We start from the raw sequence: 142,768 nt of genomic DNA, 5'->3' as shown, positions 1-142,768 counted from the left end.
TTATCCTCTCCTGGCCAGTAAGAAGACAAGAGTCACACAAGCCCGATTGCTTTTGTTCTCAGAAACCAATCCTTAACCATCTCACATGAAACAGTAAAAGCTTTCACATCCTCAGGCTCAGGCTAGATGAAGGAATTGTGTCTGGGACTGCACATTAGGAGAGGAAGCACCACCAGGATGGTGAAGCCTGATTACAAGGCACCCATGCAGGCATTGCAATACACTCTAGCTTGCTTGTGTTCTCTGCATGTCTGAAATGCCTAATAAATGAGGGAACATCAGTGGAAAACTGATAAATGCAAGGCATTATTTTTGTCCTGTCTTGTGTTATTTCCCAGCAGCAGCACTGAGCTTTTGGGGCAGATTCTCCCAACCAAGCTATGCTCTGCAATAGCAGAACCTCAGAGGAGAATGCCATGGTGGCTTCAACCTGCCATGCAACCCCCATTTGGTCCTTGATCCAACCACTTCAGCTAAGGACATCTTAAAAAGGCTAAAGCAACCCACTCTTCCAGTCAGACAAGGAAACCATAGGTTCTGCATTACCAGCAGGTACCCAGAGAGAAAGGCAGGGCCTAGATGGACCATTTCCAGACCACAGGTACTGCGTGTGGCTAGGGCAGAAGCAGAAGGTAGGTTGTTCACGCTCCTGAGTGTTAAGCTACCGGCAGCAAATGGTTCATGTAGAGACACTACTCTGCATTCGTTGAGCTGCAGGAGCTGGTTCCATCTGTAGGATTGTGTGAGCCTAGAGAAAGAAAGATTTGCAGCCTGGCCCTGGCAGGGGACAGCAGCTGACACTACAGTTTGGTGATCACAGACTAAGCCACCCCCTGCCAGAGGAAGCTGTCCTAGCTTCCCCTGCCTCCTGCCACTAATTTGCACCCTGAGGTCATCTTCGTCTTTGGCTTCACAAGAACTGACCCCTCACACACACTATTTTCCTTCGTTAATTTTAATCCAGACTAATTCTTTCATTCAGGTCACTGTGTGGCCTCACATGCTCTTGCATCCAGCAAGTGAGTGAGCGCTGGCAAGCAGGACCAGGCAGCCAGCAGGAGAGATTTCTTCTGCTTACTACAGCAACTGCTTATTGCTGCTGTGGCTTTTTGGATTCTGTTTGGGTTTTTTAAAGGGGAACTCTCAATTATGGGGCAGAACATTCAAGTTCTGGCTCTCTGCCTATGGCTTCAACACGTTCACAGTGATCTTGGCTCCTGAGCAAGAAAAATTCATGTAAACTTTTCTCAGACTTGGACCAACTGCAGACTCTGCTCACATGCTTCTGTATTACAGGCAACCTCAGAAAACTTTTAGGGCATATAGCATGAACTCCATAGTCTTGCTGGGTGCATACCTTATGCTGACTCTGGTGCCTTGCCAAATTTCTGGGCGTAAAGATAATCTATCCCATTGTCTGAAGTCCAAGATAGCCTGGACTTCTATCAGTCGTGCTGTAGGACACCCTACAGCAGTATATCAGGTACAGAAACATTTTGTGTTCAGCTGCTGTTGCTGGTGGACGGCAAAGCAAAGAAGAATAGGATACCTGGCTTTGTTCTGACTCAGTGTGGTTGATCTTCTGGGTGTACACCACTGCTTTCAGTAGCAGTACCTATATATGCCTGCTTGAAATGACTGTGAAGTTCAGGCTTGATCAATCACTGTCTTGCTCAGGGAAGAGGGCTTTGTGCAGTTTCTGAAAATAAGCACATCACACCAAGAGTTACCTAAAAGCACATCACTTCCTCCTCATCAACAAGATCATGAAGACCCAGAATTCATCGGCTTCTTCCAACATCATCTTCTGATCCCTCCAGTACCAAGCTGGGAGCTGAAGGCAGTCCTCTGCTAGGCCAGCTGCCAGCCTGCAAGGACATTCCAGCAGAGTGAGCATCCAGGAGTTGTACGTGGTTTTGCAGGGGCCAGGGAACAGGTGATGCAAGTAGCCATCACAAGAAGCCACTGCTCCTGACCTGTTCTGCTGCACAGCGTAGGAAGTCTCCCTTTAGGATGGAGGAAGCTGCTCCTTTCCCTCCCACACAAGATTGCCACTTGCCATGTTTCTAATGGTGGTGGCAGGGTTGATGTATCACCTCGTCACACAACTTTTAATCTGCAAAGACTTGCATTGCTTGTCTGAGGATAAATCAGATTACAGGAAGTGAGGAGAGGCATATGCAGGTAAAAGAGGAGAGGTTTAACCCTCTCAGTATGGTTGTTGGAAAGGAAAGTTTGAGATGTAATATCCAGTAGCCCTGGACCAATCAGACATTTGATCTATAATCCCAGCATCCCTTCTATTCTCCAGGCAGTACAAAGAAAATATCCATTGCACTAAGGATTTTTGAAACAATGAATCTGTAGGAGTCTTCAAGAACTTCCTTCAAACTTTCAGGCCTTTCTCCTCAATCTCATCAGCACTGAAAAATAAAAAAGAGAGAAGAACGGGATGCTTTATTTAACAGAGCACAAGCACACAAACGAAGCTAAGGGTCTGGGATATGGGGTTTGTAGCAGTGATGCTGGCTAGGACTTTGGCATATCATTGACACATCCAGGACTCCATTTCCCAACTCATAATGTGCAGTGTTTGTCTAAGGATATGAAATGCCTGAGACAGAGCCAATTTGTGTATGACAACAGTCATTTTGCTAGATCCGAACAAAACTGATGCCGACATCAGGCTGAGATACTGGAAACGGAAATGGCCTTGGCACTTGATGGTGAGCATGGTCTGTCTTGTCTTGATAATGCTGTCTTTGATATCTAGCTGCCTTTGCCTTCTGCTGGAAGTTTCCTCCACCCAGGCTGTCCCCTGCTCCCCTCTGTGCCATACTAACCCAGCTTCCTACTTAAGATCAACTCCCCAAACCCCATTTCTACTGTCCCAGCTCCCTCCATCACTGTGTTCCTTTCTGAAGTGTAACAGGCTCCAGATTTTGATACAGCTCTGTTACAGAGAACCAGCTTCTGATTAGACCCTCCAAATAGCATTATCTTCCCACCCCTCTCATTACTTAGAGCTATTCTGAAGACAATAGATGATCAGATGTGCCCAGAGAAACAGCTGGGGTAAGCACAGGGATAGAAAAGCTAACTTAGGAGAAAAGGCACTGACAGAAAAACAGTGAACTGCACTTTCAAGTTTTGCCAGCATAGCAAAGAGTGTGGGAACAAATTACAACTGTCAGTGAGATACCTCTGGCAATGAAAGCCCCAGTTTCTTCAGGAAACTGGTGTAAGTTATACTGGCAAAAGCTGTATCTCCAGTAGGAGTTTGTCAGAAAACCCTTCCCAGGGTAGGCAGAGCCAGTAATATTAAAAGGCAATAATATAGCCCAGCTGTAGGAAGCCTCTTTTCATGGGGAGAAATATTTTCCTGTGACAAGTCTCAAGCAGTTAAGCTCCAGAGAGCTTCACAGTACAGGCAGAAGCTTTGTACATTTTCTGTATGAATATGTATTTAATTATGGCTCCAATGCAGAACACATTAACATAAATAAAGAGGAGAAATAGAAAGCAGGAAAGGAGGGACGGGAAAGGTCTGGTTTTCACCTGTCTCTGTTAGCAGCAGCCCTGACTCCTTGTCATTCTAGGGAGGACACGGAGCTGTGCTTGGACATAACAGCTTACCCATCTGCTCCCAGCAGCTAGGATCAGCCTCCTCAGCCCTGCTGATCTTAGGGATTAGTGCGTGTAGGACCATGGTCAAATAACCAAAAACCAGCATGATAGACTTAGTATGTTGAGAAGCAGAGGAAGAAGAGGGTGATTTTGGGGGGGGGGGGGGTGGGTGTGTGGAGGTGTTGAGGCAATCTGCAGACCCACAGACCCTGAGAAGAAGAAAAGTCAGCCACAGGAAACCCTCTGTCCCCCTATTTCCCAGAGCATTTACACTGGGGGAGGCATCTCTCCAGGCCAGAAGAGCTTTCTTCTGGCTGCAGGCATCTGCCACAGGCTCAGTGTCTGAGGGTAAAGTAGGGTTCTCTCCCCAACCCCAGCCCTCCACCACTGTGACTCCAGCACAGCCTTGACAGGAGGCCTTCCCTTACCTGCTGCCTTCCAGGGACCTGCCCTTACACAGTCGCTTCCTGCTACTGTATTAACCCTCCACCTCTTTTGCTACCCATGGGCAAGGGAGACAGCATGCATCTCTGTGTCTCAGCTCTCCTGCTCCCGTTCCTCCTTCCCCTGCCTCGGACTTGGTCCTTCCCATAATGACAGCACTTTATATTGCCAAATGATGGGCAAAAGGATAGATGAACAAGAATGGTCGTGCAGGAGAAGGAAAGCTTTTCTTGAAAACCAAACTTCCTCTGCCCCTCAGTCATGCAGGACTGGCCCCTCACACTTGCATGAACATCCAGCTCCCCTGCCCAGTACATGCTGATGACTTGTAGCCCATCAGCTTTCTGAAGTAAATAGATCATGTCCTTTGCAGAGGACAGCAGAGGGTTCCTTCTATCGAGACTCTGCCCTGACTGTTCTGGACCAGAGTTTATTTTTTTAAAGCAGGGGCCTTTGCCAGAGGCCAAATAATCTCACATTGCTGTACCAATACTCTCACATGCCCATCTTTAACTGGAGTTCAGTGACGTCCTCAAGGATATGGTGAACTTCCAAAATGTGCGATACTGTTTGATCTTTCATTACCATGCTTCAAAAATGCACTCTGAGGGAAATATAAATCTCAGCCATTGACAGAAATCCCTCCCCTTCATTTGCACTAAAGGTGTTTTGCAATCCAGTCGCCGCATCGCTAGAAGCAGTTGAATTCTAGCTCAACGCTAAAAGGCTGAGCAAAAACTAGCTATACCCGGGTTGTTTCTAGGGAACATGCTCACATGGAACTCTGCTCAAAGCAGGCCAAACCCAAACAACTCTTTCAGTGCATGTGGCTACTTGGCATCCCATCTGTTGTAAAGGTCTGCTGATGCCACTGGAGTTGATCAGGTTAATACTAAAAGGACTTTTTCTTTGAAAAAAAATATCCATACTATAGACGGAGTAGAAAGTTTTAGCCTCTTGTGATCAAGGCTGGCTGATCTTGGTACCTACATTCAGGGCTGCCTCAACAAGTGCAGAGCTGTTTAATTATTGACAAAGAAGAAAGTCCTCAACCAGGCTAAGCTTCATTTTAGGAAGAAAAAACAACTCTATCCAAACTGGCAGTGCTTGAGAGTTTTGCTTCTTTGTATTTTTAACATCAGTGCACTGAAAGAAAATACAAGGCCCAGCCTGAACAGTAGCAATGAGTATTTAATATTTTCTTTGCATAACCCTAACAAATTAGTGCATGATTTAAAAATGTCACTGCACATCTGTGTTTGTTGTGCGTTGCTGCAAAGTGGGGCAGGAGGAGGGGGAACATGAAGAAAAGCCAAAAAGATCCTGCAAGCTATTTACCTCTCTGCTGAATAATTTCCCTGGCAGCAAAGCAGGGATGAGCACTGGAACTCTTTGCATGGCCAGGAGGGTGCCTCTGCAGGAAGGCTCCAGGTCCTGCTGCAGCACTTGGCCTCTGGGAGAGGACTGCTGCCAGGGGCTGGTAGGGGCTGCCCGGTAACCTCTGCTGCTTCACATGCAGATATCTGTGAGATCTCGCCTTTCTGTGGGTTTACAACAGTAACAGCTAAGGTCTACAATGAAGTGTGCTCAAAAACAATCTTCTAATTCTTCTTTTGGTGGCAAAAGAGAAGCTCCAGGGTGGGGGTTTTTTCCAGCGAACCTACTGCATTTATTGCTTTAATGAGGAAGCATGGGGTGGGCTCCCTCCATACATCCCCAGATGACAATTCACAGCCCATTAAGCAGCACTTCCGCAGATCGTAACTGACTTGGATGAGACCTGGCTTGCCAGAAAAGACAGGAACAGACACAGCTTCACACACCAAATCACCCACCACCCTCTGGGAGGGCAGTTGTTTTTCCGTGGTGAGTCCCTCTGGGATTTCTCCAGCTGCTCCTACTAGCAACCTGATGTACTTTCACTCGTGTCCCAGGCACTGAGCAAATACTCAGTGGGTTGAAGCGAAAGTACCACCATCTCGTGGTGATAGGCCACCATGTGCCTTTCCAAATATGAGCAGAAAGACGTTCTGGAGAAATGTGTACTGCTTGTGCTGTCCAGCTCCAGAGACAAATAGAGGACAAGTCTCCATGCCTGCCAGTCTGGCACCTTTTGTGGGTAATAAAATATGCTCAATGCTTTTCAAGCTTTTCTACAAATAATCAGAACTGTTTGTCACTATGTTGAAGGAATTAGGGTTTTTAGACACTGCTGGAATGATTAAATAGAGGCCTTTCTTTCAGAAGGGCGTGAAATTTAGCTGAAAAGCAGGGTTTGTGAGTTTTCCGCTAGGCAGACAAACTAGCCAGGACAAATTTAGCAGGAAGAAAGGCAGGCTCTCTAAGGGGGCCGATTTCCCCAGGTGGCATAGGAGCACAAAGCCCACTGACCTTGAGTGTGGTGGCAGCTCCTAATCCTGCCCATGTTGCTGTGTGGGATGAAGAGGACAGAGAAGACACGTTAAAGTGAGTTAGTCAGCCTCCGGGACACGTAGGAGGGTTGTGGCAACTCCCATGGTGACATGCAAGAAGGGAGAGGACTGAGGGCCAGCCTGGGGACAGACATTCAGTTCTCGTTGAGGGATATGGTGTGGGACACGAAGGAGAAGGTGATGCAGGAGCTGCCAGAGAATGGACTGAGTGAGTAGCGCTGAGGAAATAGATCTGTGAGTTGTCAGTACAGAAACAATCACTGAATTGTGCGGCAGGAGAAAGCTACCTAGGGACAAAGTGAGCAGCGAGGAGAGGGACTTAGGCAATGTCCTAAGGAAGGCTGATAGCAAGGAGGAGAAAAACACTGAAGGAAGACAATGCAGAAACACCTAGGGAGGTAGGATGAAAACCATGAGTGTGAAAGGCTTTGGAGCACCTTGGGAAGAAAGGTTTTCGATAAAGGAGGAATGATCCACATCAAAGGCAGGCAACAGCCTGGGAAGGAGGCTTCAGAGTGTGCCAGGAATAACAACTGTGCCTCAGCTCATGTTGCGTTCACTCTCCCCCTGCAGCACCATCCTCTTTACATTTCATCTGTAAACTCTTCAGGGCAGGGACCTGGGCCTCCTCCCCGTCTAGCAGTTCAAGCAATCATTTGCCATTCGTACCAAGAATATTAATTGGATGAATGTGCATGTGGGCTTTTAAATACAAAGGGTGATATATCCCTGAAACCACACTGCCATTGATTTATTCACTGTACTGCCACCCTGAGAGTTCAAAACCCTGCATCAAGTCCTTGCCCTCCTTCCCCTCTATGGAAATGGGAGGCTGTATCAAAGAAGAAAAGAATACAGCATGGGAGAAAAGAGGGAATTGTTTGCGCTTCCACTTTTTCAGTTTCCCAGGATCACCCCCAGCATAGATGCAACAATCTCAGTATAAACATTCAACCTTAAATGCACGTAATGTACACTTGTAAATCTGAAGACCCTGACTACCCTCTCTTCACTCACTTTTGCCCTCCTGCTGCCACAGAAAGGTCCCTTTCCATGCTGGCTGTCTGCCTCCAGCACCTACCATGCACCTCAACTTGCAATGGCAACTTGCAAGATTCCAATTCTTCCAGCCCCTATCTATGCAGTAAGAGCTGTGTTCAGCCCAGAGAGTCTTTAAATTTATTCCTGAATATTTATACTGTAGTTAGCAGTGATCCAGGAAGGAATTTAAGTGTTTCTTTGTGCATCTCTAGCTCCAGTGGCACTTAAAGCATGTACACAAAGGCTTTGCTAAATGGGAGTGGGCCTTAATGCACACTTAATTACTTTGCAGTCTGGGCCCAAATGTTTGCCTATATTGCAGTGATCAAGCTCTGTCTCTTGATTTCCTGTCTGCAGTACAGGGATAAAGAGAACAGATGATGATGTGTGTGATGGAGACTCCATTGGCCTGACCTGGGGATTGCTGAATAACTCATGACTGGCAAAATCCTGGATTGATTTCAGTTGGATTTTATAAGGCATGGAGCTGGAAAGACTGATTTTTCCCCTCCTCATTACATGGCAATGACTAGCCTAGCCATGGCTCCTCATCCTGCATTCAGTATTTGCCATGTCTGCTGGATACCAACTACTTACTTTCTTCTGTTCCTAGTGCCCCAGTTTTTAACCTTTTTTTAATTTCTAGACCCTGCATATTTTCTAAGGTAGAAGTGCCCCCTTTAGAAATTCAGTAGCCACGGGGCTGTCCACACAGAACAGAATTTATGATAATGCTGAAACTAGTATTCCTTACTGCTTTCCACAGACCCTTACAGGTCCATGGAGAGTGGACTTCTGAGCACTGCCCCAGCTCTTACAAAGGCTTTTGTCTGCTCCCAGTTTCAAGTGCTACCAGTGACCACCAGTATGTGAAAAGCATTGTTTGGATTTAGACTGGCACAAAGTCCCTGTAAAAAACTTCTTATCATTTTGCCTTCCCTGTTCAAGTGGATCTATTCTCTGCTTTCAGTAAATTCAAATTTTAACACTACAGATTTTCTGCAGCAGAACTGCCTTGATAACCATTTAGTATGTAGAGTAGGAAGCCATTAAAAGCAAGCAACAAAGAGGAAAGAAGATTACTGCCTTTTAATCTTTCATTTATTCTATGGGCAGCTAATAATTACTTAGACATTATGGCCAGTTACTATTACTTGCAAAGTTTCACAAAGCCCTGTTTCTACAGTCATCTTTGAAAATGGTAAAGGAAACTGCGTATCTAATAGGAAGAAGCAGTTTCTGAGGGTATAGTCACAGAAATCCTAGACCAGATAGTAAAGTTTTTTAGACACCTTCCACTCACTAAAACCAAAAAATATTAGACACTGTTAATGCCCTTCCAAATCTGGATCCTCGTGACTATAGCACTTGCTGTCAAGTGTAACGATGGTAGAAACCTGAGATGAAATTAAAACCTACATCTACTCACAAGGGGCGCAAGCTGTTTCTCTGTAGTTGTTTTTATTTTTATTTGTAAACCAGAACTGCAGGACAAGTCTTTTCTTCCCGTTGCCGCAGTGTTAACAGAAGCCACATTTTCAGCTCTGATAACAGAAAAAAAAAAAAAGTAAAAAAAAAAAAAGTGTGGCAAACCAGTTGTGACTTATTTGCTTAGTATCAAAAGCCATGGAATAAAACGTGTAACATCTGTGTCTTCAGCTGCCATTTCGGGGAGCAGACCTCTCCTTCTGCCAGCCAGCAAGAGAGGCCACGAGGCCACAACAGCAAACTGGCTTGTACAGTCAGAGCTGGAGACCAGCCACAGACCAGAGGCAAGAGCCGGGTGCTGGGCTCCAGCAGCCCAGGATGTTTCTGACTCCACTACTGACAGTGTGAGCACAAGTGAGCTGCTCACAGTGGCAAGGCCAAAAGTCTTTGCTGCCACAAATCACCTGCTTTAAATTCTGCAAGGGGTTTGCTGTGGCTTCACAGAGGGTCTGCATGGCAGGTGGTGCCCCATCCTCTGCACTCTGCAGGCTTAGCTGGAGCAGTCTGGGAATGCAGGTCAGTCCAGAAGAGCTCAGACCTGCTGGTCTTCCAGCTAAACTGCAAAATCTGCCCCTTTTCCTTGGGTTCTGACAAGGGAGGGAAAATAAAAGAGTAGTGATTGGCAGGAAGCAAACTGCTGCTGGGTGAGAGCTTTATGTCATTGTCTCCTTTAATTTCACCATCACTAGTTCTGTCAGTGAGTTTAAATATGAGCAATGGTGTTGCTCAGTATTGTCAAGGGCACACAGAGCCCCAGCCTGGTACCTAAATGAAATCCACTGAAAAATGACTAAATGGGATTAGCACAACCGAAGTGCAGATACAACACACACCCATGCTCATGAATTGTCCTACACCTATGTGCACAGGTGCAACAGCCCACATCTCAGACAGCAGAAGAAACCAGTGTTGGTGTAACGGGACCAAGACCTTCCTCCAGGCAGGATACTGACTGTAGCCCCCTGTGAGGGCAAACACAGCCCTGTAAGAGTGCTCCCACCCAGGCAGCCGCCTCCAGACAACTAAACGACCTGGGGTGCATGGCAGGACTGGCATGGTGCATGGGCCTGACCCTCCATCCGCTCACCCCTGCTGCAGCCCCTCTGCTAGGACTAGCTGCAAAACCTCCAAGAGCTCCTGCACCTCAAAGCAATCATTCACATGTGGGTAAAATCCCTCTCCATGAGAAGCCAAGGCGGGAAGAAGGAAATTCTCACAAGCTCAGGGTCCTGCTTCGGGCAGCTGCCCGCAATGTGGTCCCCCCAGGCTGTAGGCAGGGAGATGGCATTGCAGGCAGAGCCGTTCAAGCAGGAGCAAAGCCTCCTCGGGGGAGGGCCCTGAATTCCGCCATTGGTTTCTCTTTTCGATCTGACAGGGCAGAGACAGATTTTATTGAGCTGGTGAGCAACTCGTGAGGCCTGTCTACTCACCGAGGGTTTTCTAAGAGTGTGGGCTGAGAGGTTTATTGGATCAGGGGATAATTTAGTATCCATTTTTCACAGTGTGTCCATTCATATTAACCTGCCCTCACAGTCTGTTTCCCTCCCTGCTACCCCAGGTACCAGAGGGATAGGAGTGGAGGGAGCACCTTGCCTCTGATCTGTCTCTGATCACCTTATTGACACCACAGATCCCTTTTTTCAGGGTGGGAGGAAGGGGACCCCAATGAGATCTGTCAGCTCACCCCCCAAATGCTGCTCTGCTACCCTGCACCAGCTCTTCCCAGCAGACACCAAGGGGTATTTCTAGAAGACACATTAACTGTAAAAGAACCCATGCCTCACAGACAAAAAAATCTGTCCCACCAGTCAGGAGGCACACCAACATCCTCTTCTCCTGCTTGGCTGCTGAGGATGACCCACAGGGAGACAAACAGGTCCCTGGGACAGTTGCTCTGAGTTGAACATTGCATGCACCAGGTTTCCCCTGCATGAAAGCTTTCACTGCTGCACACCTGCTGCTTTAGACAATGGTACACGTTCTCCCTAGGGGTCATTTGAAGCAGCACCATATTTCATCAGCCCACTTCAGGTCAGGACTGGAAGCCCAGCTCAAGGATCTGGTTGCCTTTTGGAGGGTCCCCCATAGCTACCTTTGATCCAAAGCTCACCTAGACTTGTCATTTGGAGGGAACATCAGGGATGACAAGAATAGCATCTACCACTACATTAGCAATAAAGGCTAAACTGAGAAAATGTAGGCCCGTTGCTGAATAGGGAAAGTCATTTAGTGACACAGGGCACAGATAAGACTAAGGTACTCAATGCCTTATCTATCTTATTTTTCATCAACAAGGTCTCCCAGGACTCTGGGCCCAGAGGAAAACTACCAGCAAGCAGGCAGGCATTGACTCAGGGATTCTCTGAGAGATCTTGGTCTCTTCAAGTCCATAAGACTCAACAGTTTCATCCAAAAGTGCCAAGAGAGCTGGCCCATGTCCTTGCAAAGTCACTCTCTAACATCTTCAAAAAGACTGTGGAGGTCCAGGGATTTCCCTGACAACGAAAGAAAGGCAAATGTGAGGCCTGCCCATACCTATAGAAAGGTCACCAAGAAAAGGGAACTGGGAGCTTGACCTGTGCGTGTGGCAGAAAAGCGAGAGACAACAGGCGTAAAATGAAACGAGAGATTCAGACTAGATGCAAGGAAAAAAGTTTCCCCGCAAAGACAGTCTAGCAGTGGAGCAGGCAGCCCAGGAGGCTGCGCCGGCTCCATCCTGGGAGGTTTCAAGCCCCGACCTGACACAGCCCTGAGCAGCCTGGCCTGTCCTGGGGCTGACCCTGCTCTGAGCCTCCCCGGGTCCCGTCCAATCTGAATTATTCTGTGACCCCATGCTGAGTTGAATTGAACAGCAACAGTAGGAAATTAAAAATACAGAAATATAATCCTACTGTTGACACAAATAGCCCAATTCTCCAGGCTGCTTTCATTCTCGGTCTGCTCTGACTTACGCAGGAAGTCAGATTAGCTCTCAGCCAGGACAGCAGTACAGATCTGTCCTCCCGACTCCTTTGCCAGTCTGAAGCCTCGAGGCTGCTATTGCTAAGAAGAGTCAGATGTGTACAAAGCAACTGCAGAGGGTGGCTGCTTCTGTGAGGAACCAGTCACCACCACCTCCACTCCTTTTCCCAGCTCCCTTTCTCTCCCTTCCCTCTTGCATTGCTCCTTCAGTAAAAACCCAAACATGAAAGCAAGCTCCCAGGACTCATCTTACAGGCTGTGTGTCCCACCTCTCCCTGTGTCACACCGCTCCCTAAACCTTGAGGGACTTCTACCAGGCCACAGTCCCTCTCCTGGGCAGTAACAGCAGTGTCCCCCACAGATCCCAAGTTGAACAGCCTAATGATATTACAGGTCCTTTCACCCTCCTTCCTAGCTGTGGCTGAGGCTAAGTGCAGCTGAGTGAGCCCTCAGAAACAGGAAGCTCCTCACAAGCAGCCCTGGCCAGAGACACAGTTTTGAGGGAAGGCTACAGCAACCTTATGTTTAGAAAAGATGCTTGAACTCCCCTCCTAAGCAGTCATGGAAGCTATTTTCATCTTCAGCTGCTGCAGATTTGTTCCTCGGATGGTGGCTGCACCAAGTGGCTGACACAGACCTGAGAATCAATCAAAAGTAATTGAAACAGAAGAGGCTCAGCAATCAACCTATTAGGTTGCTGGAGCCAGAAAAATGCTGCTATGAGGAGCCAGAGAAAGGGGAACTGACTTCCCTTCTTGAAAACTTAATGCGAGGAAGAAGCTTCAGCTATGCCGTCTTTTCTTACAAGAAGAAGGAAAATCTGTGGAATTCTTTTTGTGTATTTTTGTCCCCTTTAATGGGAAGGGGAGAAAGGAAAGAAACCATTAAACCCTTAGCTGTAAAAAATGTCATCTCGTTCTCTTTTCTTTCCCTCATTCCCCACCCTCCATATGCAATAAAATGATTCTTTGCTGTCAATTGTTGTCTGCTGTGTCAGTGGTTGGAATGGGCTTTGTTTTTCTTCACTTCACTGCTCCTCACCGGAGGACTTTGCTGGCTGCAGCAACCTATTAAGCTGGTTGCTGGCTCTCTTCTGTCAGACAGGGAGTCGCTGCCAGAGTCTGGTTATTTCCAAACGCCGGCATGAATCGGCTCCCGCAAAGCCAGACCTCGGGCCGTTGACAAGAGCATGAGCCGAACTGTTAGGGGGTTGCCAGCCTCCACTTATTAACAGTATATGCCCCTCCATCATCCCCCACCCAGGTTTCACAACCTTCTGGCAGGTGCCCCAAGGGGATTTACAGCAGTGAGCTTAAATATTTCATCTAAATCATTAGAGCAAAAAAGAAAAATTAAACATAATCTTTAAAAAGGAGGAGAAGAGCTTAACCACTTGCATTCATGATAAGGTATATGCAAAGAGAAAATGTAGCACTGAGAATTCAAATTTGGAAAGGACTGCTGTGTATGCCGCTAAAGCAATACCTTACCAGCCTTCTCAGAGAGCCAAAGTCCGAAGGGCCACCCAGCCGTCTTTCCTACACAGGCAGCACGCTGAGCTGAATTACTTAGGTTACAGAGGATGTACTGGTTTGACCCTGATACTAGAGGTTCTTGTTGACTCTGAATTCTAAGCAACGCATCCTTGGTTGTTACGATGCAGTTATGAAACATAATAACTCCGGTTACTGCCTGGATAAGTCCTCCCCCCACATCAATTTCTAATTAATTTGGAGGGAATGTAAGCAAAGTTTCCCCTTTCCTTCTCACCTAGATGATACAGCCTGGCAGGGAGCGGGGGTAGAATTAATATTATGACTGAGACTTCTATTTTGATCTGTGCAATGGGAACAAACTAGTTAACTAAGGGGATTTGGCTTCGATTCTGGGGTGATGAGAGCAGTTCTGCCTTGTTCACGCTCTCTATGAAGAGCTCGGATGCGCAATGTTGTAGGTGCTCCTGGCACTCCCCTGCACCAGGGATTTTTCCACTACCTGGGCAGGCTGTGGAGAGAGCACTTACAACAGTGAGGTTTTCTGAGGGGGGGTTCTACCCGACAGTGGTTTTATAGAGTTGAAGGGAAATATGTCCTGGGCTCTACAGAGCAGTGCTCCAGGTTTTATCAGTACTTACTGCCTTCTGAGGGTACCACTGAAAATGTCTGGGCAAACTGCAGGTTTGGGGACCTTAGCAATTCACACCTGCAGCTAGCCAGTGCCAGTGCAATGGTACAAGCACTGTCCAGATTCACCATCAGCCACAATTTATGTAAAGGATGTGCTCTCCCTGTGGGCTTAAGCAATAACACTCCAAACATACCTTCAGAAAAATATTGCTTTCATGAGAAGTTTACATGAAATAGTGGGGGAGGGAAAGGGGTGAGAGAAATAAGAAGCTGAAATTGTGTCCTGACACTGCTAAGAGAAAAATATCATTTTTTTTTCCCACTAACCCCCTACAGCAATGCTTGATCCAGTATTACCCTCCTCCTCGGAAGCAAAGACTACAATGTCATGCACCACTCAGGGGTAATACTGGAGTAACACAGGAACTCATAATTGCAGAAGAACCACATCCTAAAGAAAGCCTCCCCTGCAAATGCCGAGTCATCAGAAATGCAATGCCCTTCTGCCATCATCTGCAAACAGCATCTGAAAGAGGTGTGCTAGGACCAAATTTGGAGTTGGGGCCATACAAATTCTGATGCTGATTCTAATACATCCCTCACATGCACCTGGGGAGTGTTTAATAGGGCTCAGATGTTCAGAGGTTCTTAACATCTGTCAGTCAAAGGTGTTCAAATGCACTGTGGGTACTTAAATCCTCAAAAAACTGATATGTAACCTTCGGAAAACAGGCAGAAGAGGAATTAAGGTTAGTATTTGTAATGTGTTTTTAAGAAGAAAAAGGACTGAGTAGTACTTTTAGTCCTTCATTACTTCACGCAGCAGAAAGCTGGAAGATACGAGAAGATGAACAGCAGGATAGAACTGATGTTAGTACTGGGAGTGTTGTTGGGTCATTTCTGGGGTTTTATGGCTACCTTTATCAAATAAATGGATGCATTATATGCACCATGAAGGAATAATTCTGGACAGGTGATGTTTGTTGCATCAAAGAGACACTCTCAAAGGACATGCAAAGTCCCCTAAACTTTCCAGGATTAGCGATGAGTGACCTAATTATCTCCTCCCACCACTGGTGCCTAACACTTTACAGAAATTTATGCACAGAATGTGACAACTTGTCATGAAATGCTCAACTTCATGTATCCCATTTTCCTGTAGAGTTCTCTGCATAATATATAAACAGAGGGGGGTGGGGGAAATCTCTCTGAAAGCTCCTGCCAACTCACATCTATTTCATTCTTTTCTTTTGAAAAGAAACCTATTCCAGATGGTTTATCATTAGAACTTTTTAAATCTCTGACATTATGAAAAAACAGGAAAAAAAATATGTAAGGTCAGTTCTAGCACGGCTTGAGAACTTTACATACTGAACCTGGGCCTGTACATGCATGTCCACTGCAGGAACCGGTGGACTGCCCTAGGTCGATGCAGCCAGCCATGGGATATTGCTGACAAGGCAGGATTTGGGCCAGCCTGTGACCGGGCAATCTGTTTTCCTGCCCTCAAAGATCTTACTCTTCCCAGGGCTTGGGCACCCACTGTACCACATAAGCAAATATGCTCAGACCAATGCCAGCAAGGTCATCCTTGCTGTGACCCGGTCAAGCTGTCCACGTTTATATCAGGGCTTCCATGACACTCTACAAACAATATAGTGAACAGGAGCTGCAGTATCTCCCCCTGAACTGCATGACCTCCTGGGTGTCAGGGCTGCAGCCGGGCAGACAGCCAGCATGCTGAGGGATGTCTCAAGCGAGGCCTCTGAGACAAACCTCTGCTTTCAATAAAGTGCCACAGGATTTTTAATGCCCATGCAGAGCAGGCAGCTGTTACCCAAAGGACATTCTCCACCCTAAAATTACATGGAAATTATTTGCCTCTGAACTATGTTTAGCCTACAGAGATTCAAACATATAATTCCAGGATATCTAGTTATTTGATTAAAATGCTAATATAGCCACCTAACTGCTAATGCTGCCAACCAGCCAGACTCCCTGGGGCAGCGCTGTATGTTTGCTTTTCGTGTCTCACTCTAAGCCAGAGTCTCACCCTAAATCGGGGGATCGTGATCACTGCTTTAAGCCCAGGGCTTCAACCTCCCCACCACAGTGACTCAGAAGAGCAGCCAGCTCAAAGGCTAGAGAGGATGCATGGAGATTTGCCCACTGCTTCATTCCAGGCAATTTCCCTCTCCTGCTATGAGCTCCCAAGCAGCAGGAGTTCTGAGCAGTGGTGAGTTCCTGAGGAAGGTACGCCTGGTGAGAAGGCACCCCTTCTACTGCGAAACTGTGATTTTTTAGAAGGACCAGCTAACTATGTGAATGGGTGCCATGAGCTTTCCCCCAGAACTTTTTTTAATCACCTTTTTCTCACTGTCACTACAAGACTGGAAATTGTGCCTTCCACAATTTTCCAGTGAACAACAGCTCTCATTTTATCCAAAATTACCCCTGTCCAACTTGATTTAAAATTCATAGTTTGTCATAGCTAATTATTTCCACGGAAAATCTAGGAACCAAGTTGCTCAAAACCAATAGGAAGGAACTCACTGCACATCATTTTAAGCTCCTGCTACAAACATTCTTTCATCCTACATCCTTTTCCTGCCTCAAGGTCTCAGCAAAGAACTATGCCCCAGCAATACTACGTGATTTATGATAAATAGATCTACGTTCTTCTAATGATTCCTGGGGTTTGTCACAGCTGTTATTCATTTTTTAATAGTCCCTTCTGCTGAGGGGGCACAGAAGTGATGACCATCCTGATGGTGCCAGTCTTAGTGCCCCAGCCTGACAGCAGGGACTGAGCACGAGGCTGGCAATGCTGTGCGTTTCACAGGGCCTGTGTCTGTAGAAGCTGCCTCACTGCTGGCTCCGCAGGAATGGGGAGAGAGTCTGAGAGGGTACTTTTTCAGAAGAACAAGGAAGGGAAGGATGAGTGTACATGCCTGATTAGTTACAGGCAATTAAACACGTCTAGCTTCCCCTTGCCTCTCATCCCTAACCTCCAGCCAGCGGAACAGCTCACCTAGCAGAAATCCAGCACAGCCATCTCCCGATGCATGAATCCTATATCCCCTCTCCTTTATAACACGGTGCCTGAACTCTTTCAGCCCCTCAGCATCAAGGCATTTACACGCACTGCATACAGGAGAGTGAAGCACCTCAGGACTGTAAGGAAGGAGATCACCTCTTCTCTGATGACCGATTCTGCCTGCAGTCACAGAGCAACACCTAACCCACCCCCTGAAACTGCCACTGCTCGTCTTGAACCAGAACAGAGGTGGCTTTCAGAGATCCAGGGTTGCAAGAAATTTCTGTCACCCTCTGGTCTGCAGGCCCTTGGGGTGCCCTGGCTTCACACTGATTTGACCCAGGGCACTTCCCTTACAGAAACATTCTGTCTCAATCTAATTTAAAAACTGCTTTTGCTCCAGCACCTGCCCATCCTGACACTCTTCTTGACTAAAAGCAGCACAGTCTCGGGGGTTCTGCCATAAGCTCACTGCTGTCCTAGGTTGGGAAGGATCAGCTGCATGCCCCCTTCCTCCTGTCCTCCCCCAGGGACTGACATGTAGCCTCCTAGGACCCTATCATCCCCTCCTTCCCAGGGTTTTTAGTACTATGGCCAAGCTCTCCAACAAAAGTCTCACCAGGGCTGGGGATCATCCTCACCCACGTTCCCCATCCTGTTTCTTCTGCCACTTCTACCTCCGGGGAACAGGCTCTAGACTGCTTCTGCCAGCGAGGAACACAGCCTCTTGCTGTTTAAGGAAAGAGGTGGGTGGAGAGAGAGTCCCTTGAGCTAAGTGGAGAGGCAAAATCTGCAGTCAGAACTGCAAAAGCTGCTCCTCCCCAGCATACTTGTCCCTTCCAGGCCACAACCTTGGCCTTCTCCCCAGAATACATTTGACCCTGCTGTGTTAGACCCTTCCCACCCGAGACTCCCAGGGCATCTGGTCCATTAACACTAACAGAAGAAAAGGAAAGGTGTCCAGTACTTCACTGGCATTGCCCACCACCTGCTCTGTCCATTGAGCACCTTTCACATACAAACAGATCTGCAGAAGATGGTCACAGATCAGCCTCCCTCTGCCACTTGGGCTACTTTTTGCATCAGGAGCCCTCCCTAGTCTGACAGAAAATTCCATGTACCACAGATGATCTTTTCCGCCCTCCAGCTGCCACTGTTCCTACTACTGCCGAAGCTGTAGAGAGAGCTGGTAAGGCCAGTGCTTATTTCATTACAGCCTGTAACTCTTCCAAACAGGTTACAGGTACATGGATGGAAAAGACAGAAGAAAAAAGCCCATAGTATTAGTCTTACTACAGCACATAACTATATTTGAACATGGTCACCACCAAAAAATCACTACAACTGAACTCATTTTAGCTTTAAGTGCAGGCAAGAGCAAATCAGGATCAATTTTAACCTCCGTATTGCCAAGTCTTATCATTTTCCAAAGACCTTGTGATACCAAATACTCTTTAAAGCCTGTGTTCCAAGATTTGTGTTACATGCCTTACATGTCAGTCTCTTTTCCACATATACTTCTTCATATTTTCTTTTTGCCTCCCTCATATAGCTTTCTGACTTTGTGAACCTCAGAGTTTCAAAAAGTAGACAGACACCTTCTTCCTCACCAAGATTTTTTATCTCTGGACTTCTGGTTTTACACTAGTTGGACTCAACAGCACTGTAAGCGCAGTGACTCAAATAAAGACAACAGGTAAACTTCCAAAATGTATTTTCCTTGCTGACTCTGATCCAAAAGCCATGTATACTGTTGTGTCAAGTAACACAGCAAATAATTGTGTTCAGATGTGAAAAAATACTGAACTCAAGGCAGAATTTAGCACACAGAAGAGGGTTAAAAAGAAAAGATAAGAAGCTGAAAGCATTCTTACCTTTTTCTAAGGTCTCTCTTGATGCCCAGCATCTCACGTCATGGCTCAGATATACCTCACACAGCCCAAACCTTCTGTCCGGCTCTCGCTGCATGTCTGTTTAGCCATCTGCTGTAAGTTACTTTTACTCAGAATAAACCCAAGTTTTACTCCAAGTTATGTGCTGTCAGTCCAAAGTATCAGCTCGCTGTGCTCAACTGTAGGCATGAGGAACATTAGAAACTATTTCCATAAAAGGGTACTAAGCTGTTATTTGATACAAGGGTCAGAGTAGAGGACATGGTCTAGATTTGACCAAGACAGAGTTTAAAAGTGGTCTGGATAAATGGAGTTTCACTGTAGAGTAGACAGGGTTAAAGGTCAGCCTTTGCAGAGAAAGAAGAAAAGAGTACTATTCCAACTAGGTAATTTCTGCAAAAAGCAGACTTATTTATCAAAAACTGAATTGATCTAGCTTGCACAACATTAAAGCCAAAGAATAAATAATAAACAGCACCTCCATTTGTCACATAGTAAAAAGAACAAAAGTGCACAACTGGGAAAATGTAATTTGGAGAAAAGTCCAATATGGAAAAAAATAAGGCAGAGTTGCACTAGCAAAATAAAACCAACCTGTGATTTATTAGCAACTATTGTGTGCTCTGTGCTGTATTTCTTTATTCAAATAAAGCCCTGTTCAAATTCCTCTGAGATGACTTTTCAGCAACATTTAGCACATTGCAAGGCAGGGCTTGAGGGTCATGAGTTCAGGAAAGGACTTGTGTTCCTCTGTCCTCCAGCCACCTGATCTGAGCTACAGACATGACTTATTCAGCTGTGGTGATGCTGCTGGTGGGAGGGAAGAGTCTGCCTTGTGCATTAGCGTCTCCTGTAAATTATCTTAGGAACAAGACCGATACAGCTACAGACTGAAACAGCATTTCAGCTGTCCTAGGCTGGAGGGAAGCTACAGCTGATGACAAGAAAGAAAAAAGCAAGGAAGAGAGAAAAATGTAATTTTGGAGGGCACGGTATGAAAATTTTAACTGCATTATTCGCACAGGCCAAACAGCAATAAAACACAAATGTGTTGGAATAACTTATTCTCCTCTGGCTTCAAGCAATGCAGGAAGAACTGCTGTCAGGTCTCCTGATGCCACTTTTTTTCCCCCCAGTTTTATTATTAGCCTCCTACATTTTCTCTGCCTTTAATGGCAAATTGCTTTCCAATCAGCATGCTGTGACAAGGCTAACCAGAGGCAGCCACAGCCCATGCAGTACAGGGACCAGGCAGTCAGTGACAACTCCTATTCACAGCAGTGAAACCTCCGTGTTATTTTTCTTACCTTCCCTGACCCCTTGAGATCAGGGGGCCCTGACCATAATGCTCAGGCAGTGAAAAAACACAAATCCTGCTGGACTTGCAGCTGGGGGAGAAACAACCTCAGAAACTGGGAAAGGAGCTGTCAGCCTTCATTATTAATATCCAGCTGTTAATATTTAATGTCATAAAACCGCGGCTCCCTCCACAGCCTAGTCATCAGACATGCAGGGGTCACACCAGCCAAAATCCTTTAGACAGACGATTCAATGTCCCTCTGCTTTAGCTTCATGCCAGGACTGCTAAAGGTGTTCTAGACGTATCTGAGATGAAATGCTAGAAGCTTTAATAAAGACTGAGATTAAAAAAAAAAAAAGGGGGGGGGGGGAGGGTACGTTTCTGCCTTCCCAGCCAGATCTGCTCTTCAGTGCTGACCCCATCCACTAAGCCAAAAGGCACCTGCAGCTGGCAAAAAATGAATAGTGCTGGCCCAAGCAAGCACAAGTGTTAGTAACAGCACAGAGGGCACCTACTGCTGCAGCTGAATCTGCAGGGACAAATCACTGCCCTAGGCATGGTGTCCTGGCACAGAGGAAAAGTTTGAACACAAGGTAAAGAGAGGGACAAAATTTAAATCCTTTAAACTATTAAAGCCAGATTATGCTATGCTAGGGAAAAGACCGTCTAGTCTACCCCAGTCTGTGCTCCTGGGCACTGTGGCATGCACCGAGGGAGTGCAAGGCAAAGTGAGCTAGGATATCCTATTGTCTGATCTCTTAGCAGATGAAGGGAGACAGAGAGAAGGCCTCTGTCATGGGGGGCAGGCAAGGGGCATTTTAGTGGTTATTTTCAGAGCCTTCATCCTTAGAGCTCCCCAGACAGGTCAAACACCAATGTTGCTAGCAGGCAGGTTTCCTCTCAGTGGGAGCGGGAGTGCGTCACCTCTGCTGGCACAGAGCCATGGGTCCTGTTCCCCCCTGCAGATCCTGGGCTCTCCCTGCTAGCTGTTCCGCTTGCTCTGCCAACCTTGCCACTAAAGCTGCCTCGCAGTATTAATTTTTAAAGACTTCTTCCTCCTCCCGGGCATAGATTCAGAGACAGCTCCAAAAGCCCACACATACATACCAGCACAGCGTAGCAGCCAAACACGTCAAACGAGATTTTAAGGGAGAATGGGGGAATAAAAAGCACAGCCAGAATGTTTTGGCACGCAGTGCAAAGATAAGCGTGGCACCCCATGCTACATCTGCTACTCCTTGGCCTTCCCTGCCTCTCCTGTTTCCACCTGTAAGCTCAGAATTGATTTCTTTCTCTCTGTTTCTTTACAGAGTGGCATAGTCAGAGGGGCTGGAGCACCCAAGGCAATGAAGAAACATAAGTAATGAGAATCCTCCAAGTATGTTAGTCTGCATGACATGAAGACAGCTGAGACAGTCCACAAAGAATCAGTCAGATCCAGCAGAGCTCATTAGCTCTGGCTTGGGGCTACTTCTGCCAGACCTGGGGTAGCACAAGGTCCCAGGTGTCTTCAAGCTGTACTGTGGGCCCCAGGCCACTGCATCGGCCCAGCGCTGGGCTTTGCTGGCACTGTGGCTCAATACAGCACAGCCCCTTAGCTAGGTGAAGTGCTGCAGAGCACTGCAGAGTACAATGCAGAGATATCTGAGCGGCTTTTCAGGAAATAACCTGAATGCAGCAGTGCCCATACCGAGATGGAGCTATTAAACCTAGCTGGGACTGAGCTGACTTTATGCAGTGCCCTCAGGTGCCTCTATCCTCCAGTCCCAGCTTGTGCTTTTGGGAACACAGTGCAGAGACACCCCAATGGCCCTGCCTACAAAGCCCTCTCAGGTTTGCAGAGATTAGTAGTGCAGACTCAGCACTCTGGGAACACCCAGGGTCCAGGCCCATTTTGGTCTGGAAGCAGATAGCCATGCCCTTGCAGCACAGTGCCAGAGTCCAGCTCAGGTTGTTATGCACAAGGGCAGTTCCAGCTTCGTACCCTTGTTATGGATAATCCACAACCCAATTAAACTGCCTACAGACAGTGAGGAACTGACTGCAAGCGGATACTAAAACAGGGTGATTATGACTGTAGTGGTCAGATGTGACGAACAGGACAAGGCAAACCTCCCTTTCCACCACACTCGGTCATGGTAAAAGTGACTATTTACAGATAGTGTCTCCCTGTCTATGGATAACAGTAACTTCAGATAACTCTTGCAAACTAGGACAACAAGTGAACTCCAGGAGTTAATTATAGTAAATATTTACATAACGGCTGGGCCCTTCAAATTTAGAAGGAATAGTCAATGCAAGGACATGCCCTTTAACCATCCCATTTTATTACACAAACCACTAGGGAGGCCAGCACGGTAAGATTTGCAAATGAAGTGTTTGATATTGGCTGAGACATTAAACTACTTACCTAGTGCTATAAAATGCATAGGTACAGTGCATCATTCTTTTTGCAGAAATTTCAACCCCATTTACTTTAGTTAACTCTTCCTCTGCACTTAATGTTTTGTGTGCTACAAAGAAACACAGTACATAACCCTGAACAGACCTGATGCCACCGCTTAGCAAAATCTGACTTAAAATAAAGCTGTTTTCCCCTTTGCTGTTGCTAAATTTGGCATCACTTATGTAGATTCTATTGATGTGTCTAAACTACTTAACATCCTTGATGTTCTCCCGGTTGCTTGGGAATTGCACAAAAGATTCTGCTTCTATGCCCCATCCCCTGCTTAGTCCACACATGCACTGTGTAATTAAACCAGGTTCTGTAAGTGGTGTAATATTTTATTATCCAAAACAATTTGGTTCTCATGAGCGTTGTAGCAAGTCCTGTAATAGTAAATGCTGTGGATGCTAGAACTGAAGGTGCTGCTTGGTTTCCACCCAGGACATAATTTAAAAGGATCATGGTCTAAGTTTGGGAATCCAAGTCGGTCTCAAGCACCCTCGACGGGCAGAATTCAGATGTGCCTTGGGTAAGGTGCGATCTACACCAGAAGCAAGATGAGACACTTGGCAGCTCTCAGGAAACACCAGTTGTGGCTAGTGGCTGGAGTAACTCCAGAAATACCTGAAGACAAAGCACGAGCTGATCGTCTTCACAAGCTCAGAGTGAAAGAAAAAGGAAAGGGATGAAACACAAAAAATCCCAGAAGACATTTCCTTTTCCCCACTACAAAAAATTGCATTCCCATCTGCACAAATCAAATACAGGAAAGGGTTGCCCGTGGTTGCATTAGACATAGTTTTAGGTGGTCCATAAAAGAGCTCTTCTTACTGAAATGTTATCCCAGGTAGTATTTACTGCTCTATGACTTCCTTTCTAGAGGATTTTTGTGTTACCTTGGGGAGGAAAATGCTGAAAGGTATCATAAGTCAAAGTGCCAAAGTGTGCAGTGTAAAATTAGCTGAGAAGAGAGAATGAAGTGCCCAAGAAATGGTCAAGTTTAGCCAAGGGACAACCACTGCAAAACCAGGAACCCAAAGCACTTAATGAATGGGGGTTTGCATGCATCAGAACCTTCTGCCAGGCTGGCTGATTTATGTGACTGAGAAGGCACAGATGAACCCTCCCTCCTGAGCTTGCTCATAACATTATGGGGTAGGCTAAGAGGGTTACTCAATGTTATTACTGCTGTTGCTGTTGTTTATTTATTAATGCATCTGTATCAGAGACCGTGGCTGATCCTGGGAGTCTCACTGTGCTACGTGCACAGGATGCAGAGCAAGAAAGAACAGCCCCTGCCCAAGAGCACTCCAGGTGCTCCTTTTCCCCAGAACCGGAGCAAGATCCTGAAGCTGTCCCCAGGGACACAGATCCTCCTTTGCACTGCCATGTTAGCCACTTATTATTTCCCAGCATAAATATGTTTTATAGAGAAATAAAGTCTGCAATTCTGAAAAGGGAGTGCTTTCACACACCCGCTTCTCATCTATAAAGGCCCATGATTTGGCATCTCAGGTTAGAGTATGAAATTATGACACCAGAATTGACTTTAGGAGTTTCTGATGCTTCCTTGGATGATTGCTTCTATAACTTATAGAGACAGGGGAGCGTTTGTATTCTACTGAACACATAAATTAATATCCATACATGAAAACGATGTGGAGAGAGCAGGATTGGGGAAGGGATGAGTTTTCTATAGTATGTAACACCGAAGGAGGGCTTGTCAACAGCAGTTTCTGTTGTTTGGAGTGTTGTGGTGAGAGTCTGCAAGTGTAATGAAGTAAAATAAAAACATTTTGTATTTTACTTTTTAAAGCAGCTGAGAAATTTACAGTCTTCTCCATCATCATGCCATTTTGTGGAGGTGGGGGGGGGAATATTTACTAAACATAAATATATATTTTGATCCTGGCTGGCAGATACAAACCAGATTTTCATATTTTCACATGCACTCTGTATACTTCGAATCATGAGCAGGGCAGGTTATTTTGCAGACTAAAGAACAGACGTAAAGGTATCAGAGTCTGGCCTTATAATGCATAAGAGATTTCTACTGTTCATGCTTGCTAAAAGCTTTATTTTAGTCTGTCATGGCAGAGACAAAATTATTTGGTTTTTCTTCTTCCCTACATTTCTAACAGCAGCAATATTATATCTGTTGAAATGAAATTAGAGCAAAATAGGCAACAGAATACCCCATCCCTTGCAAATCCATGGATCTCAAAGCTTGTTAAATCCATGTTAGCAAAGCGTTAAAAGCAGAGGGGATGAAAACTCTAGCCCCACTAAAGTCAATGGGAAAGTCTCAGCAAGGGACAGGAAATGGGACATAGATTTCACCGCATCCACTGACACTGTCTTAGTTAGAAACAGCAACCAGGATGTTTCTGTTTCTCTCACCTCTGATGCAAATCTTTTTAAAATTTAAAATAAAATGTTATAGATGCAACATCAAAGAGTTGGAAACACAAAGGAAACCTTGGCCTGTTCCTGGCCCTATGCACTGGCGAAACTGTAACACTGCATGAGCAGACACAGCAGCTAAGACGCTCCCTTTGGTGCAGCACGCTGCTGTCGGATGCCGCTGCCGTTAGGAGCAAGAGAAGAACGATGTGACACGCTCCGGTGGCTGAACCAGATGGAGGCTTTGGACTCCACTGCCACATTCGAGTTCTCCCCAGATCTGATGGCAAAGTCATATGCCAATTTGTTAGTCTGGAGAGCTCAAAGCGATCCTGAGAGAAACCCTTATTCCACATAAGTCGTCTGGAGCTGATGGATGGCAGGAGCCTCAACTATAAAAATCTCAGCCAGAAACATGATAAATAGTTGCATCCTGTTAAAAATAGGCAGCAGAGCAGCAGTCACATACATTGGCTGAGTAGGAATGCCAGTCAATGACTGAACTGCCAAGGTATTTTGGCGTTCGGCTTCAGAACAGGATTTCAGGCTATTCTTGTAAGTGAACAACCTCTGTAGTAACCTGGTTTTCAGTCCACATTGAATTTCCTCTAAATACCTTAGGAGTTGGCAGAAGCAAACCCAGAGGAATGTTTTGGTTGACTCTGGTTTTTATACATAGCAGGTACTGAAGCCAGCTTCTCCTGGCCAAAACCAAGTTCTTCCCTGTGGGCATCATTTAAATTTGCTTGCTTTACCACCAAATCCTTATTTTGTATAAAGTACTCAAGGGAAAAAGTCACCTCCCTGCCTCCTCCACGAGTGTTTCTGCGTTTACTGTAACAGTAGCATATTTGCATGGCGCCTGCTGCATTGGAGGCTGAGACTCCCATAGTGCAGGTAATAAACAAATATTACTGTGAGCTTTCTGGAGCAATTCTCTCCCTCAAAAGAACTTCTATAAAACAACAGGCATTAGATTACAGACAGAACAGCAAACCTTTTAAAAAATTCTCTCAACATTTAAAACTGCAAACTAAGTACCTTGGTCACATGTGGTTTCCTCTGTATGCAGAGGAACTAATGAAAGCGTGCAAATTTGGGTCGTACACCCCAAAACTTCCTCCCTATGACACTTAAAAGTTTATCTCACTATGAAATTTCCACTTTAGCACCCCAAATCCTTCCCAAACCCATAGCCTCCACCCTGTTATAGCTTCAGGTCTCTTCCACGTTCCTTAAACAATCAAACTAGGTCATCTTTTCACCTCCACGGTGCCCTCCTCCTGTCCTGTGTGACTCCTACCATGCCCACATATGCCCTCACACCACTTTTCCAGCCTTTCAGCTTGGCAAGAGACAGCACATGCTGCAACTCAACCAGAAATATGTAGATTTGGACTGGGGAGCTGTCAGATGCCAAACAGCATGGGTAACGTCCCTCCAGCTTTTCTTTGGTGGGAGTACTAATTGGTGTCTCTCCTCTAAGTACTGCCATCGCCGCTGCCCTCTGCCAAGTTTGATTCCATGCTGACCACTGGAGCTCAAAAAGCTTATAGTTGTGGACTAACAGATAAACAGTGTGTTTGTGTAACTTTTGTGTCCCTAGGAAACAAGGCTGAGACGAGGAATATGAGCTATGTCCTGTTAGCATGTTTACAGATACCTTTCTTGCTAATATTTCTGTCGAACCTGTCCCTGACAGTCTGAGCAACTCAATGCTAGGCACTGTATAAACAGATACTAAGGCATGGTCTCTACTCCAAATAAAGAAGACGAGTATGAAAACCTATACTGTTCAGCTATTAAAAATAATGGCTCTTGTAAATATGCAGTGAGGAATAAATTGCACACAAGCATGGCACACAAACACAGGGACAGCTTCAGGCTGGGGTCATCCATATCTGATTAGCTGAAAACAATGATAGATCCAAACTTGTCCTATCTGAACTCAACTTTGAAAACACACATGGCTTGAAAAAGGTATTCACAGTAGTTCAAATGCTAAATCCAAAGCCCCATCCACTAGTCAGGAGGAAACACTAATGAAAGGGGTAAGACTTAAACCACATCCCTTGTACAGCATCAGCCTCCCAACTTCATACTTCCAACAGAAGTTTATCCTCTCTAGAGACTCACCACTCCACTGCCTCGTCATTAACCATCCATCATACTTTCCTTAATAGCCATGGGTTCAGGACACTCATTGGCAGTGTGAACACTTGTCTCAAAACTCCACTTGGTCCAGACTTGAACCTCTATGGGTACAGCCTCTCCTCATGCTGCTGTTTCACTTCACATTTCCTTGGAGCAGAGACTGGCATCTTGCTCAGCTGTAGTTCAGGGAGATGCCTTACCCGCAAGATCACAGAGATAGCAAACATCTTATCTCTAATATTTTATCAATCTATATAGTTGTGATAGGCTCTGACTGGGATAGTCAATAACTTGATGGTCAGGCCACTTTGCTAGAAGTGATCTAGGTCTGCCCAAATTAGGCAGGGTGAGGCTCTGGAAACAAGTCTTCCATCTGTTAAGAGATTGCTCTAACCAATGGATGGTGCGTGGAACTTGCCCGCAAGCTCAGGAAGTAGCTAAGTGGGGAACACGGGTCTCTCAGCCTACCTTACTAGATGCCTGAGTGCGTTAGCTGCTATGGGCCTTATTTTAAAACTCTGCTATGTGCGTGAACCAAATCAGACTGGAGTTGTTCTCCGTCAAGGCTCTGCAGATAAGCAGGACACTCAAACGCCACCTTTCTTTTTCTTTGCTGCGTCAAGGAGGGGTTATGTAACTTCAAACTGTGCTGATCAGGGCATACAAAACAGACCAAGCCCTTCCCACAGAGTGTGCCTTGGCCGTCCCGGGAAGCTCTAGCATGCGTGCTTGGCTCAGTGCCAAGCCCCTAAAAGAGCTCATGTCAGTTACCAACATGAGTAGAACATAGCTTCGGAACTAAGATTCCTGGTTTGCAAAATACTGCCATGATGCCATCCAGCAAGTAGCTAGAAGTTAACTACACACATTGCAACAAAATGGACATGTGAAGGTTCTCCTCACTGGTTAATATGGTTTGTGGTGTGGTTTTGGGGTTTTTTGAAGGAAATAGGTTTTGGGTGGGTGTAGAAGACTTGGCAGTGAAGTATCAGGAAAGCAAGTCAAATAAGAAGCAGTAAGGACTTTAGGTTTTACATCTCATCTTGAATCCCAGCTTTCCTGCAACTAAATTTATGGGGAGGGGTGTGGAGAGGAAAATCTGCACCTATTTATTTCTGGAAGTGAGGATGAAGTCGTTATGGCTTGCACGGCATGTTTGCTATTATGAAGCTGCAAACAGAGCTACAGAAAGGGCATTTAGTGGGAAATATTGTCAGCTGGCAGTCTCGGGCACTTGAGTACCCTCCATAACATGCATAACAGAATCAATTTAAACCTAGTGAAAGGGACATTGTCTGATAAAGTAATTCCTCTTTGAACACAAGATGGCAGCCTTAAATAAATGCAGCCCCGCACAGCTTTTAATCTTACACATCATTAAATTCCTAATTTACACATTATGTTTTCATGGGCCAACCCATAACTCATTAGTGTTGAACTCATGAGTTGTAAAGACCAACACACTAGACAAATGCTGGTTTCTTTACCAGCTTTTCTTTGGGAGGCAGTTCTCTTTTAATTCACCACAGAGCCAAACTTCAAATTCAACATTAAGAAAGCTTTCTGATCTTGTGTGCTTTGTGCATGCTCTACCCCAAAGAAAAACCTCTCTGATTACTGCTCTGTATCCACAGATTTTACTGACAGAGGGTGGAATAGGGAATGAGGAATACCAAGGTTTTTCTCCTTGTTCAAGATAGTCAAGTTCCTTGGAAGATACATCTTTTTGCGCAAGAATTTCAAACAGACCTTGAAGTCAAAAACAAAACAGACTGCAAAATGTGTAGGTTTTGGAGTTTGTCTTCCCACTTTCCCACAAAATTTAACACACCAAATAATGTTTTGATCTGTCTTTCCATTCTTTTGTCTAGGTGTTGCCTGAAAGAAGACAAGTCACAAGCACCATCTGAAGAGGAAGGGCTCCATGGTGCTCCAATACCACAACACTAGAAATAACTATACCAGAATGGGTGGTAATTGCAAGAGAAAGGCTACAATCACTTTCTCTGCCTTGGAAACTATGAGTCATAAAATGTCAAGCGTAGAAGAAGTCTTTGCAAGACACCTGGTACCACTGCTTTAATATTACATATAAGAACATAAATGGATATTGGAGCAGGTCAGGCCAAGGGCCCTTTCAAGCCAGCCCCTGGTCTTGATTTCCCTGTGCAGGCAGTGGCAGTGGGGAAGTGTGAGTCACCATGTGTGGCTATGGTGAGCAGAGCAGCAAGGCAAGGCTTGAGGCTGTTTGCTCTTCCTGGGCTGGGCTGCAGTTTATCATGGCCGTACGGTCATTGGTCTGCAAGAGCAAGCCAAGGTCCAGCAGCCCAGGGCCCTGTGTGCCCTGTTGGAACTGGGCTGAGTTTCACAGATGGCCAGGAACTGCTCATGACAAGGAGAAGTTCATGATCATCCCTTTCCACCACAGTTGAGCAAGTTGCTAGGGAAAGTCAATATTCCTTGGGGGAATGTTCTACTGTGCCCAAGAAAAACCACAAACCTAAGAGCAAGTAACATTGATGAGGAGAGAGGAGGAATATACCCACCTCAAGTGTAAACAGTTAACAGATCTCCTCCTCATCCTCCACTAAGCCAAGGGGAGGCTGTCCACAACACCAGCAGAAGAAATCTTCATGCAAGTCCTCATCTATTCTCTTGCTAGTCATGCCTCCAGCAGCTTGCAGCACTTGCACCGCTGGACACCTTACAGACCCTTCAACCCTTTTAGAGAATAATGGTGTTGACACAAGTCATCTGCTCGGCATCTCCTTGTAGCTAACTTCTTATTCTTGTAAGATGGATGTCTCGACCCTCACCCAGTCCCTTTTTCTATTTGTTTTATTACATAAGCGTTCATTTTCTCCAGTGTTCTTTATACCTCCTTTCTCTTTTATTTTGGTGGAGGCGAACATATAGTTTTGTTTATGATGAGTGAATGTCCAGCTAAAAGGGGGAGGTCTCTAGAGAAAGACATAACAACCAGGCAAAGTATCTTTCCACTGACACCACTTTCCCAATGGAACCTCCCAGTGAACTTGTGGATGGTGAAGGACAGCCAGTGAGTGGCAGATAAAGGGACTATGTCTCTTTACAGAGAGTAGACTACCTGTGGAAGAACATGAGCTTGTTCTCAACACCAGCATCAGTAGGTTTTGCTTTAATCTCTGGCACAGATTGTCAGTATGACTTAAAATCATACTGGGCTTCTCTATGCTTTAGTTTACTCCTAGGAGAAACGGGTCTAGCACTTGGAGCATTTATATGATGGTTCCACTTCATGTTCCTGCAAACACATTGAGACTTGGGGACCCAAGTTGCATTCTGTCCTTCCTCTACATCTTGTCCATTAGTGATCACTCTAGAGCTCTAATGCAACCCCCAGCAACATCTGTGCAACCTCATAAGGCCATAATTTTAAAACAATGGATTGCACAAGCATACCGGGGAGGGTTGGATTCCTTTTGTGGTTAAAGCATAGCAGGAGGCCCTCAGAGATTTAGGTTCCATTCTCAGCTCTGCCCGATAGTTTGAACAAATCACTCCATCTTGCCAAGCTTCCAGTTCCCCTTTATGAAAGGGGAGCAGCACTTAATGGGGACGGCTATGAGGATTAACGCATGTGACGTGAAGGAGGTGGGGGTTGTATTCTTAGATGTGTAACAGCGAGTACTCTCCTTGGCTTGCCAAGTCGCCTGTACTCCTGCCAGAGATGGGACACAGCCTCCAGAGGGTGGCAATTACAGCACCGTCAAGTACTGCAGTGATGTGTGGCACTGCGAATGGTCACCCCTCCTTGGCAGAGCACCTCTCCAAACAGGGCTGAACCACACAACTGCTCCTGGGTAGGGCAGTGCCCCTGCAGGCAGCCCAACCCTGCCCAGGCAGCTCTGGGCAGCTGCAGAGCCAGGGCGGCTGGCGGGCTCAGTGCCTGCTGCTGTGCTGCCACCTCTGCTGCCATAAGCACGGTGGTGGGGCTCAGTGCAGCCAGAACGGGCCAGCACCCTGCCTGCGCTGCCCCACTGCTTGGCCTGGCTGTACCCTGCCTCTGCCACCCACACCCTGCCTGGCCTGTCCTGCCTGTACCACACTGCTGCCCATGCTGCTTCGCTGCCTGCCCTGCTCAGGCTGCCCACACCCTGCTCACATTGCACTGCTCCTCATAACCTGCCTGTGGCACTGCTTGACCTGGCAGTGCTGCTCCCCCAGAGGCTCACAGAGAGCCCCTAACAGCCTTCTGTTCCCCTACACACACCCCAGTCCTGCACAGCCCCTGTCCAGCCAGCCCCCACCAACTCCTCCAGAGTCAGCACTTCCCAAGTGCCTGCCCCTGCCACTGATATCCACACACACAGAGTCAGCATTATAAACCTTTCCATGCACTCCATCACAGCTCACTCCTGTGGGCACACCCCACCTGGCCATATGGCCCAGTGGCCCTCACCTCTGCACACCCTTTCCCTCACCCACAGCCCCTCTGCAACCTCCCATGTGCCCTCTTCCCCTTGCACCCCGCCTCCCTCACACACAGGGCTTGGACAATCCTTTACACAAGGGCCAGCCTCTGCAAGCCTCACCAGAATATAAACAAGACATACCCTTCAGCTACACGCTGCCAAAGACAGCACCTCACAGCATGCAAAGTGCTCCCTCTCTTTTGGCCTCCTTTGCATACCAGAGTTACTCCACGCCCTACGTATACCCCTTCACTCCCAATATAGAGCTGAAGCATGCAAACACCTGTAGATCCAGAAGCACGAACAACAGAGATGCACATAATCCATCTCTTACAGGCAGGAAACTGGAAACACAGCAAGGTAGTGTGATCAGGCCATTACTAGCAGGAGGCCTAAAAACCCAGTTACAAGCCAGCATGCTACCTTTTAGGAAATGTTACCACTCTTGCAACTGCATTCACCTCAGCCGCATACCAGCTCCGTTAGATGTTGTGTCACAGAGTCTTCATCTGTACTCACCAGCTGCTGGTACCCCATCAATGTTTACCATCCAGGCTGTTTGTAAACAGTGCTGTAGCGGACAAACCCTATGGCAGAAACAAATGCTCTGAATCAAATGTATCGGTCCACCAGTCTTGCTCTACATACACAAACACACAAGTCCTGGCTCCAGGGCTGGGCTGCATGTCTCCTATAGTTCTATACCTGTATATTTTACAGACAGTACATACTTGATAAGTATCCCAAATATAGCCCCTACACTTCCACAGGAATGACTTCCAAAGCTCTCTGTGCAGCTCAGGCACATCCCCAGGAGTACATCCACACATCCCATATGGATTTTCACATTATCCAAGTCAATAGTGCTCTACTGGCAGGGCATGTTACATTGCGGTTGCCAAATCAAGAAACAGATCCCTTAGATCCTATTGGAGGTAGATGGAGTTTGCCCAGAATGAAGACTCAGACTACTTAGAGTTTTACTCTGCTTAGTGATTTGTCCACCTGTATTTAACAAATTAACAAAAAAACATTGAAATATTTATTTTTATTTTTGCAGCAAAACATACATCAGGATCCCATTGTGTCTGACACTACTGAAAATAAAGAGCTGACCCTTGCACCACACAGAATATATCCTAAGTAAGCAAGAAGACACAACAACCAGTAAGTACTGGAGATGATGGCATTATGCAGAGCTGTTCTGTTCTTTCCTCCTGCCTTACCACATGAATTTACTCTCCAAATCTCTTACCATTGTTAACACTGCAGCGGGCTGCTTTATGCCTTCTTGCACTTTGGACACTAGGAAAAAACTTTTTTTTTTTTTTTGTCTGTCACACTGGTGGCATAAGCAGCTCTACCTTGGTTTTTTCCCTTGCTTCTACCTCCAGCTTCAGGGCACAGATAGTGTCTTTGGTGGGATTTTACCCTACTTTATGCCCTCTCCGTTGTCACAAGGTCAGGTCACTTCCTTGCAAGTGACCTGCTGTGGTCAAGGTTGTTTTCCTTGACCTGGTTTATTGCCTTCTGAATGTTTCAGTGTTTTGACTGTTTCTCAGGTTGAGCACAGGATGTTTGTTGCGCTGGTAAGAGGTTAGTACTGTGAAGCCTAGAGAGTGATATATGGATGGTTCATGCTTTCTTTTGGATTTAATTTTTCATCCTCTAGTGCTCTGTGGTGAAAGAAGTGTTTGCTGCTTGCCTAGGGAGACACCTGACATTTAGACTTTATCTTCTTTAAAGGCTTGGGCCAAAATTCTCTTCTCTGACTTTGGGAGTGGCAGAAAAGGACACACAGTTGAAGTGAAGGAGGGGACAAAGTGGGGTTTAATGGCCTTCTGATCCCAGACTGCAATAAGGAACTGCACAGCCCTCTGCCAAAAATCAATAGCTCCAATATAAAGGGGGCTTTCATCCCCCAGGCACCTTGCAGAAACTCTTCAGTCCCATAGTACTCCTGGGCCTTGTGGTGGAAGAGAAGAAAAGAAAAGCAGCTTGGGCTGCTATGTGGTGTGCTGCTATGATGTCCTAGCCAGGGGAGTGCCCAGTGTCTGGTTTTGGAGCTTTCACAGTCCCTGCACACCCAAGTAGAATACGAGGGCTGAAGAAAAGGAAAATAATCTTCCCCTTGAATACTTTGTGCTTAAACTCAAAGCACTGAAATGCACAGGGTTTCCTTTTTTTTTCCTTTTTTTTTTTTTTTTTTTTTTTTTTGGCTGAGACCTAATTTTGCATTGTCCTAACCTGATTTGTCTGCCCCTGCCTCTGGCTGTAGCTTATGTCCTGAGACAGTAATGTTGATTTAACAGAGACAGATCTGACAGGAGCAGAAAGAACAGGGAAAGGAGACATTTCTGGAGACAACCCTCCAGTGTAAAATAGAGAGGTGTGTGAATCTTCCCATCTCCAGGGGCACTGGGGAGCAATGATCTCTCCCTCCAGAGCACTTCCAAGAACTAAACATGCTGGCTTTCAGCAACTCGCTCCTTAGCTGCTTATACCTGGTTTGCTAGATGGTTCTAACACCAAGAGATGCTATGGGTATAGCTGGTCTTCCCATAGCTCTTCATTCCTGACTTTCCCTATTCCAACCAACCACAGCAGTAGAGGACAGTTCTGAAGGGGAGGGCAGCTCTGTGGGGCATATGAATGGTTGAGGATGGGTCAAAGATGCCAGGAGAGGTTTCTTCTGTGAATGGAAGGTTGAAAGTTCACGTTCCCCACTCCTAAGGCACAACCATCATATAAAGTTACTTTGCACTGCCTGTGCCCACATCTGTGCCTTCCCAATCATTCAGATATCTGAGCTGCAATGGCTGATGGTCCATTAATAATTATAGCCCCCTTGGCACAGTTGCTAAAAGTTATGAACTTTCTGTAAATGGCACTGTTTTATAGTTGTTGGAATAAATGCTGCTTAGCTGGTTTCCCAGTTTTAGATAAGGATTTTGTGTCTTCCTTGATGTGCTCAGTGTGAAAAGGATCAGTATGGTTGCATTTTGTGGTTGCCACTGCTGGCCTCCCTGTGGATAAGTAGTAACTGCTTGCAGAACTTTAGGTGAAGATCTTCCGCATAAATCTTTTATTTCATCAAGTATGATAGGCTATAAAAGTTAGACCTGCAGCTTTTACTCCTATGCAAGAAGGACAGAGTTATGTTCGGTCCAATTCTCTTTTATTAGAAATTTCACTAATGGGTTCTATCTGTTGGGTGGCTTCTTCATAGTATGGAAAGGCTGGTGAGGTTCATGGTAGGGAAAGGCTGGCGAGTTTTCCTTGTCATGCTTTGAAAGGAGGCCTGAATGTCCTTGGTCTGATAGAATTTAGAGTGTGTTTAATTTCCATGTCGCTGAAATAAAATAGTATTTGTTTTAGAGATTTTGTGAAATACTGTTGTTGTTTTCTAGGCTGACCTTTAGAGGCTCTGTATTGCCGTGGCAGTATGTTGCTATGGGGATCAACTCACATGGGTGAAAGCACAAACCAGTACATAAAGATATACTGGTGCTTTATGCTGCACATATTCAATGGTGCTGTAAATTGGAAACTGCTCCCAGAAATCTGGTAGACTGACTCATAAACACATAGGGAGAGCCTGCTTCAACTTAAATCCTTTTTTTCCTATATTTTCCCGTATTGTTTGGTGAGGGCAACTTTTTCGTAAGTTAGTCACTTATTTTCAGTTTCCTCTAGCAAATCTAACTTGAAGCAAACTGAGGATGAGTCGTGGAGGAGTTAGATTAAGTCAAGGGTTTAAGCTATACATATCTACGATGCAATCAGTAGATATGTATAGAAGTTCTTCTCTTTTTTTTAATTTTTTTCTTGTTTTTTGTATTTTTATATCACCTGTAAGTTAAAAGTATGTCAGTGGTTAATTCCTCCTGGAGAAATCCAATACAAATTCAGAAATACTTTGCTGTCGGACAGATGGCTGAAAGGAAATGATTAATCTACTAACCTTGGATTTAGGAGATATGGATTTGAGTCCCTGCTTGCTGCAGATTTTCCATGTGACACTGATGCATAAATATCCTAGAATATGGCACTAGCCTCTGTGCCTGAGTTCGCAGACTGTAAAATAGCATCACCCTGTCTCTCAGGGCGAGGTGAGAAGAATGAAGGCACATGGCCTCAGCTGGGTAATCCTGGCTTCTTTACAAGGAAGGCTGCAGGTCAACAGCAGCAGGGTGAGCAGAAGATGCCTGGGGCAGTACCTGAAGTGTGCACGGGAGAGAAGCTGATGGCAAAATACTTGGTTACAGTTCTGGAGTGGTGTAGACATACATTACAAACCAGGGCTGTTGGATGCTGTGAGGATGGGTACCATACAAGCACCTGGCAAAAGCAAGGCTCTTTTCAGGAAGTTATAACATAATTTGCAATTGCTCATGCTGATGCAGATTTTTCTATAGTTTCACATCTTGAGGCCACGTCTGTTCTGTATGGGCATAGTCAGCACCAGTGACCATCTCCCAAGGGAGTGTCTGAACTGGAATGCAGCCATCCTGAAAGACAAAACATCATTAGAAGGTTATCTGAAGAAAACAGGCACGTGCTCCTAATACCCCTACCTGTTCTCTTTCTCCAGCCCATATCTCATATGCAAGCTCTTTTATACGGACCGAAATATTTATCAGTTCCTCAACTATTCTGAAGGACAGACCCAATATTTGCCAAAAAGCTGTCCCCTTCTTTGGTACCCTACATGCAACATGAGACACACCATAGGCTGGTTATAGGCACCACATCTACTCTTCCAACATCACCACACAACTCAAATTCACAAGTCCCACAGAAGGAGTCTTTGAATGTGGGGCATACTTGTTAAACACATGTAATGACCCCTCTAGTGACGCATCTATAGGGGAGAACAGTTCCTGTTTGTTGCTATGCATGCTGTCTTCAGACCAACCTAAAAAGCAGAGACAAAGGCACACAAACCCAGTATTCCACATAGTACCTCACATATCTTCCATGAAAGCACTCTCCCCCCTGAATCACGGCTTCTCTCTGCCTTTTTGATGAAAAATCCATCATCAAAAGTATTTATTTGTTTTAAGTGAATCCAGAAACCAAGTCTCCGAGCTGCTGTCTTTTGCAATTTCCTGAGCCAGCCCCACTTCTCTACACAATTCATCATCGCTTTCTTTGTGCTCTGCCTGCTCTACCCCCAATAAACATTCAAAGACACTGAGTACAGGCCTTAAAAGTACACAAGCCTGCACATGGCTGTCTCTACACATCCTGAGGCTGTATAGGCTGAATTCTCTAGGATTTGGAGCTTGGGGGAGGAATGCATCCAGCAGACATGTCACGGGAAGGGGCTGTGAGAGGTATTGGCAGGGTTGAATATAAAGGCTGGTATGTTGGAGAGAAAAATCACAAACATTCCCCAGCAACTGGGATCATGGTCCATCTCCAAGAAGGGCTTCACATCTGGGAAGAAACTGCCTGTGGGTAATTGGGTTTGCTAGAGTTGCCTCTCTAATTAATAAGTGATTTGACTTGGAGATTGGAAATAATAGTTGAAATGATGGCATAAGCACAGGGGCATTGGGGCTGGTGCTGCTGTAGTATTAAGAAAGGACTTTACTGCACAGCCTAATGACACTATATGGCAGTTTGAGGAATGTGAAGTTGTTTGCCCAGGAGACCAACAATGTGATAATATTGGCATATAACCTTCTAGTATTTGAGTAATTAGTTGCTTAGCTACTTTGGATAGGTCATTATTTTGCAAACTGGAAACATTTGCAAGTGGTGATATTTTCCTCGGTATGGTGAAAGAGCTAAACCTATTCTGGCAGTGTTCAACTCCTAGAAATATATATGCATAAATTGTTTCTAATGAGACCATCTGCCTTTTATAGCCCCTTTGGAACTAAATAGTACCCAAAGACCACTCTGTCTTTTAGATATCTGTGGTCAGAAAGGCTGCTCCTGGCAATAACTGTATATAGTTTTTTGCAGAGAGGCTTTTTGATTCCTACATTTCAAGACGTGTTTGTGTGTGTATGTGTGTGCACACGTGCATGATACTGCTTATATTTGTTAAAATTATTAGAAATCACTGGCCCAGATGTCTTAACAGATAGCAGCTGGTAACTCATCTACTAACTTAGTATTTTCAAAGGTAACAGAAAGTCCGATCTTTCACTTACAGGGCTGGGGGGAGCTTTGCAAATCTTCTTCACCATGTCGGTATCTTCCTGTACGTGCAACTGCATAGTACTATTTTAAAGGAATAGCCTCAATTTAAAATCACTGCTGAGTCACCCAGACTCAGCATCTCAAGCTGAAGCACTCAAATTTTGACCCTCGTACAAAAACTGTGCGATGTGCAGGGCACTGTGTACTCACAGCTCCCACTGAACTCAGCCTGTCCCCCTGCAGGTGGGACACACACAGGGGCTCGGCACCTCTCCGTCTCCAAGCAGCAATCGTCCTGCTGCCCACATCAGGCCTAGGGAACAAGTTTCTTCTTTTACTTGTGTTTATAACCATACACCAATTACTACAAAAATAATATGGTAACCTGTAATTCAGCGCTTGCCTCCTCCTCACCTTCTCCTGGCTGGAGCACAGCAAGTGAGGATAGAGGAGTCAGGTGCTTTTCTTCACAACTAGTTTTCAGTTAAATCCCCTTTCAAGTCCTCCTGCAGCAACACAGACCTTTAAAAAGCTTCCACTGAATGTTTGTTTGTTTGTTGTTTCACTCTGTGACCACGTGGATGTATTGGCATTAGTCTGAGGCTTCATAAAGTCATACTGCCTGTGGTTTCTCTCTAAATAGTCCCTGTGGTTTCTGTCTGAGGAGACGGCCTTAGGTCTGCCCAGGGCAGAGCAAACCTGTCCCACAGCGTTACAGGCAGCACCAAGGAGCACTGGTACTGGTGCAACAGTGACACACCGCTGTCACCTGGGTGTGTAAAAATAGGCACTTTTGTCCTGGTGACTTGAACGTGTGCAGCATCGGCTCTGCTTGCCCCAGGGAGGTGTCTCCCTCCTCTCGCGCAGCCTCACGCCCACAGCATGTCGCCTGTGCCACCTGTGTCCCTCGTCCCGCTCCCATCATGGCGGCAGGCCCTGCCACACGCACAGGCACCCGGTGGCACTGCCGTCCAATTGCAGCACCATGCTGCCCAGCCAGCCAGTCACAATACCACGCACACCTCAGAGCGGACCAGTCAGGGTCAGCAGCGGGCAGGGGAGGCAAGGCTGGCAGGCAGGTTATCATGGCACCTGCCCCAGTGTGGCAGGGACTGGGGGCTGGGTCCCCTGGCAACGCGTGAGGCCAGATGGAGGCCTGGCCTCTGGCCCTGCCCTGACTGCAGCTGGGCATACTGGGCGCGCTGGGTACACTGGACACACTGGTGAGCAAGCAGTGTTCGCTTAGTGAAATATCTGGTGAAGGAGGTGGCACACTGGGCCTGTGCAAGGGAGAGGAGGAGGCACATGGGCCGCAAGGCAGGGACACAGTGCTGCCACTGCCGGGGCACCCGGCTATTGAATGGGGAGGTCACCCAGGGACTGGCTGCCTTGAGGCAGGTCTGCAAACCTCTCCTCCCTGAGGAGGCCCTTCCCCGAAGTGAGCAGCTCCAGCCCCTCCAGAGCCCTCAGGCAGACGCGTAGCCTGGACAAGCCCACAGTCAGGCACACCGGGCTTGGAGGGGCCAGGGAGTGGCAGCAAGTGAAGCCAGGCAGCTAACCTTCACCTCACCCCAGGGAGAACAGTAGGAAAAGGGCAAAAGGAGCCAGAAAACCTAGTGTAGGCACAGCCTTGAGCCTGTTTCAAGATTAGCTCAACTAAAAGCCATCGGTGCCCCTAGGACAACTCACGGGAGGGGTTTTTCAGGGCATACCTGGTAGGTGACCAGCCCTGAGGCAGGCAGATGTTTCCGTGATACTCTGTCTTGAATTAAATATTATCTGCCAGGTCATGTTAATTAACATTCCATCTGTCATAACACAGCAGGGTAGTGAGCTGAGGGGGGGAGGATAAACACTTTCCTATTCGCTACCTGCTGTTAATTGGTGGAGGAATTAAATAATAAAAAAAGGCTGCACTCTTTTTAAGGGTTGGTGAATCAGTTCTTTGTGGTAACTCTGCTGCTTTGGGTGAATCTAGGGTCTCAACTATATCCAGCATTAATCCAGAACTTTAGTCAATGAACCTAGTCCATATTCTCGTCTTAATTACAGCCTGACAGTAGCCGTGCTTCGTACAGCTCAGGACAAATGCACATTCAGGAGGCTTAGGGTTGTTATTTTTTCAGTCATCATCTCTACACCCCAGGAAAAAAAATGTCTCCCTTTGAAATCTCACTTGCCCTATTTCCTCTCAGAGGAAAGTTTTTCTGGGAAGTTTGATAAAACTCCTTTGGTGTTTTTAGAGCTGTAGTGCTTTGAAATGTATCTGAACTTTCCTTTAGAGAACTTTTTCTTTTTTTTCCCTTTTGCCCTTCTCAGCTCAAACACACTGCACAATTGCTTGGCCTTGTTGTGTACCTGTCTGAGGTAGGTTAACTAGCATAATAAGAATATCGACAAGTTAGTGTCTTGTCCTATTTTTTTTAATATGGTGAAATCCTGTTTCCTTTTCTTATCTGAAGCATCCAGTAGTCACCACAGACTGTGATGTTTTAACTTACTTTACAGATAAGTATTTGTACACCCCATTGCAAGGGATAATATAACACATGGGAGTTCTTATAAGGTAAGTAGCTCTGCACCAAGTGTGTCCACCGCCACAGCCATGCCAGTTGTGAGAGAGAGTTAGTGTGATCCTGCCTCATGCAGGCATATTCACATCACGCTAACCAGTCATGGCTAACTGCTGAAGCTACTTGTTTTGCTCTTTAGCAGGGCTGTTTTTGTAGTTTTATCCAACAAGCTTTACCGCTACATCTGCATTCACACTGGAAGAGCTTTGCTGCTACAGAGCAGTGGTAGTACCCTACCTACAAAGCACCCCGATGCAGATACCATGTGACTTAGCACTAAGAGACAGCTCTGACAAAGAGCTTGGTCCCTGTTAGTCTTTGTTCCTGTGATAATGGGATTTTCAAGATACGGGGAGTGGGGAGACTGTTTACTTTTTTTTTTATTTAATGGCTGGACTTGGTTTTGGTATTGTTTCCAGTGAAACACACTTTAAAGCAGAACTTTGTTCTTTTCTTGATGAGTTTGTTTGCAAATATAGAGTCTCTATCAGCAGGCCAGGTCTTCTGCAAATATGTGACTTGGTGTGGTTAAAGACCATCCATACACAAATGTTACCATCTGGTTTGTAAACCACAGCCCTGGGATCAGAGGGGGACTTCCCTTGCAGCTTTTGTCAGAGCTCCAAGACACCTTCCTCTGGACTAGGTCACAGCTCTGAGCTGTAGTAATGTCATTACACATCTTTGTGCATTTCAGTAAAAACAAGCAGAAGTTCACATCTTGATCAAGGAAAGAAAGCAGCTGTTACATTAAATCAACATGAGCAAATTGCTTCTGTTGCATTGAGAATGATGTGGCCAGCATCACATGAATGAAATGCTATGTGCATGAAAGGACATTCAACCACAGGCAGGAAAAATAAAAGTTCAAAAGAAAATGCAAGGCATAGGCAGAGCAGGGTCTGCAGAACTGGGTGATCAGAGAAGGACAGCAGGTGAGGAGCAGGGATGAATCTGTGGGAAGTCCAAGAGCATGCGGGGTTTAGTCCCTTTCATTGTAATTGTAATTCACTCCTGTGACAGATCCCCTGGAGAAGCAGGAGAAGTGACAAGACAAATGGCTACATTCATTTTCATAGGTTTGGGCACTGAAGGGCAGAATCCGAATTTGCAGAGTAGTTGCTGTCTTGTGGTATTTTGCAGGGTAGGGGTACCAGTAGGAATTTTTCTCCTTATCACCTCCAACATGAGGTGGACTCACCAGAAAATACCAGAGTGTGACTAATATCAGAGGTGGACAAAGTAGTTACATTTTAGAAGACGTCTTCTTTGTGCTGCTGTGTATCATGTCCGTAATGAATCTGAGAGGTTGATTACAAATGCCCTTGACTAGCAGGTTGATTCTGGACATACACTTCTGGCCATGTTTGTGACACAGGCCCACCACTCCACCTGCAAGCAAGCACTGCATGCATCCTTGCCTCGTCAGCCTCACACTGGGCAACTGAACAGTGACAGGTGAATTTTTGTCATTGGACAGGGCAAGACCCTAAACCACTGGGCTGCCTTCAACACCTCTCTTAGCAAGACCTACATTTCAGGCAGAAAGAGAAGCAAAATGTTACACAGAGTGCGTGTACAGACTTCAGCTTTGCTTGATCAGCCGATTGCAGCTATCAAACAATGCAATCACAGTCCCACTAGTAGCATTAATGGGAAAACGTTCTTGCAATCAGCTTTCTGAAGGTTAAACTGGTAATATTCTATCTTCTACCTACCTATATGTAAGCTGTGAGATGGTGGGGGTCTATGTGTGCTGTGTGTATCTGCACATGGGGACAGGGTTTTTCTTTAGTTTTTCAGCCTCAGGTACCCTCTTTTGGACATTAGGAATGTAATTGGAAGTTTTTCCAGAGAAAAATTGTATTTATTTCTGGCGTCATAATGAAGTCATGAGGGAAAGTGTCTTCACCCCCACATGCCAGTGCAGACAACACACAGACTGCTAGAAATAGCAATCCCTCCAATAAGCCCTGGTGTTGAAATGTTACATAAAGCACAATGATTGGCAGGATCCTCTCTTTGTGTTCCCCTTCTGCCTTTTCTTCCTGGTCTTCAGTTTCAGATCTATCTCTGTAGTGCTGCTCCTTTCTGATTTTACCCTCTTTGCACAAAGACTGTTTTCTTTTAGAACTTGTTCCTGTTCCCTGAACTATTTTTACCAGTTCCACCTCAGTCTCTTCCCCCTCTGACTCACTGCTGGGAATCCTTGCTTGGATCATTCCTCCTTCCCTCGTCCCCACAGTGTCACTCCTCTGCTAGAGGTCAGAGCATGCGTCTCAACTCCTGACTATAAAAAAAAGGGATATCTGGGAAATCCAGTGCCTGGGGATGGATTGGCGGTTGCTCTTCCAAAGGCAGAGCAAACAGGCTTCCTTAGCTTTCACAGGGATTAGCCAAAGTTCCCATCACTCTCATGAGGGTTCTACACCAAAAGGGGAAGTGTTCTTAGTGTTTGTGTTTGGTCCCTTTGCATTGTCCTTTGGATGTTAGGTGTCTGCCAAAAAAGACTGGGCACTGTGTGGTAGGTAGTGTGTTTTTGACACCTGTGTGTTCAGAGACAGGCTACCTACCAGCTTGTCCCTGGAGCTGACCACCTTCAAAGCCAAAACTGTTTCTTGAACCTGCCTCCCAACCTTGCTCCTGCAGAAAGTTGTTCTCGTCCTGTTAATACATTTTTTAAAGGTAATAAATTTCCACTTCTTTTAATAATTCATTTTCATCTGACCGGATCCCAGGTGGGTGTTTAGGCTCTCACTTTCTCCTGGGACTTTGTGGATGGCAAGGAGCCTGTAAACCACACCATATAAAAATACTCGTGCTCACACACCTGCCTTTAGCCTCCCTTGCTGCCCGGGAATTGCTCATTTGGCTGGCTGGCTCCAGCTGCCGGTCGGCAGAGGTGCTCAGTGAAGCTGTGTCTTTAAGAGCCGCATCCTTTCCCAATGCCATGCCTTTGGGGTTGTGCTCTCCCTCCCCCAGACCATAGATTCCCTCTCTGCAGGATGTCAGCTGTCCTCCTTGTCTCCTCCCTTCAGTGGGATGGCTTCCTCTGCTCTTGCTGTGATAAGAGTTTGTTTTCTTCTCCAATGTACCCTGGGCTAATACCACGCTCTGCATTTTTCTGCTTTGATACCTGCATTTATGTTCTGGTTTCTCTCCTGGGGCCATACTGCTTTTCTTTTCTCACCCAAAGCAGCTCTGCTGTGTAAAGACAGTTATAACTAATAGCACTGGGCTTCATCAATGAAGCAGAGTTCAATTTACCCTTTGCAGAGATCATAAGGAACTGGGCACAGGCAAGAAACGTCGGGCTAAGATTTATGTGGAACTGTTTGTCTAAACGGGTTCCCTACTTCCTGATTTCCATGGAGTGAGGAAACTGCTAACATCTGCTCTGTGCCTGATACTGCCTCTGATTCCACCGATAGAAACTTTTCCCAAGAGACAAGAGCAGGTAAATTCCCAGGCTGGTGGGTTGGGTCTTTTTTTATATCAAGGGCTCTTTTCCCACCAGGGACAGAGGTACAGGGTGTGGGTTTGCTCTGCAGCTCCTGGCCACACACAGCCTACATGAGCGGTGGAAATTCTTTGCTCCAGGCAGCTTGTACACCACTTGCTCTATGAAGGAAAGGGCAGACACACAGCTTGAGGTCTGCCCGTGGTGGGCATGAGGGCAGAGGAGCTCTTGCTTTGCTCAGGCACTGTGCATTTTAGCATGGTCTGTCCTCTCCAGAAACTCCACTGTGGTTTCCATTGCTGCTGTTGTGCAAGACTAATGTGAGATCTGATGCTTCCCTTGCCCGAGCTGAGGCAGCCCTGTCTCCTGGAGAACAAGCAGCATGCCCAGGGCAGGCTGCCTGCTGCTGGGCACTCCCTGGGTTTGGGGCTGAAGGAAGACTCCAGCAAGCTGCAGACCCACAGAGACTCCTACACCCAGGCTTCAATCAGAGAGAAATTCCGTGTTTTATGGCTTTCTAAATGTGTGATAAAGCACTTATGTATCACATGTGGCCCCCTACATGGCTGTGCAAGTGTCCCGAGATTTTACTGTGAGGATACTCTTGCCTTCAGATGGAAGAAGGAGGTTGAAACTGATGAAAATAGGCTGACTTTATACTAGCCCTGTAACAAAATAGATCGAGGAGAATGCGTTAACTTTTGTTTTATTTAACTTTGCCAACTTTCAAGTCAGCTCTCAAGCACCCAGAAGGTTTTAGAAAATGTTTAATCTAACTCAGACAATTTCCTGAACTCCCTAACTGGACCACCCCATTTTCTGAAACACTGCCAAAAGGCCGTAGTTACTCGTGGGCTCTGGCGTGCTGCTCTTTCACAACTTCTTGCTGTCCTCTCACCCCCACCCTCAAGCCGTTGTGCACGCCTTAATATAGTCCAGAAAGAGGAACCTCCTAGACCTCGCTGTCAGTGCCTGATGAAGTAAGCCCTGCTGATAGCCACTGACGTGTTGGCAAACAACGGCCCCAGTGCGCTTCAAGGCTCCACGCAGCGTGAGCATGAGCACACAGCCTGCCTGCGCTAGCCTGCCTGCTCCAGGTGTGCCTTGCCCACCCTCCCAGCATGAGCTGCTGATCTTGCCGCCTGTCCCTAGGCAGCCTGGGACACTCCCTGTCAAGGGTGTATGGGACAGTGGTGTAGTCTTTCTTTACTCTGGCTCATATGCCAGATTTGGTGTCCTGATGGCCCGTCCAGCAGCCTCTGCCTGTGTTTGGCAAAAAGCAACAGGGGCTGTATTTCAGGGTGATAGGGCAGATATGATGAAGAGTGTCACCTCTCTTCTCTCACCTTCCTCACCACTGCACACCGAGTCTATACAGCTGTCCCAGCAGAGAGCAAGGAGGGGCACACATGGCACACAAGGATGCATGCTGATGCCAGAGCCCTCAAAGACGCAGCTTTCAGGTCTTAAAAATTATCTATTTTTCTGGCAGAGCTGGAGCATAGCACAGTTTTAAAAGAGCTGCAGCTCATTGGGATTTTTAGTCACTCTCCCACTGAGTGACGCTTGCTGTCTGGGGACTTACCACCATGTGATAAAACTTTCCTCCTGAAACTTAGTTTCCTGCTCTTCCCCTGTGCTTCCTCTGTTGTCCACCCACACCACTGACTCCAAGTAAGGGCAGCAAGCTCCCTAGAGCTCTCCACCACCTACTCATCACCCTGCCATCCTTCCTCCCCTGCCCGCTTTCCCTATCCCCTCCTGGTCACAGAGGAGGTGGGATGACGGGAAAACTGGCTCCGCTTTTCCAGGGATTTCTAGAGAGATTTGCTTTCTTTCCCTGGACCTGGACCTGACTGGCTCATCTTTAGGATTTTTACTGGAAGAAATGTCATTTATCCACAAACACAAGTGAAATAAGAAGTTGGGGGGGAAGAAGATAAAGACAGCAGTAAGAAAAGTGATGAATTAAACTGCTAGGGTCACACATCTGTCTGCAGCTTCTTGCTGGCTGAAACTGGCACAGAACTTGTCAGAAGCCATGTGAAGCCCACGGGGTCAGAGCTATCCCCGCAGCACAGCCCTGCCGTGGGATGCTCAGTCCCAGCATGTGCAGGAAGAGGGGTGGCATTCCCAGCTCCCCAGGCCGGGCTGAGGGGAGGCAATGAAACTTCTAGAGCACAGGGCTTTCCTCCCCTCTCCCCCGGAAAGCAGCTTTGCTGCAGAGGAAACACTGCCAGTAGGGAACAGCAATTTTCTCAAGGCAAACTTTTGCCAAGGGCAAGGGCCTTCCTGTGGACAGAGCCATCTGGGACTGGCAGGGTTGAGTTTTGCATAGATGGCTGGCTTTCCTTGAGTCTTGTCGGTGTCATGCAGCTCTTAGGAGGTTGAACCTCCTGCTTGCACATGCTGGAAGGCTCTGCTCTGAGCCTGATGGCATGCAGGGTCTTCCACAGCTTCAGAGTCAAGGAGTTATTGCTCAGATATAATTTCCCTGTCCTTCACAGAATTATTGCAGGAGGGAGAGGATTAACAGGTATGCAAATCACAGTGGGTGAGGGAGGGAGGGTGAGCTATGCTAAAAAATTAATAAATGCCACGGTGGTATTGCTGTTCAAGCTCTCCGGTGCCTTTTTAGAAAAACTAATGTGTTTACAGGGTGACTGCAGGCCTGATGGGAAGAGGGAGCCAACCTTCCCCCTCCTGGCTCCTGCTCTGGGTCAGGTAACAGGATCTCCTACACAGCTGGGGCTAGGAATAAGCAGCCAGCACACCCCTGCACATGCGCGCACACACACACACACACACACACACGCACGCACACACGCACACACAGCACAAAACTGCAGGATCTCCTGCATCAGATGCTCAGGGCTGCTGCATGCTGAGGAGGGAAGACAGCAGATGATGGCAAGAGCACAGCAAACGCCCCCTGTTAGGGCAGCATCTGAGTGAGCAACCGAAGGGTCTCCCCAGCATGTCTGTCGCTGCTGGGACTGACCGTGGTCCCTGACACACTGGGCTACATTGAGACATTATGTCATGCTGCAGCCACACTGCATGCCTGCTTCTGCCGTCTGGCTGTCATCTGTGAGTGGCCAGCACCAGGTAGCAACCTGGGGTGAGTGGGTAGCTGAGTCCCTCTACACTGGGTATCTCCCCAGTTGCCCCGTCCAAGCCCCCAACCCCCTGCCCAGGTCTGATTTAAATGGGAGGTAGCACATCTGCATCCCCATCTCACCTAACCCAAGAGAGTACTCACTGTTGAGGGGGGGCTAATGGCAAGCTAGAGTGATTTGAATAAGTCCCTTAGTGCCCGATTTCTAAATAAATCTGCTTTAAATTACATTGATTTATGATTCACGTATTTTTATTTGATCAGTCAGCAGTGCTGCAAAACCTTCAGGCACTTAAGGTGTTTCTAATCTCCCTGTCCTGTTGTATGGAGGTGCTGCTTGCAAAGGTTTGGTTTTAACCCCTGAATCCACCAGCCACTCAGCCAGGACCGGGCAGAAGCCTGTCTCCTGTCCTCTTACTGGGGCCATCTCTTTTCCTGGCTCTTGTACATCATGGTAGCCCAGTGTGATCATTGCATAGATTATCCAGCATCTCTGAGGTCCCCTGCTGTCATACCCGAACACTTAACATGAAACTGGGATGAGGATATTTTGGACACTGGCTGTGACAATACACATCTCTGGGTGTTTACATTTTAACATTTGTACCAGGAAATCAGCTCTCTCTGTGTCACAGGGTTAGACAAACACCTGATAAAGAAATAAACCTGTCAAATAAATTAACTTTACAAAAAGATCGAGCCCTGCATTAAGTCTCCATTGTGAATTTAAAAAAAATGCCTTACGCCTTCACAAACAGCCTGCCCGGGATACCACATTTCTCCACGCTTGGGAGCCCCCACAGCAGCAAAAGGACCGTCCTTGGGGCTGTTTTGCTGTGATTTGGCACCAGCTGCCGAGCGGACCGGCTCTCCTCCTCCTCCTCCTCCTCCTCCTCCTCCAGCACTGACTGTGTGAGGGATGGAGCTGGCTTACCTTGCTCTGCCTCCAAAGCAATGCCCAGGTCCCCGCCAAGCAGTGAGAGTTACTGCAGGTGAAGTTAAGGTTAACACTGAGCAGGAAAGACTGTAATGTTGTTAGAAACTTAGCCGGGTGTTTGAAGCCCTGGCAAGGCAAACACGAGCTGAGCACAAGGCTGTGTTTTCAAGATGATCTGTAGCTGTAGAAATAAGCCTGGGAAGGGGCTTTCTGGATTTCTCCAGCCTGCGCTGCCCCGGCCACAGCTCCTGCTGTGCTCAAAAGATAGCCCAAGCCCGAGTGCTTGGACAGCAATGGGTTGCTTTCCTCCTGACAGCATTTGTTTACTATTAAATAACCTTGAAGACAGAGACGCTGCTTTGTGTCCACAGAACCATGTGCACAGAACCAACCTGGTCTGAGCCACTGGCTCCTCCAGAATAACACACCCTCCCTGCGATAATGTTTCCCAACAGCCAGAGCGGTTGTTTGCCGCTACCCAGGGTTTTGGCTCCCAGACTCACAAGGCATCTTTTTTGCTGCAGTATATTTGCATCTCTTTGTTGACTTTGCTAATCAAGCTCACTCCTGAGCCTTTGAAAACTAGCAAAGGCACACTGGCTCTTCGGGCAAGGCAGCCATTTCAGGAGAGGTAACCCCTTGGGGACCAGGCACTTTTGGTCACTAGACTGTTAACGGCTGTGTGGGGAGCTGGTGGATGGGCTGAGCATCCAGGCTCCGGAGGCACTCACTCACCCAACAGAGCCAAGGTAATGCCACACTGCCACCAAAAGGGCAATGCTTCCTTGCCCATCTCTGACCCCTTGCCCTGCTGCCACAGCAAGGCAGCACCGCCTCCTTGCCTTGCAGGGGGCTGGGGTGCTCTCCCACCCTGTACCCCCGCCACCCCGAAGGTCTTCTGGGTCTGTCTTCTGCTGGTTTAGTGAGTGCAAGCAGCCCATGGCAGGAGCAAGGGACGTCCCCAGAGGGGTGCCCCCCACCCAGCAGCAGCGGTCCCTGAGGCAGGCCCAGCTCATCACGTAGCCACTGCCATTGCTGCCCTGCTGAGCTGGTCCTGCATCAAGGCGCCCCAAATCCCCTCGGTGCTCACAGCAGCCAGTGGGTAGCACAGGTAGGTCCCTGGGCTGGGGAAGCTGATTCGGTTAGGGCAGCTGGGCAGTGACAAAGCCACCCAGGGGGCAGAAGGATGAGCTCCACTCTGCACCCAGCTCCCATCCCATGCCTAACTCTGCCCACGGGTTGGCCCAGTTCAGAAAGGAGAAGTTTTATGTAGGCTGGAGCATCGCAAAGATACTTAAAGTTGATAATTTCCCTTAAGGTGTCACAGAGAGGGGATATATTATATCCAGCTTCAAACTATTTGTTTCAGCTCCCTTGGTGCTTTATGCCACCGGTTTCAGCATTTCAGCAAGGGAGCCCGAGCCTGGCCCCACGGAGCGGTCAGACACCAAACGCCCATTAGATTCCTGTGGTGGTGGAAGAACTTCTCCTAAACAAGCACCCGCAGACCACTGACATAACACGTGGCAGTTGCAGCCCAGGTCTCCCCACTCCCAGTGCTGGGCTCCGTGATTAACAGCAGTGGTTTGAGAGCAGCCAGGCCAGGCTGTTAGAGAAGAGTCCCTTCGGCGCATGTTGGCTCCAGTGCTAAATTTGCATACTGTATTTGCCAAGGGTTATTAGTGTTGATCAGCTGTTAAATAATCTGCCCTTTTCATTTCAGGAGGCCTGTCAGGACTTGCCTTCGCGTAGGCTTTACTTAAACAGGAGTTTTATGACATATTGGAAAAGGGTTTTCATTAGGGAGCCTTTTCCTTGAAATTTCAACAGCTACAAATACTAAACACTGTCTGACATCACAAGCGCCTGCCACATGTGTTGCCTAACCCTCTACATCCTTAGTGCATGGAAAAGGCTGAAGCCACAGAGCAGTGGAAATCAGGCTACAACCCTGTTGGCACCCCTTATTGTGCCAGGGAAGGACCTGAGAGAGGAGATGAAGATAAGGACAGATCCCACATCAGAAAATTAAATTATCCCCTGTTGGAGAAGGGCACTGGGAGGTTGCTGTATGCAGGTTTTTGAAATAGCCTCACCCGACTCTGTACCTGAGGGGATATAGTCTTTGGGGTGACTTATGGCTGTGTTTCACCATCCTTCCTTTTAGCTGTGTCTCTTCAGGGCTACACACCCTTTGCAATTAGCCAGCGACAGGAGCTCCTGAGCCTGGGGAGGCTGGGAGCATGGGCCAGCAGTTCAAAGGGGGTGGCTTGTGACTCATAAGGAAACAGAAGCATGGGGTAAGAACCGCATTTGGCCTCATGGTTAGGCAGCACCGTCAAAGACCTCTGCAAAGTCAAGCCAGGAAAAAAAATAACTTGAGGACTGAGGGGAACTTTGCAACAGCCAGCTGGTTCCCACACATGTAATTATGCCCAATACCCTACAAATTGTTAGAAGAGCCAGAAAGGAATGAAAAATACAGATGGAGCAGGGACCTGAAGAGAGGTTTGCTATGCACGCTGTCTAGCCTCAAATAGCCTGATAGAAAATATTGTGCTGCTTTGTGGACAGCCCCACACTCCACATCTCCCATTCCTCCTGCCTGCAGACTTTGAGTGGCTGTTGAGCTCCAAGGGCTCTTTGTCCTGGTTTCTTTGGCACAAGGGTCCGCCTTGCCCACCACTTCCAACCACCCAACTGCCCATGCTGGGGGCCAGAGCGCTGCTCTCCTCCTCCTGGGGCTGAGCCATAGCTGGTGTCAGGGCGGTACCTGCAGGGAGCTCCAGCCAGCAGAGATAAAAGGGAGTCGCTGGGGACCCTGCGGACCCTCGATGGCCACATTTCCCTCAGCCTTGCCAGAGAGGTGTGAGTAAGATGAGTGTGGCAGCTGGCAGCGGGTACGGCACCAGGCACAGTCCTCACTTTCTCTCCCACCACTCCTCTAGGGGGAAGAAACAAAAGCAACTATGAAACGCAAACAATTTGACTGTAACAAACCGTAAAACACAGGATCAGATCAGCTGTCTGCCCATTGCTCACCTCACTGGTAGTGACTTAGTTGTGCTTTGCTGGTACTGCCTGCATTGGTCATCAGGTGACAAAACCAGCAGTTAGAATTGATTAATTGATTTCTACATTAAACAGGTAATCCTGCTCAATTATTGGCAGGTTTGTTAATGGATTACTATTTAAATGATTCTGACTTTTTTAATTACATGTTATTTTATAGATGCACATTTACTTAAAAAAAAGAGCACCCCTTACATCTATTAACATATTAAAGAGAAAATAAAACATTCAGGCTGATATAATGCACAATGTGGCATTACTCTGGGTGCTTCCTAAGCTAGGGAAATCTTATTTGTTTAATAATAAGTTGGTCATGAATATGCAAATCTGTATCAGTGCAGTACCTCACTGCTGTCACTATTAATGAGTTGCAAATTAATGTGACAACAAAAGGAAAATCTATTTAGTGGCAGATTTGTGGTTCATACCTGGCTCAAGAGTGCAATCGTCTACAGTTGTGTTGGTCTGCTGGAGCAAAATCTGCACATGGTGTGGACAAGGTTTGCTTCAGGGCTGGCAAATCAGAAACAAACAACATACCGCCTTCACCCCCAAGGGTGGAAGGCAGCGCTGGTCCTAATGATCCATCACACTTAACTTGCAGCAAAATACAATCTCTTCACTCTGCAATCATGGTGAACCCATGCAAAGCACACTAACCAGTAAAATGCAGAACTAGCAAGACTGATGTAGGTGGGAAGACAGCGTGGACATCTAGACATGGTACTTAAAGAGAACTTAATTTTCTTCAGATCTGCTTGGGGATTTTTTCCCCTGACAACACTACAAGCTCACAAAGCAAAACTTGCTGGATTCCAGTCCCTTTGTTCTTCTGCCCCCGCTTCTAGCAGAAATGCAATAGTGAATAAGCACATTTAGAAAAGACCTAATATATATCTTCACAACTGTGGCAATCAACTCTTCTGTCTTGGGCAGTGATGCCAAGCCCTCTCCTACCAACACTGGACCATACTGAAATGAAAATATGATGCTCTGCAAACAATTTTAAACTATGATACTGTTTTTTCAGTTAGCTTGCATCTGTACAAACTGAAAGTAGCAATCTGTGCCTTTTTCCTATACAAACTGGAGAAATGATGCTGAACATTTACTAGCAGCCCCACCGAGCCTGGGAATGGCAGCTGCCTGCATTTACCACCCCTTGACACCTTGTTCATATTAATGCACAAACCATGGGTCTCATCTATAGTTTTGTTATTTAACACAGAAATGAAGGGAGGAGTCAGCTTCAAGCTCTTTGATTCATGGGGTGAGCTTGGCCCCTGGGAGCAGTTTTGAAGACAATTTCCATTCTGCTTCTGTGATCCTGCAAGCTAGAAGCTGGGTCAGGCTTCCAGTGGGCATCTGGGCTCTCTCCTTTTAGCAGACTGCTCCCCACAGAGCACACACAAGGGCCAAACACCTCTGGCCCTTGCTTGCCACTCACTGGTTCAATGTCTTTGGAGCAAGTCTCCATCTAGGCCACCAGAGCAAAAGGGGGGAGACAGCAAAGCAGAAGAAATGAGAAGTGTCCAGAGGGAGAAATAACACAACAGAAACTCCCAGGGCCAACCCTACTATGCAGAACCCAGTCCACTGCATAAGGCAAGGGAGGAGTTCAGTATTTTGCATCCTCAGCAGCACCGCTTACCTCAGGAGAAACTTCCCGGCACTGCTGATGCTGTGACCCCCCCCCCTCCCTGCCAGGCAGCCAGCCTAGAGCCTCCTGTTTCCTGGGACTTCCCAGCCAGCACCAAGTAAAAGTTTGATGAAGGAAACTCCCTTCAGCGAGGCTCACCTGGCTGCTCTAGCTGGAAATGGGTTGTTTCCTATTGCAGCAGTGGTTCTTTAACACCTCCACAGGGCAGCACAACCTCCCAGCCAGAAAAATCCAAGTGATAAGCAGGGGAAATTCAAGAAAACGCTTTGGCTTGGGCCCCAACAGCATCAGCGCTGCACTTCCACCTTGCAGAAGGCAGGACACAGGATTGGCAGGGTTTTACTGTCCCCAAAGGCAGCGTTTCTGTTTCCTTTTTTTTTTATTAAGCTGGAGCAATGCCAGTGGTGTGAAGCAAGTATCTTTGGCCCAAGGAGGATGCACAGGAAAGCGCTTTAAAGGAGAGCAGCATGAATCCAGAAGCTGAAATGCTGAACATCAGCCCCAGCCCTGCCCTGCCATGCTGGCTGGAGCTAGCTCAGTCCCTGGCTCTGAGCCATGCACCACCCAGCCAGCCCCGGTGCTGGCAAGGCAGCCAGCATTTCGACTCCCCTGCCTATACTCGCTGTCACCAAGTTCACTCCCTGCCAGCACACCACCATCTCTCCTCTTCCCAAGGTAACATTCCCCCAGACTTGCCTACTGCTAAACTACATATGCAGCCAGCCTCTCCCATGACAGACTCCCCCAACCCATCCAGAACAGGGTCGGCCAAGCCAGCCTCATGCGCCCAGCAGCACAGGATGCTGCCCTACTCTGTGGAACCCTCCATGCTCTCTCAAGCACCCTCGCACATTAAAGTCTTTTAAGAAAAGTACATCCTAGAAGATAAAATGGTTATGTCAAGGGGCAGCACTGCGATCAGGTGTTCCCCGCCATGACCCTATTTTTAGAGCACAGACAGGCCTCAGGGCAGGCACACACTTGCGTTACAACAGCATGAGGCCGTTACTGTATTTGAGCACAGATGCGAGTGCCAGCATGGAGAAGGCCCAACTGTACTACTCAGTGGAGATAGTGGAAAACTGACTAAGCGGAGATGTTTGGGGAGCACGTGCTCAATGTCATTGGAGGAGGAGCTGGCCAAAAGAGGAAGCTGCGTCAATCTTCTATTTGCCTTCGGGGCACAGCGAGAAGTGAGGTGTCTGCCATGCACCCCTGGAAGCGGTATGCAGGTGATTTATGCTCAGCTCAAACCATCCAAGTGTTAGGCAATTGATCAGATAAAGGTGCCCGTAACAATTGTTTTTAACGTTCTTCCTTGTCTTAGTTTTTCTGCCCCACATCTGTTTTCTGGGAAAACCAGGTGGTAAAATCAGCTGCCACTGGAGAGCAGGGATGTCTGTGTTTCGGTTCCTTGCAAACCTGAAGGATGGCTTAAAAGGAAATCCAGGGTGTGCGTTAAGCCATACAGGAGAGACCATCATCACCCTTATCCAATGTCTGGAGAAAGAGGTCAGTGGTTGCATTAGGACTAAAAATTGTCCCGTGCAGAAAGGGGACTTCAGCTGCCAGCAGCAGACAGCTGTCAGATCCCTCTCTTGCCTCTTGGCTCAGCTACAAAACCACCTTACCCCCAAGAAGCAGTCCCGTGGTAAGCCACACAGTACAAACATTTCACAAAAGACTCGAAGGCAATGTGCCACAAGAGGCATCAGCTCTGTGTCTTTCCCTCTCAGGCACCTTCAGGAATGAGGCATCATTCTTCCTTACCTTCAGGATGAGGATAATTCACACCCTTTCTTAAGCTCCCCCAAGAGCAAAGATTGAACCCACAGTACGCTGTCCATTAAAATCAAGACCTCTGAGCCTCACTGCTCCAGATGGAAAAACTTTTTCCCAAATGCTTTTCTCAGATGGACCAGATGCTGAAGACCCTTTTGGTGGGTGTCCTGGCCCTCATCAGAAGAGCAGCACAATTTAAACATCTCAGCTTGAAGCATTTGGCTATCACAGGACATACTCCTGTTAAAAACAACCCCAAAGCAGAACTTAAAAAAAGAGTTTGGGTTCACAGCAAGAACATCTTTCCACAAGGGGAAGGGCAGACCCAGACCCTTAAGAGAGGGCCTGCCCAAGCCCAGGGAAACCAGCCTCTTAGGCACAAGTTCCTGAGTTGTGTAAAAGTGACATTCTGGTCACTGTCCCTTTAGATACGCCCCCGCAAAGTGTGCTCACAGCTTTAACGCTCCACATTAAAACTGAAGCATTTACCCTGGTACGATTTTCCTCTGCTCTGCACATACCACTGAAAAGAGAATTCAGTCAATTCAACTTACAGCAATGACAAAGGAGGAAAAATAATTGAACCTATTCACAATTCTTTAAGTAAAAGGCAATGCAGAAAGTATTGTGAATACCACTTTCAAACCTCTATCCCACAAAAGGCGCCCGCCCAATGTTTTCTTGTAACCTTGAATTTAGAAAGCCAACGCAGATTCTACCTCAGATTTCATCAGCTGCTCGCTGGCACCTGTGCCAGCTCTGCTCCGCTCAGAGAACCGCTCATGGAGCCTCATTTCATAAACATTAATGAGTTGGAGCTCATTTCGCATCCAAGCACAGAATTAATGGGAGTCACTTCAGCCTCTTCATTTCTCAACAGTTTTATTGCCTTTAAGAAAATTTTTGTAAAATATAAATACAAAGGCAGGAGATTTACTTACAAAGTTAAAACACAGATCTCAAACATAAACACACAATTCAGAAAATTTAGTTTATGTACAGTTTCAAGCAACTTCAACATATGTTAGTTTTTCAATATTTTACAAGGTACAGAAAAAATAGTTCAAAGTCTTCTTTAAATAAAGAGCATAAAATGTTTAAACATATATAAACAATCCGGTTTGATGTGTGAAAACTAAATTTCACAGCTTTTAAATTAGGATATAAAAGTTCTTACAATTAGTTGATGCGTATGGATATGGTTTAATTTATATTACAAACTATTGAATTATATTCAATAGTGCTTACCTGGCCAAAGCAGGTAATTCTGTAAACAAAAAAACAAAAATAATATCACCAAGTGCCTTACCGAATTCTATCTCCCAAACAAGCCACACGACTTTGATCACATCACCTAGAAAAAAGTATGTTCTGTGTAATCAGTGCTTTGTATGAAACAAAGTCAATGTGTGTGTGTTCTTTAAAAAAAAAAATGTGTTCCAAGTAATAACAAACTTATCCCAAAGCCTGTGTGCATTTAAAGAAACATTATATAACAATTTTGTAAAAACTGATTGAAGTTAAAAAAAAATTCTTCCAAAATCCATCCAACTGGAATTCAGATCTCTTATATAAAGGAAAGATATTTTCATATTTAATAGTGTCCTTTCTTTACAGAAACATTTTCATTTGAACACATATACATAAAGAAGTAACTGTATAGAGCACTGTACATTAAATGGCCTGATGGTTCACCAGAGGATGTCGAAGGGAGGGTCCTCATGCGGATGCAACCAGTGAAGCGAGGAGCCGAGCAAAGTCTTGAGTTCGCTTGTAAACTCTACCAAGTCCAACAGCTCTTTGCTCTCCGGGTTAAAAGCTTCAAGGTCCATAGAGCAAGAGAACAACTGGCTGAGGGAAGTCTGTTTGTAAAACTCTGCCTCTGTGATGGTGACAACTTCCAAATTGGGGAAGTTGCAGCGGAAGATGCGAGATGACATTTTTAGCCTCTTCACCACGTCTGAGAGCAAAAGCCAGTTCCGTGGTCTGTGGAAGCAAAGGAGAAAGAGGCTCCAATAACTGACATTCACTCATGGGCTTCTTGACTCTTCACCGTATTGCTGTGACAGACCCTCCCCGACTGTACCCACACAAACAACGCCCCTGAAATCAAGGCCATCACCCACAGGGTGGAATACAACAGATGTGCAGGCGTGTACATATTTACTCACAGTACCACTGCCTGCAGCTTTGGGGAAGGAGGGGGAGGTACTGGAGCCTATAAACCCAGGGTTCACAAGCACACGTGTGTGTCTGCAGCCATCCTGAGACGGCTGCTCATACAGTTAAAGGTTTGCCTGGCTGAGCCTGACTCTCATTTAGCAAGGTAGAAGATGGCTTAGAGTTATAACCAGAAATTTCAGCACCTCTGACTTCCAGAGATGCCGATCTTAAATATGCCAACAGAGGGTTGTTTTTCTCAGATTAAGAATACATTTTTTAAAATTCATTCTTCATACTTGTCCACTTCAGAGAACTCATTACATCCATCACTCAAATAATAAAAACACGTTAAAACCTGCACTCCTAAAAGATTAATATTTAAAACTATTTTTCCCACATCTGTCATCAAAATTGGTGCAAATGACAAATGGTAGCTATTTACAAAGCTAATTTATAACTTGAATACAACAGATAATAAAATTTTCCAGGTCTCTGCTTATTATTAAGTATCATAGCATCTTCTGTAAGATGCTCATTTGTTTGATCCTATTCAGAGCTTTAAACCAGTTTTGCTACAAAGACCAGAACACCAGTAACAATGTCATTGCGTCATCCACAAAAGCGCGCCCACTTAGCAAAACAGAAAAGCCTATTAACTAAAATTGAAAACACCTTACAAACAAATTTAAGTGCTGCAAGCACTTGTAGTTTGGGATGTTATACCAAGGTGCCTGCATGGGACAAGGGAAGGAATCTGTGTTCAAACGTCACTCATCCTGCTCGGGAGTATGGCACTCAAACCGCAGCCCTGACAAGTCAGCCTCTCCCCCTCTCACCTCCTATTCGCTTATTCTAAAAAAGCCTGGCAGGTAACGGAGTTGCGCTGTCATTCACATTACATAAACACAAACTTTCCCCCACAAACACAAACATCTACCATCCCAAGTAGACCATCTCCGCTTTTTTTACGCCAAAACCTGTATTTGTTCTTACCCCTGAGAGAGACACACTTGAATGTTGTAACACGGCAAGGGAGGCTCATCCGAAAATTCAAATTCAAACACATCGCTAAACCCATCTTCATCTTCATCACCTGGGCCGGGAGGATTTGCCAAGATGTCAAATCCAGATTCATCTTTTGGATCTAAATAAAATTGAATAAAGGTGCCAAGTCAGCATTGAAGAGACTGTTGCAGGTCTTGCTTTTTCTTCCAATAACGTGATCTGTAAATAAAATCAGTTTGCTTCCTTCCTAGCTTCCTCCGCCATAAAAACAAAACAGCCCCCACCCTCACATACTGCATGTTTTGAAAGTCTCCGCATACAAAGAAATAAAGGATAACATTTGCTCACCACACACAGAGCTGCCATAGAAATCCCAGTACAAACCAGGGTCATCAACACTTCGACCTTGCAGGTCAGTTAAATACTCTGGAGAGGAAAAAACAACAACAAAAACATACTGATGAGAACAAAAAGCTGGCAAGTGTAGCAGACCGTGTGTCATACAGTCTGACTATGCATCTTCCATACCTTCCATCAAAAATCCCCATACCATGTTCGTGATGCACATGCTATAAACAACAGCATATACATAACATTCTCACAAATATTCCTGGAATTTACTTTTCTCCTGCATCCTTTCTCCCATCTCAACAAATAATGACCCATCACATCAAATAACCACCCCAAGGTCTAATAGCGACAGACCCAACCTGAAGTTTCAGAAACCGAGAGTGGCAGTTTATTATTGTGAAAGATAGGATGTACCACACTTTTTAGCCTGCACAGTTAGTTATTCTGGACACCAGTTTGGGAGTTTTCCCACACAGATACACTCGGAAGATATAGTTCTTTTCTACAGACATAATTTGGGAGATTTGCTAGCTGAGTTGATGAAAAGATACTGGAATTCAAGATGCTACGAAGTCCAAGATACTGGACTTTACTAAAAGTCATGATACACCTATGCACTTTCTACACTGCACCATTTGAACAGGTAAGTAGATGAGTACTTAAACTCATCCACTGTGAGCACTGCAAACATTTTCAGAGCTAAGTTATTAGGGAATGCAAGTATCTTTATCCAAAACTAACAGGAAAAAAAAGTAAAACCACGTTAGAACATGGACATGTTTAAGCACAAGAGCCTTTAAGAGCATTTCAGACATGAGGCAGAACTTGCAAAAATACAAGTACTGAAAGGACAAAAAGCAAGACCACAGGAAACCAAAAAAAAAAAAAAGATTATGTTTAACAAACAGCTATTCAATTTGGCAAGTTTATTTTCATTTCAAGCAGAAAACTGAAGGCACTGAAACACCCTGCTGACCGTCTACCTATCTATCAAATCTGATAGTGCCGTAATCCTTACGACTTATTAAGAGTTTCAATTAGAAGGAGCCTCCATGCATGGGGGCTGCATGCTTCCCACCTGCAGCCACTGCGTTTTCACAGGCAGAGAGGGAATTACTGCAGCCTACCCTAACACTACTCCTTGGCATGGAGCCGTCCCCACCAGGCAACAAGGACTATGGGACCAGGGAATGTCCCTCCACTTGCCACGACCAGCAAAGCCCCACATAATGTGGCCACATACCTGTGAGGAAGGTCTCCATGAGCTCACTGTGGGTCATTTTCACAATGGTCCTCCCAGAGTAGGTTGCAAGTGTTGGATCAGCACCATAAGACAGTAACAAGCGGACAATTTCCAAGTGATCATTTTCAACTGCATCATGGATTGGTCTAGGGGGAAATAAAAAAGATCATAGTGTTACGTTTTGACTCAATAGTATTATGCAAATGTGTCTGACAAGAAACTTCTGACTTCAGATCAAAGTTATTTATAGCAAATAACACTATTAATACAGCTGCCAATCACCTTATTGTCAGTTTTACTTGCACATCATCCCCTCCCCTCTTTGTCTTTTCAGAGTCAGACTGCTCAGGGCAGATATTGCTGTTACATCTATTCATTGCCATACATATTTCGAGGGCCAGTAAAATAATTACAGCGCTGTAACAGAAAGCAGGAGTTTGCATGAAGCCTCACAAACGTAATTTTGCTGCAAGTCACTCCACTGTTCCAAATCTCTGCCAATTCAACAGCGCGCTGTGGCATAAGGCCTCATCTAGCTTGCCTCTGGGCAAGCACGGAGATCAGTTACCCAAAGCTCTGAAATTATGTACACAGAAATAAGTTATGAAAATTTGCTAGGAATTACACTTCTGCGCTATACCCTCTTTAAACAGTACTTGTGAACATATTTGCAGCACAATCCAACCCTTCTACTCAGAGAACTGAAAAACGTGTTATTTTAAGTCCAGTCCACCCAGAAATTAACGCATTTTACACGGCATGAGCAATCTATACAAGCTCAGACATAGATTTTGTGAGCCTACAGAAGGATTATTCATTAATACACATGCCTGCAATTCCAGGTTTAGAATTCCTTATCGCTAATTATAAATCGCATTAACTTTTGCCTTTAAAATTGATTATACGTAACAGGGAGTTGTCTGGAAGTAGAACATATTACCCTTCAGACTAATGAAGACGTGTTAAAATCCCATCTTTTCCTTAGACAGTGATGAGCAGGGAACTGAAAGTGGAGTCAAATGCATGGCCCGTGATCATGCAGCTTGACTCTATACCCCTTCAGACTGCCACCACCACTGCCCCACAACAAGGCTTCCAAGCTCTCAAGCAGATGTATTAAAAGGCAAAAGAAGTAAGCGAGGACTGTAACTAGGACCGCATACTGCCTTCCTAGAAACCTTTCAGAATGACATTACAAGAATGTCATCTGGAAGCACAGACAAGCAAAACCCTCGGCTCCATCTACCAATCTGCCAAGCAACACTTGGGTAACAACCAGGGCTTAAACTCCCTCCTGCAAAGAGGCCAAATCCCACCGCTTCTGCTGCACGCAGCAACGGCCCCGCCATGTCACCACTGCTCTGGTACAGACTGCCATCCACGTGAGCTCAGGGCAGAGCTCCTTCCTCTGCAGGAGGAAGCAGGTCAAACCAGTCAGAAGAGGAAGGCACACGACCATATTCCTATCTATCACACAGCACTGCTGGTAGCAGGGGGGCTCTAATCCATCTCAGAAAGAATATTCCAACTGTGTTTACTCAAAGTACTTTCCAGTAGGCTGTGACTTAAGGTGATTAACATCTGTCACACGTGAGGCACTCTTGCTTGCCCCCATCTTGCTGGAAAGCTGCACGCAGTTTTGTTTTTAACATATGCATCCTATATTGACACAAGAAAGGTGCACTTGGGAGTTTGCAGCTTGATGGCTATGGAAAGAGGGCTTACCCCACACTGCCAGCCTCCTGCGCACCCCCAGGCAACCAACACAGTGAACAAGCAGGTGACCCCCAAGCTGCTGAGCGCAGTCCTCAACCCAGCTCGTGCCACCCCTCAGACCCCTGGCACCAGAGCATGCAACATGTGTACATGCACGTGCATGTCAAAGCCCAAAATGCTGCTCTTTGGAAAGCCACTTTCAAATTTTAAGACCAGAGAGGTCTATGAGGATCAGTTACACAGGGTCAGGATATCCCTTCTCAATCTCACAGGGAGTGCTCTTAACATAACACCAAAACTATGTGATGCCCTTGAAACAGAGTGCTGGACAAGCCAGCATCCCTGAGGTTCCCTGCAAGCCTCACCCTCCCACCTCCACCTACTGACTCGGTGCTTCCACACAAGGACTGCTGCAGCATCACGTGCCTATGCAGCACCCGGCACATCCAGGATCTGGCCAGGGCTAAACATCCCAAGTGATCACAAAAGGTAACGAACAACAGGGGTGCTGACACCAAGGCTGAAGAAGTATTGGGTGTTTCTGGCTGCCAGCAAGCATCTGAGGGCTGAGCTGTGGGGTCACGACATTTTGAGCATCTACAACAGGAAAGATCAGCCTTGCTGCAAACCCTCCAGTCCCCCACTGGGCATGAAGCATCCCTGGCTGAAAGTCTGGCAACAGGCAGCATGAACAGATGAGAGCTATGGCTGCCGCCAAATGCTGGGGACGCTTTTTCCCCCCCACTCCTTTACTTTACTTGAGTCTTTAATTTTGAACTGTGTTCCATTTTATTTTAAATCCAGAATTAGGATTTTCTGGTTTGGGGGTGGGGGTGGAGAGTGTTGTTAGTTTACTGGTTTGTGGGATTTTTTGTGTGTTTTTTTTTTCTTGAACTGACTTACCTAAGTGGCTTTTGAAGCAGTAATGAATTCAAGATGATCCCTTAACTTATTAAAAACAGCATCTAAATCACCACGCAGTGTTTCAATCGATTTAACAACACCCGGATGAGTTTATTAAAGGGCGCCTGGGCATTCTGTGGGAAGGAAAAACGGCAGCGCCTGGGCTGTAACCCCGGGATGGGATTCCCTCTCCCTTTCTACGTGTCACCCAGCCTGGTTCAGTGGTGCAAACAGAGGCAGTGGTAGCAGGGCAGGCAGCAGGGCAGGCAGACCCAGCTTTGTCACCTGCCAGAGCACAGGGAGGCCACCCTGGGCATGAGGCAGGACTTTATAGAGGCAAGGGGGAGGAAAGGCGCAGTAAAGCCGCATGGAAGGAGGAAGAACAATAAACAGAAGGAAGAGACGAAAGGGAAGAAAACACTGGCAAGGAGCAGGGGGAAAAAAAAGGAGATTCCCATAGATAAGGCAGGGGGAAAAAGGCAGTAACAGAGCACTGACAGACTCTTTTACAGGCTAGCACAGCTCCTTGGCAAGCTCAAGAGCAGGACCACGCAAAGGCACAGCTACTTGTTTGCTTCTCCCACCAGGGCTGGCAGAGGAGGGAGTATTTTTCAGTCTTGGAAGAGTTTAACCATCCTCTTTGTAGGATGCAAAAGTGACTATTGGAGTCGGCAACTCTTTCAGATGTGAAAAAAAAGAAGATCCCTGGGAGTCCTCTCCTGAGCTGCTTTGCCCATATAATCTTTTCTGCCCTCAGCATGGTGGAAATAAACGCTCTCTATCCCTAATGATATAGTTAATGGTAGAACAGCTCATTTCTAAAACAAATACTTCAAAAGGCCCCAGAACGATCTGGGGACATTCGAAAGCTGCAATATCCTACAGGAGACACACATCCCAACCCTCTCTTGTGTACTGTCAAATTCTTCCTACTATTTTTACCACTACTAGAGTTAGGAAAACATTTCACTGGGGGTTTATCATTCCACCACCAAAATTATAAACTATTTAAGCCAGTCAGGGTTTGCTCTCAGCCTTTCAGGCACCACCAGAATTTTCCTCATTGCAGTAAGAGGTCTCATAACTCGCTGAGCAATACCGTATCTTGGCATCTTATTTTTACCCCCATCTACTCTATCATGCAACGCTGCCCCATGGAAGAGGCAAGGCACAAGTTACAGGAGGGCAGCTATGCCGGCTGCCTCTTCTTTAACGCAATTAGCTGCTGGAGGGTATTGCTCTGCCAAGACCAGCTGAAAGGACACAGGAAGAGAGCCATCTTGGCATGGTCCTCCCAGGGAAAAAATAAAAAAGGCTGAGCTCATCAGCCGCCAGCAAGAAGGATAAAGCAAAACTGGCTACAGAGAATGAATCTAGCAAGCTAACTCTGAAGCAAAGGAGAGGACTCACTAACAGGCAGGAGATGCCTGTATTTTTGGCATGCAGCTTTGTTTTTGAAGTGGTGCCGGTTCAGCTAGGGCATGCTGTGGAGGCAAGAGGAGAACAAGGAGATAAAGCCAAATACACTGGACGACCATCCTTGCTAATGTCAGGCACTGGTCATCGAACCCCCTTGTTGAGCTACTGCACTTACTGGGGTCCTGTCAGGGAAGGAAAGCCTCACCTCTTAAGCACAGTCTATTATTATTTATAGGTAAGACGATTAAGAGCCCTTAGTGGCTGTGGCACCTCTGAGACAGGTCTTAAAGATCTCGCCCTGTTCTACAATAATCTTTGATTAGCCACTAATTCAGCAGCAGAGTGCTTGTGTATTCAGGGTCTGCAGGCACTGCACTTGGAGAGCCACCATCAACACAGAGTTTAAGGGGAAAACCACAGAAGACGGCTGTACTTAACCTGACCAGATGTGCCCTTAACAGGGCAGAGAGGGACACTGTGCACTGCAGGCAGCAGTAGGCATGCAGGCAGAGCCCCAGCGCTGAGCTGAGGGTGAAGGGAAGGATTGCACCATACCTACACACACCCACCCCACCCCCACCCCGATGCCGTCACCTCCTTGCCCAGCCACTACAGTCTAGTGCTTTGTTTGGTTTTGGGTTCACCAAGGTTTCTGATAGTATCAGGAACCAGAGGCTGACAGCCTACCTGATCTACTGAACTCACAACAGACTGGCTGCATAGGTACATAAAAGGCAACACCAGAGCAAGAGGGTCGGGTCTTTGCTTCACTTTCAAAACTTGAACACACACATGCAAAACCACCACTTTGATCAGAGCACCCACAGCACTCCAGGTAGGACTGAAAGAAGAGATGCACACTTTGCAAAACTCTCCTACATCATTCACATTCACATGGACATTTTGTTCAGACTGAAGCCATATCCTCACTTGTCACAACTTTTCAGAGTGCCCTCCAAAAAGCTGACCACAGAGGCAGCTGGCATCCAAGTGACACCCCAGGCTGTCACATTAACAAAGGCAGCGTATGCAATTACATTACAGCTCGTGCAATTACATCACTCCTCTATGTGGATTTACACTAACTGGCTGAATCAAACTGAACATCCACTGTTACTGTCTCAAGACTTGAGAGCTTCCAGCGCTACCAGAAATACCTTTGGCTAGTGGGCTTGTGAGATGGTGGATGGAGGGGACAATAAGGCACATTCAGCGTAGTTAAAGAAGAAGGGGAGGGGAAAAAGGCTTTGATTTTTTTGGATTTAAGATTTCAGTATCTTACTTATTAAGAGAAAAATGGGATTTGTCTTATGAATGTCATGATTTGCTTTACAGAGACAGGGAAGTCTGGCCCTACCAAAAGGCAGTGGATAACACTCATCAGAAGTTCCTTACAGAAACTTCTGCTTTCCGTCCTCCCCAACTCAGGGCAGCTAGACCATCTTTCATCTGTGCATTAGATGCGTTTTGGATTCACACTGTCTGTTAGGCAGCTTTTCAAACAAAAAATAAGTCTGCCATCAAAAAGGAAAGGGAACCACAGGCTGAGTTCTGACATTACCGTCTATGATCAGATCATTACTATGTTCATTTCTAAAATGCATTTTCCCCCCCAAAACAACTTTTCAGGGCACACAAGCCAAGTTTCTTTCTTGAAGATCGGCTCCATCTGTGAATCGAAATCAAAGGTGGACTCTGAACTGGTGGGTGATTAGGACCGGTCTGAAACTTCCTGGGGTTAATTTTCTGTATAGCTTATTCCAGCAAGTGAGATAAAAATAATGTAGGGTTCTTTTTATGGCAACTTGCCACTGCTGCATAGGTCACGTATGAAAGCTGAAGACAGCACAAAATGTGGGGCTGTTTGTCAGTCTAGAGAGTTGAGACTTCTTACAAAGAAGTGGGAGACAGAAGGAATCTGGCAATCCAGCCAGAGCTTCAATGTTTCTCCAGAAACGTTTCCTTTGGGCCATGATGGGCCGGTAACGACTGACCATTACCACCATGAACTTCGAATGGACCACCCTAGCCGGCCCTCTTGGGACTTTTGTTTTCCTGACTCCTCCCTTCCCAAGTTAATAAATAAAGAGCTTAAAAACAAAAGAGGTAGACTCTTAGTCATGCTAATTTCACCTGCCTATTTGGATGGTGATTGTGAATGAGATAAACCATTTAAGATAACAAGCTGCAGGAGCTTCACAGAATACAAAGTGACCTGTCCCCAAAATGCATAGACTGGATAACATTCTGCATATGCTAAGGACAAGTGACCCCAAGGTCAGCCCCACAGAGGTGGTCAACGAGGTACTTCAGGAGATGTACATGCAGCATTTCTAGCTCCACAAAGCAAGAAAGAAAAGCTTACTATCTATTCTGCAAGCACAAGAACTCAGCACCCCTACTATTCTATGAAGAAAACTAAAAAAAGCTAATTCGGGATAAAAAAAAATCAACCCAAAATATCAAAAGAGCAGATAGTTTTAACAGTTCCACAAAACAACACTTTTATAGAGCATATATAGGACTTGCACACCCAATCACTGCAAGAGCCTGAAGTGCTCTTAAAAGCAACCCTGCTAACAAGGCAAAGCCCACTGTTGTGGCACAACTCGAAGGACTCGGAGAACACACAAGCAGGGTTGCACCTCAGGTAATGCTCCTTCCTGCCCTGTCGCTGGCAGTTTCACAAACTCTTGAAGAAAAATAAAGCACAACTTATTAAAATTCCCAGAACAACAAAAAAAAATTACACCAAACTCGAAACACAACAAAAGTGTGCCCCCACCGCTATATTAACTGGAGAGCACAGGAAGTCACCGAGTCCGGCACGCTTCTGCCCAAGGACCAGCAATAAGGAGGACACCACGCAAGAGGACCCTGGCAGCATCTGACCTGCTTTGGGGGTTTCATGCAGGACGGGGGATAAGGGGAGGATAAAGGAAAGACATAAAGAGAGAAGGAAGGGGCACTTCCTCTCACCGTCATGGCCTAAGAAACCACTGCCTGGTGGCTGTGGCCACCCAGTGCTGGGCCAGGGGTGCTACTAACCTGGTTCCATCCTGAGCACTGCAGTTGACGTCAGCCCCATACTCGAGGAGATGCCTCACGATGCTCAGCCAGCCTCTGGCACAGGCCTCATGCAGGGCACAGTAACCCGCGTTGTCGCGATGATTCACATCACACACCTTGTTTTCCAAACAATACAGAACCACTTCCTGGAAACAGGAGGAAAAACAGATACATCGAGTTATTTCTTGCTGCAGTGATGCACAGATTTCTCTTCTTAAAGGAGCTGGGGAGCCTGGGTGGGTGGGTGTGGAAGGCAAAAAGGGGAAAACACAAAATCCCTGTGATATGCCTAAGTTACCCTCTTTGAGTCAGTCAAAAGGAAAACGGGAGCCATTGAAAGCCGTATTTATTCAGGACACAGAGCAGAGACCATGGCTTTCCATGAGCAGATTAGCTTGGACAAAGTGGCACCAAGAGCTGTGCACCCTGCAGGGACCTTCCCGCAGCCCCCAGTGTCAGCAATCGTCACAGAGAGGGAAGGCACAGATTTTTCAGACAAAACTTGCAGCTTTCCACTTCTCAAAACTTCCATGCATAAAGCTAGCAGGAAGGTTTTACTAGTACATCTGCATTTTTTAGCAGAAAATTCTGCAAGCACAACAGCAGCACAGCCGACGTCAGTTTGATTTTAAAAAGAAAAAGTGCATGACCCGAAACAAAACACATTTAAGACACACAAAGAACGGTTTGCTATTCACAAACAAAAAAAAGCCCGGCTCTATCAAGATCGGGGAAATCCCATTTTCACCCACCCTGGTTTTCTGCATGCAGAACTAAAGCCAGGCGCCAGGTTCCAATAACGAGCCCGGCGCCGTGGGAAGCCATGTGAATTTAACACAATTCATCTTGCAGTCAAATATACCACGGTCGAGAGCCTAGGCCAGACTCAGCTCTACGCTGTTGTGCAGCCTTGAAACAATGACTGCTCCATCACTCAACCAAAAATTTAGGATGGTGCGAGTCTTCCTTGATTTGTGTCAGATGCAAAAGAAAAAAACCTACCCATTTCTAAGTGACACTGTACATATAAAATAGCCCCTGCGTTCCCAGATTAGCAGCAAGCCATTAATTTTGCATTTGCTCCTCCTGAAGGCTGAGTGACATCTTCGCCAAGCCAGATAGGGCATGGAGAAGGCAAGTGTTTGCCTTGCCAATACAAGAGAATAAAACAACTGCTGGGTGTGATGCATTTATTCTTCCCGTTTTGAAATCTACCGGAAAGCCCGCAATAATCTGTTCTCTGGGTATACCTGACCTGAGAGCTGGTATCTAGGATACAGCATGAAGCTGCTCTTTTAGCAGGCCCTCACTAAACAAGCTGAAGTGGGGAGCTAATGAGCTGCCCCGTCCCAGGCACCAGAGCATCCCCCTCACCTGCCACCGGACCACCTACACCTGATGCACCCATCGGTTTAACCTGGGATCCCCACACACCCGCCTCCCAGCAAACAGGGGGCTCTTCATGTTCCTGCTTACCAGCCCGAAGCCCAAAAATCAGTCCAGAATGGATGCTTTTTACCCTGCACTTCCTCAATCCCATAAGAAAGGGCTGTGCAAAATTATACCCTGGAGGTATGAATTTTCCTTCAAAACCAGACCACCCCGCCAGGCAAATTAGCAGATGGATATAGGTAGCAGAAGCAGCTGCCATATTCAGTTCCACTTTTAGCATGCAGTTACCATTTAGAATAGATTCTGCAACTCAAAATAAAAGCCCTTTCATCTATTTTTGTAAAAAGGAAAGGCTCGTCGTAGGGCAGAATACCTACTACTGGACGAAAAGGACAATTTTGTCGGGCAATTCTGTGTTAAGAGGCTATAAGAAGAATGTCATTAACCACAAAATGTAACCATAAAGACCATAAAACTCTACATTGTTAATTAATTAAATGCCTCATTAACTTTTTTTAACATGATTTATTCAATTTTCAAAAAAAATTAAGCCATTGCTGCCGAATACAGGAACATGTGGTGCCACAAACACACTTTTGGTTTCATAAGCATCTCTCACTAACATTAGAGAAAGGCTGTGAAAGTGCCACAGGGCAATTTAATGTCTGTACAGGTGCTCTATTTAAACCAGCAGTGAAAATCACTCGCAGTTAATCCAAAGAGTCAAGCTAGCACATCACCAGGCAAGATATGTGCCACCACCGCTTCTGCTGCCTGCAGTTTGTTAGACAAATTGCAAACAGTAGCGTTAAAAGGTGCATGCAAATATGCATGCTCCATCCTCACCTAACAAAGAGATGCCCTTCCCTTTACTGTCTCCCACCCATGCCCTGCAGCAGCTCCTGCCCCTTTTCCAAGGGAAGGGGTCACCATCCCCCTGCACATCCCCCATACCCTGGGCGCACACGCTGCCACTAAGAAGCACTATTGCCCTCCACTTAACCTCGAAACATGGCCCTTGGGCAAGGCATTATAAAGCTGAGCCATAACGCTTCACCACAGCCATGCCAAGTCCCAGAAATGATGCTCGAGGTGATGCTCATTCCCAGGCAGGGTGCAGGAGCTCCCTAGGGGAGCTATGCAAGGGCAGGATGACGCTCAGCTCCTGCTCCTGCAGCAGAGCCACTGGGGACCCAGCGCCAGACCCTCGTGTGAAGCATCCCCAGGGCCAGACATTCTTCCCCTGCCTAGGTAAGCCCTGTCTTCCTGAGCATTTAAAACGCCTGTAAACAAACACCATCTTTCCCCAACCCCTATCACACACCACATATTCCTCTAATTTCACTGCCTTCCTAGGCAAGATTTAATCCCAAATTCACCAGAGAACTTTCCAAGTCCAGTCACACACCAAAAAGCAACAAACGGCACAAAGACAGCCAGTGTTTCCTCTCCCATCAAATTCATTACGCAAGCCTTTTGTAATTTTTTTCCCCAGAAGACTCTACGCTCCCTATAATTCCCCCTTCACAAAAAGTAAATTACAGTTTTAAGACTACTATTATCTCAAGTCATTTGTTTCAAATGGGGAAAACCAAATGGATTTGAGAGCGCCCATACACTGGGATGGGTTGTTAATACCCTGATGAAGCAAGGCTTGGCGCAGAAGCCTAGCGAAGGAAAGGCAAAGCTTCCCACCAGCTTCAGCAGGGTTTTGCTCAGACCCTATGGATTTCCAGAGCCAAAGACTGTTTGCCACACTGCCGTTAAGTAGCCTTGTTAGCTGCAGCCCTACAATTTATCTGACCAGACACATTTGTCCTTCGACATTTCACTCTCACATCAGTTTTCACATGCAAAATTCTAACAGCTTGCATCCTGCTCCTGCAACTATCCGGAGCACAACTGCACCATGCGACTGAGTAGGGCAGAGGTACCTGAGCTAGCAGCACTTGGATGCCCTGTGGGTCCAGGAGCGATATATACAGCTCGTCAGCACCTTTGCATGCTTAAGGTGCCAGCACTGCCTCTGGGTTTGGGGTGGGATCTCTGCATGGCCGCAGGGCCCTGTGCAAAGGCAGGCAGGCAGGCAGGCTGCCAAGGGCAGGCACAAGATCATCCAGTCTCAGGGCAGAGCTGTCAGGGCTGCTCTGTCCCATACAGCATTCCTGCCACTGTCAGGGCTCAGTGGTGCCCGTGGTGCCAGCCACTTCCAGCTCCCAAGTCCTGCATCAGCACTCAGCATCCCTCTATAAGCTGTGGCCCTGGTGATGCAAACTCGTCTGCCTCCTCTGCCACCAAGCTGGCAGGGGGCCACTGGGCTACCCACTGCCACCACAGCAGCTATGAGAAGCCTTCATGTGCCCGTGAGCATCCAACACTCCCACTTCAGCAACGACCCCTGGCCATGGCACCGCAACCACCAAAGGCTGCTGCCCCACTAACGAAGATGGCAGAAAACAGATGTGTGCAGCTACCACAGGTCACAGATCAGCAAATTACTTTGACCCATCAGTACATATTTATTTATTTATTTCTAATAGAGGAACCTGTAACTTTTTGACCATTATAATCTTTCTGGCAGCAGCGGAAATTCAGCTTTCTGCTAACTGCGGTAGTCTAGTCACTAGCAAGAGAAACACCACAGCTACACAGCTTCCATGACTGACCAAACTATCACAGCTCAACACAGGCCAAATAAAGCCATGACAGGGTGGCACAACCACCCACTGCTCTGGGCCTTGAAAGACACAGGCAATGCTGGATCCTAGCAGCAGCTCAGGCACATGGACTGGGCTCTCCTCTCTGCCCCATGCTCCGCCAACAACAGGACCCACTGTTGTGCTATCAATGCCAGCCAAACAATCAAGTCAAACCAATTGGAATATTTAAGCCTATGAAAAACGTGGTGTTCACTTGTACTTCCGGGTGAATTCAAATCAGAAAATCAAAATCCCCAATCAGCTGATGGTGGGAAGGCATGGTGAGCACACAAGGTTACCTCAGGGTCACAGGAACCCCACCTCAGTAAGCCCTGGCACCCCCAGCTTTCTGCAACCAGCCCACTCAGGGCCAATGCTGTAGAGAGCTCCCACCATCAGCAAACAGAGCACTCGGCCCCTGCTCGAGCAAGACCTCAGCCCATCACCAAGTTTCAGAGCTGCTCACGTTGAGCTGTGTTCAATGGAGCACACCAGGCACAGAAAGCAAAATGCCCAAGCGTACTCACCCTGACACACACCACGCAGGAAGAAAATACACACCAATAGCCTGGAGCACACGCTAGACCACATTTTGATTTTGGATCCATAGGAAATGTTAGGTCCATAGGAAATTAAATCATTTACATTACGGAGATTACCATAGCAACGTTGCAACAACCACTTCTCCTTTTCCTAGCTACAGCTGAAGTGCCCTGGGTTAGAAGAAGCCTTTGTCTAGGGTAAACACAACCCTTCCAACAAATACTGTCTTCCAGAGCTGGAGAAGGCCCCTCTTCACACAAAGCTCTCCAGCTCTACAAAGGCCTTTTCGAGGTTTCAACAAATCCCTGAGGCTGGGCAGGCCCCACCTGGGCCCGGGCTGATGCCACCTTCCAGCACAGGGCTCAAGCCCAACTCTGAGGTCCAAGCAGCCCTCCCACTGCCAAGGCAAATGCTGCAGCCATGCCGAAGCCAGAAATTGCTCTCTGCAATGAAATGCCTTCTTGCAAGATGTGAAGTTGAGCAACAATGACACTCATACCTACGTGCCCCTATTTCCCCAATAAAAGCGTGCTTCAAAACAGCAGAGCTAGGGGATTCACTGGTTTCTGATTTTTGTAGCAACAGGAGGGCTGTTTCATTAGACAACATTGTTCCAGCTACGCCAAGCAGCTCTAGACTCTGAGCACAAAGCATGCAGAGAACCAAGAAGCATATGATCATGCAAGAGGACAATCCAAGCACTACATCCCACGTCATGTACCAGACACTCCGTGGAGAAAAAAAGAGCAAAAGGAAAAACCCTTCCTCTAAACTACACTTCTTCACAAATAACAAAAGCAAAAATCGTACAGCTCAGTAAAGATCACCGTAAAGACTACTAAAAAAAACCACAAACAACATTAATTCTGTTTGCAGATGGTTTATATTTAAACTGAGGCAAGGGTTACCAATAAAACTTTACCCTTTGCCCGTTCACACAGGATGCTGCTTACCCTGTGTCCCCACCAGCTGACCCAGCAGCGATGGGGACCCATTCCCACAGCAACCTGTCCCAGGCCCCACATGCTGGAGAAGGGAATGCACCAAGGGGGGCGTGGGGGCAAATGTCAATGACCAAATTCAAAGCTGCTGCTTTGCAAAATTTCCATCTATGAAACTGTAAAGAGGGTTTTAACTTTTGAGTTTTTTTTAAAAAAATCATCATCCTGCAGGGCGCCGAGGGACCCTTACCTCGTACCCAAGGCGTGCTGCCCGCTGCAGCAGCGTTTCCCCCGCGTTCTTATTGACAATAAGCCTCCGCGCTTCAGGCGGCATGGGCCGGCTCGGGGTGGTCTCCTGAGGGGGGCTTGCAATCGGCAGCTGTGAGGGCTGTGAGACGGGTAGTAATGAGGGAGTCTGCTGCAGGCGATCGTACAGCTTCTGCTCATATGATTTGGCTGGTGAGGAGTCGCAGTCTGAAGTAGGCTCTGGTCGCTTTCTGACTTTCCTCGTTACCGTGACCTGTCAAAACCATTATGTGGGGGTTTTTTATCCTCATTTTCACAATACAGCGATGGGATTATATTTTGCCAGCAGAGAATTACGCTTTCCTACTCATACTTCATTTTTTAAGAAAGACCTGCTACAGCTTTTAAATGCAAGATGCCTCACCCTCTACAATAGTGCCTTTAACTTGGGTTAAGAAAAGCAAATACAAAATGTGCAAAGCATCCACAGGCGAATCTAAATGCATTCCCCGCTACCCTGCATGCATGACAGCGCATTAGTTTTAAGCAGGCTGGCTCTGCCTTCTGAGAGGCTGGTGGACAATTAAGTCTAAATAAAGATACCTTATCTTCAGCATTTTCCATATCTGTGGTGTCATCCCCTGTCAGAGATGACCTCCTTCTCCTCTCCTGCAGTGCCAAGTGTTTTGTTTTACACTGACGTTTCCCTGATGGCTTCTCACACTCGCTGTATTTCTGCAGCAGAGATGCATGTTGGAAATCCTCCTCTTCGTCTGTGTACAGCCCATCTGTCTTCCGGCTTTCTTTAATTTTCTGCTGTTTGGCAGCCAACCTCGAGGCTGGAGTACAGCTTGGCTGAGCCTGCCTTTTGCTGTTTGCATTGGTGGATGAAAGGCTCTTCATGTGCGGAGACACTGGGAATACGGGCAAGCCTAAATAGGAAGGAAAGGCATTACACATTGCATGGTGTGTTAAAAGGAAAACACATTGCTAGCACTTAACACAAGCTCCTCAACTGCTTAAGAGATCTACCAATTACATTTCCAAATCATTAATATTTTAAGCGTTCCACACTCAAATTGTAAATACCATCTTGCCAGTTAACGTTACATCAACAGCTATAATGCCCTGATAAAAATCACTATGTGAAATGCCCTGCACCGGCTGCTGGGGCACAGCGAAAGCCCTACGGTGCCATGCCGTGCCGTGCCAGCTTGGTGCTGCTGCAGCCCAGCCACCACAGGCAGAGAGGAAAGCCGCTGCTGCACCGCCTCGCCAGAGGGAAAACAACTCGCCTCCTTACCTGGAACTGCTTTATCTGAAGGGGAACCAACTCCTCCGGCAGCCTGGGCCCGGCCGGGCTTGTCCGCCTTTGGCGAGATGTGGTTGCAGGGCAGATAGAAGGATGGTGGGAGAGGAGGGGAAAGCAAGAGAGGTGGGAGCATGGATAAGGTCTTGGTGGGACAGCAGGTGGGGGGGAACGTTGAACTTAGCCCTAAGGTGGCAGTAAGATGGGGAACATCTCCTTGGGTAGCATTTTTACTTAGAAAACAAACCAAGAGAAGGAAGGCTACGCAAGGAGCTGTCCCCACAGAAGCCTGTGCAAAGTCTCTTACGAGAAGGGCAGGGATTCCGCAGGAAAAGCCATCGGCTGTGTTTTCCCAAGAACTCCGTCCAGAAGTGAATCCTTCTGTGAGACCAGGAAGCCCTGGGACATCGGGGAACTAAGACCAGGCCTCTGCCACCTGTGGCAGGACACCGGCAGCGCCAGGTTTCCTCTGGGGATTAGCTCTAACAAGCTGGATCCCACAATGTGGGCCACATGCAAAAAGCATGATGACTTTTTTTTTTTTTTTTTTTTTTTTTTTTCCCAGAGTGCAAGCAGGTTTACAACAAAACAGGGACAGGAAAGTTGCCTTTTTATAGTCTGAATTTCCCTTGGGAAGAGAATTGAGGTGACCTCAGAACCAACTCCTCTGCAGAAAAATTAAAGGTTGCTGGAAAGGAAGGGACACTTCAGCCAAACAATACCATGCCACTGAAGGGAAGGTGTAGAAAAAACCCTGAGCACTTGAAAGAGGCTCCTTTGCTCCAAGAAGTCTCTGAAGCGATCCTACTTTCAGGACAGAAGAGATGGTAGGAGCAAATATGGCAGCTCCTCAGAGAAGAGAGACCTTTATTTAGAGAGACTCAATCCAGAGCCAGTCAGTAAAAAAGAAAATAAAATCTAGATTTCTCTTGGTGGGCAGCTTCACACTTTTGTCTTCCTTTAAATAGATCTGTGAAAGCAACTCGCAGAAGCCTTTCTAGATTAAAGATGAAAACAGAAATCCCTCAGTTCTTTCAAGTCACTTTCTAGAAAAAGATGCATACCATGGCTTGCCAAGCAGATGTCAGGGAATTTACGGGACGCACGATGTTGCAGATTGTTCAACAAAAATCCAGTAAGTTTTTTAGCCTTTGCAATCCTGAAGGAAGGCGCCTAGTCGTAGGCTGAGCCTACAGATGCAAGGCTGTCTTTCCAACTCTGCAGACAGCATGAAGTAAGGAGTGTTTAATTCTCCTGTTCACAACTAACCTAATTGGAGTAGCACATGAAAAGCCCAATTCCAATACAGGAGTATCATCATTATCTACTTAGTCACTTACTAAAAAAAAACAGCAAAGATGAAAAGCAGCAGCAACGTAGTCTGGTGAGTGCAAAGGGAAGTAAGAAACTGCTGCATGTAGGAAAAACCGAATAGAAAGAAAAAAGCCTCACAGGTCTGGAGAAGGACAGAAATGTCAAAAGCGTGGAGGAAAAAAACACTGGAAGATAAGCCTGTCCCAAAGAACTGCAGGCTCTGCCACACAGGGATGCCAAGGCATTAAAAGCAGAAGTTTAATCACCACAAAAAAAGCATACTCCCAGCCTGCAAGCTCCACGTAAACTCTGTGCTCCGCTTTGATCCTCCAAAGTGGTGACAGCAAGCACTAGGCTAAACGTGTGCTGCAGCTAAGAGATGGAGAGTAGCAACACTATGCCCAGGAGCTTCAAGATCAGTGACATTGCAAGGGACCAGCACTATCCAGAAAAAGCCACGTGTCGGCCCGGGAAATGCAAGACAACACAGGCAGAAAAAAGGCAAGTGAATAATCCTGGAATCCCACCCCATCTTTCTGAGCACTACATATGTGAAGGGAGAAGATAAACAAGAGTGAGCAGGAATATCCCCAAATATCCATGCGGAAAAAAAATAAACCAAAAAAACCCCAACCCCCCCAAAAAACCCAAAACCCAGCCTCCGACTGATGTGGGTTGTGGCGAGTCTGACTCAGAGCAGGACCTCCCTGCCTTCCCACAGGAGCAGGCTGCAGAGAGGTCCACGCGGAAAAGCAGCTGCTGCCGCGTCACCTGAATGCTTGCTTGTTCAGCTCCCACCCCAGCAGCTGCCTCCTCCTGCTTGCCAAGCCAGCGGCTGCCGTGCTGCCTGCAACCCGCAGCAGCTCCGAGGGACAGGCAGCGGCTTTCCCAGTGGGCAAGATCCTCCAAACTCCTCTCCTTGGGGCTTTTGTTTCCACGCTGCCTGGGTTTTCTCCTCGTGCCGGGTGAGTGGCTGCAGCTCCCTGGGGGACTGTCAGAACAGCTGGCTACCACACAGTTGGCAGCACCAGGAGGTTATTGCTCAGCTGGGACCCCAGCAGAGGCTGTGTCTCCCGCCTTGGCCACAGGTCCAGGCATGTGGCACAATGCCCTGAGGTTGCAGGCATCCCTATACTCACAAACCTGCTGCACCCCAGAGAGCTAGCACAGGCAACATCACCTAGCAGGCAGGCTCATAGAATGCTCTGAGTTGGAAGGAACTTTCCAGACCATCTGGTTCCAACCCCCTGCCACAAGCAGGGACACCTTCCACCAGACCAGGTTGCTGACAGCCCCATCCAGCCTGGCCTTGAGCGCTGCCAGGGATGGGGCACCCACAGCTGCTCTGGGCAGCCTGTGCCAGTGTCTCACCACCCTCACAGTGAAGAATATTTTCCCTATACCTAATCTACATCTACCCTCTTCCAGTTTAATGCCACCTCCCCTTGTCCTGTCACTACATGCCCTTGTACAAAGTCCCTCCCCAGCTTTCCTGTAGCCCCTTCAGGCACTGGGAGGCTGCTGTGAGGTGTCCCCGGAGCCCTCTCTTCTCCAGGCTGAACAACCCCAACTCTTTCAGCCTGTCTTCATAGGAGAGTTGCTCCAGTCCTCTGATCACCTTCCTGGCCCTCCTCTGAACTCATTCTAACAAGTCCATGTCCTTCTGATGTTGGGGGCCTCAGAGCTGAACACAGTACTCCAGGTGGGGGCTCATGAGAGCAGAGTAGAAGGGAAGAATCCCCTCCCTCGACCTGCTGGCCACGCTCTTTTGATGCAGACTAGGATACGGTTGCCTTTTTGGGTTGCAAATACACATTGCTAGATCATGCTGAGCTTCTCATCAAGGAACACCTACCTCCAAGTCCTTCTCCTCAAGGCTGCTCTCATTCCATTCTCTACCCTGAAATTATTTTGGGCAGGCAACATCCTGGCTCTTGTGGTTCTGACCTGCAAGTGAGACTACAAGGAGGCGACAGCTGAAAGTCACCAGGGGAACACTTCCAGCAGCCACTGCTTGGCCACCCAGACAGCAGACACTGACTGAGTGACAGAGGGGTGACAGCCCGGTGGCAGCTTGCAATGCATGATTCCTCCCACACTAAAATCCCAGGTTGAACACAACTGGAGCAACAAGCCCAGAAGTCAGTATCCTCTATCTTCCTGGAAATGTGCAGAAACAGATGGCAAATCACCCTGTAGTTAGACTAAGGCTTCACAGGCACAGGGGCAGACCTCGATGCCCTGCTATAGCCTGCTTCTTGGGAAACAACCAGCTTCCCAGCAGCAGACTGCCACGTTCACAATCAGTGCCTGGGCACCAGGAACAGCTGTTCCCAGCCCCAGAGCAAAAAAAAAAGCTGCAAGCAACAGGGTATGTTCTCATATTCACAGTATCTGATTGTTTAAGAAAAGTTTGTGAACTAGTCCTGGGCAAGAAAGACAAGCCAAAAGTCTCCATCCCCATGCAACTTTCATGCAGAAGATGCTCTGTTGCACAACAGGGGAAAATGTCCTCATCCTAGTGAACTAAGAAAAAGGAAATTCAAAAGTTTACACTTTAACAGGGCTGGAGAAGTGTCAGCAAAGTGATATGAATGATCTCCAGTGCTTCTGCGTAATGAATTGTGAAGCATAATTTAGTCAAGTTTATGGATTTACTGAGGCTTCCAAAAGCAAGAGGTTTTTCATAGCCATGGGACAACTGAATCTGAATGCCTTTGGGAACAGCGCATAAATCTGGCGCCAACTCTTTTTCTCTCCTGAGGTCACGCATTAGAGAAGCCTGTCACTGCCACGGGAGGCATCGCAGGGTAAAGCTAGAGCATCCTTACACAATGCAGTTTCTTGTTAGTGACCCTCGTTTAATCTCGACAAGGTATCTCTTTCTGAAAAGTACAAAGGGGAGCAGGTTGTGGGCAGAGGTGTTTGAGCCAGTATCACGCTTGCCAAAGCAGCGCATAAAGCAAGGGAGTAAGAGTCAGAGCTCCTTTTAAACCAAGTTTTGATCCCCTGCTCCATGAATCCTTTGGGAGAACCTTCCCCAGCAATAAGCATCAAAAGTTGGGGTTTTCAGCCCCCAGATAATCCTACCACGGGGAAAGATGGGTGAGGAGTTTTAGGAGAGAAGTCGATACTTTTGCCTGTGACTGCTTCGGAGATGCTATCCAGGAAAACTCTCTCACTGATGCAGGACAACCTGGACTCAGTCCTTTCCATGGCTTTGGACAAGAGGATCTTCCCTCCTCATGCTCCTTTCTTTTGATGAGATCTCAGCTAAGCGGCAGGTTAGGCCAGCTGGAGGGTGAATGTCTACCAGTTCGATGAAGCTCCCAGGTCTGCCAAGGAGAAAGGAGCCCAAACGTCCAACTTGCAGCTTCCCCTCCCAGAAACAGCCTTTCCTCAAAAGTAGGCAAAGGATTTGGAGAGGTAAGAGGAGGAGAGGAAGGAAGAAAATTTGAAACCTTTTACACCTGAGAAGCAGAAAGAGGAGACAAGGGTTCACTGCTGTGCCCAGGAGATGTGGATTCATGACAAGGTACAGGCAATGTGCAAGGTGAGGGGGACTGGCTACATGGGCTGTGTGCTGCCATTCCCCACCAGTTCTCCAACCAAGCTATGGCAGCAAACGTCGCAGGAAAGCGGAAAAGCAGCAGAGCAGACTGTGCTCAGGAGCTGAGGACAGTGGGGACAGGAGAGCAACTGGGCCATCCCAAAGGAAAATTTGACAGATTGCCTCCATGGGATCTCTTCCAGGATAGAGAACAGGCAGAAAAGGGGGAATAGGATGGGGAAAAGGAGGAAGCAGAGCAAGGGGGGAAAAAACAGCCAGAAACAAGCCAAGGAAAGTTTATGTGCTTTGAGGAAGCAACAGCTTAGGAGAGAGCCACTGGGAGGATCTCTGCCAAGGGGCTGGGGAGTGGGGGCAACAGGGGTTTAAAGGACATGCCTGTGACAAACCAGCAAGGCATCCTCTTCAAGAAGAGGATGAGCTTTGCTCTTAAGCATATGCACTGGGAAAGGCAGGGAAACCCAGCAGTGCTGAGGGTGCTGGAGGAGTTGGGTTCCCATGATCGAGAGCTGCTAGCTGTGCTGTGCTGACACTGTTTCAGAGGGTCACAGCCCCTCCAGTCCCATGTGTGGTTAAACACACTTACACCAACTAGCAGCCTGTTTGTTTCCCCTCACACCCAGAAGCATGACTGTGCTGTACGTCCCCCCAGCTCTCCTCTAGAGACATAAACTTCATCTTCACGTTATCTATGAAAGAGTATTTAAAGCCAAAACACACACACGCACACACACACAAACACATAGTTACACACACATACACAAACACATTTTCTTGTCTGCCAAATATCAGCTACAGGGCAGTTCTTAAAGAGGAGGTGTTAGTCCTTATACAAATGGACATCTATAGAAATATATATATATATATATAATTCTTAAAAAAAAATAAAAACAAACTCTCGACAATTCCTTAACATTGGTGGCAGCATGCGTCACTGTAAATGCTAAAGCCGGCTGGTTTCCCTAGTAGTCTCTGCATACCTTGTTCATTGTCACTTGTTTTGAGGGACTCTTCAGACCAACTTCTATTGCTTTTGGCCTCTGACCTTTTCTTGGTGTGCCTTTCTTCTGTGAAGTCTTTGACCTTTGCAGTGGCCTCTGGCTGAACAGCCTCAGCTAAATCTTTCCTGCTTTGCCGGCCCAACTTGCCGGACGGGGATCTCTCTGGTGACACCTGCTGCTCCCATAGTTCCCTAAGATGCTGCAGGTGACGCTGCTTTTTGGGATGGAGCCCTGTTAATTCAATGCACACCTTCAGGTTGGTCACCTCATTACAATTGGGCTCTTCTAAGTGGTTAGAGGAATTGTTTGTCATTTCCCTCTCAGGCCAGTCATCTAATGGAAAAATAACTAAAAATTAATCAAAAAGCCCCCTCAACTTAAAACAAAAGCTACATTTCACTTTCGGGGCATATAGTCTCAGCTTTACCACCACACTATGCATTTTAAAGGTTTGCTTATTAAGGGTTACATGCACTACAGTAACTTGCACTGCTGTGGCTACAAGCGTCCAACGACTAGTGCTTTACCCTTATATACCAAGTTTTTTATATATACATATATATACACACACATATATATACATGCATATATATACATATATATAATTTTAAGTGAAATGACAGTGCTCACATTAGTAACTATCAAGTTCAAAAATGGAAACACATTAAGCCAAAGGGACGTTCCTTTCACAAGACATTCCTTGAGACAGACCAAAGCAAAATGCTGACTTACCTTTGGAGTTCTTCTTCTTTTTTGCTTTTGATATAAGTTCATCCTGCAGTTCATCCACAAAGCTTTCATTTTGGCTGCCATCATTTTGCACTCTCTCACCAGAGTGTTTACGCTTCCTGTCCAGACGTGGACATGGATGTTGGCCAATATCTTCTGTTGGCTGATCTTCCGCCTTTTCATATATAGAATGTCTCTCTAAATAACATTTCTCATTTGAGAGATCTTTTTCCTCGGGAGTTTCAAGAAAGTGACCTTGGTTGTTTTCCGTACTAGTAAAGTTACCTAAAAATTAAAAAAAAACAAACACCACAAGACCTAATAAATACAAAACAATTAATTGTGAGAAAGTTATGCTCTCTGATCTCTTCAATGTCATCTCCATCATGACTTATGGCTCATGAGGCATGCAAATAAATACAACACTGTACTTTGAAACAATTTTCATCTGGTCAGCCTAGGGCAACAGTTTTCTCAACAGTTAAGTAGAAAACCCCCAAAAGCGTGAAGCTTTATGTTGGTTTTACATCAATTTAGTAAGTAAAATATTCACAATACTTGTATCCATAGGAACATCACAATGCACTTTTTAAAATAAAGAAATATCTTTAGATATCAAAAGCACGGACCCTTTTGAGAAAGCAACCTCACCCCCTAAAACCATGGCAATAACCCAAGCTCCACTTTGCAATGAATTTGTTTTCAAAAATACCTTCTGATGATAATAAAGTATTAGCTTTTCGCTAATTCCTAATCCTTCCCTAACTTCCCCCATCGAATTGCACAGTCTGACTTAAAAGCATTCATCCCTTCTTCTGGAGATATAAATGGGATACAGAGCACGCACACACACATACACGGGAATACCACTAAGAATAGCTGTGATATTTTGCAAAAAGCACTACTTGAATCCAAGGTTATAAAAAGGCTTCCTCACTGCAAGTAACCAGCCAGTCACTGTATGTCACATGATCTTCGTCACCTGCTTTTAAAAAAGGCCTCACTTTTTTCAGGGAGTATTTCCAGCAGCAGCGAGCAGGTGAGCTTTGAAAAGCTCACTAGAAACTACTCCGAACAAATCAGCCACAAAAACACCCACGTTGCCATACTCACCCTAACTTCAGCTTCCCCTCTCCAACAGTGCTCCCCTGAACTCAAGAGACAGCTTCAGCAATTTTAAATGGATGCCTGACTTAAAATTGCACTTCATCATCATCCTGAATAGGTATTTTTTCTTGGGCTTAACCAGACTAGCCGAGGCACAGTTAGGCAGCCATGCAGTACAAACGGCAACACAGGTTAATCAGCTTCCTATTTATACTTCTGACAAGCAAGTTGCTTTTCCCACATGTTTTAGCTCTCCTGGCTGACCGATACTCTTTCTGCACATCTGCCACTGTTCAGCGAACTGTCTGTATGCTCTGTCCTACTTCCGCGCAGCTCACTGTCCATTTTCCTCTTCCTCCCCCTTGCTCTTCCTCCTCCCACTTTCTTTCCTTCAAATACCTCTGCTGGTTTCCTACCTGAACCCCTGACAGCTCGTTTCCCTTCCCTCCCCTTGATCCTCCCTGTCCTTACTCAGCCTCCTCCCCGGTACAGCCTGGCCCTCAGTTTCTGCTCTTCCCCCTCGTCAGGGCAGACGTTGCTCCCCTGCCGCCCCCTCTCCCCTGCAAGACCAAACACAGCAGCATCCAGGCACTGGCAGCCCCTGGATGTAGATGTACGCCCAACTCTATCCCACCTTATCTTGAGAGTACCTTCCTACAGCTCTGCCAACACCTTCTGGTTTCACAACCATCCTTGAAATATCTGTTGTCAGCAATGGAAAGCTGAGGGGGAAGAAAAAAAACTCTCTGGAAAGGTTTTTCTTAGGCTGAGATTTTTCTTCATCGCAACTTGGAAATGGCTCCAAGTAGCACCTAGAGTTCTGGAGATGTTTGCAGGCACCAGAAGACACCCCAGCATCATTTTTACGCTGCTTGGGAAGCTGCCTGCAGGGCTGTTTTATAAAACAGCAGAAGATATCTGGCCAAGAAAAATCAAAACAAAAGTTGACTTTTTCCAGGCAAGTGGGACACTCCGGCCATTCTGCTATTTGGCGGTGCTCCCTCTCCACAAGACTGTCTGGCCAACACCTGTTTCCTTCAAGACTTTCAAATGCAGTTTGTCACGCTTCTTCCAGCCAGCAATGCTGACATGTTCCAAAAACCAGGTATCTCAGCTTACTATGCCTCTGAATCGCCAGTGTCCCCCTGAATCAGAATGAATCTGGCAACACCCCATGCTTGCACATCTGGTATGAAGATGCTGCCTAACAGCTGTACCCTATAACCACACCAACAGCACCAACAGTCCTGTTTCACACAGCAGAAAAGAAGCTAGACCAGCCACGTTGTAAGTATCACTTTAGAAATAGCTTCTATCAGATTTCATTTTACGTTTTTAATGCAATCTGCTATTTTTTCCCCTTTCATAAGGAAACATTACACATATATGGTCTGTTTCCCTGAACAGATCAGGTAAGGGCACCCTGCCACGCTCCCGCTGTTAATAGCCTTCGTGCCTCCAGCAGTACCAGCAGCTACACACTGTGGTTCACGCCGAGAGTTGCTAGATCAGGACAGCTTTCCTGCTCCCAACACTGTCTGGCCTGAGAAAAGGCAGGCACATCCTGACCAATTCCCAGAGAAGCTTTTGCAGGGTCAGAGGAAGAAGCAGGGGGTGGGGGGGAGGCACTGATGGGCTTAATCTTTGGGGCTTGCAAAACACAGCAAGCTAATTCCAGCCTGCCACCACTGAAAGCAACCCACCACAGATTAATTCCTTCTCTATCTGCAAGCACTAGGCACAGGGATGCCGAGTACCGCTCGCTCAGACCATCCGTGTTAAAAAATAAACAGGAAGGGAGATACATGTGCTGTAACCTTGCTAACAGCTTGTCACTGTTGGCATTTCTCCGGGGCTCCACATGCCAAGGAGAACAGCACACACCTACTGAAGTTTGTCCAAAAAGCCCTTGCTGCCAGTGGCTCTGCGACACCTTTGCCTCCACTCTCCAGTCACATCCAAGTGGGACCCCTCTGCCGACCAGAGCTAGGTCTCCTCGGCCGCCGAGCCAGAAATCCCTTCTCAAGAACTGCCCCGTTGCACAGACGTCTCTGGAATCCATCCTGCTAGATGCAGTTAAAACCATTAGAGGAGCGACATCTCCACACGTTAATCCAGGTTGTGTAATCATCCTGCATCGACACAGGAGGACAGACACGACGAAGCCAGGAGCTGCACGGGACGCGTCCTTGCCTATCTGCTCCACTGCCAATACTCTCCGTCTCTTCTACAGCCAGATTTTCACCACAAAAGAACAAAGGTCAGTTGCTGTTCGGGACACAGCATACCCCACAGGCTGTCAGGCTCCACGCAGCTTGCACAGACACATCACACGCTCAGAGGTTTTTCCCCTTGGCACAGTGGCAACTGCCTCACAGAGCACAGGCTCTACTTAATATTTTACCACCGGATTCCACTCTGTCCTCAAACTGTTTTGCAAGCAACCTGGATCAGACGCAGTGTCTCCCCAAATTAAGATATAAATGGCAACATGAAGCACAGCAACGTAAGCATATCGTGCAGGCCCAACAAGGACAAGGAGACTTTATTTGCTTTTGTTCCCTCCTGCCGTGTATCTACAACACCCTTTCCTCTGCCCAAGGAAGAAAACAGCAACAAAATACTTGGGAGTTTTCGTATCATCATTATTCAAACAGTGATGAGGTAGCCAGGAACACACGATAAATGCTGAGTTCTCATAGCAACACACCTCTATGAGTAAGGAGATTAAACTCTTAAACGTGCCTCTTCCTCAAGCCTCCAGCATCTGCCAGTCTCACACCAGTGGTGAGAACCAGCATCAACAGCTCTCCAAGTACTTCTCACTGTCCTACCAAACTAGAAACAAGGAAAAATTAAGAAGATGCTTCTTCACATAGTGTTTCTGCCTGAAGCAGTATCTTCTTAGTGCACAGGTTACAATCTCACAAGAAATAGTTGCACGCACAAACACGCTACCCAAAAAAACTTTCCTTCATTTTTCCATTTTCCTGTTGCTTTCAGCTGCTCGAGACCAGGCCCTCCCACGTGAGGCAAACAAGGAAACATATCTCAGTGTTTAAGCTGCGATTCTTTTGTTCAAATAACATGGCAGCTAAAAAACAGCCTTTCCTCTTCCCTGAAGCAACCTCTCATTGCACTCACTTACGCAAGGTACCCTTTATTCATCAGAGGACAGGAATGACAACCCAAATGCTAAAACCCAGTATTCGGCATGGAGATCACAACAGTAAGAAATGCCGTAAGTCACCTTCAACATCCGATCCTGAGTATCCCATATCGGGCAGAGGAAACACAGCTCATTTAATTTTTCTCTCCAACTACCTCTGCTTGGGAGCTTTCCACATTTGTGTGGAAATGCCAAGTTCTGCCTAAGCCTACCACACTGCACAAACAAACACCATTCTCCCTGCACAGACTTTTGGGGTTTCCCCCTTTTTTTTTGCCCTACGTCCCGTGGCAAGAAGGTAATAACTGACCAGGGCAAAGGACATGTTTACTGTTTCCATCTTTCATTTGTTCAGGTATACACACAGCCCAGTGAGAAAAGAAAAGCAGGGGATTACAATGCAAAGGGATGCCAGCACCTCACTCTGATGCTGAGTATCTGCTCCAAAGGCTTTGGCACATTACACACTTTACTTTCACACATGGAAACTACTTTAACTTTTTCCCCATTACTTCATGCTTTTAGATCAGGCTTTTAACATATCAGCTTTTATTTTTCCCAGCTAAGGCTTAAATGGACAGTGTCTTCCTCCTAGAAAATTACATAAACAGGTAAAATCACATTCCCTCATCAAGAAATTCACAGCTTGTAGAATATATTCAATCTTTCACACTCGGATATGATTTTCAGTACCACTACAAAAGCTTTGTTATGGAACGGACATGCGATCATCACATGCCCATATTGATGTGCATGTCCGTGCCAATAGCTTAAATCACTTGATCTCTGAACAATCCTATGACTCATGACATATGCATCCCATAATTTATGATGTTTGTGCTATGGAAATGCACCGGAGCAGCATCGCCTCAGCAACATTTACAAGTCACCTTGGCAACAAAGCAGCTTCACGGCTGCTCTCAGAATGCCCGGCAAAACCCAAACAAGATGGGAGAGAATTAAAGCACTTCTACTTCACTCCTTGGCTTTAATTGCTCATTAATTAGCTAACACGGCTACCTCTCTTAAATCAGATCTTTATAAAAAAACAAAAGCAAAACCAAAACCCCACATTTTACCCTTCTCCAGAAGGCACGACGAAGCTTAAGAAGACACCCGGTACGGCACTGCCAAGTCAGAGGAGAAGTTTAAGGAATCGGGTATCATGCCTCCGTTGTTTGCTTCCAAAAAAGCCCATACACATGCTACACAGCTAGGAAAATGATCAAGTCCCAGGGCAAGCTAAAAAAAGGGAGTTTACATCCTATCAGATGCCTCTGTAAGCATCACCCGCCTGTGCTATTTAGCCTTTTGTTGCTGTAGTCACACCGGTAGATTTAGAGGAGCCGGGGGGCAAGCAGCTGCTAGAGCCCCCATCAGCTCCTGTGCTCCACACCAGGCACGCCCAGGCACCAGCAGAGGAGCCCTGCCAGCCGGCTCCATGCCACAATCACAGTTTTGGTTGTGGTTTTCATCTTCCCTGCTGACACCGGGCAGGTGAAGTCCTCCCAGCCAGCGTCACATCTAACAGCTTGCCAGTTTTACTCCTAAATTCCCTGCTCACACATGGAAAGGTGTGCCATTTGCTTTTAGCCAGCACTGGACAAACTCTACATAAAACAAGGTAAAACATCTTTTCAGCAGCAAAATCTTTTCCAGGAGGCAGAAAGGAAAACAGAAGAGGTTGCAAACCATCAGCTAGTTCCCATTCGAGAGCTTTAAAGCCAGCACGGTGGTTAGAAATTGGAGGGAAAGGGAAGGCAAGAGATAAGTAGCCCTGGATCTTGCTGGTGATAAACAAAGGGGAAGAGCAGGCACAGCACACTGCCCCTTTGCTAGTCACTTGGCAAAAGATACACCAAGACCTCTGGCAGCTCAAGCCCCACCAGAGCCCAAGCCATGACAGCAGAGGCATTCAAGAAGTGTGAAACTCTTCTTCCTGATTTATCAGCTGCTATCCCAAGGGGCAGGAGGTGAACCACCATGATAAAAACCTTTTACTGAGACCTGAATCTGTACCAGTAAGTATTTGCTGCTGTAGAGGCAAGCATACAGAAGAGGAGCTCCCTCCACAGAACAGATCTGTGCTTTTAGGAGTTTAGACACTCAGCCAAACTCTGAAGTAGCCTGTTAAGTCAGCGCTAATTAGTAGAGGAGAGGAACGAACTAACATAAGACTGAACATACTTCCCCTGCTTCCAACAGTTATTTAATAGTCTCAAACACATTTTAACCAGCAGATGCAAGTGCCAGAGACCTCACTAAACAATGACTGTAAGGACGCATCGTTATCATCAGCCTCTGGCAAGGATGGGAGGGGGGGTGCTTCAGCAAACAAGGGTGCTCTAACGCTTACTTTTCCTCCCTCCCCGCAGCCCCCCACCCCGAGCAGCATGCCCCATGCCTCTTCTCCCTCTGTCCTGGTTTCAGTTAAACCAGGACACCAGGACACGCTCCCTCCCCTGTGCCCATGCCTGACCCTGCACACCACCACCACCCCTCCCCCCACTCCCCCACCCACCCCACGGACTTGTCTTGCCCCGCAGCCAGAACAACCTGATGCTCTTTCCGCTGCTCTACGCTTTCCACTGCTCTTTATGCTTTCCGTTGCTCTTTAGGGCAGGATTAGCAGAGGGCATCACCAGGGCACCCTGAGCCCTCTGAAGAGCAAGGGGGGCTGCAAGGGGAGCGCCAGGGTGGCAGCCTGCCAAGCTCTCGGCTTCAGCATGGGGACCGCAAAGGCAGTGCCTTCCTCCCCAGAGCTGCTTCAGTACAACCTGGAGAAGGGAAAGCCCACTCAGCTTCCAAGGACTCAGCCTGCCTCTCCCTACCTCCTCCACTTTCACAATTAAAACTTCCCCTTGCTGTTTTGCCAGGCCGATTTCTGTTGAGGCTGTTATTTCAGTGACAGCAATACCACAGTAACTTGATTTAGGTGAGTAACCAAGCAAGTACAATTGACCAGCATGCTTTCTGCCCAAAAGCATTAACCAAAGACCAAAACAATAATTCAAAGTTATTACATTGCCCGAACAAAATTTTTTACTAGCCCTCCTCATGAATTTCCACCTACAGAAGAGCACACTTAACCACCCAGTTACACAGTGCATGCGCACGTGCACACACGCATGAATGCACTCTACAGTGTGTTTCTTCTTGTTTTGCAACACTTTCAGCACCATTTTTTTAAGTTGTTCAAAAGAAAGCAGCAGAAGGAGGAGCTGATCCAGTCCTTAATTATACAAGAAAAAAAATACTGGGAAATGGATGGAAGCTACATGCTTACCAAGAGTTTCAAAACAAAAAGTGACTTTTCTCACATACATTAAAAACACCCTAATACCATTTATTTATTTATCTTGTTTTTAGGACAATGTGGCTCGCATACATTTCCCATAGTCCTCTGACACCTTTTTGACACAGCCTAGCGGGAGCAGCCAGCCCCATGGGGAATTTCACAGCTCCCTGCCTGCCTGTGAGGACCGGTGCCAGCAAGCCTCACCCCCCACCCCCCAACCACTGCAGCAAGAAGTCATGCAGGCAAACTAGCTTCTCATCGTTTGGAGTTTGCAGCCAGCTTTTACAGATAAGCCAGACTGGCAGATCATGTCCTTTTCCACTCCCCATCACCCTTCTGTCCTCCACCCTTGCTTTGCCTGAAAGCTGCAATGTTGGCACCTGCCAGCGCTACAGCAACTTCAGGAAGCTGAACTCCTTGCCTCTCTCTCTTCCCCCACCTCCTTTCTGCATTTAAAATATAACCTTGGACTTTTGCTTTCACTGGTTGATGTGGTACCCCATCAATTAAAAGCATGATCCCTTTATTGCAGTAACTTCAGTGACAGTTAACTACCTCCTGCAAAGCAGGTACAACAGTAACCAGTAACTTGCAGACCCCAAAACAAGCACAAAGACCACCAGTCGTGGCAGCTCCATACATGCAGAGGCTGAGGCCAGTGACTTTAACCAGCAACACTGTGAGAACATGAAGATTATGGTGCCCGTGCAGCTTTGCTGCAAGCTACCGTGGCACAGAGACACACACGCACTTCAGAAAGCCATCTAAATTTGCTTACATCTGTCATTGTCATTTTGGTCAGCAATGGCATCTTCCAGAGCGACAGACTTTGGCTTCTTTTCACTGTTTCCTTTCAAGTTTTCCCAGTCTGCCTGGCTGAATCTGCAGACCTCTGAGTCTTTGGTAGCTGTTTGGCCTTCTCTCTCTTTCATCTCCAACTCTGAGAAGCGCATCATTGCACGCTAGAAAGAGAATTGATATGAAAAAAAAAGTCTTGCGATAAAAGCTACTTCATTTACCTTACCTTATATGAAAGCATTTCCAAAGAAAAATCGGCTCAAAACCAAGGTTTCAGATAGATAGCTAGGGTAGGAGTTTAACACACCTGACTTGTAAAACAGTGTTCTAGCATCTATACGCAAATAGCGACACAATTCTTGCATATATAAATGTGTGTGTATATATATATATATAAGATATATATAAATGTATACTGTATATAAAACAAAAACATTCCATTTTGGAGGTAAAAAGAGACAAAAACAAAAACAAAAAGAAAAAAACAAAACACAAAACCGTACAATGAATAAAGACGACCATGGCCCACAAACTTCCCTTTGTGTATTTGGAAATGAAATTTAACTCAAAGGTTTATGTAAGAGTCTAGTAATAAAAATTTGAAGAACTGACCTCACAGTAAGCAGCAGGTAGACATAAAATACTGTCCTCTTGTAATCCTTCCATCTATGTAATTAAAATGGGCACTCAATGGATCATTTAGATAATTTCATCCATTTTTATAAGCATAAACCAATTCTTTTCTTAACAATGCAAAACAATTTGGCTTAACTCATCCCTTCATTAAAAGTAAAATACCTTACGGATATTCCTATACAGTATCTGTCTGTCATCCCTCAGCATCAACCTCAATACCGCTCCTACTCTTTCCTACGCGTTCGCTTGGCGTAAACGTTGCCTGAGACCCGCTAATACATGGCTGCAACTCCTCTCCATCAAACGGCATGTTTGGCATACTAATCACAACTTCTGGGTACACTTTGCTAGCTGGCACTACAGGCCAGCTGAGAAATTACAGCCATTGCTAGCACCAAGGTAACATGCATGCCTGTCCGACTCCCCTCTGTAACTGCACAAACATTTCATATGTACATTAACATTTTTATCAATCTTAGTAAAAGCCCTTCAAAGCTTATACTACCGTGTACATACGTAAAAGCCATACATACTATTCTTTACATCGCCTCACTCGTTAATGAACTTACTTTGCTATTTAAAACCGTTTCTGGAGAGTACGCCCAAGCAAAAAAATTTCTGATCTCCCCACCTGCGTTGCTTCTCTCAACTTTTTAAAACTTGACTGCGACTTGCAACAGAGAAATAACGACAAAAAGCGCGGCAGTCGTTGGACCGCGCGGACTCACCTGCAATGCCCGCTGCTCCCGGCTGAGCTGGCTGGAGTCTGCATACAGTTCAGTCGTCACACACTTGAATCGATCACCTACGTAACCAGCAGAGTTTGCAATCCTCTTGGCCAACTTAGATGGCTTGGGTTTCAATATTTTACCATCAGCAGATTCTGTGTCGTCGGCTCCATCTTTGGTATAGGTCTGGCTGGCATCGATGCTTGGTGGCGCAGTCCCCATGCAGAATGGCTTCGCGTCCTCCTGCACCTTGCCAAAAGCCAGAGCCGGAGCATCACCCTCATGAGTGCTTTCCAAGAAAGCAGGAGAAGGCTGGACTGTCACTCTCTCTTTAGGCTGGCTCACAGATAAATCCTCTTTCCTTAAGCCGAACACCGATGAACTCTGGGCTTGCTTGAAATTATAGGTTTCGTGAAGATCATTATTTCTTCCAAACTCCTCTCTCATTACAATAAAATCTCTGTGCTGCGACGCCTGCTCTACCTTGTGCTTTGTAGGGTCATTAGCCTGATTACTACTTTCCGCAGCAAAGCTGGCTTTCGTTAAGTTTGCTTCGCTTTTAGCATCTTGCTCGTCTCGCAGAAGATCCGGGAAGAGGTGTTTGTCGCTTTTGGCTGCGTTTTTACCGTGGCCAGAGTTCTGGTGCAACTTCATGCTCTTGTCACTGGGTACTTCGAAAGGCATCTTCCCACTGCTCTCCAGGAGCTCTGGCAACCGGCCCCGCAGAGCTGGGTCCTCATAGCGGACCCTCTCATGAGACCGTGACCTCCTTTCCGCCTTCTCCTCCTTATTGATCTCCAAAGCCGAATGCTGCAGCAGCATGGGGTGCACCATCCCCATCCCCAGCGCGTCCTGGTAGGTCATGAACTCCCCCCGCCCCGCTGGCAGGCTGTAGGGGAGGCCAGGTTTGGGAGCGAGGTGGCCAGGGTAGAGGCTGCCGTTGGGCAGCAAGACGGGGTGCGGATACACATGTCCTTTCCCGTGGATGGAGAGAGGGCTGATAGCTATCCCCTCTGGCACCGGGTACGGGAGGTAACTCCTGGGATAGGGCAGAGGTGGGGAGCGAAACGCCTCATTGGGCGGCAGGAAGATGGGGCTGGAGGCCAGGGCGGTCTCGTTCGCCTTGAAGTTGGCTTCCTGGCCACATGATTTGGCCACCTTACTGCTGTGTTTTGCAGGGGTGGCAACGGGCTGCCCAACGTGCTGTATAACCGAGGCGGTGCTCTCCGCAGAGCTCCTGGCCATCTTGGCGCAATCCACATTGGCATTGGGAGCTGGCGACGCCGATGCCGGCCGCCCCCCTGCTGACACCGTCCCTGAAACACTGCCAACAACCGCCTCCGTGCCGCCCATCCTGGGGCAGGAGGAGCTCCGCTGCTGCGGGATCACCCAGTCCAGTGCCTTGTTTTTCAGCTGGACACTCTTCCCGCTCTCCTCACTGGGGCTGGGACCAGGAACAATCCAGGAGGATGGTGCCGTGCTGATAATTTCAGGCCTGTAGATGGGGCAGCTGTTCCCAGGAGAAATGGTTTCTTTCTGAACGATGTCGCTGCTGGGCAAGTGCGGCCCCGCTCCTGCTCTGCCGTGCACCAGCACCGTTGGCGTCATTTTCTTACCGTGGTCCGACTTGCTGGCAGTTTCTGCATCAACAACTTTTGCTGACAAGTCCAGCGGTTTGTCGGTGACATCTTTGGTTGGGGTCTGCTTTTCCAGGAGCGGGGGGGACCTGCCGTCTTTCCGGTCATGGCCAGCTTTCCGCGCATGGGGGGCAGCCGGCAGAGGTGCCTCCCCAGCGTCACTGCCCTTGGGAAGTTTCCCGTTGGAGAGGCGGGAGGGTGGAAATTCACCGCCGACGTTCACATAGGGCTTTGGGAGGGTAACGGCAGAGGAGGGCGAGGTGGTGATCCTGGGAAAGTGTTTATGGAAATCAGTGTAGGCATCCCCGACCTGCGCAGGCAGGGGGAGGCGGGGGGATGGCCGGGGTGAGTGTGGCAGTAGAAGCGTGGGGTCCGCCGGCATGTTGGTGGGGGCCGGCTTGGCAGAAGGGACCCGGGGCTGCTTGCTGCTCTGGATGTGGGGGTAGGCGTGCGCGTCGACGGGGTTGCCAGGGCTGACACCCATTTTCCACGACAAGCTCTTATCCGGACAGTGCACCAAAGGCGGGATTGCTGGTGAAGCAGAAGCAGTCGAGAGCCTCATGGGCGACGCCAGCGATGAAGGGATGTGAGGGGCAACATAGTGGGAGGGAGGCAGGTACAAAAAACGTTCACCATTTGTACATACGGGCGAGTAAGCCAGGTGCTGTGGTAAGCTGTAGGTGGACTGCTGAGGTAGCAATGCCTTGTACATGTTCAATGAATACTTATTTGGTGAATCAAGGAAAGGGTATATGGTGGGTGTCGCACCCTCCATATAGGGGTTTACCCAGGGGAGCCTTAGGTAACTAGCACCATTGACACCGAGAGGACTCTGCCTGTCACCCGCAGCTCGGTCCAAACCCAGTGTCTCCCCTGTTGGGACAGAGTTTTTTTGTATTCCAGGTGGTGTTTTGTATATAGCACTGAAGCCATTCGGGGCTTTTCCAGAGACAGCTGCATTTTCTACTGCTTCAGGGGGATTAGACTTAAACTGTATCTCTGGATTTCTTTCAGGAGTAAATCCAAGCCCTGCTATCGAACTTGTAGCATCCCGTGATTTTTCCGAGCCGAGTCCACACAAGCTGGAATAGACAATACTACTGGGGACTCTGAGTCCTTCTCGCATGAGTCCAGACCTGTCCATACTCAGAGCTGCGAGACTGTCAATGCGATGTGCTGTTGTTGCATCCACCTTTACAGAACAAGAAGTATGTTACTTTCACATTTCACTAACATGACTACCGCACAAGCTACAGATACATCGGCATTTTGGAAGAGAAATGGTACCAATGCAAACACACTGTTCATTGTGGAAACATACAGAGGCTGACTGCACTGGAAAATGGGAGAACAGGAACCTACAGAGCAATATGTATCACTGGAAACCACAATACAAATGTCTCTGCATCCAAAACTCATCAGCTAGAAACAAAGGCCTGAGGACACGCAGCCTAAGCAGAAGTGGCCCAGAGACGATGCTTGGTGGCACCACTCCCATGTGGGAACCAGCTCCTCAGCCCCAGCACTGCCAGACAAAGAAGATGTGGGCTGTGGCATGGAGAGCGGGAAGAGAAGGATGGAAAGCCTCTCCTCCTCTTCCTCTAAGACCTCGCCCTCCGCTGCAGCTCTGCTCCAGGGCTCGCCACTGTTACATGATTCATGGGGCAAAGCGTCCGAGGACGCAGCACGAAGAAAGGTCTGCCGACGAACTTCTTCCCCGCTTGCTGCTCCCCGCATATGCTCAAAGAAGGAGAAAACCACCAACTTTGCTGAAACATTGATGTACTTAACGCTCACATGAACTTTTTTTGCTACACATGCTGTTATGCTGTGTGACATCATTCATAACAGAGCAAAAGAAAGAATATGACATCATAAAAAACACACACCACAAAGTCAGCAACAAGATTATACAAGATTAACAAGATAAATAAAACAAAGCCCCATTTCACTGTTTCACAGCAACTACTCGCATGTGCCCAAGCCCAGCTACAGCTGCAACAAAAAGTGTTTTAATCATTTCTCCAAATGGATCATGTAATAAGACCCAGGGGTAGGAGTCAGGGTGGAGAGGACAGGCACGGTTTCAGCTACAGCATGAAGCTATTAACTTCTTACCACACTGTGATTCAGGTGATTTTCTTCCCTCAACTCCAGTCTGCTTTTCGGTGCATCACCATCATTAACGGGAATTTTCCTATGAAAAAACAGAAGCTTACTATTTGAAAACATCCTGCATATCTCAGATCAGTACAAAATTGTACCTCCTCAATATTTTGATTCCCCTAGAGAAGTCCCATATGATAGCATATTTACCCTTCTGCGTACCCATATATAGCAACTACTTTAGAAAGCAAGGACCATTTGAAAATAAGCATAAAAGGTTTTGACACCAAAAACACACCAAGCAAATCTTAGAGCAGCTTCTTCCCACACAAGTGATTTTTGTCAAGGTCTTCTCTTTTACCCCTTGCCGTTTTCTTTTTCCAAGGAGAGAATATCCCATTTTAACCATACCCTGCTCATGTACAATCCATAAACGCTGCTGAGGATAAACTTAAAACACACACGCTAATATCATACAAACGTCAGCTGTTCCATGCTAAAGAGGGAGCTGCACATCTGTGCTGTACCAGTGTTGCAGCACTGGGACTTGTTATCACAAAAAGCACCGATAAAGAATATACCTTAGTGCCAAATTTCAAATCCCAGGGATAAAACTCACTGACATGCAGCAGAAGGAAAGTTTCAGCATTACCCAAAAGAACTCCTTTCAATCAAAGTGTTTAAAGGCACATAATCACTTTAAAGCAGAAATGTGATTTTAATGTGTTTTTTTTAACATATTCACCTTTCCTGCAAGTAGCACGTAAAATTATTATCCCTAAATAACTGAGAGGAAAGTGGGGAGGGAGAGTGCAAAAGTGAAGTGAGACATTTGGCCATTTTCCTTCAGCTTATGTTTGCAAATAACGTTCCCTGCAAAGACCAAAAACTTTCCGCAGCTTCTCAGAGGCTTTTCACACAACAGGGAGAACACAGGCTCAAAGAGAAGACAGAAAAACACTAAAACCACACAAAATTGGCCCAGAGGACTGCAGGCGTACCTGCAGCTTCTGTTCAGTGTCATCTTGCTTTTTAAAAAAGCTGCGGTTTAAGGGAAGAGAACACCAGCCAGTGCCTGCGCCACCCCATCGAGAATTATTAAGGACTGTAATTTTAATCATCAAATGAATGATATTCAGCAGGAAAAAAACGTGGGAAGGAAAAGAAATTAACTTGTAGGAGACAGAAAGGCCACTGTTCCTATTTCACAGGACAAGCTGTTGGTCCGATGAAAGGGAACACCAAGTTGCAGGCAGGAGCCTCTCTGCCTCAGAGAGTCACCACAAGAACAAGTGCACTATTTGGTTTAATTCCCCTTCACAAATAGGAAATAATAAATTAATTGTAAAAGCGCATTTAAAGGCTGCTTTGGGGAGTAATCTCTTTAAAGGGCATCCCCACTTCACTGACCCAGGTTGCCTGTTAAATAGTAAATCAGCGGCTGCTCCACCACTCTCAGGCACATCTCGTTTCTTGCTCTCCCCCATCCCCCTGCCCAGCCCTCCCTCCAAGCTGGGCTGATCTCGATGCAAGGCGGCAGCTATCTGCTCCCGTACTAGGGAAGCGAGCAAACTTCAAGACCTCACGCTGCAGAATCACAGTGTGGTTTAACTTGCCAGAAGCTTAAATATTTACCTGTCTTCATTAATTCCACACATGCGGACCCTTTCATTGCTCATCCAGCTATGAACGTTGCCATACAGGGGAGTTGCAGAAAGCATGACGTCTTCTTAAAAATCGTCACTTTTCTTCACAGTTTTATATTCTATTAAAAAAGAAAAAGGAAAAAAAAAAGTTGAGCAGATTTGTCTAGGAGGAAGTGCAAACAACACGGCGGAGCAGCCAGCCTCCCTCCGGGTAATTAATAATGAATGCAGGATTGGTGCGGGGAGTGAGCTGCCTACGTTAACCGCTAAGGGAGATACCCTGCAATAAAGGAGCAAATTGAGGGCATTTATAGGTCAGAGGAGATGAATCTTTTCCCCAGCGCGCATCCAGAAAATTAAGAATCATTCCAGGCTATCAACAAATAAAAGTTTCTTCACTGCGTATCATTTCTGCAAGAAATGACTCAGCCAGCCAAGTCCCCAAACCTTCATCTCACCTAGGCTGAACCAAGGAGAGACCCCATGGCTTGGGGGAACACTGAAAACTACCCACAGGCACTCACAAAACCCCTGCATTAGGAACACACAGGAGCAGGAGTGCATCTCAAGAACAGCCACATACCGTGTGTACTAGCTATGCTGCTGATAAAGCTTTCACTCGAGGACTTTAAACTGAAGAGACGCTGCTACAGAAGGGATCTAAATAAAAACCTCCCCTTTAGCATCTGCACATGACTAACTTAGAGAAAGGGGTTAAATATAGTAAGTGGGTTGGCGAGCTCCCCACCCCTTGATTTGATTAAGCTCGAAGCCCTGGTGGCTTCTGCATCGGAGCTGCTGCTGCTGCTGCTGCTGCGAGTGCTTTCAGTAATTCAATGATGCCTGCTCACTCCAGGGAAAGAAATCATTAGCGGGCTCGCTGGAGAAGTATTAGCAGTCCAAGAGGATCGGCGCCGTGTGCAGCCGGAGAGGCAGGTGAAAGGTAACCGCATTTTCGCGTCCAGCAGCGGAGAGGAAAAGGCTTTTCCTCCCCTCTACCTTGCCTAACGCCACCTCCGCTCACGTTAAATTCTAGTTTGCTGCATGAACGAAGTGTCAGGACAAGCTGCGTTTTATTAACAGGATTATCGCGGCGCATGATTTATTCCAGTGCAAGATTTTAATTGCTCTTCGGAGGTTGAGTCGTTTCTTTTGACTGAGCTTCAGCCTGCATCCTGCTGCTAAATGCTGGGTTAATAAGTAGGGGGAGCCTTTAATGCACAGGATATCCCTCAGCTCTTCCTCTCTCACAAAAATAGAAGCCTTTAAGCGGGAGGCATGATACTCCTTTTACACACACCAGCCAGTAACGGGCGACTGACCACTGGGAGTTTAATGCCTAACGTCTCCCAAAGCATCCATGCTTCCCCAGCAAACTCATTTCCTTTGTCAGGATACAAAATATGCAAATGATCACTTTGGCATTTAATGGGGAAGAAGCCCAGACTGGGCCTTTAACACAATACTTCACACACGTTCAGAGAGGTTTAAGAACTGAAATGGCAGGAAAGCCTTGTTCCCCAACACTTTTTTCACCCCTCAGAGAGGCCTTTTGTGCAAAACTCCACGTCTGGAACAAATGTATATTAATGAAACGGCATGTTGACCCTCCTCTCTCCAGAACAGTTAGCTTTCCCTAATGAAGTCCGCAAAAATCGCTGCAAGAAAACAAAAATCCGCCGAGATTAGATACCGCGCTATCATTCAAAAGGAGTTATTTCACTGGAAAGACGGTTTCTGGACAGATTTACTGGTTTCCAGATGCGCCGCTCGTAATGTTTTCAATAGAGGCAGCAGCAGCATGGAGAGAGTGATTTAGGGTTTTACGTAAGGTTAGTAGCCACCCTGTGCGCTGCCTCATCACGGAGGGACGGGCACCGGCTTGGAGGAGACAGGCCCTGGCGGCACACGGCCCGCTCCCCATGCCCCTTCCCTCGGGGGTGCACGTGGCCGACCCACGCTGCTCCTCCAAGGGGCGGCCTGCGCCCGCCCGGCTTCCTCGGTGGAAGTGTATCATTAAGATAAGGCGCAGCGCCTGAATTAGAGCCGTCAATCCCCTGACATGTGCAGATAGCGAAACGCTGAAGTTGCACGGGGGGCCCCGAGAGCTTCCCCTGCGACAGCCACAGCTACACCGGGTAATCCGAAGGCCCCACGTCCCACCACCGCCGCCATTACCAGAGGCCGGGCAAAGCCCGCCAGGGCACAGGACACGGTAGGACGTCCCAGCGGCCGTCCGGGTGGGTCAGAGCCCACGCCCCCACGGCTGCCAGCCCCTTCCCCAAAGCTGCCCCTCGGCACCCACTGCCCCGGGTGCGCGCGTGTGTGCAGCTGTAATCACCGCCCTGATGAACTTCTTGTGAACTGTTTGAAAGTGGAGGTCTGCTGAACGAGCAGCGGCGCCACTGCCAGCCATAATTTCATTGCAGCAGCAGACTTTTTAACTCTTCGCATGCCCCTTCCGTCCTCGTCCTCCTCCTCCCCTCTCCCGGCAAGCGACCACCCGTCGGAGCCGGCGGCTCGCAGGGGACTCCTGCGGCTCGGCCAAACGCCAGCAGCTCCGCAAGCCCTCGGCACTGCCGGGGGGAACCCAGGGTGTGGGAGGGCACCGCTCCTATATTTATACCCAGCTTCCGCGGGGGCGGACGCAGCCGGCCCCGTTGTGCAACCCCGACGACGGGCTGAGCTCACGGAGGAAAACGAGGACACGTCTCCCCCCTTCTTGCTCCTCCTCCCCGCCCGTCACCCGCCGAGCCACCACGAGCCCCCCCAACCGTTGTCAGCGCGCCCCAGGGCGCCGCAGCCCCCCCGCCGCCCCCGCTGCTCTACGCGGAGCGGGGCTCGGCCGCCGGAGAGCGCACGGCATTTCCTCCGGGAGGTGTCTGGCCGATAAAGCCATTTGCGGCTAAATATAGACGGTGATGCACGGAGGGGGAGACGTGCAACGCACACGCGGCTCCGCAGCGATGCCGCCGTGTGAAACCAGTTGTGAAAAGCGCCTGCAAGCACTAACCTGCCTCCCGCCGTGCCGTGCCGCGCCGCGCCGCGCCGTGCCGTGCCGGGAACACCCACCGCCCCGCTCTGCCCGCGCCGCGCCGCAGAGGCAGGCAGAGACACACACCGCGCCGCTCGGGCAGCTGATTAAAAAGGGAAACGTTTGGGTCTCCCTCGCAACGTCAACAGACTTTTGGCAGCCATTGACGCCAGCAGCAGCAAAGTTTTGTTAACACGCTCCTGGCGTGGAAACGAGAAAAACCCGATGCCCGCGGGGGGGGGGGGGGGGGGGGGGGGAGGAGAAGACGACGCCGTTTCTCCGTGCCTCCGGGGGAAAGAGGAGGGGAAGGCAGCGCTGGCCGGGCCGGGGGCACCCTTCTCTCGCACCCCCAACCCCCCGGCCCCAGGGTGCCCGGCGGCGGGTGTGCGAGGTGAAAGTCTCTGTGGGAGGGGGGCGGGGGGGTGTGTGTGGAGGAAGCCCGGCGGGGCCGGCGGCTGCAGCGAGCCAGGAAGCGGGGCGGGAGGAGAATTGCAGCGGCGCACGAGTTCCCTTTTGGCGCCTTTACTCTTTTCCACCTCCGAGCTCCGCCTGGCAGCCCGCCAGTTTCCACTGCACACAAGCCACAGCGCCAGCAGCAGCAGCGCGCAACGGCAGCCGGCGGGGAGGGCTGCGCGGGGTAAAAAAAAAAAAAAAAATCTGCGAGCGCCGGTGGCACCGAAGCGGAGGCAGGCGCTTCGGCAACAACCCGGCCTTTCGGCAAAAAACCGATGCAATAAATTACCCGCCTCTGATGCCCCCCCTGCCACCTCCATCACCCACCCACCTACCCACCCCCCGTCGCCGCCCGGTTCCAGGCCACTGAAAGGATCATTTCTAGATTTGTGAAAATCCCTGCGAGAGGAGTGAGAAGCAATCGAGGACTCGTAGCGATCTACTTCGATTAGCCCTCAAAGCGTTCATCTAGCGCTTGATTTAAAGGGCAGCGCTCATACGGTATTTATAAGCTTAAATACGGGCAGCTGCTTATGAATGTGTTTGGGTACCTCGTTTATCATATACCTCCGACTTACATATTTACGACTTATAAAAAACAACGACCTGTGCCACGGATAGAAAGGAGACCTTAAAGACACTACTGCTGCACCATTTACAATGCACCATATAAAGCTCTGGCAGCAGCCAGCGATCTAATATTAGACAAGTGTTTGAAGAACAGGGTTGGCTGCGCTTTTTAAAAGCAAAACAAAAAAACCAAAAAACACAACCCCATGAGTTATTTTTTGCAATCTCCACACGGCATCACCGCTAGTGACACGTTTTGTAAACCAGAGGAGGAAGCTGCAGACTAAGTAGCCGCCGCACGGATCCGCGGATTAGAGAAGAAGTTTGACCTTTACCCGGGACGTGTGGCATTTCATTTAACCATAAAGCTAAGCACAATGCGCCAGCGAGATCGCTAAACCGATTTAAAATACATATTGAGTCATGCACGGCAGTAGTGCGTTTCGGTTTAGGCAGCGCGCAGGCAGCGCAAGGGGGTCGGCGCCTATTTTAAGGCTCCTGCCGCAGCCACCCCCGTCGTCGTCGTCCCGTCCCCCGTCGTCCCCCCCATTCCGCGGCTCCCACCCCGTCACGTGCCAAACGGCGACCGGGACTTTGTGCCGTGTAAACACGGCGCGGCAAAGCTGACCGAGGGCAGCCGGGACCGCCAAGCCAGCACCAGCGCCGGCGGGGCATCCATCCTCCCGGCCGCCGGGCACCGCCGCCCCGGGCTGGCCGCCGCGCTGCGCCCGGAGCCGGGCGGAGAACCCCCCTCCGCCCGCAGCGGGGCTCCGGCTGGGGCGGCCCCCCGGCACAGGCGGCCCGAGGTGGAAGCGACCCCGGCCCCCGGCCCCCGGCCCCCGCTCCCGCTCCCGCCCCCCCCCCCCGTGCCGCCTGTCACGCCTTGGACCCTGCACAAACAGTCGCTGCGCCGTAGCGGCAGCGGAGCTTTGCCCCTTTCCCATATGCTGCGAGGCGAATCATTGCATCGCTCTCAGCGCCGGCGGCAGCCAAAAAGGGATAAAAAAAAAAAGTTTTCAATTAATGATAAGCCTAGGAACTGGGGAAGGGGGCGGGGGAGGAGGCCAATAAGGGAAAGTTAAAATGGCTGGCGATCCTTCAAATAACCCTGGCCGCCTTCCCCGGAGCCCACACGGCACTGCCTGCCGCGGAGCCCCGTGGGAAGTCCCGGGGGCCCCGACACAGCCTCCTCAGGGCGGCCCGGGGCGGGGCAGGCTGCCCCGGCAACCAGCGATGCCCACACCTGAAGGTTTCGGAGCATCTGCAGGGCGGGGGCTCTCGCTCCCATTCCACCCTCCACCCACCCCCCATCCCCCTTAAAACGCATCGAAGGGGTGCGACAGAGGAGAGGTTGCAAAGGCTCACACACACACACACGCCGTGGGGAGGCGAGGCGACTGGTACCCAACTTGAGGTATCGCCGCATGAAGGATTTCCCGGAGATTCGCGGGAAACACCGACCCCGTCCGCAGCACCGGCCGCCCCGCACCGCCGCCCGCCCCCCCGCCCGGCCGATGCCTCCGTGTGTCCCCCGCGCACGCCGCGGCGAGCAGGCTGCTCTCTTGGCCGGGGGCGGGGGTTTCCTCCCCTGCACGCCGCACCGGGCAGCCCGGCGGTCCAGCCTGCCGCCGCTCCGCCGTGTCGTGAACGCGGCTGCAGGAGGCGGTAGAGCAGGGAGCCGCAAACCGGCTCTGCCGCTGAAACCCCCGGGCCCCCGCGTAGACTGGGCCCCCCGGCGAGAGCGCGGCCTCCCTCCCTCGCCCACCCGCCGCGGCATCTCCCTCCCCAGGCCATCCGCGCCATTTTAGAGACACACACACACTCACCCACACACACACTCGCACACACACGCACAGGAGCGAGGTTTCCGCTGCTGCTGCCAGAGACAACAGGCAGCAGCCGAGCCCGGGCTGCGAAGGAGGAGCAGCGGCAGCAGCGGGAGAGGGACACACACACACACGCACGCACGCACGCACACCCACGCACCGCGGGCCGGGCAGAAATGTGCATTTCAGGTAATTTAAGGCCGCATTCCCGGCGCGGAGAAGGGAGAGCGCAGGCCTGCGCGCCCCCACCCCATTAACCCGCCTCGCACTCGGCATCCCGGGAGCACTTCATTGTTGCCTTTATTCCGTATGGCTTTTGCTTTTCAGGAGGGGGATAGAAAGAAAGGGGGGGGGGGGGTGGAGAAAGGAAAAAAAAAAAAAAAAAAGAAAAATACCACCAAGCCAGCCCCTTCCCCCCGCCCGTCCCCCATTGTTCGGCCGCGGGAGGCTGGGCGAGCACAGCGCCACGGGCTCGCCATTCACCGGGCTCCGCCGAGCCCTGCCGTGCTCCCTCCCCCTCTGATAGCTCGGGAGACTTGGGGACTAGGGGGGAGACACCCCACACACACATTGAATACTTAAGTCCCTGCGCTCCTGCGAGAGTTGGGCGAAAGCCTGCGCTCACTTCCGCAGCGTTATCCTTGCAGAAATACCGGAGCACGGCCCCCGTTTCCTTCCCCCTGCGCCCGCCGCACCCCCGGGGGGTGGGGTGATTAATGGGACGTACGCCCTTGGTTTCCCTCCGGCCACCCCGGCGCACCGCTCCCCGGCGCGGAGCCGCCGCGGCACGCCGGGCGGGGGCGGCCCCCCCACACATCCGTCGGGGACGTTGGGAGATATTGATCACGGACGACTTCATTTTGCGTAATTGCGGCTGACAGGGCCTGTGGTTCCCTCATTTACGGAGCAACAGCTTCGAGGGGCTGATAGATGGGGAGCCGCTCCCCCCACCCGCTCCCCCCCCCGCCCCGTCGCAGCCCCGCAGCCCCAGCGGGGACGGCGTCTCCGTGCCTCATGCAGCAAATGGCCGGCGCACAACAGCGAAATATTAAACTTAGGTGCCTCCATCTCTCGTTTTACCTAGCGCGGCCGGCCTGAAAGCCTCCCGCTCCCCGCAGGGCTTTGTCTGCACGGCCGCGCAGGGGCCGGCCCCCGGTGCACGGGGACCGCCGGCGGCCTCATGCAAGAAAAAGTGCCTGGGAAGTTGGGGCTGATTTCTCCCCGGGTTTGGTTTTTTCCCCCCTCCTCCTCCCAACAACAAACAAATAAACAGCTCGGTTTCTGCTAAACAATGCATAAAAATTAGCCTCGCCCTAAAGTTTATGTTGGGCTTAAAGCACTAACGTTTCTCCTTGACGGGAAACGCTTTCCCGAGCACTTCTGGAAAGCGCTGGCGAGCCCTCGGTTACGAAAGCATTATTACAAGCACCTCGACAAACATCTCCACAAGCCAGTACCCCAGCCTCGCATCACCTTCCCCAGACCTTTAGAAGAAACGCACGTCCAGGGCGGACACAGCCTGCGCTGCGCACCGCCCGTCTCGGCGTGCGGAAAACACTGCGGGGGGAAAGGAAACGCAACAACAACGGTCGGTTTTCTTCCGTCAAGAATTTAAAAAGGAAAAAAGAAAAAGAAGGGAAAGGAAAGAGAAAGAAAAAGGAAATAAAGTTGCCGGTGGCGGCGATGCCCCGCCGGAGAGGGCAGCGCGGAGGCCCCCGCCGGCCCTGCCTTCCCATCCCGGCGCTCCGCACGGAAACAAAGCAGCGAATCAACTGCGATGCAGATGGGCGGCTATGAATTTTTTGCTGCTGCTTAGAGCTTTAATTACTCGTTCTTGATCCGTGGGACTACGACACGACACCGCCAAGGTTAAAATGCCCTGAACAGCTCTGAGCAGATGTGAACGAGTTGGCAGACGCGCAAATGAGGTCTGCCTCTAAGCATGATAACAAGTGACTAATACATTGCATATCGCTGAAAGAAAATTATTTTTCTCTAATTTGCATTAGCGCTTTTTTTTATTTTTTTAACGCCAGCGACATTCCCTCCTCAGAGGCAGCAGCATAATCCTGAAAATATTACTCCGTGACTTTAAAAGATTTGGAAGGAGGCTGAGATTGCCAGTGTTTTGGCTATGCGGGCTTGTTTATCTTTCCGCCTTTGCTCCAAGGCGAAACTAGTTTCGCAAGCAGTATTCTTGCAGGAAAATGGCACGTCATATAAAACACCAGTTTATAGGAATTGATGCTAAAATTGTTGAATGACTACTGGTGCACTTTTGCCACTAATAGCACAGCGTAATCCATAAAGGACCAAGGGGACCGTCAAGGCCAAAAGAGAAAAAGAATAGACTGGAGAGAAACAGATAAAGCCAACCCATCGACCAAAATGACAAGGGTGTGGGGGAGGAAATAAGCATCTCTCCCTCCTACCTGCTTTCCACCCCAGAGCCGCCTCGTCAAAAAGACAATAGTATGTGGAGGTCACTTACTATATAAAAGTGATTCTTGTAGGTAGCAAAACTATGTCAGGTACAAATATAGGCCGGAACCCAGTTCTCCAAGTTCCCTCGACTTTCCAGAGGCTCTTCTGAAAAGGCTGGGAGATCACTTTGGGTACCAGAGCAAACTTCAAGAACAGGCAGCATTTTATATTCTATGCTTAAAAGGCAAACCGAGGAGCTTAGATGCAGAAGCTTTGAGGAGAGAATAGCTACTCGGGCTATTTATGCAGGAGGAGATTTTCACCAAGGACCTATTCAAGGGGTCCCTGCACGTCCAGGTTATCTATCAGGGGCTGCCCGCTCCAGAGGCAGCAACTTCTCCGCTGCCAACACGTGCTCGGGAGGCAAACCCGCGCTGCCAGCCGCCGCACCGTGCCCTGCCCGAGGTCCGCAGCGGCTCGGACCGGGGCTGCCCTCTCCTCCCGCAGGGCTGCCGGGACTCCTCGCTCGCCGCTCCCTCAAGTCGCCGGGGCCGCCGCCGGGAGAATTTCCCAGCGCCGAAATTTCCCAACGCCGAAGCCTGCCGGGGTCGGGCGCGGAGCCGCCCGCTCTCCCCGTAGCCTCCCTGCGCTGTAAATCAAGAGGCTGGGGGGGGAAGGGGGGGGGGGGGGGAAGGGGGTGGAGAAGTGGGGGAGCGGCTTCTCCCCGCCCAGCGGCGTTTGCTTTAGCGACGCCGGCGGCAGGGGAGCAAGGCTCGGCGCCCTGCTGCCGCCCGGGGTGCCCGTCGAGCCCCGCAGCGGCGGGCGGTGCCTCCGGGAGCGGCGGGGCGGCCCCGGGGCTGCTCCGGCCGCAGCGAGAGCTTTTGTGTGCGAGTGCCGGCAAGGCGCAGGCTCTTCGCGCTCCAACAGCTGTCACATTATTTGCACTGGCTGTAAACAGCCTTCGCCACCCCCCCACCCCACCCCCCGAACAGAGTTAAATCCAGACTAACAATCCCCAGTTAGAGATCAAACCAACAACAGCAGCATTGTGTCTGCCTTCATTGCTCTACCATCAACTACTGCAGCTGGTTTACTCGAAACAAGGAACACCCTCTACCCACCTCCCCCGCCCCCCGCCCAGAAACGTGCATGTTCCCGGCGGTTGGTCAGGCCGAGCCGCGCTGCTCTGGGGGGCTCCGCCGGGCCGGGCCGGGGGTGTTGCTCCGCCAGCCCGATGCTGGCGGGGTCCCGGGCTCTACGCCCCACAGCGGAGAGGGGCTTCCAGCCAGCACTCCCGCTCGACGAAAAGCCTTATCAGAAGTTGAGCTCCGCTCTCGGTTTGGCTTTTGGCAAGGGCGAGGGGGGAGCCCCGCAGCAGCGGGGGGGCCGCGCTCGCAGCGCCGCAGCGCTCCGCAGCACACGGCGAGCTCGCCCCCGCGGCGCGGCCCCGAGCAGCCCGGGCTCCCCGCCCCCCTGCCCCGCGCCCCGCCGGGCCGGCGGCACCGGCGCCCGACCTCTTATCGCAGCGAACCTCCCGCCGAGGGGCCCCTCGCCGCGGCTGGCCTTGCCCCGGCCGCTGACCCCGCCGCTGGCAGCCCGCGAGCAGCCGGCCGGCAGGGACGCGTTTCCAGCCTTCAGCCCTTTCCCCCCGTAAGGAAAGAAAAAGGAAGAAAAACCCCAATAACCTAAAACACGAGTCCGACTTCACTCGCTGTACAACCAGCTGGCAGCAAAGGAGTGTACTGCACACCCTCAGCCGGCCTTTTGTTGGGCACAGCTGGAATTTGGGTGTAAACCCCCGAACCCCCTTCCCTGCCCTTAATTATTTTTGTTTCAGCGGCAAACTTAAGAGATGTGGAATTTACTGAACAGAAGCAAGGGAAAAATAAATCAACTCGAGGAAACCTTTCCTTGCCCAGCATTACCCAAATAATGCCTAGCACCACCCAAATCATGCACCTCCAAGGGAAAGGCGCAACACAGCAACTTCCTCCAAGATCTGTGTACAAACGAACCCTTGAGGAGGCCACGGGAGCTGGAAGCGCACTTTCTAGGTGCTTAGATGCAGTCTGGGAGTCGGCACCAGCAAGGGGAAACAGTTGATTTTATTGGAAGCACATCTTGGCCTGCCTCCTGCCAACGGGCAGTGCTCCCCAGGCAGGTAAGGTGCTTCACACCATGATACGGCTCCAATCGACTTCCAAGTCGGATTCGCCGACAAATGATTCCAGTATGTACTCACAGGTCAGTATCATCGACTATTCATTGCCTTATACGTAGCTAGAAATCTGCTGGCCTGGTAAAAACCACCGTTAACACAACAATGTCAGCAAAGGCTGCAACACACTCTTGTGAGAGACCAGCGATTCGTGCCTACTGAGGCTCTTTCAGCACAAAGGCTTTTAGGAGGAAGAAGAGAGAGAAGGGGGGAAAAAAGGAGGGAGGGCTCTCGTGTTTCAGGGCTGCTGTCCCCTGGGAACCAAGAACCAAGTGTAGCTTCAATCAAATGCTGACTTCTCCTCCGGGAGCTCAGTAGGAAACCTGATCTCACTAGCTCATGCTTGCCTCTATGCATATATAGGCTGGGGTTTCTTTCATACCAGCAATTTGTATAAAGACAAGAGCCAATACAGTTTATTGCAAACGAGATCTTGCAGTAATGGATCTAGAGAGATATTTCTGTAGCTAAAATAAGACAACCTTCAGCCACCTGCTCAGGGCAGGCTGCGCTGCAGCCGCCCCCAGCTCTGCACGCATGGCTCCGCTGTGGGCGCCCCTGGCGCAGCACTGCACGGCACAGCCTCCCACGCATCTCCCTGAGCCCTGCATCCTCCCCAGCTGGCAGCAGCCGCCCTAGGTTGGGTTTTTGTGCAATGCCAGGTTACACTTCCATTAAAACGTTTACCCTGGGAGATCACTTCCTGCCTGCAAGTATTGTTCCGGCTTCCCCTGCTGCTCACAACTTTAGCCAGAGCTATTTCTTTCCTCGCCTACTGTGGTGTGCAGACCCCGGGAAGCATCCACCCCTGCCCGCTGGCCCTGGGCTGCCCTGGCAGGGCAAAGCATGGCACAGCATGGGAGGTCTGCGGGGGGGGGGGAAGGCAGGCGAGTCCTCCAGGCGGAGCTCAGCATAACTTCACACCGGGCTGCTTAATTCTGCACGGGGCTTTGCTAATACACTTTGTGCTTGACTACTGAAACGGGAGGAAAGGAAAACACTGCACGGGGAGCACGACCAGGCCAGAGCAAGGTGAGCCAGGAGGACTGCAGCCTGTAGGGAAGGGTTTCCCCCAACAACCAGCTCAGCCTCCTACTGCTATGGGCAAGCCAGAGAGGCTTAGAGCACAACCCAGCATGCCGAGGCGTGGGAGCAGAAGGGATTGCCCAGGGATCAGGGATCCCTGTAGGATCTCTCCATAGCCAAGAGCTTTTGCATGGAGAAAGTTTGGCCTAGGGAGGGAATTTACACCTAGAAAGAAGAGCTCAGCCCATCCCTTCTTCTGCCATTAGCAAGTTCCCTGTGAATTTCAAGGAGAGATGAGAATACGCCCCTCCAGCTTTGATTTCACTTTGCTGTCTCTACCTGCAGCCATGCACAAATGCCATACTCAAGCCATGGCTAAATGAGCCTGGCAAAGCTCTCCCACCACCTCCAGGAGATCCCAGGCCACAAAGCCACCCCACTCCCGGGGAGCATGGGGAGAAACACAGCAGTGGGGGCAGGACAGGCAGCCCCACAGCCCCTGTTCCTTGCAAGCACAAGGACAGCCATCAGGCTGCCCCAGGCATGGGACCTGCTGCCTGTGCAAGTACAGGCGTACTTCTCTCTACTATCAACTGTACCAGGCACTACTCCAATACTCCCATGGCGGAGAAGATTGGACTTTTATAACTGAGGATACAGGCCCAAATGTTTTGTAATACGCAAATACCGAAAGACGTACAAGGCCCCTAGGTGACGTATTCCTGAGCATTAAATGAACACCTGGGATAAAAGCAAGAGCTACTCCAGCTGAAAACAAGAAGCAAAGCATGCTCTGAGAAAGAACAGGCTAGCTGGCAGTGCTGGCAGACTGCAATCCACTATGGGCCATCTGGAGGTGCATGGGGAACAACCCTGCCGCAGAGGTGCGCCGGTGCAGCTCCCAGCCGTGGGAGATTGCTTCGAGGTCAGCGGGAGCTGCGGAAAGGAGAGCGCTTTTGGCTGGAAGTGCTCTCGCTCCTCCTGGCCGAGGAGGAGGCGGAGGAAGCACAATGCCAGGCTTTCCCGGTGTAGGCTCAGCCGCAAAGCGCAGCCCCAAGCCTCCCCCTTTCCCCAGTGCTCTATTGAACACACTCAGCTCTTTATACAAGCCATTCCCAGAGTGGCTGGTGGATTCTGCGCTTTCCACTTTAATTGTCTTATCCAAATAAAGCTTTGTTTTCCTTAGCACGACAATCCCAACATTCAGGCCGAGATTTCCATTGGACAGAGGAGATATTTTATTCTCCGATTGTTTAGAGAGTCGGGGCTTACACGGAACAGCCCCGGCTTGTGTGCCTCTGCTCACAATGGGGTCTTTGCAGCCCCGGTCTCCGTCATGTAGATTCATTTTCCAGAGCCATCAGGATAAGAATCATTTTTCTCTAGATTTCATAGCTTTCCAAGTCTACCTTAGACTTTAACAAGTCTTTTAGTTTGCACCAAGACAATAAATTTAGTTTAATTTAGCTTCCGGTCTTTAATTTTAGCAGGTCCTTTTTTTGCATGCAAATCAATATGGCAATTACCATCTAAAAGCTCGCCCAGCCCTAGGTCAATGTAAATTGATCATTGTCCGCCTTCTACAAAATAACACCGGGAGTCTGTGGTGCATAATGAGATTATACTGGAAACTGTCTTTCAGATCACAAATTATATTTCAAGCTGTCAGGATCTTCTCCAAGTGGACTTCCTTGCATGTCTAATCACACGGCACCAAATCTGTCAGCTCACAAGGTAGGTTTGGGGCGCAAGGAGTGCTTCCCTGCAGAGGGAGAGTCCCAAATAATTTAGACAACAGTTTCGGAAAACAGGTACTGAAGCATGTCCTCACTCGCTAACTTTTCCAGCAGTGGGAAAGAGGAGGGGAAAAAAAATCTCCACTCGGCCAAGAACTGCTGTCCAGCAAACAAGGAAAAATGAATTTGCTGCTGGAAAGCAGCAGCAGTTTCCTAAACCCACATTTGCAGCGCGTTCTTGGCCTCCTCCTTTCCATCCCCACCTCATCTGCTCGGCCATTCAAAGGATCGCTGGCTGCCTGCTCCGGACAAACTCCCACAAAAGATACACTCCCCCAGGAGAGACGCCCCTGCCCACCACAGCCTCGGGACCTGAGGGGGTCAGGTCGGAGGGAAAGGCTGCTGTGGAGCAGGGACCGCTGTAAGCCCGTTCCCTGAAAGGACAGGAGGATTAACGGGAGCTGCTCACGGCCAGGGGAACTCCCCCTGCCTGCAGCCCCGGCCTCCGCTGCCTCCTGCACGCACACGCAGCCAGCCGGAGCGGCTGGCGTAGCTACAAGGGGTTAGCCCAGCTCCCCCAGCCAGCCCCCGCCACTCGAATCATTGCAAAACCAAGACAGAAGGCAGCAGGCCCACTCTGGCCATCAATTATTTCTAAAACAACACCAGCCTAAGGAGGAAGTATTAAACTCAGCTTCATGCTGCTCTTTCTAAGCCTGCACTAAAACATGATCTATTGCGGTGTTCAGGGGAAAGATAGCATATCGCGTATCACCTGTGCAACCCAACTACGCTGCAGAGTCCCAGCAAGAGCCCACAGCTTTGTCAAGATGTCCAGAAATCAGAGCCTGCTTCTCCTCTGTACTGAGCACCAATTTACTCCAAGCCACATTTACTCTGAGGGCAATGTGGCTGCTAGAGCTATGACCTGAGCCGGAGCAGGCCTTTTGCCCACCTTTGCAGGGGCCACTCACCGGTCAAAAGTTGAGAGACCTTTTAAACGACAGCCGCAGATTGCTAAGACTACTTTGGTATGCATAGCACTCATTATTTTGGGCTGTGGTGGCCTGGGTCCATTTTATCCACAGAGACCTGAAAGCGTGTCAACAACTTTGCGCAGTCTCGCAGCTGCACAGATCCCCAAAGTTTGCTTGTGTGGACTGTACAGGAGCCCCTGGAGCTTAGCCACCTCACCTCTGGCATCCCTGTTAAGGGGACCCAGGCTTCCTTATCAACCTTTAAAAAAGTGAATTATCATGGGATGTGGGAAGAGGAGGGGAAAGGGACAATGACTTAGAACTGCCCAAGATGCTGCAGATCCTGGCACATTCTGGTGAAGTGTGTGACACAGCGCCCAGATTGTCCACCAGCACAGGAATAAAGCCAAGGCACCAGTATTGTTTCAAGACCCAGTCCATATTTGGGCATTTGGTTCACACATCCTAAGCATCACTTTAAATATCAGAATAGAGACATTGGCCAATGTGGTTCATAATGCACTCAAATGGGAGAAGTCATTTCTGTTTGGTCTCAGATTACCAGCTTGGTCTTGCTGGGGGGGGGGGGGGGGGCGCGGGGGGGAGAGAGGGAAACCCTGCTGAGTCTGTTTGCACTGGTCTCTATTAGATATGCAACAAATCTGCCATTTCCGGCGTTGCTTCTATCTAATTAGAGATGTATTTAGATGTGACGTGTAAATAAGCGCTGAGCTGCCTGCTGCCCTGGCTACGCGGACTGCTCGGGAGCATTTCCAATAAGGCTGTAGCGCCCGGAACCAGGGCTCAGACAAAGAGGAATGGGAATGGTCTGCGCTGCAGGCGAATCCAACAAAACCAGCTTTTATCTATCGCTCTAAAGCCTTAACTGCTTTTAATCTGTACCGCCCAGGCTTGCACGCCACGATCACATCTCATCCACCGAGGCCGTCTCAGTACAAAAGGAAGCTCACACGCACGCAGGGGCTGCAAATCACCTCCGGCCCGCCCCAGCCCCAGCGCAGACCCCGCTCGCCGCCAGCCCCCGCGCTCCAGGAGCTGTGCGCGCCCCCGTGGGCTCCCCGACGCCCCGAGGCAGGTCCGCCCGGCTGCTGCGCGCAGGGACAGGAGCGGCCCCGCCGGGAGCGCACCGCGGCCAAGGGCGCGGGGAGCCGCCGACGGGGCCTGAAGGCGGCCGCGGGAACTTGCACACACACACCCCACGCCCCCCCAAGGCCGGGAACCTTCGCGGTGGGGCTTCCACTGCAATCCGCGGCGGGGGGGGGGGGGGGGGGGGCACGGCGGGGCCGGGGGAGGCGGAGAGCCGCCGGGGCCGCCCGGCCGGGCCACCCCCGGGGCCCCGCCGAGCCCGAGGGTCTGCGGTGGCTCCCCCGGCCCCGTGGCCGCCCGACCCCGGCTCCAGGCCCTCCTCGGAGCTTCCAGAGAGAGGAAACTCCTGGGAACGAAATAATCTGGCGCTCGCCTGGTGAACTCTTTTCCTGTTGTGGGAAACAGCTCTTACGAAGCTGTTAGATGGACGGGGCAGCGCCGGGGGCCCGAGGCGCGCTGCACCGGCCCCCCCCTGCTCCGGCAGCATCCCTGCGGCCGCTGCTGCTCCCGCATCTTTCCAGGCCGGAGCAGCCGGCCTCGATCCCCTCTCGGCTTTAAGGGTTAACAACCATCGCCACCATAGAAAAAAAAAAAAAAGAAAAAAAAAAGAAGAAAAAATATCGCGGTGACCTTTTCCTCTCCGACTCCCTCACTCTCCCTTTCAGGCTCCGGTTCCTGAGCTCGCAGGGAGCCTGAGCGGCTGTCTAGACCGATCTATCACAGACGGACAAACAATACCAGGAGAAGCCCCTGCCCGGTCCCTCAGCCTCCGCCACTCACCTTAGAAATGGCGAAGAACAGAAAAGTGACCGCGGTACCATCCTCCCTGGTATATTTATAGCCTTCCACACAGCCCACCTTCATGCCTGACAAATGAGATTTTGTCTGCTCTCTCAGCATACGCTCCAATAAACACACACACACACTTTTTTTTTTTTTTTTTGTGCCTGTTTGCTTTTGGTAACATTCCGGACTCGTCCCTCCGACCTCGGGGCGGGCGAGGGCTCACCACGCCCGTGCGCGGAGGCAGGTTAGATAGCCACGGCGGGAGGGGCTGGGGGGGCGGGGGGAGCAAGGGGCGACCCCGGCCGGTCATCCACACGCAACCTCCCAACCTGGAAACTTCAATGTCCGTATTCATCACGCCCTCTTCGCACCCAGCCCCCCTCACCCGAAGTGCTCCCTGGTCCCTGCCAGCCCTCCAGGTTGCGTATTAAAGAGGTATACGGGGTGAGGAGCCGGAGGTCCAACGCTGCAAAAGGCTGGGGAATAACTAATGAGCTGTGCAGCCCATTGATCCGGTGCATACTTCCTAATTAACTCTGAGTCACCTATTTGTGACAGCAATTCAAAGAACTGCACCAGGGATAAACTGCAACCCCGGCGCGCGAAGGCAACCCGGGGAGGGGGAGGCGGCCAGGCGGGGGGGCGGGGGGGGGGTGGAATTTGCTCCTAATCCTCCTAAAAGCAATTAGGGTGAGCGCTGCGCTGGCTACCTCTCGGGAAGGAAAAAAAAAAAAAAAAAAGGAAGGAAAAAAAACCCACCCAGAGGCTCCGACAGCAGAACCGAAAGGAAATGAATCGATGTGTCGCAAGCGCGACGGCACCGGGCTCCAGTCAGATAGGCAAGCACCAGCCTCGGGGACGAGAGTAGGCGAGAGCGGTGGCCCCGAGGAGCGGCGCGGCGGGCAGCGGCGCGCACAAAGCTGCGGGGGCAGCGCGGGCTGGGAGGGGGCAGCGCGGGCGGCGGCGACCCGGGTGCGGCGGAGCCACCGGCGGGGGGTTGCGGACGCAGCCACGGGGGCAGAGACCTCGCACCGCCCGCCCCCTCTCGCCCCCAGCTTTGTTCCCGAGCGACCCTGGCGGGGCACGGCTCTCCCCGGCCGCCCCCCGCGGTAGGGCCACGGGGAGGGGGCGGGGGAAAAAAAGTTAATAGAAACCTTTGGAAAATCCGAGCTTGGCTACGTTGTGCGGGCTGGGCTTCCCCCTCCCCCCCCCCTTTTTTTTTAATACAAACACGGATACAAAAGCTGCAGGCTCCAAAGAGTAGATGAAAGCAATGAACGGAGTTTCTGGAAAAGATTCATTAGTGGGAATTAATGCTGCGAGGAGCTCCGAAGCGATACCATTAAAGCCAGTACCCACACTTTGTCAGTTTTACACAGCTCACTACGGTCTGGGCTTTTTTTTTTTTTTTTTTCCCCTCAGGGGAGGTGCTCTTCGCCTCCCCCTCGCCCCCTCCGCGATCACCAAACCCAGGATCCGACAGACATCGCGGAAACGAGAGAGAGGGAGGGAAAAAAACACACACGCACACGCACACATCGAGAAAGAAAAGAGGAACGTGAACGCTCCGCAGCCCTCGCCCCCGGACTCGCTCCGCGAACATCAAATGCATGCCTCATATGCTGCGCAGAGCCGCCCCACTTGGCCCCGGCTTCACAAAGCAGCCTCCGCTGCCTCCCTGCCTGGCCGTCCCCCTCCGGCCGGCCCTTTGATGGCAAGTCCCAAGCCTCCCTCCGGGTCGGTCTCTCAACTCCAAACTACATTTTAGGGCTGACTAAACTTCCGTGTCACGCCGGACCTCACGCCAGCACAGCTCCGCGCACGGGAAAGCCCCGGGCCGCCCTGCCCCACGTGCGCGGCGGCGCCCGCCCCGCCGGGGCGGAGGGAAGGGGGGGAGCGGCACCCGGGCTCTCCCGGACAGGGAAAGGCAGCCTGCAGCGGGCTCTCCCCGCCGCTCACCTGTCCGCCGCCCCCGCACCGCCCGCTGCTCTGGACGGGGAGCGCGGGGCCCGTCCCGCCCGGCGCGGGAGCCGTCCCCGCTCCGCGGGTCGCCAGCGTTTTTCCTCGCTCGCCCCGGCCCCCGGGAGCCCCGCACCGCCGCTGCCCCGGTGCCTTCCCGATCGCAAAGTAGGAGACGACGGGAACACCGCCACCACCCCACACACAGGCGCACCGGAGAGCCGACAGCGCTACCAGCAGCCGCCAACCCCCCGCCGCCGCCCGCCCCCCCCACCGCCGCCCGCCCCCCCCACTACCCCCACCACGCCGCCCCAAACAGGCATCTTTACAACCAACTGCCTTCCAAACTTCCCCTCCGCCGCCGCAGCCCCGGAGACGCACCGGGAGATCCCTCTCCCCCACGCCGCCGCCTGCCTGCCACTCCCGCCCGAGCCCCGCTGCTCCGCGCCGTAACTTTCGGCCGCCGCGGCGCCGTCCCCGCGGCGGGGCGAGGGGAGCCTCGCGGCCGCCCCGTCACCGCGGGACCCGGCGGCGGCGCTTCCTCACGGGAGCTGTTCGCGGAGCGGTGCACTGACCTTCCTGCCGCGCCGCGGGGCTGCGGCGTGCGCGGTCCGCGCCGCGGGTCTTACACCGTCGCCTCGCCCTGCTGCTCTCCCAGGAAGGGCAGCCCCGTCGGGGGTGGGGGGGGAGAGGCAAGAAAAGTTTCCCGAGCCCCCTCCCCCTCTCCGTGGGTGCGTGTGTCGCGGCTTGCCCCGGCGCGGGCGGGCCAGGGAAGGGGTGCGAGAACGCAGGGAGCTGCGGGGGGCGGGAGCGCGGCCGCCGCCTGCGCCGACGGGGCAGGTGCCCGCGGGAAGGGCTTTGCTTCTCGGCTGGGCTGCGCTCAGCAGCGGGAGCGGCAGCCCGCGATGCTCATTCCGGCTGCCGGCTCTGGTTTGGCAGCGCCATGTTGCTGGCTTGCTCCGGGCGAAGTTCCTGCGCTGGCGAGCGCGGCGCTCCCCACATCTCGCCCGCGCCGCCGTCTCCCGTGCCCTGGCCGCCGCGGCTTTGTGTGTGTGTGGCTGGGGATTTAATTCTCCTCCTCCTCTTCTCCTCCTCTCTCTCCCTCTCTCTTTTTCTTCCTCTCCCCCCCCTCCCCTCTTTAGTCCGCCGGGAAAGCCGCTCTTCCTCACCTTGCCGCTGGGAGACCGGGCTCCGTCTGCTGCACGCTGCGCTCCCCTCGCATCCCCCCTCCCTCTCTCCCTCCTCCTCCTCCTCCTCCTCCTCCTCCAGCCGCCGCCTCCCCTCCCTTCCCCTCCCCCCGGGCAGGCGCTGCACCGAGGGAGCCGCCGCCAGCAGCAGCGGCAACGGCAGCAGCAGCAGCAGCGCCGCCACCGCTTTTTCCCTCTGCAAGTTTCCCCCTCCCCTGGCTGCGTTTCCCTGACCAGCCAGGCAGGGCTCGCCCGGCCGCGCACCCGTTCTCCCCCCTTGCCCTGACTAATTGATTTGCGCCCCTCGCCAGCCCCTCGCCTCGCCCGCTCCCCGCGGCTGGCACAGGTCGCTGCCGAGCTGCGGTGCCCCGGGGGTACTCCGCGCTCCCCGGCCGGCGGGGTGAGGAAAGCCGCCCCCCCGCCCCGCTGATACTCCCCTCGCTCGCTACCCAGAAGGCCAGTGGAGATCCGCAATTACCATAAAGCTCCGCTCACTCCGCTCCACCAAGCTGTCAAAACCCCGGCGGCGGCGGCGCTGCCAGACACCGCTGCGAGGCTCCGCGGCGGGTTGCGCCGCGCTGCCACCCCCCGCCGCCCCGCTCGCCTCGGCCCCGCCGCCGGACGGCCCCGCGCCTCTCGCAGCGCTCTCCCCCGCGCGCCCCGCCGCACCGCGGCGCCCGGGATCACGCCCCCCGCAGTACAGCCCGCGCCCCCACCCCGACCTGCCGGCTCCGGGATCCCCCCGTCACGCAAGGGCATCCCCGCCGGCCCAGGACCCGCCGAGGGCTTGCAGCCGTCCTTACCCCCTGCAGGGGTCATGGCGCGCACGGACCCTTTCTCCCGCAGCCTCCCACCCGCAGAGGGGTTCCCCGGCCCCGGGGCCCCTCTCTAGGCCCACCCGCCGCCCCCAACTTCGCGTGATCCGCGGCACAGCCGCGCCGATATACGCGTTTTCCCCCGGTCCGCTTCTCCGAGCTCTGAATCGGGATGGAAAAAAAGCCACTCGTTTGTCAACGTCTGCATTGCGGGGGGGCCGGGGGGGGACCTTATTAAAGCGCGTTTTCGCCTGATCCGGCTTTGGCAGCCCTTAACGCGCTTTCTGCTACGTGTGAGCGGTGTGGCAACCCGGGGTGGGATGGCAGCCGAAGCGCCGTTTCCCTCTCTGGCATTTCTACGGCTGCTTTAAGATTTCTGCCCGGGTTGTGGAGCCCTTTAATCTCCGGGTTGATAGTTATCCGCTGCATCTATTTACTTTGGCAAGGCAACTTTTGGCTCGGCGAGCTCCACTCGTAAATTTCAGGTTCATAACGCCCATCCCCGCCGATATTCCCGGGTTTGGTCCCGCGGATGCCGCGGCGCGGAGGCTCCCGGGGCGGCCCCGGCCTCAGGGCCAGGCGGGCCCTTGGCTCCGCAGCTCCCCCGCACCGCCCGGCGCCTTCCCGGGGAAGCGGGAGTTTTGCCACCTCAGCGCCGCCGGCGCCGCATCCAGCCCTTCTCGCCGCCGCGCCGTGTGGGAGCGACTGCCAGCCAAACACCGGGCGATTAACACGGACAATTCGCCCCGGGGGGGATTTTTAATCGCCACGTTCAGGACCCTGCGCGTAAAAGGCTGCTGAGACGCTGCGAGCTGCAAAAGCTTTCCCCGCCGAGAGCGCGCAAGCAGCAAGGAGGGCGATGAGTGTTCAGCGCCAAAGCAGGACTGCCGGGGCTGCCTGCCTGCTCTCCGCCGCTACTGCTTGATAGAAGACCAGGAGATCCCGAAAGTTGTCCCTAACAAAGACATCCCACCCCCCCAATCCATAAGTTTATAATCGAGAATCTAAGCCTCGTCTGGAAAAAACGTGGGGGTCACCAGATGCTCGGGGAGGGGGACACGGTGTACACCCCACACACGCGCACACCCGGGTCGTGGCCAGAGGGTTAGCATTTCATTAAACTGCCATCACGAGGCTTTAGGTTTTCGCCACGTCTCTCTTAAAAAACTCGCCCGTCTCAAAGCAGAAGTGAAATATCCACCGCCTGAAACCCGAAACTCCAGCCGCACCGCTCGGCTTCCTCGCAGGGGAGCCCAGGGAGCCGCCGAGCGCGGCGGCCAGGCTGCGGTGCCGACGGGGCGTACGGCCCCGGGCAGCGTCCGGGTTTGATCCCGGCGCGGCGGGCCACGCATCTGAAAAGGCTCGCACAGGTTTTTTTAATCTCCGATAACAAGCAGAAGGACACCTGGCCTATTACGCTGTAAAGCTATTTTTTATAAAGATGTTTTAGGGCTAGACATTAAAAGTTATTAGACTGAACACACGTGAGTTACAGGCACACAGCTGGAGGAAAGGCCTCTGCTGGTTTGTTGGGGTTTTTTTTCCCTTTCCTAGGGAGAACCTCATTAAAATTGCTTCTTTCGGTAGGAAAGCAGAACTAGCGTGTCTCCCGGCGAGGTGGCCGTAGCCGCGGCTTCCTGGCTGCGTTGATCCGGGCTTTGTCTGTCCCCACAGGTCTGGAACCGCGATGCCATCGGCCCGCACTTGTATCACAGAAGTCGCACACTTCCCTTTTCCCGGGCTGCGAACTCCGGATCACATGTGTGCGCCTACAGCGTGTGGCTGGGTGGTTGGGGATGCGTTTTTATTTTTTTTTTAACTAATGACTTCAAGTTATCTCGGGGTAAACTCGCTCCACTTTTATTTTTAAGCGTAGTTAAACTTTCTTTCTTCGTGCACGCAGTTTCCTCCGTGGAGGGGAGGAACAGACCCGCGCTTGTTTGCCTCTGTGCCTTTTTTGTTCCCCGGGTCCCCGAGCTTTGCAGCAGGAGGCTGGCGGCTCCTGGCGAAGACATTGGGGCTTCAGTTCGCTCCTCCCGCGGCCTGGCTCGGCCCGGCTGCGCGCCGCGCCGCCTTCCCCTGCCGCGGGTGAGCCAGGCACCGCCGAGCTAACCTCGGAAAATTCAGAGCATGCTCTTGCCTTGCGGATTACACCACCACCACCACCACCCCCGCTCCGGAGGGAACTGACCCCCGGGTCAGGCCGCTGCACACTGCTTTCTCCCCGGGAGCGGAGGGGGGGCTCCGCGCACAGATGCTTGGGGCTCCGCGCTGCTGCCGCTGCTGCTGCTGCCGCCACGGAGCCGGGCGAGGATGCGCTCGCAAAAACGGCTGCTCCGATAATGCTAAGTACTTAACCTCCTCGTAAAGACAAATCCATTGTTAATGGCAGAATGGGCTTCTCGCAGGAGGCTTCCAAGTGGGATGGCTTTACGCCGGCTCTCATTTACCTCCAGCGCCGCCTCTAATTGGAACACACACACACACACACTGCCCCCGGCCCGCGCACCTCAGAAAGTTGGGGGTTAAACGGCAGGAGTAGCGAGGCCGGGCCCCGGCACCCTCCACGGCCGCTCCCCTGCCCGCCAAACGGCAACCGGAGCACGCGGGTCTCCCGAGCACGGGAAATGAGAGAGAGGGGAGACAGGCGCTGCGAAGGTAAAATGAATTAATGCGAGCGAGGTGCTCAGACAGCCTGGTGATGAGTGCTAGGAAAAGCCTATAAATAACAGATCACTGTCCTAAGCTCTGAATTGCCCTGCTTGAGTGTGTCTTAAATCAGACCTTTATCATTGCTTATTGTAAGGCAGTGGAATTTAATGGAAGTGTAGAAATCTGAATAACAAAACAAGACAAGCCTCAATTGGCGTTATACAGGGTCTGCACCGCTTTCAGACCTGACACGGTGCCAGCATATTGTTACACCGACATGCAAACTCCCCGTGCAATCAAGGGGGTTTTGCATAGCAGAAGTACTATAATTTTACTTCGTAGTTCATGGCTACTCTGTTGACAGGAGATCCATTATTTTCTCTCCCTCTCCCCAGAAGAGCCCGAGACGCGCTCGGTTCACGGACTAAGCGCCGCTATCTTTCTTACAAAGCCGAATGACAAATCTCTCCGGTTGTGTTTGCTTTGCTCCGCGCCTCTTCCCCGAACCACTGAAGAGCGGAGATGCCCGTGATCCTCCGGGCCCCGTTTGCCGCTCGGACCGGACAGCCCGGGAGGGACAAGCAGGCAAACAAACACACGCACGCCTCGGCCAGCCTCCAGCCGGGAAGCTCGGCCTGCCGCCCGCCGCCCGGGGCCGGCTGCCGCCGCGGCGGGGGAAGCGCTTGCCGGCCCGTGCAGAGCTCGGTGGGGAAGGCGCAGCGCCGAGCCCACCGGGGCGGCCGCGGGGGGACGGGCTGGAGGCACGGCCCCTGCCCGGGGTAAGAAAGGGGGGCGGCAGCCCGCTGCAGGATAAGGGCAAGCTAGCTGCGAGCTGCCCCCTCCACCTCTCCCACTTGCATACCTCGGCCATTTTGTCTGCTTGCGGCGCGCCTGTGTCCCGTCCCCCCCCACCCCCCCCACCCCGCCCCCGCCCCGTCCCCTCGGGCAGAGCGCTGCTGCGGGCCCCTGCCCCGGGCGCGGGGGCCGGGCGCTGCCGGCGGCGGGGCGGGCGGGCCGGCCGGCCAGGAGGAGGTGAAAGCAGGGCCGCCGGCAGCCCCGGCCGCTCCTGCCAGCGGGGAGATGCAGCCGCTAGGCAAGGCCCTGCAGGGGAGGGGGCGTGCGCCGCACAAGTCTGAAGAGGAGTAAAAATAGCGCCGGCGAGGTTGTCGCTCTCCTCGCCTCCCCCCAGCGCGGCGGGGGGCAGCGGGCGGCGCGGGGGGGGGCTCGGCGGGGGGGCGCAGACCGAGGACAAGGGCTGAAGCCAGACAAAACCCCTGGCCCGGCCGGAGAGCAGTGTGGGAGAGGTTGAGCCTTCGACTCTGAAGGCGATGCGCGGGAGCCGGGGGCTGCGCCCCCTTTTCCCGGTGGGGTCCCTCAGCCCCGGGGGGCGCCGGCTGCGCCCCGTCTCCGTCCCTCGGCGGCCTGGGAAGGAGCGGCAGCGAGCGGCGGCTCGGCGGAGGCACGGCAGTCAGCACGCTCCTGGGTTTAAATATAATACGGCGGCCGGGGGAACCGCCATGGTTTGAAGGTGTGTTTGTGCAGACTACAGCTTGTATGTTAATAATTGGATACAGTCGATGAATCACCTCCGTCCTCCTTCTGGTTTTGTTTTTGTGTTGTGTTTTGTTTCGGAGGGGGTGGGGAGAGAATGCGAGGAGACGATGCCGTGGCTCGGCGCTGAATACCAATTCTGCACCCGGGTTCATAAACACTGGGGTTATTCACTCGCCCCAGAGGTGACAGCGGAGGCCTCCGCCGGCCTCCGAGCCCGCGCCCCGCGGCGCGGCCCCCGGGCTCGCCGCCGTGCCGAGCGGGATTTGCGCCCCGGCTGGAAGCCCGCAGCAGCGGGTGGCTCGCCGGGGTGCATACATATGAAATTGGAGCCTGCAACATCAAAGCGGCAGTGGAGCGGGGGCAGGGAGAGGCTCTCGGTGTGTACACGTGTGTACTTTTCCAGAGAAAAGTCCCTAATTTTTCAATTCGGATCCCCCCCCCCCCCCCCATCACTCGCATGGCAGACACGCGGAGACATTCTTTAGTCCTGTACTTAACACTTCACAGTGTTTTTAGCAATTAAGGCGAGAGGGGGGTGGGTATAAAGATAAGCCACTTTTTCGCCCTGCAAGTGTGAAAGATAAGATAACAGTAAGCTGGGGCAAAACGTCTGCTTACAGCCTCCCCCCAGCGATTCTGATCGGTCACCTCTTATCGCAGAAAATGTTCATTTCGAAAGCAGCTTCAAAAAACCAAGGGAAAATAAAAGTATTTTCCGTACAGAAATGCCATTTAAAACCCCGTTCCCACTTCATCTCCCAACGTCGCGTCCCTGTCCCCCCCCGCCGTCCCCCCCTGCCATCGCGGTACCCAAACCAGGGCAGCAGCCGCCTCCCAGCGCGCCTCTCGGAAATTGCCAAACACGCAGGTAATCTGAGGACTGAAACCTGCCAGGGTCGGAGATTAGCAGCGCGCCCCGCTCCGCGGCGCTCCCCGGCCCTGCCCGCCCGCCTCCCCCGTCGCAGGCGGGGGATGCGGCCCGCCTTACTGGCCCCTCGCTGCCCGTAAAGCCGGCAAGGAGCTGCGCTGGGGGGAAGCCCCACGCCGGCCAGCACACGCGGCGGCGGGTGAGGCAGAACGACAGCCGGGCTGCCTTTTCCAGGTCGTTTCGCTGCAGCACCCCCGACGGCATCGGGACGGCGATGCTCCCCCGCCTGCCTGCCCCCAGCCAAGCTGCAGGATCTGTTGGCGGCGGCCGCGCTCGGCGTCGACTCGCTTATGCTTCCCCCCCGCAGCCCCCCCAGCCGCTTCCCTACCCAGCGGCCGCCCCCACGCCCCACCGCCCGGCAGGCACACTCGGAGGCCGCGGGCGGGCACGGCGCCCGACGCTACACGGCGGCGGGCCTGCCCTCCGCGGCACCGGGCAGGGCCCCACCGCGCCCGCCCCGCGGGCAGGATGCGGGCACTGCTCCTCCCCGGCCGCCGGGCAGCGGGGCTCAGTGCGCCCACGCCTGCCGCCGCCGCGGCCACGGCCGGGCCTACGCGCTGCCTCTCCGTCCCCGGGGGCTTCCCCCCGGGCCCGGAGTTCCCCCCTCCCGTCCTCGAGCCGTCGCCACCTGAGATAAGCCGAGGTGCCGAATAGGAAACGCTTCCCAACAGCTCCCCGAGGGCAAGGCGCGGCTATGCCGTGCCCTCACTGCCCTGGGAAACCTCCGCACCGGCCTCCACGCCAGGCAGTGGAGTGTGTGTGGTGTGGGCGGGTGGGCATCCCCTCATCCCCCGGCAAAGCCACATCCAGGGCCCTGCACGGGAGCCGGGAGAGCAGGGACGCCCCGCAGCCCCGAAGTGGTCGGGGCCACAACATAGCCGGGGTGGCTCGGTGGGGAGCTGAGGCGGTGGGGGGGCCTCGCCGGGCTCACCGCATCCCCCGTCTCCTCCCGCCGCCCTTCTCAGAAACCCGTCGGTGCCGCGCTCTCGAAGTGAGTGGGTCAGCAGCTGATGACAAGGGGAAAAAAGAAGAGAGCGAGCTAGCGAAAAAAAAACCCACCACCTTCCCAAACCCTAGCCTGGAGAGATTACTCATCCCCAGAGTTCCCCTAAGTCAGAGAAACTTGGCCAAGTCCCAAGGCCGAGCCGTTAGCCCGGTCTGAAGCTCCCCGGGCACCTTCCGCCGCGGGGCCAGGGCCGTAGGGCGCGGTGGGGGCGCAGGGCCGGGGCCGGCGGGGAGCGCACATCCCCATCCCCGGCGCTCTTCGCGCTCGAGTTATTGTGGAGCGTTTTATCTTCACAGTCACATCGGCAGCTAACGAAGCTCGGCGGCTGCAGCCCACACGACTTTGGTTCTCTGCATTTATCCTTCAATAAAAGCCGATTCCTTTATTAGAAACAGGAGACGTGTCTCCTACCGCCCCTATCAAATCCCAACTGGCAAGGCGCAGCCGACACCTCCCCCTCAGCCCCCCCTGCCCGAGGGGGCAGGCGACACCACCCCACGGCCTACGCCCCCCCTCCCTCCGGACCCCCCACCGCGAGCATCCCGCTCTCCCCCTCTCCAGCCCCCTCACGAACAGGGGCAGCCCTCGCCCCCTTCCAGCGGGGCGGCCAACGCCCCCTCCCCGACATCCCCCCCGGGCAGGAGGCAGCCGAGGCCAGCCGGCCCCTCGCCGCTGCGCGCCCCCCGCCCCAAACACCCCGCGCCGGCACGGGCAGCTGCCTCCCCCCCTTTCTCTCCGCCAAATCAATCGCCCCCACCAGGCGCACCCACACGACTTTCGTTCCCCTGCATTTATCGTTCAATAAAAGTCGTTTCCTTTATTAGAAACAGAGGAGACGCTTCTCCCACCGCCCTCACCTCATGCCCCCTCCGCGGGCACAGCCGGCAGCCCCCCTTCCACATCGCCCCCCGCAGAGCAGGGCCCGCCCCCCCCCCCCCGCTCCCACCACCGCCGTCCCCTAAAAATAACAATAACAGTAATAACAATAATAACAGCCACCGTCCCCAGCAGTCGCGGCAGCCAGCCCCCCCCCCCCCCCCCCCCGCTTTCCACCGAGCCCAGCCACCCCCTCCCCTTCCCTCTCAAATCCCCCATCGCTAGGCACAGCCAACCCCCCCCCCCCCGCCCTCCCGCCTTTCCCCAGGCGCAGCCAACGACCCAGCAAATCCCTTCGCCAGGCACGGCTCGGCCCCCGCCCGCCTCGCAGCCCCCCCCGGGCACCGAGCAGGTCTGCGCGGCGGCTGCTTGCGCGACTCCGATCGGAGCTGCCGCCGCCGCTACCGCGCGGGGAAGGTTTCCCCGGGCGCCGCCGGGAGAGCCGGTGCTCGGAGGATGCCAGCCCGCCTCGCTGTGCCGTGCCGTGCCGTGCCGTGCCGTACCGTACCGTGCCGTGCCCCTCCTCCGCCCCGCGACTGCGGGGGGAGCGCCCGGCGGAGATCTCCCCGCCGAGGAGGGGCCGGAACGGAGCGCGCTCTGTATCGCATTAAATTAATCGCCCGGCTCCAGAGGAGGCAGGTGATTCTACCAAACACAATGAGGGGTTTGAGCGCTGCGGAATAAAGCGCCGTTCATGGGGCCGTGGGCGGCAGTGCCCGGCTCCGCCGCGGGATTGCTGGGTCCCGGGGGATCCCAGCGCTGCTCCTCGCTACTGGCCCCAGCGCGGGGAGCCCCGGCTCGGCGCACCCCACCCTCGCTCTCAGGATGGATAAAGGAAGGGCACGGGAGGGGGAAGCGGCGAGCAGCGAGCAGCCGCCCTGGCAGAGGGGTAGCAGCAGCCCTCAAGGACGGGAAACAGGGTAGGGGGGGAGCTGTAGGCAGCCCCCCGCCGTGCACCCCCCGGGGGCGGCCCCCTGGGGTGGGAATGAGCATAAGCCTCTCGCGGGGGGGCAGGGGCCGAGCGGCGGGGACCGCGCAGCCCTCAGGCAGGGCCGGGCGGTGGGGAGCGCGGGGCCCCCGGGCGGCCTCCGGGCGAGCGGTGCGGTGCGGGCGGCGCTGCCCGGGTTCAGGCGGTGGCGGGCGTTGTTTTCCTCGGAGAGCGGAGGAGGAGGAGGAAATCTCCGGTTTTTTAATGAGGGGGTGCAGCAGCGCTGAGCGCTGGGATTACACGGCAAGGAGACAGAGCTGCGGGCTGTGCGTGCGCGCAGGGCTGGTAGTCTCCGCCCGTCTGCCTGCTAATCGCACGTTTTCCGCTGTTAAAAAGAAACCAAGACGCTGTGGCCGAGCCCAGCGCTGTCTCTGTGACTGTGACATGAAAAGATGGCGCTCTCTCCCCTCCCCCAGCCTTCCTCTCGGTTTACACTTCCTCCCCAACAGCTTTTGCCTTCCAGTTTCTTTAAAACCCTCTTTTCTCCCTTCCTTCCCCCCCTCTCACCCGGCCGGATACCACAGGCTTCCCAGCCGATCGGTGGGTCTCCCTCGGTTGCGACGTTTTTAGAATGTTTTTTAATCTCTATCTCGCTCTTTTCTCCTCTCTTTTCTCGGAAACCTCGATCTTCCCCTCTCTGTCTCGCTCTTTTGTGAACTTCTGCCCTACTGGGAGGCAGTTTGCGGGGGGCGGGGGGGAATATGTGAGGAAGCGCGGGGAGGGGGTTACCCCGCCGCTTCTTCCCCCCCCTCCCATTTCCTCTCTCTCCCCCCAGGCAGCGGGGGCAGGGAAGCAGCCGGATCGCGGAGCGTGCGTGTCGGGGGGCAGGAAGGAGGCTCCGGGAGGTGCCTGCCCGCCCCGGCGACCTGGTCACGCTGCGGCTGCCCCCGCGCTGTGGGAGCTCCCGCTGGGCGGGGGGGGAGCTGCGCTGGGGCTGCGCGGCGGTGGCAGCCCCGTCGGAGGAGTTTACCTGTCTAGAAATGTTTTACGGTGCTGCGCGCACCAAGGTGGTCCCGGCTCCCGGAGCGGGTCCCCGGGACTGACCGCGGCCCCTCCCCGAGGCAGGAGGGCTGTTCCACCGCCTTCCACCTCGTTCTCCACGTTCATCACCAGACCGTTCCAAGTGCTAAGTTGTGGGGTTTTTTTTTTTCCTTTTTTTTTTAAAGCCTGCAAATTAAATTCAGCGCCGCTCTCTCCTATTTTAGTGTCTGTTATGTTAATTGCACTTAGCGCTGTGGCGCTGCTCGCCAGGGATGCATGAAGGCCTCGGAGATTAACCGCAGGCTCCTGCTCGGACCTTCCTCAGCCAGCAGCGAGTTGCGAGGGGCTGCTGGGGAGTTTGCACAATCTCGTGTGCTGTCGGGGTGTGCTGCTGCTGGCCGGTCGCTCTGAATCCGGGCCCAGCGACTCCTGGTTTGGAGGTCAGGCTGGCAGCGGCTCCCTGTGCGCCCGCAGATCTATTTGTGTAAGGATTTGCATTGCGGGAGGACAGGTATTTTTCCTCCCCGTGGATGGTAAAAATGCAAAATTAGCGCGACTGTTTCTAGGCAGAGACGCCACGATTACGTGATCTCGCTGAACCTGTCGGTTCTGCTTTCTGGAGCAGCAAGGAAACCGGACACCTTCATCAATGACTCCTGGAGCCGTTCTCCCGGGCGCTCGCCGTATTTATCACCATCTAACCCCAAGCAGCCTGCCAGTGCCGTGTCGCAGCCCCTGCCCTGCCCGGGGATGTCCGTGCGGCCAGCTTTGCCCCGCGGAATTACCCGGCCTCTCCGCGAAGGAGTGGGCATGTGTGGCCTTCCCAGACGCTTCCTTTCTCCAGTGCCTACTTCATCTATTCGTTATCAGGGGACGGCGTGTGGAGTGACTGAGCCTAATAAGTTGTCCACTTGTTCATTTCAGGAGCATTGATTTCTGGTTCCAAGGCACTCTGTTCTAGCACTGGCTACAGCTGCGGGGCATTTCGCAGCTGGTCTTTCGCCTAGACAAATATCAGCGAGAATGTGAGCATTATTAGCCACATAAATAAATCATTAACGTGCACACAAATGTTATTTTAGCATAACTTCCAAGCAGAAAATATCCCGATGGGGCAAGACGGAGAGGCGCGTTGCGCTGGACCGGCCCCGGCACAGCCTGGCCGGCAGCGGCGAGCAGGGGTCGGCGCCCCCCCCCAGCGCGGAGCCAGGAGATCGGCACTGCTCCCCCGCTCCCGATTGAACATTAACAGGGCCGGCCCGCCGTGGCACGGCCGCGGGGCCTTGCCTCGCAGACCTTTGTCTACTCTCCCGAGGCCGGGCGGGGACGGCGGGCGCTTTTCTCCCCAAACGCGACGACACTAATGAGATTACCGGCCGGCTGGCCGCAGCTGATGCCGCGGAGCGCAGAGCCCGCGGGCAGAGCCCGGCCCAGCCCAGCCGCTGCGCCTCGTTAACGCGGGGCCCACGGCAGGAACGACGTTCGCTTTTGGCCTCCCGCGAAGGGCTGCGGGCCCCCCCCCGTGCCCCGGCGGCGGGGAGCGGCAGCCGCCGCCGCCGCCGCCCGGGCCGCGCTCGCCCTGCCCCGCGGAATCCCGCGGGTGCCAGTAAAGCCCTGCCTGGGAGCCCTGCCAAGGCGGGCTCGCTTTGATATGCCGCGCCACGGCCGCTCCTCCGCTTGCTCCTAATCACGCAAATGCGAGCTTGCTCCGGCACTCTGCGTAATAAATACTGAGCGTATTTCGCCGGGCTCCCAAAGTAAATATTGTATCGGAGAAGCGGGGCTGCGCTGGGAAGCTGAAATCTTCCACTTTTTCGCACTTAGCAACCGACTGGAGCGTTGTGCGCTCCCTCCCCGAGCCAGGCTCGGTGTGATTTACTTTCTGGTTGCGATGCAGATATTCGCTTGTCAGTTCAAGGGCAGGACAGAAACTGTGCAAGCGGAGTCTTGTGAACGGAAATCTCTCATTTACGAGGTTCTGCTCCACCACCAAAAGCCACCCTCCAGCACCTTTGTTCTGCACGCAGCTGCTTTTATCCGCCCAGCCCCCGCGCGCCCCAGCCGCATCTCCATCCGACCCTTCTTTCCCTGTCTCGCTCCTCAGATGGATTCCCAATCTTTTCCTGACTGACCCTGGGGGAGGCGGCGGGGGGGACGGGGGGGGGACACGACGGGGCGACAAGGGGGAGGGAGACCTAGAGAGGTTGATGATGAATGACAAGGCAAATGATAAAAGCCGAAGCGACAGCAAAAGCAAACAGAAGTGGTCTCTGCTCTCTCGCAGGGCCCAGCCCCGTCCACAGCCACGGGAGTCGCGCCTGTGCCATGAGAGCAAGGTTGGCCTCCGCAGGCAGCCCGGCTTCTCCGGGGCGAGATAAACACATTTCGGTCACGTGGCGAGCCTATACCGTGCCATGCTCCTATTTGCCTTCCCCGCTCTCTTTTCACAATAACATGCCATCCGCCAGCCAGCTCCGAGGCTAACCTCACCTCCCCTGGCGCCCGGCCAACCCGCCCGGGCCCGGCCAGTGCGGCGAGAAGCTGCGGGGCTCCCGAGGAGGCTGCACCCCGGCCCAGGGCTGCCTGCATCCCAAGCCGGGGCTGGGGCACGGTCCAGCTGCATCCCGGTCTGCGGCTTGGCCGGGGACGGGCTGGACCGTGACTCGGGACTGGGGCAGGGGGGCTGGCTGCACCCCAGCGGGAGCAGGGGCCGGGGCTGGCCGCATCCCCGGGACATGGCGCGGGGGCAGCGCGGTGTCCCCGCTAAGCGGCCGGGTGGGGGGGGGTCGCCCAGGGACCGCAGGGGAGGGGCGTGTGCGGGAGGTGCGGGCTTCGGAGTGGGGTGGAGCGCCGCATCTCCAAGAGCGACGGCCGGGCACGGAGTGGGCTCGGCTCGAGGAGGGCGGCCGGGGCAGCCGCAGCGGGACGCCAGCTTTGCCGCTTTAAAATGGCTGAAAAGGGTGTCCCCGGGCATCCCCTCCCCGGTAGCAGCAGCAGCAGCGAGCGCCGTCGCCCCGAGCACCGCGGCCGCCTGCGGCAGCCCCGGCTGGTTATGGGAACAATGAGCCACCGCGGGCGCGCCGGTGCCTCCCCGCTGCTAGGGCCGGACGGGGCCAGCGCCGCGGGGCCGGGGTGCAGGCGGCAGGGGGGGGGGGGAGGAGGCTGGAGCCAGCCCAGTGCCCCCCCGGCCGCCGGAGCGAGCGTGCCGTTTAATCCCTTTATCCCAGCTCGCTGGTGGCGGTGCGAGCCGCCGGGCCGGCAGCCATCCGCCATCCGCCCGTGGAGGCGACGTGCTGGCTCCGCGGCGCAGATGTCGCCGGGTGGGAGCAGGGAGCCGATCCCCAGCGGCACCACCGTCACAACGGCAGCAACGGGGGGCGGCCCCCGGGGACCCGGGTACCGCTTGGCCGCGCACCGGGGGGTTCTCGCCCTTCGGGGCCCCCGAGGGCTCCCTGACGTCGGGCACCGGAACCGTGCCCCAGCGTCCCGCTTGGGGCCCCGCGGCCTCCGTATGGCCGCTCCCGGGGCAGGCCTCGCCGTCTCCCTGCGGGAGCACGGTCTGCAGCCTGCCCTCTCTCCGGGCCTCCCCGGCGCCCCCGGGCGAGGCGAGGAGCAGCCCCCGGTGCGGTGCCCAGGTTGGGCTGTCGGCGCTCGGCTGCCCGTGCTCCGAAATCCGGAAATTATGCAAATGTCCGGGATGCTCTTCCCTTTGATCTGAACTTCCTCGGAATGATCCTTTCTCATTACGGAGCATGAAAATGCCTCTCGGACGTGTAAAGTGAACTACAGAGCTCCTTTCATCCCCTTTTGTTACCCGCACCGGGCTCGTCTCTGCAGCCCCGCATTCCCCAAACACCGGGAAAGGGGACGGAAAGGGGTTCCCGGGGGAGGCGGCGGGACGTGGGAGCAGCCCGGGCCGCCGGTTGTCATGGCGAGGCCAAGCGTCTTCCCCAGTTATGTGCGACTGATGGGTTTGTGCCCCGCTCGGCTCCGGGTTCACCTTCTCCCCGGCTGCTCGGCTCCCCGCCGACCTCCCCGCCCGCGCCCCGGGAGGCAGCGGCGCCCCGGCCGCCCCGCCGAGCCCCGCTTCCCCGTCTCGCTGATCACCGCCTGCACATCAGACGCTGCGGGGGGCAGCAGCGGCGGCGGCTGGGGGGGGTGCTCCCGCCGACGGGAGCGCAGTCCCCGAGCGACTGTGAACTCCATCTTTTGCTGCGCTCCTTACTACCTCTTGTTTCAGTTTTGATAAAACCGAGAGTGACGAGGCACTGCATGTATCATAGGTTTAGTATGTCCACGCAACCGTGGATATGATTTTCAAGACTCCCGAGAGCCATGGCTGGGATTTTTTATCTTCTTCCCCTCGCCCTCCCCTCCCCCCTTCGAAGAGATACTAAGAAAGTTTGCTCTGTCTTGAAAGCTACTCTCCGAGTAAGAAAAACATTCTGACCATTTGCTGGAGGCCATTTTATGAAACCTCAAGGAGGTTAATAGCTTGCATAATTTCTGGAATACCTTTTTTTTCCCTTCCCCGCCATTCACTCAGACAAGGCAAGAGCTCCGTAGGCCAAGCGCTCCTGTCACAGACAATGGATTCCCACCTATGTGAGGGGCCTGCACTACAAAACGGATGGACTCTGCTCTGCTCGTGCACGGTCCAGAGAGAAAGCCTGCAACATATCTGTGAGATGAAGGGATGCATGTGAAAGAGGGCACAGAGCAAGGGAGCTACCCCAAGTGCTTAGGTTGGATTTTTTTATTTTGCTGGAATTTGCAATGTTTTCTAGAGAAGCAGCATTGATGAAATTGTGCCACTGCAAAACAAAGCTGAGCAAACAGGAGAAGGAGAATTATTTTAACTGTTTTTAAAATGTTGTCGTGTTTCTTAACAGCTGGTTAACTCCAGTGCCTAACGAGCTCTTGAAAAAGAAGTTTTATTAATGGAAAAAAAAAAGGCAATCCCCCTGCTTGCTTACAATTAAATGATGACAGCTTATAATGCATTCCTTCAAGACCTCCAGTAATATCGGGGCTCAGGGGATGTGAAATACCTAATTTATAGATTTTTTTAAACCGAGAACAGAACGTTACGATCAGCTGGTTTGACCTGCTACATACCATGAGCCAGTGAATTTCAGCCACACGTTCTTGTATCAGACTCACAAACTCTGGCTGAGCTTTTAACCTGGTATTCAGTCTTGCTCTGAAGACTTTTAAGTAACAGAAAACCCACTGCTTGCCTCAGTTGTTCCTGCGATTATGTCCCCCCCTTTTTTTTTTTTAATGCACCTATTTCTGCTCAGAATTCATAGAGCTTCATTTTCCAACATAGGATCTCATTATGCCTTTGTCTGCCACATTAAAGAGATCTCTACTATCAGAAATCTCCCCATAGAGACACTTAGGGCACTTAAAGACTATGATCAAACCAAGTCATAGCCTCCTCTTGGATAAATTAATAGATGGGATTTCTTTTAGTCTTTTGCAATAAGATGCGATTCCCAGACCTTGAATCACTCTTGTAGCTCTTTTCTGATCCAGTATTAATTTGCCAATGCACTTTTAACATGCAAACACCACAACAGAGCCAGACACGGTATTCCAGCAATGGTCTCATTCATGTCAGAAGCATTAATGGCATCATTAAGTTTACTTGTTTAAAACCCCATGCAGATTACCTTTATAGATAGCCTTAGCAATACTGACTTTATTAAAACCCCATTTAAAAAGTCGCCTGTCTTCATGCAGACTAGTGTTGTTCATCAAATTCACAACACTGAGCATCACTTGACCAAACTGCAGAGCTAGCTTAGTTTTTCTAGCTGAGGCTTTTGCAGTGCTCCATCAGCCCTACTCTTCAGTAGGGCTTCATATATTTTTCCTTTTGTCTGTAAGAAGAAACTGCTGCATATTCTCACAATGGCAGTAGCCCTGGCTGTGCACTAATAGAGAAGCACATAGACAGAGCTCCACTACACCATTCCCTCTTTTCCCTCTTCCTCTCTTGCAATGTGGAAGCCCCAGGTAAATTCCAGCAAGAGTCGGGGTAGTTCAATCCTTTCAGTGTCTGTGGTGGGCTCAGTTTTGAGACACTCCTCCCCAGATGGTTCACAGACAACTTCCATGAGGGCTTCTTCAACCACAGCAGTCCGCTTTCACACTCGAGCCCATTTCCCATCCACCTTCACATGAACATCTGCTCCAAAAGACAGACATTAAGCATGGTAGAGCTGTCCCACCAGATACCAGATGAAACATGTCCTCCAATAAAGAAACAGGAGCTGCCCTTCCTCTGCCCATCCTGGTGATATCCATCCATTTTTCAGTCTACCTCAGCTTCTCAGATAGCCTTGCTGTGCAACAGCATCATGGAACAGCAGGATCTCAGAGGACCAAGATCCATGTGCCACAGCATTAACTCCACTGCTCCAGTACCTTCTCAGTCTCTGATCTCCTCAAATTACATCAGGAAACACTGCATGCAGTGAGTGCCATTCCACCAGGTGCCGCAAACCTGGACTCCAGAGGTGGCCTGAGCTGTAGCTGAGATGCCCTGGATTATTTGAGTCAGACTGGCTCCCAAAAGCCTCAGCTGTCGCTAGGACTGCATTGTGGTGGACTTCATATAACAGGAGTGAAACACAGCCCCAAAGATCTCCTTCCGTATCATTTGTATTCTCAAAAGCAGAAAATCATACAGTACAGACACGGTCTTAGAAATGGCAGGACCTCAGCTTCATACACTATCCTTGTGCTCCTAGCAGGACTCATACCTGAGCCACACTCTTTTGTTTATTTATTTTCCTCCCAAATGATAGCTCTTTTTCCACAGTCCCAGTTGGAGAATCACATTGATCATGATGTCACAGTCGTGCATCAGACCAAAAGTGCTTTTCTGGTCAAAGGCAATCAGACTGGCCTGTGGCATCTCCTAGCTCACTGAGTTCCCCAGGCTGCTCCCACTGACACCTCTGCCCTAGCAGAGGTCGTGGTACATGCTGGAGACCAAGTAAGCATAGTGCGCCTGCACCACAGGCACCTTCTAGTGGGAAGGCAGCTACGACCTGCCCAGAAAAGCTGGTTGTCATATAGAAGTGATTCCCCATCTGCACAGAGCTGATTAAAGGGACTTGTACACTACTTACTCTGCTACTGCCTCCAGGGACATGGTGCCAATACAGCGTAAAGCCTGCGTAGCTATGCTTTTTACCCTGGGGTGAACTATGATGAAGTTCGTGTTATGTTAGAGGACCTTGAAGCTGCTACTGCAACACTCGGGAGAGGCTCAGCCTACCTGAACCAACACCAGGACAAGGGCAGCACAAGATTAAAGGTTAAGTTGCTTTTGTGTACCTGCCCCACCTCATGTTCTGTGCCGTGCAGCTGCACCACAACTGCCCCTTTAAACTTTAATTATCCACAATAAAATTATTTTTCCCATGACACATGGCACAACCCTTATGTCCTACTAGTAGCAGTCCTCCGTTTATACTTTCCATGTGCCCTCATTTTACTATGAGTCAGACACGCTTGCCCTCTCTTCCTATGACTTACACTTTCCTACCTCAGAAGACATATGTATCAGAAGATGTATCTGATGGCCCAGTTATGGATATCTTCTCATACAATTGGCATAATTCCTTTCCAAAACCACTGCTAGATAGACATCAGGTTCAAATCAAATTCTCTGTTAGCCCTGACCATGAAAAAGCGAGCACAGAGAGGTCACCTTTGTTGTAACAAAACACCCTTGAGTTGCACTTAATTCTAGTAAGCAGCACATTATCCTCACTCGCTGTACCAAATGCAATTTATAATTTTAAAAAGCAATAATAATTCAAACCATCAGACCTACAGCTTTGAGGCACTGCGTACCACAGGATGGGATTGCTTTTCTTTTGAATTTACCCTGCAAGTACACATTGCCCAACCACTTGTGACAACCTGCTCTTTCTTCCTTCCAGGCTGCTGCAGCCAACAGTACTAGGGTCTGAGCAACTGTTTTGGGGTCTGCTCTCCTCCAACCCTCCAAGGGGTTTGTCATTAGTTTTCATGGAGAGCAGAACGAGGCCGTATGTGGAAAACCAATATTGACATTTTCTTGTTTAAATATCATACATCAGAATGGGGTCATGGGAGCCAAGGCCACCAGAAAGGGTTCCCCCACAAGCTATTATTTCCTTTTAGAAAGCACCAGGGACCCAGCAGTCTCCGCTGGGCCTCACACCCACATCTCTGCTCTTCTCGGCAAGCTGGCTGACTGCTGCCAGTGCCACTTAGCAAATACAGATGTTCAGGTCTTTTTCTTTCACCACGGGTCTCACTCATCCCTGCGTGGAGGCCTGGTACTTAAACGAATAGCTCTTTTAAGCCCTCTTTTCAAGGCTATGTGAAACACACACCCCATCTGTGCTCACCTCCGTCTTTGCTTGGAAAAATCTACAGTACTTTCCTATCAAATTTGAAACAAATAGCATTAAAACTTATTTTAAAAATTAATTGAACCAATACATCAACAACTTTCATGTTTTCAGAGCCTGCATGGCCCTCGCCTGGGAAATTAGAACTGCAGGAGGGTAATTTTGCATTTAAATCAATGGAGCTCTCTTTCCCGACAAGGTTGCCTTCACACTTTGCAAAGCCAAGCAGTCCTACCAGGGTTCAGAAGAAAGGGGCCTGTTTGATGTCCTGCACCTGCAGCACACCCAATCTCCCTGGAAGGAGGGGTTCCTGAAGGGCTCTGGGGGCGTAGCCCCCCTATTAGTGCCACTCAGGGCAATGCTGTTGCACTAGGGTGGGCTACTTCCACACCTTACACCTCGGTTCCCTTCTCCTCCCATTCATCCAAGCAGCTCCTCACCTGCTGTGCCTTATTCCTTGCATTTTCCTGCTGTTGCCCATGTGAGAGCGATCCACCCCAAAAGCGGGCAGGCTCTCAAGGTGAGATCAGACACTGAGCTAGGAAAAAGTGTGTTTGGGGACTGCTCCGAAAAAGGAGCAGAGAAAGCAACAGAAGACATGCCCTTTCCCAGGGAGGGAACGGCTGCAGGATTTCTCGTTTTCTCTAAACCCCTGAACGGATTTGCTGCCAAAAGAAAGGTAATCCACATTATGTAGAAACAAAATTACATTCACATGAACACACGCATACAAACACACACTGTTCTCTTCTAACTGCAGGGTATCAGCTTTGGGAGTGGTGGCCTCAGAGAGCTGTGGCAAAGGAGCCCCTGGCTGAAGCCAGGAGCTCCCCTGCCTCCCTGTACCACCAGCATTGCTCTCCTGGTCAGCTGCTATTGTAGCTTTCGCAGTTTTGCTTTCGTTTTTTGGGCAGGCAGGAACAATCTGCCTTCTGTGCCTAGAGAGTGCCCAGCACACTAAAGCTGCTGTCAGGTAACACAATACTTGTGAACCTGGAAAGATAAAATATCACTGAAATTCAGCGTGTGTCGATTACCCTATTTATCTCTACACGTCCTGAGCCTTACCCTAGTCCAAAACTTAGCCCTGCTGCTTTGTGTTTAGATGATAGCCACAGTAATTAGATGATGCAAGACAGAGTCATACCCCAAAAAGCTTACAAATCTAAACAGTGCCCAGACAGGCAGCATAAACAGAGGTTGTAAGAATATGAAGACATGGTTTACGTGGTCATGTAGAGGTCTTGAAGAGTTCCTGGTGACAGGACTTCTGAAATAATTTTTCCCCTTCTCGGGAGCATTCTGGAGGCAATAAGATGTTAGGAAGTGGTGAAAAAGAGAGGCTTTGCGACCTGACAAACCATTACTGGGCAAATGACAAAGGTGGAAGCCCAGCTGCAAGAAGGCCTGCAGGCTAGCAGGGATGGGGTGCCTGCAGCCAGCTAGTACTGGCAGGAGAGGGCTGGGGTGAGAAAGGAGCCTGGGGTGCACCTGTGCTCCAAACTGAAGCAGCTTTCATACCTTTCGGTGTCCGGGCCGACTGTCCCAAGCCATTGGGGTTTGCCAGTTCTACTTTAGTAGTGTTCTCCACTGCTTTGTTTCTGAGGCCTAGCCATCACCACGTAACAGCGCTTCCAAGATTTCAAAATGCCTTCAGGGCAGCAAAGGACAGCAGCAGGAGGACTATCTGAACCATTTTGGTCTGAGACATTGGGACTTTGATCCATCCAGGCGTTAATTCAATGAAAGCCAGACAGGATCAGGCTGAAACTGGCATTATGCACTGTTGGAAGCAAATCCAATTCACATAGTTTTAAGCACACGCAAACCATTTTCTATGGGGACCTGGAGTGCTTTACAAGAGCGCTTGAGGGACCAGGTGACTTTTAGCATGGTGAACTTCAGCAGCATAACCAAGGCTTAACACTGTGGCCATAGCCCTCCCCAAGGTAGGGATGACTGCAAAGGCCAAGGCAACAAGTTGGAAATGTTTTCTTTCCTTTTCCATTGCCACTGTCTTTTTTTCCCTGACTTCCTGTTACGTACACTGCTTGAAGAGAAAAGCACTGTATCCTACCATCGTGACACAAGCCTGGGTTTTTCTCTCCCTGCTAAAATGCTGGAAGTACCTAGCCAGAGAACAGCTCTGTGCAGAACCTAAAAAGACATGCGGAGACCCTAGGGCCATTTTTGCCTACCACTCTTCAGGTTGCTCAAAACTTTCAGTCCTACCTTCAGTCAGTGAACAAGACCCAGGGCTACAAGCACCAGTGGCGTATTAATACCTACACAGTATCTCTCCTGTCACAAAGCAGGGGACCTGCCAACTACACCCAAACCCCATCAGGCCCCTGGGAAATGGGTTCCAGCCACAAACCTTGCCCCAAATACGGAAGAAGGACCTCATCTCAAGCCAACCTGAAAGAGTTGTGCAGACACACACACATCCGCTGTTGTCTTGTTCTTGCACTCTTCCTTCAGGTGCTTCCTTGCCACGGGAGGGGGTGGTCCCCAAGCCCTCACTCACATGTACCGACAGGACTGCTTCCCAGCCACAGCTTATACTCTGCTTTCCCCAGTCAAGGGTTACTCTGACATCTTCACACAAGCATACACAGGGGTCCTTCTAAATGCTGTGTGCACGGGGTCTTTTGCTCTCCCACCCCACAACAGACCAGGGCTCAACCTGCCTACACATATGCCACCCCACAGCTTGGCCCCATGTGCTGGCCAGAGCCTTTCCACATCTCCCACTTCCTCCACAGCTCCAACAGCAGCCGCATCTGCAGTGCCAGAGCAACTGCTTGAGGTACAACAAGGGCACATGAGTCATTTACCTCCTAGCCAGCCCTGTCCGCTGTGCTCCAGCGGGAGCGACACAGTGCTCTTGCTCCTGGTTCTTAAGTGGCGCTCAGAGGTACAGGGCAGGTTATAGATTTTTGCCTCTCTCTGGCTTTTGGGCTTAGCAGCAATGCTTTGTACTCAGCAGGCCTCGCTGTGTGCTTGGCTGCACAGGCTGCTGGCTTGCTGCTTTCCCCCTTGGCTTCCTCTGCCATCCCCCACGCATTACAATCTCCCCCAAGGGCCAAGGCAGGAGCTAGGGAAGCAGGCTCTGTGGGGTACTGGGACTGGGAATTGCCCCAGGCTGCTGGTGACAAGCATTAAAGTAGCTGGCCTGCTCTGCAAACGCGGGGCAGTCGGGAGCAGGGGGTCGTGGTGGGCAGGGAGGTGTCTCTTGCATGACCCGGAGCTGGGGCCACCACCGGGTCGGGGGGCCAAACCACCCTGGCTGGCTCCTGTAGGGCTCCCGCGGGGCCGGGGCACAGCTCATTGCGGAGCCAGACACCGCTCCCAGCCCCACGCTGTGTTTCACAGCCTCCTCGGGGACCAGGGCATGTCTTACCGGGACGTCTGCCGGCCCCGCAGTCCTCCCGGCCAGCTGGCCCCATGGGACACCCGGGGCAGCCCTGCCCCGCTGCTGCTGCTCCCAGCGCTGGTCCCGGCCCCAGCCCCGACGGCGCGGCCCCGGCCAGCCTGCCTGCCCGGTGGTGCTGGCCTCGGGCAGCGGGTGTGCCCTGGGCTGCAGGACGTGGCATAAATCGACCCGAGCCACAAACCCGGCGGTGCACATCAACCCTGTCGTGGCTGGAGCCTGCGATGTCCCGCCTAGCTGAGGGTAGGGGGGCTCCAGAAAATACACAGTGCGTGCTTGGACTGCATCAAAGGTATTTATTTTGATTATCCCTTGGCTATAACTTCCATCGTTCCCCTTTGTTTTATAGCTGCTCAAGTTTACTTGCAGAATTAAGACAGATTTTGGGGGGAGGGGGAGGAAGGGGGTAGGAAGCCTTTGTTCTCCGGAGTGTGCTTGTCTTACTTTTGCATCATGTGGCCTGAGCGGCACCCACACACACACAGCCGCCCCGACCGTATTTACTCTATCTCGAGTGAGTCCTTTGAAGGAGAGGGCAGAGTCGTCGTTAACCCTCTGCGTGCCTGCTGGGCCCTCCCGGCAGAGCCAGCCTGCCTTTGGTGGGGACGCAGCAGGTCCTGAATCCCAGAGCCGCGGGTGTCGCTTTGACGGACGGCATCGTTGTGTCCCGTGTCCCCCCCCCCCCCCCCCCCAACCCGCAGCCGGTCTCCACGCCAGCCGTGCGCACGGGGAGCCGGCAGCGGTGGGCCTCAGAGAGAGCCCGGGGATACCCCCTTGATCACTAGCAGGCTAGCCTGCTTAACACGAGGTTGGAGATGCCTACAAACTCGAAACAGCTGCCGGGCTTTGCTCTGGCCTGCCTGCTAAAATACGCCGATCTCCTTTTAATCTGTTTCATATTCACAAATTAAGCACTTAGCCTAGGTAATAAATCATGAGGCAGTTTACGAGACTAGCAGGAGACAAACAAGTGGAAAGGGAAAACAATCGCCTGAAAGTGCATTCAATGTAACTAGAAAGACGCGTTCGGAAACCCCAGCCCGCGCTCCCCGGGGCGGCGGCAGTACCCCGCGGCCCCGGCCAAGCCCCGCCGGCGGCGGGGGGCTCGACCCCAACCCGGCAGCACCCGCACTTGTCCGCGCCACGGGGCTCCGGACGGCCCGGGCTCCCGCCTTTGTCTCCCCGCGTATCGGCCGGCCGCACCAGCTCCACCTGGGAGAGACTCCCGCGGCAGCCGGCCTGGAAATAATGACTCGGGCTGGCGATAACCTCGTCACGCACACCCCCCCACCCCGGCTCGGCCTCGGCTAGGGCGGGGGTCGTGAAGAGGGACGCTGGAAAACATAAAAAGTGCGGGCTCGCCCCACGCCGAGCCGCTCGCAAGCGCCCGCAGGGTACGTGGCGCTCCCCGGTGTCTCGGGGGAAGGCAGCCCGGAGAAGTGCCCGGAGGCTCCCGAGCGCACATGCCCGGCCGCTTCGCCCCGGTGCTGCCGGGCGCGCGGGGGGGGGGCGGGCAGCTAGAAAGTAGCGCTTTGGCTACCAGCGTTGGCCCCGGGCCTCCTTTCTGGGCTGGCAGGTGGAGGGGAGCACCACGGCTGGCGAGGGACACACACCCCCTTGGGCCACCGTCACGCTCCCCGTGGGAAGGGGCGGCGCGGGCACGACGGGGCTCCGGAGGGCAGGGCTCGACCCGAATCCCTCGGCTCCCGCGGCGGGAGAGGGGAACGGGGAGGCGGGCGAGCGTGCACGGAGTGCCGACGGGGCGCGGGCAGCAGGGGTCCAGGGCGCTGTTGCCCACGGCGGCAGCCCGGGACGCCCCGACGCTTTCCCCGGAGGCTCTCCCCGGGAGAGCCGCCAGCCACCCCGGGGGACGCAGAGGAAGGCCCCAAGACAAAAGACCTGGCGCTGAGACCCCTCCTGGCAAAGGCGCTGCCTGCCGAAAGTGTTTCAGCAGAGACTTTTCTCTCTCTCCCCCCCCGCCCCCCCGGCGGGGCTCCGCGCCGTGCCGGTGGCTCCGCGCCGTGCCGAGCCGTGGCAGAGGGGCCGTGGCCGGCTGCGGGAGGGGGAGCGGGCAGAGGAGGGCATGCGGGGCGAGGGAGGAAAGGGGGGGAAGGTGGGCAGCATCCCCCCTTGAGAGGTGAGGGGGGGGCGGTGATTTAAAGGGACTCCCGCGAAAGGGAGCGACACAGACCTGCGGCCGTCCGCCGAGTGCAATCTGCTGAGCTGTGGGTGCGAAGAGGCGCTGTCAGGGGCTATTTATCTCTCGCCGGAGCGGCTGCTCCGGTCCCCGCATCGCCCGCCGGTAACAATGGCAGCGGCCGGCAGCTTTCCACGCGCTTGGGCGGCGGAATGGATGGCGGAAGATGCCGCCGCGCTCCGCTCAGACGGGCTCGCTCATGCATCCCTCTTGGCCAGAGCCTCTCGCTACTGCCGCTCTGCAGAGAGCTCTGGCCTGCTTCCCCCCCACCCCCCGCCCTTCCCTAGTTTTCCATTTTCAGGACTTTGGCGCGGAGCCAGAAATGTCAGGAGGGGATGAAACTTGACACAGAGATCTCAACCCCGAGCGATTTCCTCTTTGCCCCCCCCTCCACCTCCCCCGCCTCGGTCCCCAGCCCCTAAGTTAACTTGAAGATAGTTTGGCCATATTTCAGTTTGAAGAGAAGGGGAAATTGCAGGTCACTGGTGCATGGTCGGGCCGGGTGTATTTTTTTAATTTAAAACGGTAGACACCGAGGCCTGAAAAGCATCTGCAGCCCGTGCACTTTAACCGCTCCTCCCGGCCGCGGAGCGGTTAACCCTGTGTGCCTCGGGAGCCCGCCCAGCGCCGGCGGCATCCCCTGCCCGGGGGTACTCGGGCCCCGTCCGGGCAGCGAGCCCGGCGCTGAGCCGCGGAGGGCGGCCGGGGCGGCAGAGCCAAGCGCCGCACCGGCCCGGCTCCCCTCCCCCCCCCACCACCCGCTTCCCCACCAAACTTCGGGGCTGGGTCGTACCCGTCGGCAGGATGAGGCCTCCGGCGCGGAAGGGCGGCCAAGCGACAAGCAAACCGTTGAGGGGAGCCCCCCCCCGCGCTGCTCCCCCCGCCTCGGCCCGCCGAGCCCCCGCAGCACCGGGGGGGATGCTCGGCTGCTCCCTCTGCCCCCAGCCCGGCCACCTCGGTCCGAGACCCCCCGGAAAGCTCCCCTCGCCCCTGGCCAGCTGGGCTCGCTGATAAGGGCGGGCGATGGGCGGGGGGGCCGGAGCCGGGGCGCGGCAGGGAAAGCTCCCGAAACGGGGAGCGCAGGGAGCGGAGCCCGAGCTCACTCCGGGGAGGATGCCTCAGCACTTTCTCTATTATGCATTTCCAGCACAAGGAAAGCTAATTCCTCCGCTGAGGGCCTCAATCAGGCATTTATTTGACACTCATGATGCATGAACGGCTAAACACTAGTCTAAGCGGAGGATCAGCCGCTAGTTTATAGCTCGCGAGGTTTTTTCTGATGCAGGTGAATTATGTTGATCTCTGAATGCCTCGTATTCCGGGGGGTGGGGGGTGGCAGAAGGGGGGTGGAGGGAAAGCAAGCAAGAGGGGGGGGGGGGGAGCGTGAGAGAGATAAACTTCTTTAAGCGCTTCTCCCGCACACCCGCGAAACTCTCTGGCCCGGAGTTTTGGCTGGCACCCCTCCCACGACCCTCTCCTGACCCCCAACCTTCCCCTGCGGTACCGCCCCCCCCCCCCCGCCCCTCCGCGCTGTGTGCTGGCCCTGCCGAGCCCCTTAGGCATCCCGGCCCGGCCGGGCCGCGCTGCAAGGCCGCGCTGCAGGGCCCCTCCACGCCGCGGCAAGGAAACGGTCCCCCGGGGGCCGGAGGCATAACATGGAGCGGGGAGAGTCACGGAGACAACATGGAGGGGGGAGAAGAAGAGGAGGAGGAGGGGAGAAACCATATGGAGCGGCAGGGAGGGAGGCGACGCGTAGCGAGTGAGCAGGGAGAGCACGGGAAGGAGCGGGGAACCGGCTGGCCGCCGCGGCCCGGGGCGCCGGGGCAGGCGGGGGCGCGCAGGCGGGGGCTGGGGGCACGGCGGGGGGGCGGCCGGGCCCTGTTGCCCGCGCTCTCCAGGGGCTGCGCTTTCTCCCTATCTCCCCCGCGCTTTCCCGGGAGCTGCCCTTTACCCACCACCACCACCACCCCCGGCCTGCCGTGGACAATTTATTTTTAATTTTTTTTCTTCTTCTGCTGGCCTCTTTCCAACTGTTGTTCCAGGACCGAAAAAAATAACAATTAAGTAGGAGTCATGTCTCGTGACTTGCACAATCTCTTCTAACGCCTGAGTTCAATTTTACACAACATTTAATACAAATATTAAAAATCAATATATCAAGGGGGTTGTTAATGAAATGTTACAGTGAGTGTGTGTCACCAGATAGAATTTCGGTGGGAAACGTGTCTGATTTAGCAAAAGCTGAATGCGGTTGTATTTTCTATCCTCCTGCTAAAAACAAAAGATAAAGGTGTTCATTAGATCATATCAAATCGAATTAAACTCTATTGGCGGGTCCCTCCAGCAGAACAGAGGTCTGAAAAGCAGGGGATGGAAAATGAATCTCAATGCATCTCTTGACAACGGAACAGGAATCGGAACGCATTAAAAATAAATCAGAGCGCTGCTGTAGGTCACAACACAAGGATTAGACTGTACTGGAATAATGGGACGGGAGACAGAAAGGCAGAGACTACCTTGCAGGTACACCCCGGCACTAGAAGGGGAAACCAGATTATTTTAAGCGATAGGTTACGCCAGGTCTGTAAGAGACAGTCTTTGCCCCATTCAGGCTGCTTCTTCATCGCCCCTTCCCTGGCTCTCGGGACTGCAGGGCTCCCCAGCTTCTCGGCATGCTGCCAACTCAGCATTTTGCAGGCTGATGGTTTTGCCGGTCGTCGTCGCCCCCTCCCCCCACCCCCCACCCCACCCCGCCCCGGCTCATTGCACCTCTCCCTTTCCTCCACCCTGGCCGGTCCCCGCTCTCCCCGGCTCGGCTGAGCTGCCCTCCGTCGGCCCGGCCTCCCGCACTGTTCAGCTACTCCCATGACCCCTCTCAGCCCTTGCAGGAGGCCTGGGGAGCCGTCTGCAGAGCGATCTGCCAGAGCGCTGGCAGCTGCCCGGGCGGCGAGGAGCGGGAGCGCCGCTGACAGCCGCCGCCCTGCCCGGCGCCCGTCCCGGTGGCAGCCCCCGTTGTCTCCGCGCCCAGCTGCGAGCCCTGCGCTGGGGGAGCGGGGGGGGGGGGGGGGCGGGCTCTGCCCTCTGCCGCCTGTGCGTGGGGGATGACCGTGACGGTGGAGCAGCGCTGGGAGACCAGGCCGCGGCTCCGTGGGAACTTGGGGTGCGTGGCTCGTCTCCCGAGCCTCCTCCCGGCGTACCGGGGACCCAGTCCGGGCCGTGCTGCGGTGGGAGCCGAGGGCAGCGCCGAAAAGTGCTCCCCTGCCCCCGCCGTGCCGGGAAAGGGTTGTGACCGCCGGGGCGGGGGTTACCGGCCTCTCCCCGAGCTCCGGTCCGACTTCCCCAGGCTTGGACTTCGCTCTCTGCTCTCCTGCACCGGCTCCCTTCGCCCTCCTCTCCCGAGGGCACCGCCGGGCCAGTCCCTTCGCCCCCTACCCCCCGGGGGCAGCGTGGCTTCACAGCCCCGGTTTGTCGCCGGGTGCTGAAGAGGTGGCGGTGCCCCCCAAACCCTCCCCGAGCAGAGAGACTGCACAGCCCCTACTCAGATGGGGGCCTGCGGACAGTGCAGGCCCACACGGGGCGTTAAGGCGGCCCCCAACCGAGCAGGGGCTGTGCAGCGCTGCGAAGAGGCTTGGAAAGAGACTTGTGGGGGTCTAGCGACCGGAGGAACGAGGACGCCCACCCCTCACCTAGCCCCCGGCCCCTCCGCGAGCGGCGGGAAGAGGCAAGGCGGCCGGTGCCGTTGGGGAGAGTGCGGGGTCCGCGCTGCGCGGCCGCCTGCAGAGCCGGGATCGAGCGAGGCGGCGGCGGGAGGCAGCAGGGAGGCTGGTGCGCGGCAGCCGGGAGTGCTCGGCACCGAGCCCGGAACGCGCGGCGAGAGCGGGAGCGCGGCGCCCCCGCGGTGCGGCCAGCGGTGCCGGCACCGCCGAGCTCTGCCGACCCGGCGGCGGAGCAGGAGCCCGGCGGGCACTGCTGGGAAGCCTCCGGCAGACGCCGTCCTGCCGCTTCGCGAACGGGCGGCTCCACTCCCCCTCCCTCCATCTCTCCCTCCTTGCGTCCCCGGGGCCGGCCGCGCCGCACGGCAGCGGTTAGGCGTGCACCAGCGCCAGAGCGCGGTAAACAAGGGCGGCCAGCTGCCCCCGCCCGCTGCCAGCCCGGCGGCACCGCGCCCGGCAGCTCGCCCCCGGCCCGCTCCAGTACCAGGGCCGCGGGGAAGCCGGCGCGCCGGCCCCGGAGCCGCCGAGCGTGGCGAGGTGGGGGGCTGGGCGGGGGGGGCCGGCGCTGCTCCGCGCGGCTGCATGCTCGCCCCGCGGACCGTG

The 142,768-nt window shown here is 51.3% G+C and overlaps 2 protein-coding genes across 9 annotated transcripts; one reads left to right on the top strand and one right to left on the bottom strand.

Moving 5' to 3' along the window:
- Positions 1–55,428: 55,428 nt before the first annotated feature.
- Positions 55,429–138,702, bottom strand: BCOR (BCL6 corepressor). 8 transcript variants are annotated; one of them, XM_037376916.1, is made up of 15 exons: positions 138,447–138,702; positions 95,289–95,418; positions 93,666–93,744; positions 89,911–92,739; positions 89,159–89,212; positions 88,527–88,710; positions 80,178–80,459; positions 79,425–79,778; positions 72,857–73,185; positions 72,258–72,527; positions 66,412–66,578; positions 59,326–59,471; positions 58,080–58,157; positions 57,720–57,870; positions 55,429–56,549 (listed from the first exon to the last, which is right to left on the bottom strand). In XM_037376916.1, the coding sequence occupies exons 2-15, from the start codon at positions 95,372–95,374 to the stop codon at positions 56,255–56,257; spliced, it is 5,304 nt and encodes a 1,767-aa protein (XP_037232813.1). In that variant the 5' UTR covers positions 95,375–95,418; positions 138,447–138,702; the 3' UTR covers positions 55,429–56,254. The 8 variants fall into 8 exon arrangements, with proteins under 8 accessions (XP_037232813.1, XP_037232812.1, XP_037232817.1 ...); XM_037376915.1 differs by lacking the exon at positions 138,447–138,702 and adding an exon at positions 114,585–114,647; XM_037376920.1 differs by lacking the exon at positions 138,447–138,702 and adding an exon at positions 114,585–114,647 and having other exon boundaries at positions 79,425–79,676.
- Positions 122,708–125,577, top strand: LOC119143081. Its single transcript, XM_037376924.1, has 2 exons — positions 122,708–123,961; positions 124,969–125,577. The coding sequence occupies exons 1-2, from the start codon at positions 123,128–123,130 to the stop codon at positions 125,053–125,055; spliced, it is 921 nt and encodes a 306-aa protein (XP_037232821.1). The 5' UTR covers positions 122,708–123,127; the 3' UTR covers positions 125,056–125,577.
- Positions 138,703–142,768: the final 4,066 nt, after the last annotated feature.

The sequence above is a fragment of the Falco rusticolus genome, chromosome 2, assembly GCF_015220075.1.
Source record: "Falco rusticolus isolate bFalRus1 chromosome 2, bFalRus1.pri, whole genome shotgun sequence".
Lineage (NCBI taxonomy): Eukaryota > Metazoa > Chordata > Aves > Falconiformes > Falconidae > Falco > Falco rusticolus.
This window is presented reverse-complemented; position numbering and strand designations above follow the sequence as displayed.

Coding starts and splice junctions, on each gene's coding strand:
- LOC119143081 (XM_037376924.1), top strand. CDS start 123,128: ATGGGGCCGTGGGCGGCAGTGCCCGGCTCCGCCGCGGGATTGCTGGGT. Junction 123,962..124,968: donor ACAGGCTTCCCAGCCGATCG/GTGGGTCTCCCT, acceptor GACTGTTTCTAG/GCAGAGACGCCACGATTACG.
- BCOR (XM_037376916.1), bottom strand. CDS start 95,374: ATGCTTTCTGCAACTCCCCTGTATGGCAACGTTCATAGCTGGATGAGC. Junction 93,745..95,288: donor TGTGGAATTAATGAAGACAG/GTAAATATTTAA, acceptor GTTTTTTCATAG/GAAAATTCCCGTTAATGATG. Junction 58,158..59,325: donor CATGGAGACCTTCCTCACAG/GTATGTGGCCAC, acceptor TTTCCTCTCCAG/AGTATTTAACTGACCTGCAA.